Here is a 131,877-nt window from a genome sequence, read left to right on the forward strand (position 1 = left end):
ATACTAGTTAATAATTTATTTCCCCTTTCCCATAAAACAATTAAGGGTGGAAAAAAAAAGAAAAATCTGCAGTTTGCGATTTGATCATCATCATCATCATCTCATCAAACAGAAATTTAGCGATGACGTCGATGGGGGAATATAGATAGTTTGATGATTCTCAATATTCCTCTGGTTGTGGAGGCAGTAGTTATGTGTGTGGACAGTGATAATGATAATCATTATCAGCAAAATTAGAGGCAGTAACATTGGTGTTATTAAAAAGGCAGCTTCCAGAAATGTCATAATGAAACCACTCCATAAAAGAAACCAAAAACCCTTCATCATTCCTCTAAACCCTTTCGCCTTTTTCCTTTCGTTCTTCTTCAAAACGTTAACCTATGCAAAGCCTTCCTTCTCACAATCAGTCCAACCCTAAATAATTTACCTAATTATGCCCACCCACAGCTTATAACTAACGTCAACTACATGTATCATTTCTTCTAGTCTAGTTGAATTAATATCTAACTTGTTTCAAAAAAAATTATTGGTAGAAAGGTTAGAATTTTTTTTAATATTATATATATATATATAAATGTCAAATGTCAACGAAATTAGATCAAATGGAAGTATGGAAAGGGAAACGGTATAAATTATATTTTAGTAAATTATAGGGAAACGAGTGTAATTAAACCTGAGAGCATCAACGTAACAAAGAAAGAAACGTGGAAAAAAAAATGAAGGGAAAGATATGATGTTAATTACTGTAAATGTTGTAATACTTTATGGGTCAACTAATGGGGCGTCCGACAAAATGCTTTGGAGAGTAATAAAAAAAGGTTTTGAATTTAACAATTCCTAGCCTAGCATATTTTCATGCCGACAGGAACTGCCTCCTCCTTAAAAGGGAAAGCAAGCTTAAAAGAAAAACCCATGTCCCAACTATGTCATCGGTGTTCATTACATATGTCTAAAAATAAACAGCTATATATATATTGTTTTTATTTTATATATTAACACTAACCTCAGTTTCAACTCATCCTAGCTAATGATTTAAAGTTAAGACCCTACCGTCAGCTCTATCTTCAATTTAAAACTTATAATATAATCCACTAAGTTTGTGTTGAATTCTTATCTTAACAGCGCATGGCTGAACGACACATTTCACTATGAAAATATTGTTTACCAGCAAGCTTTGTTTCTTCATATGGTAATCGGGACTAGAACAAGGAAATGAAAGAAAAGGAAGGTTAGGTAGATAACAATGATGCTTGGTGTTTGGGCTAAAATTGGATGCCATTTTGGTGCGCTGAACATGAACATAACTGAGAGCTTTTAATTTGTTTCGTGATTAGAAGTAGAATGTGCAAAACAATGTCACAGAGACAGATTAGACTCACTGTCGTTAGAAAATAGAAATGATGGATCTTTAAGCCTTAAAGACCTGAGGAATATAATTATAAGCGCAAGTCAGAAGAAGTATGATGATAGAATGTAATGAGTTGGGGATTAAAAACATATCGTTTCAGGCATCATTGCAAAATATCGAGTAAAGATTGTGTTTGACATTATGTGACTCTTTTACCTGGCGAAAAAAATTGCAGAACAGAATGCTTTTTCCCTATTGATTCGGCTTTTTAGCCTTAAAGTGATTTAAGAAACACCACAAAGGAAACAAACAATTCCTTCCCCCCCCCCCCTCCCTATTTGCTTCTTGTTTTTAGGGCCAAACAAAAGCCAACAAACAAAGCATTCCTTGATTTGGAAGTCTCTATCATAGCTTCTTCTGAAAGATAATTAATATCTATGGTTGACATCTCCAAAAATGTGTTGATGACCCCATTGCGCTTTCCTCATTCAAATAACAACATCTTATAAAGTATATATTTTCGGAGAAACTAGTACTTGCAGATGATGACTGAGAAGTGGGTTTCCAGTTAAATGCCTCATCCAACAAATAATAAGTGGTAGTCTCAGTTTCTTTGTTTCTCTCATGTACCAGTGAAGCATTATATTACTAGTTTTTATATGATCATGCCAAGAATTGTTTTTGGACCGAACACACTCATAAGCAAACAATATCCAAATTCCAAAGAGGTAAAGACATGATTTCTCTAGAAAAGGCAGAGAAAAGTTCACTATTTGATGTCGTTCAGAGTACGTAGATGGAGGTAAAGTAATTAGAACCTGTAGATACGTAATTATTGAGCAGCTAGAAATATGGAATCACGTGCTTTCCACGAGAAACTGTTGACTTTGTACTGGAGGGAGCATCATGGTATTACGTTTTTTTTGAAGACCTGAGAAAAGGACTGCATAACAAACTGATATATTGTGCGGCAAGTGGCGATTCAGGGTGGTTCAATCTTCTGCCATCAATTCATGAATAGTTCACAATCTACGATCTGATAAAAATGTTTTAACCTTCAATTTAATTTGATTTCCATGACGACACAGATCAGGGTCATAGGTCTGGTCCAACGAGGCCATAAAATTATTCCAAAAAATTAATACACTATGGCAGCCTTCTGAAGTTTCATGCAGGAACAAGTACTCCAAGATAGAAGTCCCACCTGAAGTTGCATCAGAAGGCAGAAATACTACTTATTTGGATTTGGAAGCTGAATTGACCATTATTACGATCCATCCACATGCACATTTCTTATCCGCACCACGACCATGGGACAATTTTCTGAACCCCCCCCCCCAAAAAAAAATTCAGTGCCTGAGCAAATTGCAACAGGTGAAAAAGAGACGATCTCAAACTCCATATTCACTTCTTTACAAGTTTTAGGGGGTATTTGAGTGAAAACCAAACTATGATTTTGAAAGTAATTTTACAGTAAAATAAATATATGGAAGAGTTTGTCTCGACTTGCAGAAAGTGTTTTTTTGGATTACCTAAACACCTTCTCAGTCATTGCATTACTTATCGTTTTATATTTACAGGCAAGGATGCCAGGGGATTTCTTTAGATTTAAGTTTCCTAAAATGTCTTTGAATCATTCGTTCTCATGTCGTGCATTCTTCATTGATCACCACGCTAGCATCTCTATCTCATGCCACCCGTTCTGATTGCTGCTCAGAATATTCCAACATGTCCTCAGTCAACTCATATGATCACCTCGTACAAGCTAGCATACCAGACTTGCTCCAAACAATGTGGGCTTATTGGTGGAAGATAGAACTCCAGAATGTCTTAATTTGGATAACATGATCCATTATTATTGTTATTGTTATTATTTTATTATCATTTTTGGTTTAAAAAACGGAATTTATGTGCATGCATCATATCGCAGTCTACATAACCGCAGAAGAAAAGCTAATGTACCAAGTTTGGGCAATAGTTTCTGGAAACAAATTTGTACACCAGTTCGTTTTCCTGCTAATTGAGTTATTTTGTTTTCACATATAGTTAAATCAATATGGACTCGCTAGATACAATTTCATTTTTCAAACACTTGAAGAGGATGAATTGTTTGACAAATAGAAAACAGAGAAATTCACTGCAATGGAGCGCCCTGATTAAGAGTCAAGTGGTGTATGACTAACACTTCCTTCGAATCAAGATGTCAAGCCATCCCAGGGCATTGGTAGCAGCAATTTGTGCTCACGGTGATTCGGTGAAGCAGCCTCCTTGAGTCGAACAATGTGAACAATGGACCAGACCCAGGTGACGAAAGATTCGACAAAGTTCGAAACCTTCCTGAAACCAGCGGCGGTGAAACGATTGAGAGTAATATAGAAAATACGGGAAATAATTTCAATGCTCTTTGATCCGGATGACCAATTTGGAATGTTTGATCAAGTGCTGACCATCGGCTAAAGTTGACCGGCTACTGGCCAATTGCTGGCAGCTGGCTGACATTTATCGTTCACTGGTCAAATGAATATATCTTACTTTAATAGTTTTAAAATTTAAAATTAACAAGTGAATGGTCTATAATTAATTGAAAATAATAGCAGATAGTTCATCCATTATACACGAGTCACTGGGAAGCCACTCTTGTTCACTTCAAAGCTTAAAGTTCGAATAACAGATGAGACAATAGAAAATAGAGTATAGTACGGCTCAAGTCAAGAATACAGAGGAGGCAGCAGAATAGTAATTAAGTCTGAAGAAGGAGAGCAACAAACAAATAAAGGATTTGAGGAAGGAGACAAGCATCTAAAGCTTAGACACTAATTCATTCTGGATGGGCTTGTTGTCTTTGCTCTCATTGTCCTTACTGTCCATCTCACATGGATTAGGGGGCACATCTACAGCAGGCGAGCAGTTGAAGAATCCATGAGGCTGCACCCACAAACACGACCACCGTCACTCACAATTCCCACTACTACTTTTCAATCTCAACACCATACTCAAGTTTATAAACGCCAGGTTGCATTGCAAAAGCTTACAACATTTTGATTGAAGAAGGAGGAGGAGGCACTTACCATGAGCATAAAACCAATGCGCTCTACTGGCATAACAGGCAGTCTTCCAGCCGAGGGACATGAGTGATTCCAAATACGTACCTGCATTTAATCCCAGTTACTCCCATAATGTGGAACCATATCATGAGCTAAAAATATACTCCTTCTGGTTCTAAATATAAGACTCACTTTATAGTGTACATTACACTACAAAGTGGGTCTGATATTTAGGACAAGAGGAGTAACATATAAACAACTCAATATGTTCATGTTTGTCGCAGAGTTGCACAATTAAAATAAACATCACGGATACAAGTAGTGCCTGGCAAATTCAGTATTATCATCAGTTTATAAAAGCTGAAATGAATTCATGCATGTGCTATTAGAGAGAGAGAGAGAGAGAGAGAACCATAGAACTATATCAGCTTCTTCCAAAGATCGATTCTGCTTCACCCACGAAGCTAGTCCTTCACCTATGCGAGGGCTTTGATTAGGGAAATCCCCTCCTGGGAACATCTCCTCCCGTGAATATGGCGTCACCCAAAGATTATGCTTCAAGAAGGCAGCTCTTCTTAAGAACATGGCCTCAGGAGCTGCTAATGGTAAGCAGTTTGAACCAGGTACTAGCTTGTATCCCGTCAATTGCCCCGTTCTATTTCCTGTTCTGGTATTCCTCACCTAAACCATTATTAAAATCACAACCAAATATCAACAACAATAAACAAACTTGACCATAAACTCGGCCATTGCTAGTGGTAACATTTTGAGAAAAAGAAAAGTCAACAAGCACGACATTATCAACAACAGACAAAACTTGACCATAAAACCCAGAAAAGCCTTACAATCCAATGTCGGGCGGTCAAAGGATTGCAATCCCTCATGGCTTCCGACTCAGATTTGAGCGGAGCCTCTTCTGCGTAGAATGCATTATTGTGAACATTATCATTCCCAGGCTTCTCAACTCTGACGTTGACCTCTACAACCTGACATACGTGAAGGGTGGGTAAAAATGTGGACTTGGAAAAAACTGTCACGAAGTAATTAGTGTATGATCGAACAGGAAACTGCAATATGCATATTGAAGCAATCAGTAACAACATGCAACTAGTTCAAACAGAATACACCACTCAAACGGGACGGAGAATCCAGATAATATTACGTAAACTCAATCTCAAATAGAAAGGGATATGATAGGGATACTAATCAATGGCATTGTAAGAGCTATAGATAGCAACTGTTGTGGGCATGATGTTCGGACTACATTCAAGACTTCACTGTTACCTGGACTGTGGTTCTACTTCAACGGATTTTGCAGCTGCTGATTTACATCAAAGAGATCAAATCGAATTCTTTCAGGATAAGACAGCGGTGTTAAGCAATAACAACAGTTGATATATATCAAAATATATTTCTTAAGGAGGGAAAATCATCCTCATCGGACTGTGAAGTCAACGAAAATTTATTATATTCTAAAACTGTTATCATTAAAATTGGTTGAAATGCCAGCAACAATAGATGTTGACAGAAATGGAAAAGCACATTTTATTCTATAATAAACGTCTACGTAAAAAATAATAAAGAAAATTGTAATTCAAGTGGAGCTACCTGATTCAAAGCTTCACCAGGTTTAGAATCAACAGCCATGTCCATGCGAGCAACAAAGAAGTGTTGGTGGACGGGAGCATACAAGCCTGGTGCAATCGTGGTACCATATTTTCTAGACTCTCCAGGTATCATCGCTCCTAAGCTGAGGATTCCGGTTAGCTTGACCTCAGCTTCAATTTTTCCATCCTGGAACAATGCATTCCACACACTTTTTACCAAAAGAAATTACCGGTTAACGAGACGAAGTAACTAGTGAAAAGATAATTGACTTGCCTGATAAAAGTGCCAGAAAAATCCATACTCATAGTTGGCCACTGTACACATAAAAGAAACCGAAAGTCTTCTTGACCTTCGGACTTCTGCTAAGCCAGTTCTCCAGTCTTGATGCTTCCATAGGATTCCATGATCCTCTTCATGCAAACAAACACAATTTTCAATTGTCTCAACTCCTCCAGTGAAATTTGTGAAGTGAGCATCAAAATATTTAATGACCCCCAAACAATCACAACCCTGCAACAACATATTTAACTTAAAGCCCATTAATATATTTTATTCAGAGAAAAGATCAACATGACAAGCAAAATTATTAGGATAGAGGATAGATATATCATTCTAAAACCTTCTTGAGAGAATGTGCATTTTTCCAGGCCATCTTCCCCAGCATCAAAAGCATTTTTTCTGTAATGTGGTTCATCTGGATCTCCATACGGCACAACCATCTCCACATAACTCAACCTATGTGCAACAGGCCTTCGCCCTCGACTACCATCAACGTAGGCAACAGAGTATATAACCAAGCCTTCCCTGGGTGTAAATCCAATTCGAAAGTTCCACTGTTAATAAGCAAAACAACCAGGAGATCTAGTTACATTCAGAAATAGTGTAATTCCTTGCTATTTTGTTGCTTTCTAGATTTAAAAGTACAGATCAATGCTATGTTTTCGCATCCACCTTCTGCCATTCTACATAGCGACCGTTAACTCGAAAGCTGGGACCTTCAGGCTGAATGATTTGTAAGGGCTTTACATCACTTCTATCAGAGCCACCCCTTGTTTCACCTGCAGTGTAGTTTCTCAAGGGATCAACTGGAGGCAGAGGAACAAGTTTACGGTCTTCAAATTCAATCACCTCCATCTTCTGCATATCAACACGCACATAGATGCCCTCAACTGGACGTGCATAGCCATTTTCCATAGGGCAATCACTCTCACTACGACAAAATATAAGTGGTTTAGCCAGTCTTCGGCTGGGACCATCATCTTGGCCATGATAACCAACACACCTGCAGCAACATTATGGAGGACTAAGTTTATAAAGTGAAAATGTGCAACGAATGATAGCATCTTCTCCGAACAAATACTCTGAGAAGAATGGAAGTCCAGTTAAATTACCATGCATCAACCATTACAAGGTCCATGTCTTCAATGCCCCTTCTCTTCATAGCCTCTCTAAAAGGTGGAAAGTCTTTGACGACAGCTTCACATTCTGCATACTCCACAGCATCCTGAAGATCAAAAGATAGAGCGGAATTGACAATTACACCGAAATATGTATTATCTCCATTGATTATGTTCTGAAATATTAAGAATGAAACCTTTATTTCTCATTTGACCCATCTGACGAACCAACCCAATTCTTGTCTCATAGGGAGATGGGGAATATACAAACCTCTGAATACAACGTTAAGAGCTGCGGAAAAGGAATCAACAATAAACAACTATTGATTCCGATGCTTGGGGTCTTTTTTCTTCCAATTTTGTTTATTCTTAGTGAGATTAGCATTAGCCAGAATCAAAAGGTGCGAGCAAAAGAGCCAGAAATTAAACCCACCATTGCAGGCTGAACATCTGGAATAACCTGTGATGAAATTACTTTTCCCCTGTGATGACCACCTCGAGTTACTGCGTGTACTTCTGATAGTTCAACAATCCACACACTAGTCTGGTTTGACTTCTTATCGTAAACGACGAGTTTAGCACATCTGGGAGGCAGCTTAATCGGAAAATTAGGCCCTCCTTTAGTCTTAGGAAGTAATGACGGTTGAAAAGGAGGGAAGAAATATGCATCTGCTAGTGCAACAACATGTTTGTCTGGTTCCAGCAGAACAACTTCAGTGAAGCGCATAGCATCTCTGACCTGGAAGAAATATAAGCAGTGGGTAAAGAAATAATCGACTGTTACACTGGAACTCAATTTTATTCAGATAATAACTAATGCTAAAAACAAAAAGCAACAAAGCGATCCCCTTTAAAACATTCACTGTGCATATAATAACCTCAGGTGTGGCTCCAGCTGCTCTGACAGTAGCCACTGCCACGGCGATCTCAGCAGCGGATAAAGGATCTAGAGGGTGGCTTGACTGGGCCCTTGGCATTAAAGTGATTCCTGGTCGTTATATAACAACTATAAATGAGAAAACTTGCATGACTATTTAAAGAGCGGGAAAAACAAGAAAAAAGAATGGCAAACATTCCTTTAGATGAAAATAACATAGGAAACAGAGCAAGAATATCGTGACCCTGATCTCAATGATGCTTTTCATGCAGAGAGGCATTTGAAATTTAACCGACCATAAAGATATTCAATACCCAGAATTTGACGGTCTCCAAAGTGAACATAACCTATATACTATGAGATGTCATTTTTATGCTTGTCTTTTATTAGACATAACGCATCTCTGTTTTGGTCTATGTTTCAATCTAACAGACTCTCTGTACTGAAATTCAAAGGATCACAGAAAGATGAAATAAGAAAACAGCACTGAGCCAAGAGCGCTGTAAGAAATTGAGACAAAAAAAAAAAAAGAGAGAGAATAAATTTACAGGCCAGGAGGGCAGAGGAACTTGAAAGAAATCAAAGAATATCAAGCAAAATCTCACATCAAGAAGAGTTGCAATCTGCAATCTGGCATCTAATGTGGCATGAAACCAAAACAAAATAATAAGAACAAAATCAGAGGAGTTGTGAAAGCGATACCTTTGGCGGCGGCAGCATTGGTGGAAGGTTCTGGAAGCGGATCAACAGGGTTGATCAAAGTCGCCATGGCTACCTTCTTGAATCGGTGACCATCGGCGCAATGCGTCAACTCAACAACCGCATTGGTAGCTTCGACAGACGGCGCTGCGAGTCGTGTGACAGGAACTGAATTGATGGTGGCACAGCAAGAAGGAGGCGTCGCTTTTTTCGAAGTTGAGGCCATTGCAACGGGTTAGCGAGTTCGCCGATTCCACTGCAATAAGTCTCAAAGCAGTCTACTGACATACAGCAGTCCCCTTTAAGAGAGCTGATCACTCTTTCGCTGATGCCCCACAATCTATCACCAAGAAAAACGAGGGGTAAAGTTCATGAAAGTGGGAGAAAATTACAAGCAAGCAGGTAAGTTGATGAAAGGCGCCTGAGAAAAAGGGAAGTGACGGTTAGGCCGGAAATCGAGTGTTGGTTTGGTTGGGAAAATTGAAAGGCGGAAACACGGTTTGTTTGGAAGGCAGAGAAGAGAGGCAGGGGATGGCGAATGGCAGTGATGAGAAGGAACAAGAGAAGGGGGGGAGAGGCGTCGTGAATATTATATACACACACTTGTGCCAATATGCAAGACTTGAAACTACGTGCTCGCTGAAATTAATCTGCTTGATCTTTGGATCCTGAAATGAAATGGGGCAAAGCGCGAAATTTGTCGCGTAATACGTAGGAGCCCGGGAAAACAAAAGAATTAAAGAAAGAAAGAAACAAATGCCCGAAGTAATAAAAATCGATTTTTATTTTTAGAAATCATCATAAAAATAAAGCCTACAGTGATAAAATTTATTTTTTTGGTGTTTTTTTTATTCTTCAGTTTCTAAATATAAAACCCTCTTATTATATTACACTATAAAAGAGGTTTTATATTTAGAATCATGCAAGTATAAAAATATGCTGCAGCGTGAGCTCTGATGGCATAATAGTATCTAAAATTAATATAAATAACTGGAAATCAAATTTTATCCATTTATTTGATTCTTAGGATCTTTCATCCAGTTTTTTACCCAAAAAAAATTCATGCGTGTTCATGTATTTTGTAATCCTTCTTTAGGATTTTTTGGAACATTTTGTTTATACATAATAATTAGAATTCTTGAAGGCACAATTATGATTTGGAAGATTCTTTGGAGCTAAACAAGTGAATGACTAGGTTTTGCGTTGCAATGTTCTCTCGTTCGCATGTCTTAAGATCTTTTTATCCAGATCTTTTACCAAAAATGGGGTGGAGGTGTAGGTCAAAGAGGAGAGCAAAAAGGTAGGTGTAGCCAAAAAAGAGAAGAAGGGGTAGGTGTAGCTGAGAGTGGGCTTATCAAAGAGTGGGGCCCAAGGCGATAAGAAGGGTGGGGGAGGGATGATAGGAGATGGGGTTTTTGGTCAAAAGCATGACAGGAGATTGGGAAGCTGTGCTTTTGCCGATTTGGCAATTTGTTCCTGAATAATATTTTTTTTTGGGACTGAATGTGCCTAATTAATAATTAATCACTTAATCTCCCACACCACACCATAAATTTAATTGGAATTTGGGTTGCGTACTTTGCTTAGAATTTAAGATAAGTCGTCATATTGAAGACTTATTATGTAAGTTATTAATTTGCATATCACGTTTCTAACTTTGTAGTAATATGAAGTGCTATTATATTTTGAAAATCAGGCCAAAAAAATTATAATTTGAAAAAAAATTTCAAATTTAAAAATTTTAAATTAAAAATTACTATAAAAATGTATTGTTATTTATTCTTTAAGTGTAGTTAATTATTAAAAATGTATTTTTATTTGTTCTTTAAGTATAGTTAATTAATATTAAAATATATTTAAAATTTTAAAATTTGAGAAATATTTTTTAAAGAATCTAAAAAAAATACTTTTAAAATTTTAAAATTTCAAATCAAGAATAACAACAAAAATACATTATTATTTATTTTTTAAATATTGTTAATTACTATTGAAATGTAGTAAATAAAACTGATTTAAAATTTTAAAATTAAAAAATATTTTTTGAGATTCTCTCAGTATTTTTTTTTATTTTTCTTTATATTTACGGAAGATTCGGATGGAAGTGAAGAACAGGTCGATGGAGGCTCAGAGCCAGATGTGAGAGCAGAGTTGCCAGCCCCCAGACGGAGGAACTCACGTGGTTGTCTGTGCACTTTCGTATTTCGTATCTGTCTTTTTCGTTACTCTGGAATGAGCTGATGATCTTAGGCGAGAAACAAACGTCAAGAAAGATGACTTTTGGATATTAATAAATACAATTTTTTTAAAAATAAAATCATGGCAAGAGATATTATATAATTGTGCCGATCAATCGAGGACGAGAGGTGATGAATCAACCCCCTGCGATCATTTTAGTGAGGACCAGTTGCAGTTATTTAATAGACAAGGAAATAAACAACACACACAGCTTTTTATAAATAACTTATTTACTTAGTTGTCTTAATTTATATAAATCAATTATTGTTAAAAACAGGATGAAATGGGGAAAAGTGTTGGTTGAGGGTGACTTGTGCCCACATTGGACCGGCAAGGAAAAAGAAATGAAGCGTATGTAAATGGAGGAACATGGAGTAGAGAGCCAGTTATATAGGGGAAAGCCAGGACCCACTCATCCTATCACACCTAACTCCCCTTGCCTCCCATATTAATGTTAATACTACCTCTAATTTTTAATCTAAGATCTAGTTGACTAATTTAAATAAGTTAAAAAATTAATTAAATTAGTTATTTGTCATAAATATGTATTGTCTTTTCTAAAATATCTTTGCTAATCAAGTGTATTAGTTAGAACAACTATTATTACAAGGACTACTTTAAAAAAAATAAATAAATATAAAAGACGTTAAATTTGATTATTATATTTAGAATCAAAATAAAAATTAAACGAATTCTTATATTAAGAAACTGAAATAGTAGTTTAGTTTGTGGTCACATCAGGTAACATATTTCCACTTGACAGTTAGTACTTTCACTTTCTTCTGCCACTGTCTTCCATCCATTTACTACTATTATATGGTTTTTCCTTGTCATCCTGGCTTCACCACCAGCAAAGAATCTCTCAATTGCTGACTAACTTCCTCAAAACCCTTTGCTTGCTGTTTTGTCCATGGTCCTCACACACACACATATTAGGCAGGGTCGCTGCAAATTTTAATTCTCGACAATAAATATTATGACTAAAACACTACATTTATATTCCTGTTTAAAAATAACATTAGAGGGATTCCGAAGAAATTAAATCAAAAAACAATCAGAAACCTCTAGGTTAACCTCCCCGGCCCCTTACCCCGATAAAGGGAAATGAAAGATTGAACACTATATATAGACAGTGAAAATGAATACTTTTTGTACATCTTTCTGAAGTCATGATCCAAATTTCTTAACATGCTGGATCTGTTTGGCCAAATGGGTACTATTCTCTGTTTTTTTCCCTTTGGGCAGGGCTAGCATCTGACCCTGATGAATACACTAGATCCATGGCGACACCAAATGGGTAAATTTCATTGCAGAAGGACCGAACATGACATTTGAATCTGAGAAAACTAAGAAAGAGAATAAATATGTTCAACAAGCTAAGAGGAAAAGCTGTGATAATAATTGAGTAAACAAAACAGAACAATTAAAGCATGGCCCCTAAGGAAACACAGGCTTTTGGCTTCAGCGTGCATAATTAGCTGTGCTTGCTCTGGGAGAAGGTGGTCTTGGGATACAACTGGACAGGTTGTTTGTATATAAAGCTTTATATGACATATAATATATATATATATATATGACTTCAAAATGGCCTTTTCCTTGTCCAAAGCACAAGTGATGAAGTGGAAAGATGATATGTGCTTGGAGGGGGACCTTCATGAGCAAAAAAATATCATAGTCACAATGCATGGCGGCCTCCCGTCACCAACTCGATGATTGATAGATATAGATAACTCACATGAATTATATAAAACAACGGCCCCTACCCCTGAAAATGAAAGCAACAATGTCTATATCTATTTACTTACACAAAGTCCGCCAAAAGAAAAACAGATATAAAAGATACCCATATTTCCAGTGAACAAGAAAAAAGTTGAGTCCGTACCAACAAGGTACTCCTCGTACTCGTAGTTATACTATTTACTATTTGTGAATATTTTTAATTAATTTGATTTGTATTATACTATCTCCGAATCTAATTATAAAATCTTATTTATAGACTACAAACGAGATCTTATTATTAAGACCAGAGGTACAATATTGATCGCTGCAGTAATCTGTGCACAGTCATTGACTCGATCGACCAATGCTTTTGACTTCTTGTGAAAGCGGAATATTGCCTGTAGGTACAACTTTCTAGTACACTATACACACACACACGCGCGCATGCTTTGGCATTCTTATCCCACAAGGAGGAATCTGGTCTTAAAAACAATGACACAATGGGACCTTAGTGGGAATATTTATTGGCGAGTACAGCCATTTATGGCATGTGAGTCCAGGGTTTTAAACAAATATATATACAGAGATTGTTGATACACGCTGGAGGAAGATGCTATTAAAAACAGCACAGTCTTCTTGTTGCAAGTCCTGTATTCATAATAAGCCATTTGGTCACGAGTGCCGTGAGAAGACTTTGCTATCTGAATCAAGCGGTATATGCATGTTCGTCAGCATTATCTGAGGTATTGAATTCATGCTAGAAACATATTTGTTCAATGTTCTGTAAGCAATCACCCCCTATGATCTGCTGATACACTGTTCTTAAAGGGATAGCTTGAGTCCAAGTTCCCTCATATCAACGGAAGTATTTCTGATTTCTTTCGACCGGTAGGTCAGAAGATGTGCGTATAATTTCCACATACTCAACTTTACTCTTTTTTTTTTTTTAACTTCTTACTCGCTGAACAACCAATCCATCTATTTTACACACACACACTGTGCATAGTAAAGTTTCATTAAGCTGCTCCAACATCACTTTTGATTTTGGGAGTTTCGTTAGAATTAACGATTTTGGAGACTGGAAGAAGTGGGGTACCGCCATCGGGACCCATGGATATGCGTAGAAGAGAGGAATGAACGTAACCTATTTAATTTGGATAGCGACCACTGACCCAACAAAAGCAAACTAGCAGTTTAGAAGCACTAACGTGTCGGCAATGGAGCATTTAGAGGGATGCCCACAAAAGGTCGTCGTGTCCCCTTCGCAGAGTTGATGAACTGATCGCATTATATCCCCACTTATCTCTATCAACAGTGAAAAATAATGAACTTAAGCCAAACATCCCGGCAAACATATTACTGTTTAGTTAACGACTTCAGTTGTACGTCTAATACTGAGAGTATACTTAGGCATTGCCAAAATAAGATGGCAAAGTAAGACCAAGATTATTATTTGTATGCCATATTGGTTGGCCGGAGAGCCTATCTATGAAATGGAAATGCAAAGAGAAATCACAATAAGTTGCTTTTAGTCGGCCCATTCATTCATTCCTAAGTTAATCCCTGTCCTACCGGTTGCCAGGTAGACCTGGGAAAGCGGGCTGGCGGTGCGGATACGGGTCAGCCCGCCGCGGTGCGGGCCAAATGCGGTGCGGACTGAAGTAGCCCGCACCTTGGCGGGCTGGCATTTTGCCAGCCCGAGCCCGCCTAATTTTTTTTTTTAAAAATTTATTATATTAGTATGAGTTAAGCCTAATTTAAAATGTTGAAATTAGGCTCCGAGTTTTAAACTTGAGTAATGGATCCTAATAAAAAAAAGAGAATTAATTTATAATATTAGAAGAAATTTAAGAAAAACTAACATATATATTTTTTATAAATAATTAATTTAACTAGTTTTCTTATCCAAATTAATTAAGTAAATCTTTTATGTGTGTGTATGTATGACTATATGAAAATCACATATTTATCTAATCTTATGAAGCCGTGCATACTAACGACAAATAGATATAAAAATAAAAGATGGATAGTGCTCTTCATATAACCATACATATATATGAAGTGCTTAATTAATTATATATATAATGATATGGATGAGGTAATGTCCATATAAAATTTAATGATCAAAATCATATAACTATATTATATAATGTATTAAAAATCAGAAAAAAAAAAAAAAAAAAAGCGGGCTGGCGAGCTGGCCCGCGGCGGAGCGGGCCAAAAGCGGTGCGGGCTAGAGTAGCCCGCACCGTGGCGGGCTGGGAAAACATCAACCCAAGCCCGCCTTTTTTGGCGGGCTAGCGGGCTGGGCCCGCGGGCCCAGCCCGTATTACCGGCTCTATTGCCAGGTATGTGAGAACAGACTCTACCCAGAATCCAATCTAATTGGCGCTAAAATCATTCCTAAGTCCTGCCAAACAACCCAACGTCCTTTTTAAAAGAATTTGCATAAACGTAAACATATCAACAACATTGTTGTAGTGTTTTTACTAAAAATGTTTAAATGCTTTTCAAGGTTTATAATAATAATATTAAAATCTGCAAATATAAAGCTCCATTGGAAAAATACTCCTATGATCCTATTTACAAGATAGAGAGAAAATTTTTTTCTTAGTTCTATTTATAAATTACTTTATTAAATTTTTAGCATGAATGTACTGTTTTACCCTTCATTTATTATAACGTATATAATTATTTTTTTTAGAAGGTGTATATATTAAATATGTGTAAAATTAGAAATTTGTTATATTTTAATGAAAAGTTAATTTAGTTTAAGATTTTTTTTAATTTACATAAAACATCTTGAAAATACCTTATAAACCGGACTAAAGAAATTCTTTGTAATATCGTGTAATGGGCAATGGCTGGCACCACCCTCGTTCCCCGCGAACAAAAATCCTCTGAAATTATTGTCGCGGGTAATTTCTTTGTTTAGTTCATATTTTTAAATAGTGCGACAAGTCGGAATGACGATATTCTGATCCTAATGAGAGAAGAGTGGCTGTTAAAGAGAGGAGTGATGCGGCCTTTGAATTATTATCCTGGAGATTGATCGCTGGGAGGGTCGTTCTAATTTTATGCTATGAAATCTGCGAACATAATTATTAAAAAATGACTGTAGCAACAGAATCGCTTGATAAAAACTACTCGCTTATTATAAAAACTTAATAACAACTGCTTACTTAACATAAAAACTTACTGGTTATTATTATTTTTCCTTAGTTATTATTATTTTTCTTTGAGACCTCATTATAATTTTCCCTAATTTTATTCCTATGCAGTTGGAATTGTCTTCTGATTGTATCCGTGCCTCCCTTGATAAAAATGGAACTGGAACTCTTGATCCTTCATTAAATTGCAGATATTGGGCTTCGACCCAACCCTCAATGTACCAGAACAGACCGAAAGAATCTGGGGACGGGGCTAGCCGTTGGGAACTTCGGATGGCGTTCATTTGTGAGAAAACTCTATTATGAGCAGCAACGAAATTCCATACAACAATTTTTACTTGATTGGTTCCATAACAGGTATGTAACGTGATAATCGAGAAAGCTAGTATTATTCACTGAACTCAGTGCGCATGTCTGCGGGGCAAAAATACAACTTAGCTAACTATACCCCCGTCACTGTTGAACAAATCAACCATTCTCTTTTATCGAGTCTGATTATCTTTAAAACTTGTTCATGGAAAATGAACTTCATAACCTATGGGCAGACACTTGCGCCAGCCTCCTAATTCGCAGAAACAATTTAATATGAACTTTAAGAAGACTACGGGAAATTCATGTCACTAATTCTATCAAGTTTGCGAGAACGCGCAATTGCAACAGCAAATCAAGCTTGGAAAAGTGCGATCGACCCTGAAAAGTGTTTATCTTTTCAGCTTCAAAACAATCAGAAAAGACCAGTTTTGTAGGTTACTCTCGTGAGCTAAGATCCAAAACATTTAACATAAAATGCGATTAACGTCTCCGCACACAGCCACATATAGCAGGTGAGCCTCAAATATAACAGGAACAATAACAAGATCAAAAACCTCAATTGTTCAAAATCAAGATTATGACAAAAATTATCATTTTCTTAACCCAATAACCTAAAAATTAGGCAGTGAGAACAACGGCTCCGCCAGCCTCCTTGATCTTCTTCTCAGCAATCTTAGACACAAGCTTGGCCTTCACAACCACAGGCTGGTTCTCAGGCAAAACTCCTTTACCCAAAACCTTAAAATAGCCATGTTGAGTGACATCGATCACAGGGGCGCTCTCCTTGGAAACTTTGCCCTTCACCTCTTGAGGAACCAAGGACCAAAGCTTGTCTATGTTGACAATGGGGCAATAAAACTGGTTGCGAAGCTTGTGAAAGTAACGCATACCGACCTTACCGAAGTAACCAGGATGGTACTTGTCGAAGAGGATACGGTGATGGTGCATACCTCCGGCGTTACCTCGACCTCCCGGATGCTTCCGGTGCTTGCCAATACGCCCATGGCCAGCGCTCACATGTCCTCTCTTCTTCCTGTTCTTCTTGAATCTGGTCGTCATTTTCGCCTCTTCTGCCTGAGCCTTGGCGCCGCGATTGACTGTTGAATTAGGGTTTATGCAGATTTAATAGGCGCCGTGGTTGAGGCTGAATTACTGTTTTCGCCCCGCGTACAAAAATAAAAATCTTACATAAATCGATGTTATATAGGGGCAAAGACCAAAAAAAAAACTGGAATTTTGAAAATACAAATAAGAAATATCAATAAAAATTTGTTATTATTTGCAAATTCAAATTTGTCAATACTAAATAAAGTTATGTTACCAAATTTAATTTGGAATTTGTAATTTTTAGTTTTTTTTCTGTCATTCATATATCGTTGACAATATATATATATATATATCAGCACAAAGATGAATCAATGCAAACAGTATTTAATTTCATTAAAATGCACAAAAAATCTATTTATTCTCAAAGTAAATAAAGAGTCAAAATTTAGTAAATAAAATACTCCTCCGGTCCTAATTATAAGACCCAATTGACTTATTTGAGGAGATTAAGGAAGTAAATTAAGTTGGTTATTTATAATAAATAAGTGTTATTATTCCTAAAATATCCTTGCTAATTAAGTATATTGGCTAAAACTATCATTATTAGAAGGATTATCTTGGAAAAAAATGCATAAATATAAGAGAGAAAATGGATTGGGTCTTATAATTAGGACCAAATAAAAAGTCAAATTGGGTCTTATAATAAGGACCGGAGGAGTAGTAAACAACAGTGAACGAGTAAAATTTTGAAATATAGATCCTATTTCCCTATCATTGTGAATACTGAATAGGTGAACAAAAGTGATCCAAGTCTTGCATAGAGCAAATTCATTTTGATATGGATGGGTTATCTTTTGGGCGCCTACATACGGAGATGGGCCGGTGGCAAGTAAGAGTTAGATATTGGGCTTCAACAGTTTTAACAAGATCCAAGGAACTGCAGAATTTTTGTACTTACCATCAGGGCAACGTGCGAGAATGGCATGCCACTGTGCCCGGGTCGAAACTCGACCCAAGCATCTCGGTTTACATTCTGGACCCGTCGTAATCATTTTATTTAAAAATGTTTATACTTATTCTTTCTTTTATTGGCATGTTATATATATATACTCCTCCTGTCCTTATTATAAGACCCAATTTGACTTTTTATTTGGTCCTAATTATAAGACCCCAATCCATTTTATCTCTTATATTTATACATTTTTTCCAAGATAATCCTTCTAATAATGATAGTTTTAGCCAATATACTTAATTAGCAAGGATATTTTAGGAATGACAACACTTATTTATTATAAATAACCAACTTAACTTACTTCCTTAATCTCCTCAAATAAGTCAATTGGGTCTTATAATTAGGACCGGAGGAGTATATATATATATATATATATTTGTATCAGATCTTTTTATCCACAGTACAGCTTGAATAAGATTCATAGTATTGTTTGATTGTTTGATATTCATGAAAGCAAGCAACATCTTGAGGGAGCCCGCAACATCAGAGTGAAAACCTCAAACTGGAATGAGTGATCTGATGTGAGGTTACGTATTGGATCCAAACATGGCACCTCAGCTCAAGCAAATCACAGCCTTCCAGATATCAGCGGTGATCATCTTGTCAACGAAAGACACGTCCAGAAGATAAATTCCCAAACCAAAATTCATACTGAGGCTTATAGAAATCATGTCTCATTTTATGTGGGCCAGAGCTTGCGGGCCCTCCTCATAACCGGGCTCTTCCGAGGTGTCCTTCTTCCTTACACGTGGCATATCCGGATCGCCCTCGCTGCCCACTGGGCTTGCTCTGCAAGCTGAGACAACTTCCACGCTAATACGGACAAAAGAGCTGGATCATTTTAGCATATCCTTACCGACACGGGTTAGGTCTAATGAAAGAGGTTAATCCCTCATAACTTAATGAACCAAGATTCAAATTTCTGTTGAGAGAGGTACTCACATTTAGTGTCTGATAGTATCTCAAATAGAATTGCTTCCAATTAGAAGATACCTATATTTTAGCAAAAAAATAACTAGATAATTTTTTTAAAATATAAGTAAAGCTTTGCTTGTGAGATTTTAATGGTACTTTCATGAAGGCATATTGGCATTTTAAGAGAATTGATTCTGATCATGCCAGATTCGCGCGTGGCACTGATTCTTTTTGCATAGGGTCTGTTTGGCTCAATTAGAGGAATGAGAGGGGAGGGATTTTAATAGAAGGAAAGGAGAGTGAAAAGATTTTAATATTACCTTATTTGGATTTATAAAAAAAACAAAGAGAGGAAAGGAATTTTAATACTACCTTGTTTGATTCATGAGGAGAGGGGAGGGAACAATATTTTGACATGGACAATTTCACCCTTATTTTATTTAAAATATAGGCATAATGGTTATCACATGAAAAAATATTAGCATAATGATCATAACATGACAAAATATAACCCTTTCTCTCCAAATCCTCCCAATTTTGGAGGGAAGATTAAGGAGGAGAGGGGAGGGAAAATTTTTTCCCTCATAAATTTGTGTGTTGCCAAACAAGAGGAAGTGATTATAATCCTTTTCCCTCCCTCCCCTCTCTTCCAAATCCCTCTTACCAAACACACCCTTAGAGTCTTGGATGAGAAAATTGGGATGAGCCGGTGTGGCTTTTGTAAAGTGCGTGTGATGCAAATAAGTTATTCTTTGCTAGCAAGGAAAAGCACTCCGACTACTGGAATTCGACCCCTCCTTCCAATAATACCATGAAATGAGGAGATCAGGCAACGGTGATCCCACTACCTTCCTTCTTGATAAAGCATATGTAAAATATCTCCCGGCATGACAAGACTCTATTTTGGCCAATATTATATATGGAAAAGATAAGATTAACCACTTTAACTTTAGTCAAATTTACTGTTTTTTTTTTCCCATTAAGAAAGATCCAGATTTCCTAAGTCAATTATTGTTTGAAAAATCATGATCTTCTTTTAAAAATCCACACACCCTTTGAAAAATTAAAACGTCAAAATCAAATTTTCGTTCAAAACTGCAGTTATATTACAAGCCATTCATGCCGACTGAACAAAATCTGTCTTTAAAAATTAAAATCATAATCATGAACTGTACCCAAAAAAAAAAACATAATCACGAATTATTTTTATTTAGAACCTAATTTTCACACCTCTGGTCCAGACTAGTCTTGATTTAAAAACAAAAAGAAAAAAAGAGGAGCTAAGTTTTTTTTTTTTTACAAGAAAGTTTATGTGAGTTGGATCCTGAGAGCTCAATAAAGTTAGGACATACTTTTAAGTTCAGAGAGCACTTATGAAAATACTTACAGATTGTCCACTAATAAAATCCTCATATCGGCAATAAAATTTGAATTCATGACCTTATAGGTTATGAGTTGACTCCTTGCTAACCAAACCAACTATTGTTTAAGTTTTAATTTCTAATCCATGTCATTTCAAATTAGGACTGTGGCGTGATGGGCTCATGAATACACCTAAAAATGGGCCACCCAGACCCATCCCATTGGCTCTTCCAATTTTATTCATATAAGTTTTTAAATTTGAAAAGGCCTAACCACATTGCTTCTCCGAAACACCAAGAAAGGCATATCCGCATGTAAATTCCAACGCCTCTTGTTAAGTCGGCTTCCTTTTTTGTCTCTTTCGCGTATAGTTAAGGTCAACATTTTATTTTTAATTTCATACATACATACATACATATATATATTAATCACTCCACAAATCACATCAGTTTCTGGAGCAATTCCAATTTTACAAGAATCCCACACCATCAGAAATAAATCTCAAAAGTGACGACGTTAATTAACTAGCTTTATTCGGGTGATGTGGCACACATTTTGCTAATGAATATCTCATCAATTAAACAACTTTCCCGTTTCCAAAACTAATTCAAAGCCGCCTGTATAAAGAAGCTTGTCACCTGCAGTCCAATGTTTAAAAAAAATAAAATCGAAACGTATCATTCATGGAGACGCACATAGCACAGCGATCCAGTTCTTCCGAGCACAGATTATTGCCTTTTGATATCCCAGCTCCAACAAAGCAATAAGTAATTCACGCGACTGGACAGGGGGCGCCCATTTTTTCTTTCATTTACGCCAATTTACGAGGACAAAAGGAAGAGAATTTGATCATTGAACATTGCGAGTTGGAACAAGGAGAAAGGCAGCCTAAAGATTTTCAAACTCGCTGTAATAACTCTGCAACTTAATATAAGGATTAACTTAATATTTAATTTGATCATAAATATAAGATTCTAATCATTTTGTCTCTTATATTTTTTTAATTTTTATTAAATTAATTTTTATAGTAATTATATATGTTAAATATTTTATTAAATTATAACTCTAGTTAATATACATAATTACTAAGGATATTTTAGAAAAAATAATATATATTTATTATAAATAAATAACTTAAATAATCTTCTAAATCTACTCAAATCAGTTAACTAATTTTTATATTAAGAGCTACAGATATTATTTCTTATTCAGACAGCCGAATTACGATTAGAAATAAGAATTTGGAAAACGTTGAACCCACGCAGAACACGAACCGGAAATAAAAGTACAGTTGAATGCGGCTTTTTAAGTTTTAAAGAAAACGAGGGAAGAAGATGCTTATTTAATAGAAAGACGGCGAACGAGTTGGCGTGCCTGGTGAGTCGTGACTCGTGGGTTTAAAGTATTACCTAGCATGACGCCTCAATGGATGCAAACGACGTCAGTTTGATTATTATTTGGCCGTCAGATAAGATTATATTTAAACAAATAAATTAATTCACAAATTATGAGTTACTCTATTATATTAATATACACACTTTGCAAATCTAGATAGGATTCCGGCTGAGATTAACTCGTTCATATTTGCGTGTGGGTCTCCCTTAACGTCAGTGCCCGTTACCCGGGCCTATAAGTATCCACCAAAACTCGTACAACAGGTTTAAAGCTCCAAGCCTGAATAGAAGAGCTCTAAACTTCCGGCTCGGCCTTCGGAGAGGAGGAGCCTAGAACCTTCTTTCGTTGCGCTCGAATCATGGAGTTCAAAACCAGAAATCAAGAACGATCCACAATCAAGTTCCTCTGTAGCTATGGCGGCAGGATTCTTCCTCGGGCCACAGATGGCAAGCTCCGCTACGTCGGCGGCCACACGAGAGTCCTTGCCGTCGATCCCTCTATTGCTTTTTCAGGTTTGCTCCTTAGCTTCCTCTCGCCTTCTTTATCTGTCTGCTCCTTCTGTTCTTCATTTACTCATCTAATAGCGAATTTATGGTCATCTGCAGAGCTGAAGGCCAAGCTTGAAGAATTGTCTGGTTCGTCAGTGACGTTGAGGTGCCCATTGCCCAACGGAGACTTGGAGACGTTGATTTCGATTACCAACGATGAAGATCTGGCCCATATAATTGAGGAGTATGATCGAGCTTCGTCGTCGTTGGCTCATCCGCTGAAGATCAGAGCCATTCTTTCGCCGCCGAAATCACCCAAGAAAATATCTCCTCCTTCGTCTTCTTCTTCTAGCGCGAATCAATCTCCGTCCAGATCTCTCCACAACTCCATCGAGTCCTTGCCTTATTCGCTGGCCTATCGCTTTATCTGTCACAACTGCGCACCGCCGGTTGGATATCCAATCGGTGTCCGTAGCGGGAGCCCTAGGTTTTCATACGGTGGCTCCTACTGCGGCAATTACTGTCACTGAGCTCATAGAAGACAAGAAGAGGAAAAAGTTGGACCCCTCCTTATGGGAACGTTGATTCGATGATGACGATGAACACTAGATATAGAGAACAGAATACTAAATTTCTCAAGAGCTTGAAAAAATAGAGAGATGAGTGCGTTGTGAACTAGGACTATCTTTTTTTGGACTTTGCCCATTTTCATCTGGTTGAGGTTTTCTGGTATTGAATGGAGCTTGATTTGTTGGTCCTGGTAGCGGATTGTCCACGCTCTTTGAACAAGTAGGATTTGATCGCCGTTCCCTTACATTATGAGTTTCTCATTCACAAACATGATTCCAGTCTAGAATGAATTTTGCGTGTCTGTGGTTGCTCTGCGCGCGGGCGTTCAAGTGTCAAATGATGTGGGGTGAGTTTATTTCACTGGTGAGTTTCTTCCATCATTTTTGGTCAAATTATTTTTGTTGATTTGTATAACGATGCTGATCTTCCCTTCGGTTGTGTAGCTTTCAAGTCTGCAGGTTCTCTTCGACCCTGGCTGCTTGGTGCTAGAAGGCAACTAATCCTCCTCGTCATGATAAACTAATCTTTAATTCGCACGGCATAAATTTACAAAACGCAAGAAAGGGCTAAACATTGACTAGGAGCAATTTGCAAATAATGAAAAATCGATGCAAGATACTAATGGAGGAAAGGAAAAAAATGGTGAACATTGTTCTTAATTTGTGAAATTTGATCTCTTTTTTGGTGTGGTTGTTGAAACTTGAAACTATTGATTTTGGTTTTCTATTTCATTTTGATTTGCCTAAAAAATTTTAGTCTTTACAACAAGGATCAAAATCAAAATGAGTGAAACCAATAGTTTTAAATTTTACTAATCAAAATTAAAAGGGAAAATGACTTAAAAAAATGATTGTTGAAATTTAAAATGATAAAATGGACATGTGAATATATGAAATGATGAAATGGGCATGAGGTATCAATATGAAATTTTGATAATTCAGTAGGAAGACTAAACCCTGAACCTCTCTGAAGTCATGAACAGGTGGTAAGTCTCAATACAAAAGTTGTAATTTACATTAAAAATATTGTCATTATCATTATCGGGATAGTGAAATTGGTTTCAAATACATGTTATTTGGGTTTAAAAGAAACGAATTGCAAATGACAATAGCGAGATGGTAATTCTCATTATGAAAATTGTAATTCACTTTACAAATGTTGTTGTTATCATTACTGGAGTAGTGAAATTGACTCCAAGTACGCATCAGGGACACTTTAACCTTTTTACCAAATTGTCAAAATTTTATATTCATACCTCATGCCCAATTAGTCATTTCATACATTCGCATGCCTATTTTGTCATATTAAATTTCAACAGTAATTTTTTGGTCATTTTTCCAAATTAAAATGCGGTCAAATTTTATGAATTTTAAATTTTAGAGACAATAATGATAATAAGTTGGTTAGCAGAACATATTGACCAAGTATGTTGGTTTAGCGAAGACGCTTTGTTGGAAGGCTGCGTGAGGGTTAAGCAGTTGGCTTCCACAATAACTGGACAAAGTATGTGGACTACATATAGACGTCCTGGGGAGCCTCAAAAGAGAAACATTGTTGTCCAGGGACTGGGGAATAGGGGAGGGAAATGTACTCCTCAGTTGTTCTTGGCCTCTGGAATGACAACGAGAAGCCGTTCAAAGGGAAGGAGAAGGGACTGTCGTAGAGCAAGTTGGTCCTTTAGGTGATTCACGCTGTTCATAACGATCACACTGCGCGAACGAGAATTACAGTGACAAGTTTCGCTTTTACAAGAAAGGATCATTGGAGAAAATATGAATCAGTGAACAAGGGACAAGGAATGGAAAGTACAGGAAGAAAGTGGAAGTTGCACTAGCGCGCCGGGTAGCAAATTTGTAGTATTGAATAAATGGATCGTTAGGGATAAATTAGTAACTAATTACTCCTCCGGTCTTGTTCATAAGAGGGAGAAAGAATAAAATTTTTAATCCTGCATAAAAGACAGAGAGAGAAAATTTTCACATAAATATACAACTATACATTTTATTTATTATTATGTTAATTTTATTCTGATAAAATATATTGTATATTAAATAGATATAAAATTAAAAAATTGTTAAAATTCAAATAAGAATTAATAAAATTTAAGATTTTTATTGGTTTATATAAAACATTTTAAAAGTGATTTACAAATAAAACCAAAAAAATAAGCCTATATAAGAGGTGCTTGAGAAAGATTTTAGTTCGGTTGACACTTACAGCTTGAAGCAATAATTTGAAACGAAGTTATCTCACCCCAACAACAAATTTCTTTTTTAGAAGAAGGTTTGAACCAACTGAATAACTACTTGGTTTACCAGTTTTCACATTGATTAAATTTTTGGATATAAAATTTGGCAGATAAAAGACACTTATTCGCAGCTCTTGTTTAAGGAAAAGAAAAGATCAGGAGGAAGGTGACAATAAAAACAAAATAAACTAATACCCGGCAGAATGAAATTTACAAGGTACACTCATGAAAGTAAACGTTCAATAGCCTAGAATCGTGCTGACTGCTGCTTGAGCCTCTTCACTACAGTGCAAATTTTCTATTGTTTTTGGTTTGGGGATTGGCCAAGACAGAAGACTGGGATGGAAAAGGCCAAATGAAAAATGAATGGATGAACAACAGTTTAATAAGAACTTCGTTCTCCCCTGCTAGAGCCGAGGCATCAATTAATCAATCTAATAAGGGAAAACTACGGATTTATGGGGAGCAACTACAAGTAGACTTGATCAAGGCATCTGCACTTATTGTAAGATTCCTCCTCACAAGTTAATGGGCGTTCATACGCAGCTCTTCAACCAGTTTCTTGCTCAAATTCTTCACCCTCAGATTCCTCCCCATTATCCGCATCATCATCGTCAGCATCATTATCAAACTCCTCCTTATCATTATCAGTAGTGCTTTTCCCTATCACGATTAAGTTGCTATTGGTCTTCCTGATTTCGTTGCACTGCAGTGACTCATCCCAACAATCACAAGCATGAATCAGAGAGGAAAAGAAAAAAGAGAATTACAATGAGGTCTCAAGTAAGGAAAATAATTGAAAAACAAGCCCCAGAAGTTATTATTCTCAATATAGGACTTGTCATTATAAGTTGTTAAGGTTGTTATTGGGACCTTTTGGTAATTATTTATCTCTGTGGGATTTGATTATAACTCCCCCGAAAGAAAATCATGAGGGAAGAAACTTAAAAATGCATTCCCTCCCAAGTATTTTGAAGATCAAGCCTATTGCCCTCCCAACTGCCATCAATCGCACATCTCATTTCCCTAATTTTGTGTAATGCATAGGCCTCATATCTAGTATGACTATATGTGCCTTGTCTTAGCTCATGGATTCTTCATTGATTAATAAATAAGTTCAAGCGTATAGCAACTATTTTAGCTCAGAATTATTCATTCAATAGTAAATAAGTCCAAGAACATGGCAAATGTGAAAAGAGGAAACAGTTTGACGCGAAGAATCTAATAGCTTTTCTTTAAAGGAGTTTATCCTCTTATCTTATAACCCCGGGTTGTGATCTTCAAAAAAATTTTATAAGTTAAAAATATGGCAGCGAGAGGCTTTCAACCTAGATACCTTATTACCTTATGCTGTTGAGCACATCAATAAGCATGCTTTACAAACTAGTTCTCCGGAGACACGCATATGGCAAAACCTAGGTGAGGTAGGCCTGATAGAATATTGTCATTACTTTGATTTGATCACTTATTTTCTAATCCTAATTTCAATATATCGTATCTTTAACCCTATCAAGCCAAACTCCTACAGTTAAGCTCCACTTGACTCATTTCATGTCACTCATAAATTCCACTTCATTCGTACATTCCTCGCATGTTTGAGCTTTCTCAACAATGAATCCTGACTATTCTGTATAAAAATATCATTGACATCCTCATATTTCATCGTCTATTTTTTTCTTCAGTCTGAGAGATTTTTTTTCCATCATCCGTATAGTTGTTTTAGCCAAAAAGGCCTTGTATGTTCGATGTGGGAATTCATTCAAGCCATAACTCAAGTTCACGGAAGGGTGATCACAAGTAATCAATAGCAATGCAACAATGAATATTCCAACTAACAATGATCACAATTTCACGGAGGGGTGATCACAAGTAATCAATCACAAGTTAAAACTGATTTCAATCGCCCCCTTTGTTACCCAGCAAAAAACCTGCTTTCGATCACACCATAAACCATGGATCAACTGCCAATGGGAGTTTGTGCTCGTGGATTAAATTAACGCACATAATAAAGAAACAACATTCTCCGGGATTCCGAAGGGAGGTCCCCCACCCCCCAAACCCCCAATTTGGAGAAACTTCAGAGCACAGGTGTGATTAAACAGTGATGGAATTAAATCGATGAGCAAATCCCCCGGACGGTTTGATTCAAGTGTAATGGAAAGCAGGGTTTAAGAGCAGAGTACCTTTTCTTCAAACTCGGACTCCTCCATAGCGAGGAGGAGTTCTTCGTTATGAGGTTGAGGCCACTGAGATGGTAAAAGGAACGACGTTGGAATCGTCCTTGTCGATGAAGGGTACTGTGTCATATACGCCGGAAACTGTAACATTTTTGATGTCGAGGACTCCTCTCCCTCGATTTTTAGTCACCACCGAACCGCTCCCCTTCGATCGACCCCGCACTTTAAAAATCACTTCCCTGGAACCCGCCCAGCGGTAGACAAAAGATGAAAGGGAAGAAAGAAAAAGACCTTATTTTCTTACGGGGTAGACAAAATGAAATTTGAAAATTGAAGACGGAGGTACATTAATAAATTTGTTGGTGAGAAAGATGGATTAGTACACTTAAAATATAAAAAATACTCTTCTGGTTCTTAATATAAAATCTATTTAACTAATTTGATTAGATTAAATAAATTAGTTAAGTTAGTTAATTATAAGAAAAGTGACATATTTTTCTTAAAACACCATAATCATCTTTTTTAATACCTCTTCTCTCTCTCCTACTTGATTATAGTTGAGAGAGTATCCATATGGGTAATTTAGAGAAAATTAATGATTATGAAAAATGAGTCTTATATTTAGGATAAAAACCAACTCAAGAATTGAGTCCTATATTAAGCATCGGGAGGAGTATAAAAAAAAGCCCTTCTAAAAGAGAAAAAAGTGGGGTTCTCCCTTGGTTCTACGCTTCTATCAGAAACCATCGAATTCAAACATTCATGATTCAAATTCCTGGCTAGGCGAATACGAATTCATATTATCTCGCATAAAATGGACAATTAAAAAGTTAGATTTTTTTTTTGAATAAGAGAATGCATTAAAAAACTAATATTTACAAGAGGTTAAAGTAAAGAAAGAGGAAAAAAGAAGGCCAGAGCAGTCATTTGACAGCTTGGGCTTTCCTAATATGACTCGCCCATGCAAGAATTAAAAAGTTAGATTAATAAAACAGAAAGATGGCCCAAAAAAAAAAAGAAAGACCAAGAAAACGGGGGAAAAATTGAATAGAGTAAATAGCATAACCGAGCGCGTGTGTGTGTTTGCAAGTAAAGGCAAAAAACGAAAATGTTTGAGGGGAGTAAAATCAAATAAGGGCAAAATTCATTAGCGTGTGATTGGATTAGCATTCGAAGCGAAAAATTAATTACTGTAACATAATTTATGTTTGAACATTAATTTAAAAAATAATAATTTATTAAAATAAAATTTCTTTGGATTATATTAACATACACGCAACGACTTAAAAGACACGAGTTTTTGAATGTGTGGCTGTACCCATATATACTTTCATTTCTTTACAAAGTAAAACTATCGAATAAAAAATAAAATTATACAAATAAAAGTATTCAAACATCATCAGAAACAACTATTTGTAAAAATAGATCAATTTACACTTTATAATAACTTTCTATGAGATTCTATTGCCAAGTTTTGCCAGATTAAGAAATTAGTTAAAAATAGTTTATTATCAAATATCAAATATATTTGGGCTTCTAAACTTTACCTTAGGAGTGCACATAGACAGGGCTAGGTAGCCCCTACCCGAAGTAAGAACGGGCTGCAGGTAGGCCTGTGCAAAAAGCTTGTTAGTCCGGGTAATCCAGTCTGGTCTGACAAAACCCGGTCTGGTCCAACCTGAAAAAACACAATCCAAGCAAGAAATCAAACCAGACTAGACTAGACTGACCATCGGGTTAGACCAGGTTACGGGCTCACTCTGTAGACTAGATAGTCTCGTTTGGTCTGGCCTGATATTTATATTAATATTTTTTAAAAAATTTAGTCTTTTATTTGTCAAACTTGTTTTCTCTATCCTTCTTTGCTTCACTTTCCCATTTCGCTTTTGCCTTCTCTTCTTCCCTGGGTCCGTTCATCGCAATGTTGCAGCGGCATCTAGTATGGGGTCGCTTGTTGCTTCATCACTCTCCATCATCTGCCATTCTATTCTTCAATTCTTCGATTCTTCACTATGTTGCTCCATCGTAACTCTCAAGTCTCAATCCTCTTCGATTTGGCTTCGATTCTTCATGTCACGGCTCTCTGTTGTTCTTCATCAACAATACTGCTCTCTGTCTCTTTCACACTTGGCTTCTCAAAGATTTGATAGTACAAAGGTTCATTTAGATTCTTAAGGGCTCTCTAATTAATCCTTTCTCTAGATCTGAGTTTAATTGTTGCTCTTCGATCTGTTTTTCTTTTTTTTCCTGTTGATTCTTCCCTCCAATTTTCCTCTATTGTTTGTTGTTTTTGGTCTTCTCTTTTCATCAGCGGTTGCAGTATTTTGGCAATCTCCTTTTTTTCCCCTTTGAAAGCTACGTTAAGTATGGAATATTAATCCCTTATTTTCGTTGAAGGAAATTCTATCCAGGTTGCTTATTGTTCTTGTTCATATTTATTAAATATTGAATTATGTTTCAATAATGCCAATTTGGATGCATTAGTGGCCAGCGGCTGCTATGTTAAGGCGGAGGTTTTAAGATTTTAAAAACCCTAATTTGTTAGCCCATTTTGGGTCCAACTTTTTTTCTTTAAAAAAGATAATTCAGTCTGGTGGACTGATCTTAAATCTGATGAATCAAACCCAATCTGGTCCAGTTTCGGGTTAAGATTGGGTTGGACCAGACTATGGGCAGTTTTTTTCCAACCCGAGCATATTTCCAGACTAGACCAAGGGTTAAGCACTAACCCGGTTCGGTCTGGTCTGGTCAATGTGCAGCCCTAGCTGCAGGCCCTGCCCATAGATACCCTAACTATTTTGGGGAAAGCATGGGCAGGGGCAGGCTTCGTTGCCCAAAGAGTGATGCCCTGCCCTCATGTCATGAGGAAAAAAAAAATTCTATCCACACTTAAAAATTATATTTTATAATTCTACATTTTAACACATTAAAATTTTGAAATCATTCAAATCAAGTGAAATCATCCAGAACAAATCTTAACAATTATCCAATTAAATAACATTAATAATCCATTTAAAGCAAGACAATCTCAATATTGTAATTGAAACTTTGAAGTTCAAACGGCATTACTCTCCACAATTTCCACAAAAAGACAGAACACCTGAAAAAAATACAAATAAAATAACTATAACTTTAACATATTAGAAACAATAATAAAACCAAACCCACGATATAAAGTACAACTCATAATATACCATTTGATATAATTTGATATAATTGATTCATTTCAGATGATTATGTTATTCCAAATACTAAAACTAAACCCACGATGAAACAGACTGAATCTAGAGTGCAATAAACGAAAATGATTATAGCAAAATTCAGAGTTGTGTTTGAGTAAATTCATCACATGAGGATTAGACAAAACAGAAAACAACAAAAGGAACTCAAAATTGGTATGCAAATCAGACCAAGACTGATAATATAACTCTGCAAATTGGTATGCAAAATTCCAAATTGAAATAGAATTCAAAATTGTAAACAGACAAACCCAACAAACAAATCAATATGGAAAAATAAGGCAATTAAAATGGAAATGAAAACTGACTTGAGATGGGAGAGACTGATCCTTAATGTCGCCTTGGGTCAAATTAAATTAAATTTAGAATGCAGCAAGTTATGCAAACCAAAGTCGTTCTCTTATTGGAGCCAAAAATTAACTAGGTCCTAAATTAACTAAAAATCAAAATTGCTATTAAAAAGGGTTTTTTTTTTTAAAATTTAAAAACTACTTTGTAAAATAAATTGAAAACAATTCTAAATATTTTTTTTGGATTTTTTTAATATAAAAATTGAAAAGATAATTTGAAATTAAAATTGAAAGAAAATTAATTAAAAAAAAGTAGCAAATGAAAAATTTGGATTTTAAGGAGATATGAGATAATGCTTCTTGAAAAATGAAAATCGGGTTATCCTTGCTCAAAATGATTTGGGAGTTATTTTGTTCACTAAATTAAAATCAAAACCTTAATCACTGATTAAGTCAAGCAATTCCAATTAATAGATGTCCTAAGACTATAGCTACAACTACCAATTAAAATTACCTTTGAAAACCGATTAGTGTGCAATTAGGATTAGATTAATGCAATTCGGGTCTCTATGCAAAGAACACTCAACTTGAGATATTCAATAAGTACCATATAATTATAACATTCATCCAAACTATGAATGAATAGCATAACCATATAGAACTCCAAACTGGATATAAATATAAATCTCAAATTGCAAAATCCAATCTCAATCACAAAAATTCAATTCTAAACTAAGAATTACAACTAATAATCTCAGAAAATTTAATTAAATAATATCAATTCTAACTCAGAAAATCCATTACTCAATTAAATTAAAAGAATTGAAATAGAAAAACTCCCCTAATTAACTCTGAAGCTCAAACCCAATCTTCCATCTCCAAGAAGCTTGATGAAATTAGCCAGACATGATTTGAATTTCTCCCATCGTTAGTTCACTGCGCAATTCGGCCATGGAAGAAGAAGAAGCTGGCGTTGATGATCTGGCCGAAGACAATGACAGAAGCAGAACAGAGCTTGCCGGCGGTTACTCAAACAGTGAAGGTCGCTACTTGCTGCCTCCCCTGTTTCAGCGTTGATGAAGAAAGCCGAGAATGATATATGATGATCGTGGGGGTGGCGTAGTTGATGGATGGACTCATGTGAGGTGCCGCTTTGATGGATATGTGATGGTCAGTGCGTCCTCGCCTGTGTGTGGTAAGACGATGATGATCGTGGGGGTCGCGTGCGTCCTTCTCTCAGCTCTGCCGCCACTGCGAAGATGGTGACGATTGTGGAGATGGTGAATAGTGAATAGGGAATGGGGTCCTTCGGTTTGAAGGTGATGAATGAAGATTGGGGGGTGGTGTGCGTCGTGGAATAGGGAATGGAATGCGTGAGATGATGATAATCGTGGATGGGTGTGGCCTGTTCTTCTGCTCCTCCGGTCATATATATATATACATGAAGATGTACAATATCAAGCCTTGCCGCCACTGTTCCGTCCTTTTCTCCTTTCAAAAGGTGTGCAACCCTAAATTCAAACCTTACAATATCTCCCAAATTTTCTATAACAAAATCTAAGATAACATGATATCATATTTTTTTCCAACAAAAAAATCAATCAGTTACACTAAATCATAAAAATATGATATTTTTACTCTTTTTAGCAATATTGTCATCCAATCACAATTAATCCAAATTAATTATAATAAATGCAATTAAGCCCAATTTAATTGATAAAAATCCCAAATAAGCTATCAAAAATCAATATAAAATCAGGATTTATCAGAGACGGATTGGTTGGCTTGCGCCTTCCTGCTTCGCTACCACTGGTCGGGGTGAAGACTAGATCCCAGTGAGGAGTCGATCACGGTGAGTTGAGGGAGACCGAGACTCTAAGAGGGAGATCAAGGGGTTGTAGAATTTCTGAATGGTTTTCCACCATGCAGCGACAGAGGGTTGGGTTGTGGAGGGATTGGAGGAGGAGAGGGAGGTGATGAAATTGGCGACCTAGAGAACTTACTGTACCTGTGGTACTAGAACGTGAAGTTCTGGGATGATTGGGAGAGAGTTTTGGAGGCAAAATTAAAATGGAAGATAGAACAATTCTTGCAAAACTCAGGGACCAAACTGAGGCGTGAGTCGTGACCGAACTAATAGAGATTAGAGAGACTGAGACTCTCAAGGAGACGGGAGACCAACGACACTGTGAGAACTGAGAGGGAGACTAAGCGGAAGTTTGCGACTCGCGAATGGGGGGAAGGAGAAGGGGGCAGTTAGGGTTGGGAAGTAATTAATATACTTATACTCCTCTGGTCTTTAATATAGGATCTAATTATTGGGTTGGTTTTGGTCCTAAATATACGACTCACTCTTATATTAATCAATTTTCTCTAAACTACCTATATAAATATTCTCTCAACCATAATCAAGTAGAGGAGGGAGATGGGATATTAGAAAAGATGATTATGGTATTTTAGAAAAAACATGTTACGTTTTTTATAATTAACTAACTTATCTAACTTTTTTAATCTAATCAAATTAGTTAAATAAGTTTTATATTAAAAATCAGAAGAGTATTATATTATATATTATCATGATATATAATTATTAATATCTCAGGCAAGGCAAACGGGCAGGGCAGGGTACCTGCCCGTGGCCCGGTGTTGTCCAGAAGTTTATTTTTTTTTTTCAAGCTTTAATATTTCAGGCCGTGTGGGGTTTTTTTATTTTTATTTCCCAAGACTCAAACGGGTATACTGGGCTAACAGGCACAGTCAACAGTCCTACTTTAACCTACCCAAGACAAGACAGCATTCAGTGATGATGGACAGGGAGGGAAAGAAAGGACATCATCAATTCGACAAATCATTTTACTCCCTCCGTTCCTTATTATAAGAGACATTTGATGCTTATGGCATGTTCCTATATATAAGAGACACTTAAAAGTTATCTTTGCTTTTTTGTGTTGATTTCCTATTTTACCCATATTTATTGTTTTCAACTCACACTTTCTCTCCCTCCCACTTCTCTTTCTTTCAATAATTTAATTGTTCTCTCTCATGCTCTCTCTCATTATTAATGAGGGCATTTTTGGAAAAAAATTAATTTTTTACACATTAATTGTTCTTAATTAATTTTAACTGTTTTTTTTATCAACGTAATTTGATTATTTATCTCTTATAATAAGAAACGGAGGTAGTAATTTACTAGTTAAAGGAAATCACGCGCGTTACCAAGTTGGGCGTGAGAGCGGCGCCAACTCACGCTTTCTACGCTGCGGGGGTCACTCCTCCTCCCATTTTAAGACTGCAATCATATTTTGTAAAATAATTAATATAATTTCTAGTCATTTAAATCTCTCTTTGTCATGATTTAAGTTTTAAACTATAAATTTTAACTCTTTAATTTTATTTATTTAAAATATTAGTCTTATAAATTGACAAAAACTTAGATTATTTTATCTATCAAGAGACTAAAACTTATAGTTTAAAACTTAGGAATTAAAATCTACACATGATTTGAAACTTGATAAACAAAAAAATGAATTTAATGGACCAAAAATTATATCCACCTTTTATAAAATTATGAACAAAATGTTATTTTTTTTAAAAAAATATATCTAAAATCAAATTACTAAATCTAAGCCAAGATAACTTAAAATAACAATAAAAAATATTTTATATAATATGAAATTTAGATCGGTTAAATTGCAACCTTAGTAGTTAAAACAAGAAAGAGAGAGAAATGGAAGAAAAAGGAAAATATTCTTTGTAGGTGTGCAATCCATTGTTATTGTGCGTAAATTAATTCCTTATATCTAAATAATATTTACTAATATACATATTTTTGTACAATGTTAATTTTTTCTGTATGCAACTGAATTTTTTGTGTGTAATCCGTAGTCTTATAGACTAATTGCCAATTAATTTTGCAGTTGTCCCTAATTTTCTCTGTTTTTGATAACAATTTATTTGTGATAATTATTTAAAATCATTGCCTTGCCTTTATTATCGCACACTCGTGCAGAGTGCTGCGCGTAGCATGGTGCCTTGTAACTATTACTGTAACCATATCACCGACCATTAGTTGGAAAACGAAGACTCGAAAGAAGTATTTACTTTATGTTGGCTGTTAGACATTCAAGGACAGCATATGACCCCTCTTTAATATTTATATTGTGAAAAATAAATACTCCTCCGGTCCTTAATATAGGACCCAATTCTTGAGTTGGTTTCGGTCCTAAATATAAGACCCATTTATCATATTTATCAATTTTCTCTAAATTACCCCTATAGATACTCTCTCACCCATAATCAAGTAGAAGAGGGAGAGGGGGTATTAAGAAAGATGATTATGGTATTTTGGGAAAACTGTGTCACTTTTCTTATAATTAACTAATTTACCTACCTTCCTTAATCTAATCAAATTAGTTAAATAGATTTTATATTAAGGACCGGAGGAGTATCTGAAAATGATCATGACTTTAAATTGATACAGTTTTGACCTGTCACGCATAGGGCGAGTGGGCCAACTACTTATCTGAATATAACTTGATCTCTTTAAGATGATGAAAATGAAGGCGGTGGCGTGACAAGGCACCGACCCCAAACAAGTAAATGATCCAACTTCGTTCTCTTCTGCACTTTTCTTTCGACCAGACTCTCCAGCACCTTTCGGCTTTCGTGGCGTCTCAGATCTTGGATTCTACACAGAGCTGCGTTGAAATAATAGCGCTCAGTCAAATAATTCACATTGAATAAAAATTAGATAAATTGATTATTTATGTATATTTATTTATTTCTTTCAAATACTTCATTTCAATAATTTGCTTTAAGAGAATTACTTTTTATTAAATGTGTGTAATCAACAGTGATGATTTTATTAAAAGAAAAAAGAAAAAAAAGCAAACGAGATGAAGGTTTTGTATTTTAAATCAAAATCTACTCATCAATTTCATACATTTATCAAGGTAGGAATTAGATTAGTTCCACATATTACCTCGTAAATATTCCAGATTACGTAATGTTTAAAAAGCATGATTGGAAGGCTCAAATTGCAGATGAGGGAAAAAACTAGTCGAACCAAATGAAAAATGATTTAGTTGTATTTAAGTGAAAAATTAATTTTTGAGTGTTGCGTTTTTCATTTTGCAAAAATTAGTGAAAAAAATTTCTATTTGAAATTTTAATTGACCAAAAATACTTGAAATTGTACAAGCATGAGTACTATCCGTGAGTACAACATATCATTTGCTGAGTACAATATATCATCCATATGTTGCACTCACGGATCATATTCGTGCTTGCACAATTGCAGGTCATTCTGGCAAATTAAAATTTTAAATAGAGATTTTTTCACCAATTTTCTCTTTATTTTTTGAATTAAATTTTGTTTAACATGTTTAAGAATTCACCCTCCAGAAGAATAGACGCGCCAAGGTCAAAAGTAAGTTTGCGGCTCTGCTTTTTATATACCACCATAAATCTTCTATGGATATATGACTCTAGGAAAAACGAGTGTTAAAAAGAAAACAAATTTCTTCATTCCCTCTCTCTCTCGCCGAGATACCGCCTTGCCGGTCAGTGGTCACAGTCACAGCCCAACCGGGACATAGACCCTTCATAGGGTCGGACGCGAGGCATCAAAACAGGAGGATTTTATCCGCCAGGCAGCTTTCGCGTACTAATCAAGCTTCCCTGCAGCACCAGCCATCAGGCGCCATACTTCACAATCTCAAACCCCTCTCTAGCTGGCCTCTCTGGAATTATCTCTTCAGCGCCATGGATCCGAACCCCGGAGCCTTCCCTCTTCTCTCCTACGTCATGAGTCGTCTCCCTTCTCTGGGCTCTACTTCCGGACCTTCCACCGCCGCTGAATTCGATATCGAACAGCCTCACCCTCCGCCGCCGCCGCCACCCCATCTTCATTCATCTTCTTCGCCTGAACCCGAAATTGTGGGCAAAATGCCTCACCTTACTGATCCCAAACTCTTAGCTGCCATGACCCGCGCAGTCTCCGAAGTCGCCCAGACCCGATCAGTACTCAAGCTCATTGGGGAGCGGCCCGACCACGAAGCTGTCGATCGTGCAAAGGCCAAGCTTGCGGATATTGAAGCCCTTTTGTCCAAGCAACTGGAGGAGATTGTGCTGTCCCCAAGGCCCGAGAATGTTGACATCCTTCAGTGGCGGGCTCATCAAGCTGAAAAGGAGAAAGAGTGCAGGGAATTAGCGGAGAAAGCAAAGCGGCCGTATAAATCACTGATACAGTTGGACGAGATGCACGATGCTTATGAGAAACTGCTTGGGGATGCTGAGAAGAGGCTGGTGGAAATCTACGAGTCTGATGGCCAAGTAGCGGCTGATAATGCCGAGGGCGAGAAAGACGAGCATGTTGGGGAGGAGGTTCACGAAGAGGTTGTCGGGATACTACGAGAGGCTTATGGAAAGGGGATGGAGAGATTGGATCTTTCAGGGCGGAGGTTAAGGTTGTTGCCTGAGGCCTTTGGGCGAATTCCTGGGTTGGTTGCGCTTGATCTTTCGAACAATCAGCTCGAGGTAAGCTTACTTGGTATTTGAACACTTACACTGTTCTTGCTATCACATGCGATTCTGTAGTATGATAATTCCATTTATGTAAGGAAATGGATGACCAAATCTTAGCCGCAGAAATTTCTATAACAGTTAATTATGCTTAATCTCAAACGTTTAGTTAGTCTACCTGAGGAATGTAATTTCAAACGTTCGTGCGATTCTGTAGTATGTTAATTCCATTCATGTGGAAACTTTCCTACCTCTGAACATTAGGACTAGATTTATTTCCTTTATTTTCCTCGTTTTTGCTGAATTCCATAGCCCTGCCTCCATCTGCTACACCGATGTAGCAGCTGGAGCTTTTATTTGAATCCCAGGGGTCTTGATGAGCCTGAACTTACCAGACTTAAATCATCTCGTCTCCTCAAATGTATTCAAAACCACAATGTACCCTTCATATATCTCAAAGGTCGCTCAATGAGTATCTACTGGACTGTGTATATACTGACAGAGTATATTAACTCAATAAGAGATTGCAAATGTGTAGCATATGTTATATCATCCTTTTGGGAGAAGTCCTTCAGCTGTATGTGTGGTGGTTTTCTTATCTTCTTCCAACTTGAATTTTTACATTTAAAGATTTGTTATGTTTGAACTTAGCAATCCTCCGGTAATTTTCCGAATCAGTTTTTACTGATTACATGGTCCCATCTCAGTAATTTTCCCACTTCGTTATTTCTGGTTGGAGTTGTACAAAAGTAAAGCTTAATTATGGACGTCGGATTGTTGAAATATTAAGGCATACGAGTATCATCTTATACTGGTTATTGTAAGTCCAAAATTACATTATTACTCCTGGCTTTGCTGGAGTAACTTGAAAACAACGATAAGAGTTCAAAACTGTTTTAGTTTCATCTTCATCTTCAGAATCTATCTTGCTCATACTTTTATTTCAGGAATATAACAATAAGATAATTATCATTTACATATTTCTTAATTTTTTATTTCATTTTTTTATGTATTCTCATTCCTGATTTATTGACACATGAATTGATTTGTTAGTGTAAATGGATATTTTGGGGATCATATCCACTTCCAATCCAGAAATATGCGTCTCTGTGTGGCAGGATTGATGGGTTGAGAACAACTTTCCTTTTCAATGCATTGGCTTGATGTTCGATTAATATGTTAAAATTATTGTGCTAGTATGGATTTGCTTCTAAGTCAGCATTCTGTACAACATAACAGGCTATCCCTGATTCTATTGCTGGGTTGCAAAGTCTTGAGGAGCTTAACGTCTCTTCAAATCTTTTGGAGTCTCTTCCAGATTCCATTGGCTTGCTACAAAAGTTGAAATTTCTAAATGTCTCCGGGAACAAACTAAAGGCCCTTCCTGATTCCATCTGTCACTGCAGGTATGCGAGACAAACAGTTCTGCTATAGAGAAATTCATTATAGCTGCACTCTATATTATTATTGCAATTCTTAATTTGAGTGACTCAGGTTGACTTTGTGGTTTGGTATTCATGTCAAATTAACGCGGGCACTAATATGCTTTTGCTTTTGAATATGATTAAGTAGAGGATCACGTATGAGATTTTGAAAATACATTATCATCTTGAATTTGTGAGATTTTAACATGGACGATAATGTGCTTCGTTTCATCATGGTGTTCATCTTTCTTTTCTTCTTTTCTTTTTTAAATGATCTGCATGAAAAAAACTGAAGTAGTCGTTGGTCAAATTGTGACTGACCGGACTCAGGATCTGAAAACTTTAACTACGTGTTTTAAATGATCAGGTCATTGGTGGAGCTGGATGTAAGTTTCAATAGTCTGACATATTTGCCAACAAACATCGGATATGAACTGGTGAACTTGCAGAAGCTGTTGATTCAATTGAACAAGATTCGGTCTCTTCCGTCATCTGTTTGTGAAATGAGGGCCTTGCGCCTTCTAGATGCTCATTTTAATGAGCTTCATGGGCTTCCTATTGCAATAGGGAAACTGACTAATCTTGAAGTTCTCAACCTGAGCAGTAATTTCAGTGACCTTAGGGAACTTCCTGATACATTTGGTGATCTGACTAACCTCAGGGAGTTGGACCTCAGCAACAATCAGATTCATGCACTCCCTGACACATTTGGCCGCCTCGACAATTTGGTCAAGCTCAACTTGGAGCAGAACCCCCTGGAATTGCCACCAAAGGAAATTGTAGATGAAGGGGTTGAAGCCATAAAAACTTTTATGGCTAAGAGATGGGTTGATATATTGCTTGAGGAAGAAAGAAAAAGCCATGAAATGCAAGAACAGGCAGAGGCTGGCTGGTTAACACGAAGCACCTCCTGGTTGAAGAATTATGTATCTAGTGTTTCTGGAAGTGTCACCGGGTATCTGGGGTCACCTAGGACTCAAAGAGATCCTTGTCTTGATCAGCAGCTTTAAGGGGAGGGTGCAGTAGCTTATAGTCTGGATTCGGATGCTCTCATTTATGTGCATATCACTTAAATACCACCTGCTGGCAGGCATCAATGCCCTGTACCTCCTTTGGTTGCTCCAAATCCACTCTGCCTTGCTGAAAGCAGATGATAACAGACATTCTCGTGTTTTGCTTAGATTGTTTGATTGTCAAAGTTTAGCTGTAATCTTTTAGCCAAAGAAAGTTTAACTATAATTTCCCGATGGAGTAGCTACAGTTTCCAATGTACATTATTTACGAATCACCCAGTTTTAATTTCTCCGTGAGCATTTTCTATCTTCCTTCTCAAGCTTTTTCCTTCGAAATATCAGGAAAGAACGGAGGAAGTGGTGCGCTTTTGTGTTTGCGCATACGCGCGCGCAGTGGTGCGAGTTAGAACTGTTATGCGCGAATGGTTTCTTCCCACTGGTTAAAAAAGAAGCATGTGCTTAACTGATTTGAGTAAATTTGAGTACACAGCCCAAGCAACTATTACTAACAAATCTCCACCGTCCATTAAGTCATATAAAGCTCAACGTTTTTCCTTCACTTCAGAGGGGATTCTCTGGTTCACCTGAACCGTGTTTATTGGGCGGGAATCGATACTCCAGTTCAGGTGATTCTGTCGGTGGATGTCCATCTCAAATGAAAAGAGCCATTAATCATGGAACTGGAATATATTTGGAGTCACCAACGGAATTAAGTCTAGCGAATGGGATTCGCATTTAGTACTAGATAGTGTTTTAAATAGGATTGTTTCGAATAAAAATATACCTATGCTTTAGTTTAAAAAAAAAAAAAACTCTACCCCATCTTTTATTTTATTTCTTCTGCAATAATCACAAACATTCTTCAAACTATGGATCCAGTAATCAAAATTCAATTTGTAATTTTAGCATCCAAAGGATGTTACTGAATAATCTTATTTTTCAGTTATTCCTAAATGTATTTGGAGTCAGAACATGCCTCGTACAAATACATGTATTTGTAAGGCCAAGGCCCGATAAAAGAGATTTCAAAACAATTAATCCCTGGCTAAAGACGAGGACCACTTATCAATGGTCAGATAACACCTTGTCAACATATCTTCAACGCAACTGGTAATTTGTCAATATTCGGCCTGCACCACGTCTAGATATAGTGATATACTACCTCCGGCTTTTAATATAAAGCTTTATTTAATTTTTATTTTGATCCTAATTATAAGACCTCAATTTATTTTGTCTCTCATATTTATATATATTTTTTAAGATAGTCTTTTTAATAATAGTAGTTCTAACCAATAAACTTCATTAGTAAAGATATTTTAAAAAAATAACACCTATTTATTATAAATAACTAATTTAAATTATTTTCTTAATCTTTTCAAATTCATCGATTAGCTTTTATATTTAGAACTAAAGACAGTATTAAAAACAAAGCAAGACACAGGCTTGGACAAATGAGAATTCTGCTAAACTTCACAAACATGAACAATGCGTCCACACAATTGGCTCACAGAACTTAAATACATACTCCAAGACAATAATGTGGCAAACAATTACCTTTCACTCACAACTCGACCATCGTCTTCATAAAGCTTAATCGCGAGAAAAAACAGGACTGTCGCCTTCCATTGAATAAATGAAGAATTGCTTGGCTGAGAAGATTGCAGAAATCGGCTTCGATGTGGACATAAATGAAGTCCAACGGCCAGTGCCGACATGCGCGGGAACTTCACTTCGATGGTTGCGGGTGGTTTATTTTGCCCCGACGCTCCTATTGATTTCAAATTAAGGATATTTCAATCTTTTTTTTTTTGTTCTAACTGATTCTCAGTTGATTTCCTAGAACTTGCGGTAATGTTTTCAGAATTTCTGGATTCTGATTTGCGGATAAATTGCTTCAACGGTTCTATGCTGAAATTCTTTCCAAGGTCGAATGTATTTTTATATAAAAATAAAAATGAGATTGTGAAATATTATTTTTTTATACAATTTTTTTTTTATACGGTGAAATTTGAAGAGAGAAATCACTGCGCGAGATGAACGCAACAGATCTCAGCGGGTCCCACGGCTAGCTTTGCAACGAAGAAATAAAAAGTCAAAAGAAAATTTCTTATCGACCAAGCCAACAGTAACTATATATCATACGATTCGCGGCTTGCTAGTTTGTATTCGGACCCAACGGAGAAACCAGAGCGTCGATAGCGGCTGACCGTGACGCCTCCCGTATTTTGGTATCTGCTTGCCTTTCTTGTTTCTAATCCGAAGCTCTTCTCTGCCTAGGGTTAGGGTTTGGACTCTTTGCCTCTTGCTTCACTGCTACGCGTCCTGTGGTCGGTGCACGGCCCTGGTGCTCCTGAGCTATGGAGTCTACTCTAGTGATCAAGGTTTGAATTTTCAGTTTCTATTTCCCTCATCCTGTTATGTTGTTTGGTTTTCAATTTTGTTACTTTTTCTCCGAGCTCTTTTGGGAAAAACGTGGCCTTCGGAGTTTTGCAGGATTTTGGACGCGTTCATCGCTCGTTTTGTTTTTAATTTGCCATATCCTTTAATTTCTTTCGAATTTATCTCATTGGATAGATGGATGGTGAAATTTTTCCTGATAATTTCCTCCAGAGCGCGAAATTATGCTTTACCTTCACAAATTTCGCAGGTTTTTGGTTTCATTTGTGGAATATCGGAAGCTATCTAGTTTTCTTCAGAATACAATTTTGTTCTTTGACTTATCTGAATGTTTATCGACTCTCTCTTGTTTATTTGTATTTGATTTTCGTTTTAGCATGTTCATAATCTATAATCACGCATCTCTAACTCAACATCTATTGGGAGGATTGAATCCGATTGTCTTATATTATATCCACACTCACACGCATATACTTTTTTAACACCAAAGCAAATTGTGCCTTTTTTTAATGTTATTAGCCGATAGTTGGTGTAACTTTTAACTTTGCAGGAAATAATTTGGCTTTTTTTAAAAAAAAAAATTTCTGCTCTTGATTTTTTTTTTTAATTTTAATTTTCTAGCTTCACTACTGACGAAGTGAAAGCGTGGCTCCACTATCATATAATCACAAATCACAAATATTTTCTTGTTTTTCATTATTTTTAACAGGTCAAATTTGGAGATACCCTCAGGCGCTTCAATGCTCGCGTAGATGAAAATAATCAACTGGATCTTGACATGGCTAGGTTGAGGTTCAAGATATGTTCTCTTTTCAATATTCCCCTTGAAACCAATCTCGTGCTGAGATATGTTGACGAAGACGGGGATTTGGTGACGCTGGTGGACGATGATGATCTCCTTGATGTGATGAGGCAGAACCTAAAATTCTTGAAAATTGATTTACACATGATGAATGATAATGCTAGTAAAGCAAATTCAATGGCTAGTGGAAGTTCTACTCCCTTAAGGTCCCCTCGCATCTTGAATCCATTTATGGGGAATGGAAACACTACCCTTTCTGATGATTTGAAATCTGTTCCGGAGCCAGTACTTGAGTTCCTTTCTAATTTATCTCTAAACTTGGCTTCCAAGGCTGCATCTTCTAGTCCAGTGGTTGGTTCCCTTATGGATTCTATAGCCAAATTGGGACAATCCATGGGTAATTCAAACTCACGGCCTGTGACTGCATCTGTTATTGAGTCCAAAAGTGATGCTTGTAAAGAATCTGTCCCACATGTTCCAAGTTGTCCGCAGCCTCCATCTGCAGACTCACCTTCTGAAGCCAATCAACAGTTAAATGAAAATGTTACTGGAGGTGTAGCAGCACCGGTTGCTCCTGTTGATCTCAATGTTGCCCCCTCTGATTCTAATCCACCTAAATTCTCATATGTGGATGCTGTGCGAGTTTCATCTACGGCTCCTGAAGGTGATAGTGAAAAGGGTAAGAAAGCTGCCAATGACAATATGAAGTGTAAAGGTGGTAGTCCTAGGGCATCCACTAGTCAGGCAGCTCCTGGGAACTTTTCAACTCAGTCTCCACCAATTGGTTTCAGTCCTTTTGTCGAATGTCCCTTTTCTGGGTTAAGTGTTGTTGATTCAGCAGCACGTTCTTTTGAAAACCATCGGGGTCATCCATTTAAAAGGAGCTATAGTCACACTGAAGCCATGGGTGGCATGTTCCATAAGGGTGTCCGCTGTGATGGATGTGGTGTTTATCCCATAACAGGACCTCGTTACAAATCAAAAGTGTAAGAACTTTGTTTATATGTCACCAGTATTGTGAAATGGCTTTCAATGATTTTTTTGCAGAGGGTCATAACAGTTTTTCTTCTTGCAGGAAAGGAAATTATGACCTCTGCAGCATCTGCTTCGCTGAAATTGGTAATGGAACAGATTATGTCAAAATTGATCGTCCTTTACCCTGCCGTCGCCCAGGACCCTTCAAGATTCTGAATGATTATCGTCATGTATGAATGTGAACTTTTTTTCTACATTGTCGGCCTGCTTGGCTTTATGCATGTGCTGATTGTTTCTTTTCTCTTACCAGCCAATGGCACATGTTCTTAGAATGAGAAAAAATCTTATGAACCAGGTGACATCAAAGACCAAGATAGACAGCAAGTTCATTTTGGATGTTACGGTAATAGATGGTACTTTAATGGCCCCATCTACCACATTTACAAAGATTTGGCGGATGCGCAACAGTGGCACAGTACCATGGCCAAAAGGATGTCAACTTGTTTGGATTGGAGGAGACAAATTTAGCGACTCTCATTCAGTTAACTTAGAGGTTTTTTGGATTCACATCTTGCAGTTTGATCATTCCTTTAATCAATGAGCTTTCCTTGTGTTTCTTATTCTAGACTGTTTTGTCTTTTAATCTTCTGACTTCTTCATCTTCTAAAACATGCCACAGATTCCTATGGAAGGTCTACCTGTGGACAAAGAGCTTGACATTGCTGTTGAGTTTAGAGCACCAGAGTCTCCCGGTCAATACATTTCATACTGGAGGATGGCATTCCCTACTGGCCAGAAGTTTGGACAGCGTGTTTGGGTTCTTATTCAGGTAAATCAGATTTGTGGGCATTGAATTTCTTTTCAATTATTTGGCTAAGCATTGGTTACTGTTGTTTAACGGTTCTATGAAATTGCAATTATGTTTTTACCTTACACTGTAGGTGGATCCTTCACTGAAGGAGTCATTTTATGATAACTTTCAAGGCCTAAACTTGAATATGCCACTTGAAGAAAGTGGTTCCAGAGGGCCAAATAATATAGATATCAACGTTCATCCTGAAGTGGACGAGGCCTTTCTTCACTCCTGCAATTCTAGTGCTCCCGAAGAATTTGGCAAGCAACAGGTTGATGAGCAACCCAGGCAAGAGCCGGGAGAAAATATCTTTAAGGATGGAGCTAAAACTGTGGGCCTTGGTGGCTTGCCCCCAACAACGTCTGGGCAACACACCGCTATTTCCTACCCTGTTGTTGATTTTTCAGATGCAGCTCCTGTTGTTGTCTCTAATCCGCAAGCCCCTTGTGTTGGTGCATTGACATCGTCCTCCAGAATAGATGGAGATAATTCCATAGAGGAGACTCTGCTTAAGGAACTTGAGGAGATGGGTTTCAAGCAGGTTGATTTGAACAAGGAGATCTTGAGGATGAACGAGTACGATTTAGAGCAGTCAGTGGATGATCTTTGCGGTGTTTCTGAATGGGATCCTCTTCTTGATGAATTACGGGAGATGGTAAGTTGTTTTTGGACGGTATTTCATTGCATATGTTGTTGATGCCGCTTGTTCTTTTCCTTAATCTTCCGTGCCTTTTATGTTTTTAACACCTGATTAATTTTTGAATTCAGGGCTTCCGCGACAATGAAGTCAACAGGAGGCTGCTGAAGAAGAACAATGGAAGCATCAAACGTGTTGTTTTGGATTTAGTGAATGGGGAGGATCATTAGATGAAACGTCTTTCATATTTCAACGGTAGTTTTACCCCCGGTGGTCTATGGCATTCAGTAATTATTGAGTACTAAGTATAAACTCCTGAACGAGTTGGCCTATCTTATGTTCTTTTAAGTTTTTGTCAATAAATGTATATGGTATCCGACGTAGGTCGCATAATAATGCATATGTAAGTAAGTTATTTCGATTAAGCCGATCTAGATTTTCTGGGCCATGATTTCGACTCTCTTGGCTTGCGACTTCGCGTTGTGCATGTTTTCTCTTATGGCCTGGTTGTGCCTTGCATATTAATTTGCCGCATTAAACTTTCGCTCAAAATAGTTTTCCCCCGTTGGCTGATAGACAAAATTAGCTCTGTTGGATGCATGAAATTTTGACCTTAAGGTATTGTGTGTGGTTTAGGTGGTGGTCATATTCGGAACAGATCTAAACGCAAGATACATTTTCAATTAATAAAAATGGTATAACCTTGGGAAAAGAAGGGTTATGTTTTACAAGATATTTGGCTGGAAAAAAAAAAGATTATATTTTTAAGATAGATTTTCAACAAAGAAGCGGAGCTGTATATTTTTACATCTAAATAATTTTGAGAATGATTAAAATCAAAATCACCATTTGTTTTGAAAAATTATCGGATGTATTTAAAAATATGTATCGTATTATTTTTTTTAAGCAGCCAATATTGATTAACTCAATAAATTCCTTTTCTCCTTCGCTTTCTTGGCGAGATAACGGATTAAGTTCACTTGGCATTTAAAAATAAACTAATTAATTTTCTAAGCATTTAGAATTTTAGATAGGTAGTCTGTATTCAAAACTTAGAATTTTAGATGGGTACTCTGTATTTAAACCAACCCAACTTTCTATGAAATGCTCCCTCTAGTTCTAAATGCATAAATTAATTGAGAATTTTGTTTTAACCAGATGCAAGTTTTTAATATTTCTTATCTCTCACATTTATTTATTTTTCAAACAAATATTATATAGATAATTTCTAAGGTAAATAATTAAAACGAGAAAATTTTAAAAATCTAACACATTTTTTTTATAAATAACTAATTAAAATAATTTTTTATTTATATAAATTAATTATCTAACTTTATATACAAAATTTTTACATTTAAGATGTTTGATCAAGTTCTATTTTTTAGAAAGGGTTAATAACTTCATATAATTTTTAATCCCTTCAAATTTCAAATAATAGGTTTTGGTCTTTTAAGAGGCAAAATGATTCAGATTTTTATTAGATTATAAGAACTAATTTTTAAGAAATCAAAACTTATTATTTAAAATTTAAAGAATAAAACCTAAAAAATAAATTTGGAGGATCAAAATTTTTATTAACCCTCTTTTGAAAAAATCTCGCAATAGCAACAACACTTCGGAGCTCCATGGAATTGAGGGGCGGGTCAGATTTCCATGTCCGTGATTTTCCCGCCTATTTTGAAAGGAATCGCCCCAATTGTTCCCCTCTCTCCCCGTTTCCAGAGAAAACCACTGGCAAAACAATGAGCTCTTCCATGGAGGTTACCCTGCAAAATCCCCCAGTCGACGAAACGTCCGAACAAAATGGTGTCGCCACCCAAGACCCAGCTCCTTCTCCCATGCTTTCCGAAGAGAAGGTTATCGTCTCTGGTACCATGAAATCATCCTCACCTTCTCGCTCCGCGTATAGAGATTCGTTTAGTTTCAATTCTTCCAAGTTATGATATATTTTTCGTTTAACTCTGTACCTATCTTCCTGTACCAGTCGAAGTATGTTTGAAACCTTCAAGTACAGTTCGGATCGAGGATGTCCGTTCAGCCGTTGAGAGGTCAGCCATTTTATTTGTGCTCACTGACTCCAAGCTGTTGTTTTTCAGGGAGGTTCTGGGCGCATTCTGATTTCAAAAGTTATGTTAATTGTTACTTCCCGATTAGTTTTTCCAATTCTATTATTTTGTTTATCAACTTTAGCTGTGGATAGTTTAAGACTGAACGGGAAGATTAATTACGTCTTTATCTTCTGTATTATTTATACCAAAATCTTATAACCGATATCTATGATTTTCAGGATGCTCGAGAACAGGTGTTTGAGCTATATTGATGGACCCATTTCCCTGCCTCATGACGACACGTTTCTTTCAGAAAACGTGCAAAGAATCTGTATTTGCGATACTGGTACCTCACTTTACCCCTATGTGACGTTTAATTGACATAATTACTCTTTGGTGGAAGTTAACATCCTCCAGATTTCTTATTCTACCAATTTAGAAAAAAACACGAAGATCCTCTCTTTAAATTATTTGCAAGCAGTCACTTTTATTCGGATAATAGTTCCTTGTTCTAAAGCAAACCTGGAAGCAGATCATGGGTCTATCATTGGAATCTCAAAGCACATTGTAACTGTATATAAAATGGTCAAATTATGTGAATGTTTGTGTTATTTTTTTTCCCCAAAAGACAATATGCATGACGTTTGGGGAGTTTTTCACAACACAAGTTTTTTTAAGCCTGGAGAGTTTTTGACAATCTTGTTCCCCTGGATTTGGGGCCAGATAATTTTGGCAAGACCTTTCTATCTGGATTCATTTTAGCAATAATTCAAAAAGAAATAAACGGCTTGTTAAAAGAATCCAATTTATTGTCGCTTTAAACAAGAGAGTTATTGGTTCGACGATAGATGTGAAAGTCGCTGAACTTCAAACAGAAGTGAGGAGGTCTGCTTTTCATACACGCAAAAATTGTATGGTGCACTGATCTGAAGCTACCACGTTCAATTTGTAGATGAGTCGGCGAGCAATCACAATATTCTTTTGTTCTGGCAAGTCAAGCCTGATGTGCATGTGTTTCAGGTGATACTGCTCAACTGGCTTGTTTAGTTCTCGATAGATGGCATATTCTAGTTCGACTAATATGTTCATAGAATTTGTAGCTACATGATTTCTTCTTACTTATGACTGCAACTTGCTCATATACCATCCTCATTTATTAGGGAATGAATCGTCTGGGTTAAGCATGGATTACTTTGTTCTATATAAAATATCTTTCCACAACTTTTTTCTGTCACTCTAGGTCAGAATCTCTATGTTAAACTACATTCAGTTAAAGTGCATCCCAGAGTTATCAATATGGTCCGAATTTTTCTTTGTCAGCTTAGTGAAGAAGGACCATGCGAGGATATAAGCACTGATGGCCAACCTTCCAGCTTCAATGAATGGATTCTTCCGGCAAAAGAATTTGATGGCATGTGGGAAAGGTTCATAACGAGCTTTTATTCAATTAATCGTAACTTCCAAGCTACTATCGTTTTCTTTGGATTATATTCTGGTTCTGCATTAATTTATCCTGGAACCACTGGTTTTGCAGCTTAATATATGAATCTGGTCTCAAGCAAAGATTATTAAGATATGCAGCGAGCGCTTTGCTTTTTACTGAAAAGGGCGTCGATCCCTTTCTGGTCTCATGGAACCGGTAATCTCTCAAAGTATTTCTTTAGGTTTGCATTCCCTGCTTTTGGTCGTCAATTCTGAAGCTTCATTTTACAATATTGTGCAAGTCCATGATCTTGCCCGGTGGGTAGTCAGCATGATATTTGCTCAGGAAATGATGACCAAATTTGGCTTTAGGACTAGGCCAGAGCAACGGGCGGGTTGGGCAGCCCGGCCCCAAACCCGCAGCCCGCCCGTTTATGCAATAACGGGTACGGGGTGGCCCGTACCCGTACATAACCCGTTTAAGCCCGTCCCTAAACGGGCTGGGTTAAGTGGGCGGGCTTAAACGGGTTATGGGGAACCCGTTTAACAATCAGGTGCTGCTCAGGGGCTGTTCGCATGCAATTCGCATTCAAAAATCAAAATAGATGAAAATTATAATACCATTAATCAAAATCTAAACTCCATAGTCCATACAATCAGAAACCATCATAAATTTCTAATGTTCAAGGGTTCAAGCTTCAAAAGAGGACAATCACAAATATAAAATTGTAAAGGATTAATCATCATCAAATCATCATCAATCACTCATCATCATCATCACCACCATAATCCTTTGCCAGAGTAGTCCGCATGCATGTCAGTATAGTGAATATGGTAATACCCAGGTCAGGGAATTGTGCAGATGAGGCCAGATGAATATCTACGTTTACATATAATATACAAAATCCAATAAAGCACGATGACTTGCTATAATGCTATGTAAAGTTTCGACATTTTTTAGTTGTGTATTTTCATCAAACAGCTTACGGGCGTGAACCAGGCTGAAACAACAATGCAAAACCCAACATGAAAAGTAGAAAACTCGATATAGGAAGAGGAAGTTGAAACCTGCCAGCTTTGTGAGTATACCTATAGATCGGTGACACCGTGACTGCGATCCTTCGTGAGAGATAGAGACTACTCAGGGAGATCGAGCTGGCCAGCTGGGAGCCTGGAGTTGGAGACAGACACCGACCGAGTGAGTGACGGTCTGACCGAGGCGAGGACGAGGCGACTGGTGAGGACTCGAGGGGATCACCGGATCAGGGGAGACAGAGACCGAGTGACGGTGAGTGGTGACCGACTGAAGCAGAGACCGAGCTGAGGCGAGGAGGCGAGGATTCGAGGTCGACTCGAGGGGATCAGCCGATCAGGATTGAGGATTCAGTGATTCACTCAGACTCAGCTCAGCGGGAGTCCGGGACCGGGAGTGCGGAAGCGTGAGACGGGACACCGACGAAGACGAGATTAGAGAGGAGAGAGTGAGAGATCAGAGTCTGAGAGAGCGAAGGCGACAAGGCGTGAAGCGGTTCAGAGTTCAGACCAGACATTCAGATTTCACAATTTCAGACCACAGAGGCACAGACATTCAGTCTTTCTTTCGGTTTCGGAGACGGGAACGGGAGGGGAGACGACGTAGAGAGCCAGAGATGGACACGGTACACGCCTACACGGACACTCACTCGGACTGGGCTTTCAATTATTGGACTGCAGAACTGGGCTTGGGGTTATCAATGTGTTATTTTCTTCAATTTAAAAAAAAAATTAAATGGGCGGGTACGGGCAGCCCGTGCCTGTGCCCGTAGCCCGCCCATTTAATTTGTAAACCCGCCCATTTAAGCCCGCCCGTTTATTTTCTTTTTTGGGCGGGCCCAAACGGGCCCAATTTCGCCGGGTTGCGGGCGGGTGGCCGGGTTTCGGGTTACATGCTCAGCCCTATTTAGGACGTCCCAAAAATCTACGTTGTATTAGTGATTGAGCCGGGCAATTGTGAAGCGACCTCTTTCAAATTTTTTTAAATAAAAGACTTGGAGGTCACTTCTTATTACAATGTCAAGAGAACAAAAACTTGTTGATGGTGGCACTTAATTCAACCTGCTTGTCGGGACTGCTACCAAAATTGAAGAATTTGGAGCTTAAATAATATTGTTCAGGCTGTTTTATTTATAGAAAGATGAACGATAAATATTCAGTTGGTTGCCTTCTTATTAATCTTGTTCTGCTGCTGTGCTTGATTTCATCCATAAGTAACATCGCCTGTGTAGATCTCTAAGTATTGGTTGGAAGCTGATCTTTAGACTTTTTCATGAGATGAATGAACTACACAAAGTATCAGCATCAGAAGCGGTACAAACTGTTGTTAGACCCTTTCTTTCCGCCGTGTCATTGTACTGAGAAAAAGTTTAATTGTCTCTGCCTAGCCTCTTTTACGATGATACTGCATTTTGAGTTCCCTTTTTTCAACTGGTCTTCAGGCATCAACGCTACCTATGCGCCAACACACTCTTTAACACCTCGATTTAGCTTCATATTGCTGACAAGTTAATTTTAATGCTCAAATGAAATAATCTTGAATGTGTCATGATAATTGCAGCATTGTTCTCTTACATGGACCTCCTGGGACTGGAAAGACGTCTTTATGTAAAGCATTAGCACAAAAATTATCCGTTCGATTCAATCAAAGGTGCATAAATCTACATTTCTAATAATTTCTTCAGTCTTTTGTGTGAGTGTATTCTACCAATTGGTGAAAACAATGGGTCAAAAATGAATTCACTAAGTTTCTGGTTTGAATTCATTCAGATATCCCCAGTGTCAGCTGATTGAAGTTAATGCACATTCTTTGTTCAGTAAATGGTTCTCTGAAAGTGGCAAGCTGGTATACTTGTGCGCCTTTACCTTATACTTCTGCCTCTTCCTTTGATCTACCTTTCGCTTTTCCTTCATGCATGTGCTGAATAGGAGCTATGGTGCTTGATGTGTCTGTGAGTTGCATGTTCGTTTTCTGTGTCGTGACAATTTTGGACATATCTATGACAAAACACACTTGAAAACACGTCTATCAGTGCTTAGCGGGATTCTGACCGTGTACAACCTGGAAATGAAGAAAAATTGTACATTGGTCGACCAATATTAATACTGATATTAGTACAAAAGCAAATAACTGTTTATTTATGGCTGATTAGTTAAGGTTCTTTAACTCTTTGATTTATACGGCTAGATCTAGGGTACAAGTGGAAAAAGAGCTCAGTTCATTAGCTCCCTAAGCAAAATAAAATATTAGTGAAAATTATTCGCAAGTAAAAGACCAAATTACCGAGACAGAAGAGGAAACAACGCTGAACAGAACTTAAAACGTAAATCAGCGATCAGCTACAAAAAACATCCACACGCGAACGCACCCGGTCAAGTCTGAAGTTAGAGACTAGAAATTCTGAATTTTAGCTTTCTAGTCAGGTTTTACTTTAACATCGACTGTACATGAAAAGGCCGGATGCCAAGAGTATTGTGCCATTACATCCATTTAAGAATTTGTGATGTTCATGCGACGGTGTTAATATGTCGAAATGCAAAACTGCCAACCCAGAAAATATGCAGTATACCTTCGAGGAACTGTCTTTGTACAACTTTTGTCATATTGATAAATGATAATGTCTATATCTTTCATGGAACATTCTTATAGGTTGCAAAGCTTTTCCAAAAGATTCAAGAAATGATAGAGGAAGAAAACAATCTGGTATTTGTTTTGATTGGTGAGTCATAATATGACTTGGCTTAATGGTCACGTTACAATCACCCTTGTGCATGCTTGATTATAAATGCTTGTGATCCCGCAGATGAAGTTGAAAGCCTTGCTGCTGCCAGAAAAGCTGCTCTATCTGGTTCTGAACCTTCAGACTCTATTCGGGTAAAATCTCCCTCCCCTCCTCCGTACGGGAGTACAAGAAAGACTAATGTTCTGTTCGTCTCCTTTTGAACAAAATATAAAACGTTATACAAATGTATAGATATAAAATCCAGACGTATGAGCTGTTTTTTCTTTTTGGTGTGAATTAGTGTACACTGAATCCGAATCTGCAATTTCAGGTCGTCAATGCATTGTTAACTCAGATGGACAAGTTAAAATCTTCTCCAAATGTGATAATTCTAACTACATCCAACATAACTGATGCTATCGGTGAGCCTAAAATTTCCCTCATTGACTTAGTTTATTCCTTCTTCGGTTTCCACTTCCTCTCTTCAGTGCCGGTTGGAACGGACAATTTACAAGCCGCAGATCATTCATATTTATCAGTTACGTTGCAGATATTGCTTTTGTTGATCGAGCTGATATCAAAGCATACGTTGGTCCTCCAACTCTTGAAGCTCGCTATGAAATATTAAGGTCGTGCTTGGAGGAATTGATGCGCACAGGGATCTTGACAAGTGTACAGGTGCGGAGTGTTATCGTTAATCTGCAGGAAATCCAACACCAACCTCCCCTTCCCCTCCCCCCCCCCCCCCCAAAAAAAAAAGAAAAAGTAATCGCGCTGATAATTTGCAATCTTTATTCGTTTTCGAGGTTGTTTCATTAATCTGATGACTAAAATTATCCAACCCACACCCCACCCAAAGATAATCGCGTTGATAATTTTTAATCTTTATTCGTTTTGGAGGTTGGTTCATTAATCTGGTGACTAAAATCATCCATAATTGGTTAGGATTGTGTGAACATCAAACTTCCAAATTATGCTAATGCGAAGGAAAAGTTGAACACGCCTCAGAATCATGAAGCCGCCCAACTATGTAAACATTTACTTGAAACTGCAGAGGCATGTGAGGTAGGGACCAAAAATAACTATGAATATTTGACCTTCGCAATTTTTTTTCAATTGAACTTGAATGTTGCCTTTAATCTGTTTGCAGGGAATGAGCGGAAGGTCTTTGAGAAAGCTTCCATTCTTGGCACATGCTGCCCTTGCCAGTCCTTCAGATTGCAACCCATTTAAGTTCTTATGCACAATGATAGAAACAGCGAAGAGGGAGCGCTCTGAGCTTCCCGACTGAAATGCTCGACTGCAATACAATATGATAAATGTATTTACAGCCACAATATTCTATTTATATAACATACAATGAATGACTGATCCCGTAGCGAGTAAGCTTGCTCATAAAAAATGCTTTGACCTCAGGAAAGCCGAATCCTTTTTCTGGACTCACGAGCAAGACCAGTTAGATTGTGGACACGAGACTCTTAACCCAGATGATCCAGTATGAACAGGATGCGTATATTTCACGTTCTTTTTTTTTTGGTTACAAGGGGCAGGATTGAACCCGCACGCGCACACCCCACACACACCCATACCACTAGGCCAAACGGCCGGTGGTATATTCCACGTCCATTTGACTGCACGGCATCACATACAGGTGATCAAGCAGTTAAGGATGGCTCAACCCGAACACACTCGGGGGATGGATGCCTCCACTTCGTGAGAATCAAGCTAAGCTTGCGTTCTGACAGGTCTCAATATTTTGCTCATGGGTGGTCAATATTATTAACAATACGTAAAAACAAGCATATTTTCCCTTTTTATTTTGCAATAATCTCCCAAGTCCGATTTTTAAAAAATTGCAACGAGAGGACAATGGAATGCTTATCAATTAAGGTCCACAGCTTCCTTAAAGTGATGCATTGATACTGCGACCACCTGCTTTGCTCTAAAGGGAGTAAATATGCGTAAAATGAAGTTGGAATTTAATTAGAACAATAACAAGAAGAATCACAAATATCATAGAAAAGCTTTTAAGTTGAACTAATTTAGAGTGAAATACATCCCCCTTACAATTTATTTCTTACGTAATTTCACAAGCTTCTACGTCCAATTTATTTACGAGTGTACACGAGTTGTAACAGGAACCTTAAGAAGAAAATTGCCGTTAACAGCATTAGTGATACCTCACCGCCTCTTGCAACTCATCAACGACGCCTACCATCATCACGTCATGTCTTCGTGAATTTCCAACAGGAAAAATATATAACATTAAGATCCATCCAACTTGATCAAATTTGATTACAATCTTTATCTGAAGAAAGTTTGTTACATGCTGCGGAAAATTTTTCTAGGGATGCAGAAGCAGTTGTGCTACTCTTCGCAGAACCAAAAAGTTCGCAAATTTTATTGTGCGTACGTATGTGTGGAGGGCACTTGTAAAGCAGATCTTTGGCCTCATAATGTCTGCCTTCTTTGAAGAAGGACTCAAATATGTGAAGGTAAGTTGAAGAGGACGGGTAATTTTTCACACTCAATACCTTCAGAAATTCTTCAGCATCCGTTACAGTTCCTGCCTGTGAGATATACTTCACAAAGGGTTCAGAAAATGGAGGGAAGTTATGTTGCTTCATCAAACGAAGAAGCTCTAGTGCCTCATCAAGTTTGCTGACCTCTAATAGCTTGTTAATCAGCTTCTTGTATGTAGCTTGCCAGGGAGATACATGACACTTACCAACTATCTCTAAAAGCAAATTGTATGCACCATCTATTTTCTTTTTATTGAGAAAACCATCAACAAGAACATCCAATAGATCAGCATCTGCTTCACCGCCCTTCTCAATCATCCTTGCAAAACAAAGTAAGGCCTTTTCAACTTCATTAGCAGCACAATGCCCTTGGATCAAAATAGTCCAAGTCTTGATATCAGGAATGCATCCACAAGATTCCATCTCATCCAGCACTCTACACGCTTCTTCAAGTCTTCCCACTTTACAAAGTCCAAAAACCAATTGACTGTAGGTGATGTTATCAGGCTCATAGCCATCATTTCGCATAACCTCAATGATCTTTTCAGCTTCATCAAATTTCCCAGCACCTGTCAGTGACCTGTGGACACCATCGTAGATTGCCTTGGAAAGTGTATGCCCGCAAGACGCATATTTTTTCACCACTCGATCCACTAAATCTAAATTTGGAGGATCACCTCCAGAGATGCACTTTAGAAGGACACTGCAATCCTGAGTAGATGGCTTATATGGGCCATCCATCATAAGCTCATAAAGCTTAACAGCGTCCTCAATCATCTTGTTCTTTAAAAAATTTCTAGATATTTTTACATAAGTATCAATATCCATTTCATGACCCCCACTCTTCATCTCCTCAATGATACTCCAAAACTCCTCAATTGAATCATCTCTTGCAATAACTCTAGCAACTGCATTATAAGTCACTGAGTTGTGCTCATAATCAGAGCCCTTCCCAACCCAATGAAAGAATTTGAAGGCTTTTAAAGGGCAATGCCGAAGTTCTTTCAAGACCCTTAAAACAAAATTATCAGACGGCAGAATTTTAAGTCTTGCCAGATCGTTCTCAACCTCAGGAGTCCATTCTGATCCTGAAATGACATCAACCACCTTAGCAACAACATTTCCCATTGCACTTTCCTGCATCATCCGATTATAGAAGTGGGTAAGAGCAACAGAATCACCCTCCATCTTTGCCATCTTAAGAGTCCTTAAAATTGTCACGTAAGCCTCCTGATCAATGAAAAAGCCTTTCTCCTTCATCACCCTTAGGGTTATCCAGAATTGTTTCATGGTCTGCTTTGTCGCTAAAATCCTAAGCAGTAAGCTATACATTGACGAACTTGTTATAAACAAGTTCTTATTGTTAACCCAGTTGAAGAAGCCAAAAACTTTTTCCGGATTTTTTTCAAGTTTCTTCAAAATGTATACAACAGTTTCATGCGTCATAGAGGGGCAAGATTTCTGTAACTCACCTTCCAACCCATCAGACCAATCGTTGGCTAAAAGAAGCTCCACAACAGAGTCAGGTTTTGATGATAAGTAGAGCTTTTGATTAAAGCAAGAGGGATGAAAAGCATGATACCGGGGCTCAAGGGGAGACGTATAAAGAGAGAAACGAGTCGCCAGGTGGCTCAATGATTGAGTAATGCACATTTGGCCAGCGTATAACGAATCAATGGTTTTAAGGAAACCATAAATTGCCTTCACCCCCCTCATCACTGCACGGAGGGATAACACAATTGTTACCGTGTTACATCAATAACGCCACAATTCAAAGAGGAAGAAGAAATCACCACAAGAGCAGTAAGCACAAATAATCTCAGTACACATTCTTTCATTAAATTCTTGATTTTCAATTTCAACACCAACATATAAATTGGCCGAAATTCAGAACAGATTTCGACACTTAATGGTTGGCTGTAACGTCTGAAATTTTTTCTCTATCTCAAAGTGTATGTCAAATTACATGAACAGAACTGCAGGAAAACATAACCAGACGAACCTCCAGAAATATGCTCTTAAGAATGTAGGTCGTGACATCAATTATGTGACCACCTAAAAGGCCAGATTCATATCGATGACAACCAAGGCTGTCAAAACTGGACCGCCTGGAACTGGTATCTGGTCCGGTCCGGAACAAGGCCAAAACTGGTGGAAAACTAGTCAGCACCGGTCATGAACCATTTTTTTTTTTTAAATTCTAATAACCCAAAACTATGTTATTTTGTGTTTTGATTTGTTTTTATATGTATACATATGATGATTCAATGATATTTTAGTTAATAATTGAAGTTTGTGTTGGTTTAGTTGGACTATCAAATGATTTTACTGATTTGTAATGGATAATAAATTATAAACTATTATTATAATATTGATATTATTGACTATAAATTTGACATATATAATAACAACGTTATTTTTATATACATTCTCTAAGTGAATTGTTGCCCCAATCAGTTCAATGACTGGCTTGTTGACAACATTGATGATAGAAAAAGAGTGTCTCCTGCATTTTTTTTTCTCTGAGCTATGAAACTCATACATTCTTTCAAGGTAAATAGACAACCTGACGTGAAAACCAAATGCAGCAGATATGGGGTATTCACTATTCAAATTCTAAAATCATAAATTTGTGTGGAATATAGCAGTCAAACCAATTGAGCAAGGTTAACCAAACTCAAAAGAATCGAAAATGCAAAACAGGCAGGGTGAGTAAGAGGGAGAACGAACCAGAACGGAGGAGATGCCGAGATGCAAAACTGAGAACGAGTAGACGAGCTTCACTATGAGAGAGAGACGACGGCGACCACGACAGAAGAGACTCGGTGAGCTTAACCCGAAGGGAAAGACGGAAAAGAAAGAGACGCGAAACTACGACCACGACGGAGAGGGAGATGGAGACGAGCAACCACGACGGAGAGAGATACGAGGCGCCGAGGTTGCGGAAGGGGAAGGGGAAGGAGATATCAGAGAAGCAAAGCAAGAGAAAGTGAAGCCAACCAGCTGGCTCGGTCCTTTTGCAATTCCATGGTAATCTGGGCTTAGGGTTCAGGCTGTGAGGTGGGCTTGTCATCCGGTAAGGGGTACGGAACAGCTCCACAAAATCATTTGGATCCGCATAACCGGATTTGTTTTGATGAAGGAAAGTATATTTTTGTCCTTCACTTTTAACATTATTTTTTTTGGGTTAAGGTGCAATTTTAACAACAAAATTTACCCTAAGGAGCACTGGGCACCATAAAATTTATTTGGGTGCAAAAATATACATGAAGTTGTCAAAAGGGAGCATATGGCACCATGACGTTAACGTTTGTCAGTTTACCGTTAGAGGGGCCCAGAAAGTCAGTTTTAAGGTGCATTTTTAACAACAAAGTTTGCATCAAGGGGCATTAGGCATCATGAAATTTACTTGGGTGTAAAAATATACATGAACTTTGGAAAAGGAAAAAAATAACAAAATTCTTCAACTTCCATAAACATCCATTAATTTTATTCTTTTCAGTCTCACCAAATACTATATTTTCTCTCTATAAATTTCTACTTCTAACCCGATCCATCTTTCTCTCATCATAGTCAACACGCACACTCTCTCTGTTATGTCGTTTTCTGAGCCTCCAAGCCTTTTATATGTATTTAAGCAAAACACATCTTTCCCTTTTAGGATATGAGGTTCATTACTTGCACCCGAGTACTACCTCTAGTTCTTAATATAGGATACAATAGACTAATTTGAGGAGATTAAAATAAATAAATAAATTACTTCAAATATTATATTATTTATTTATTTGACGCAATAACATATAGTACATGATCTCTCTAAAATATTTATATGCATCATTAAATTATATATTAGTTTACAAGCCAAGAAAATTAATTTGGAGAAAAAGCAATAAATATAATATGTTAAAGTTATTTATTTATTTATTTTTAATCTCCTCAAATTAGTCCATTGCATCCTATATTAAGGATTGGAAGTAGTACTCAGGTGCAAACAATAAACCTCATATCCTAAAAAGGAAAGATGTATTTTGCTTAAATACATATAAAAGGCTTGGAGGCTAAGAAAACGACATGACAGAGAGAATGTGCGTGTTGACTATGATGAGAGAAAGATGGATCGGCTTGGAAGTGGAAATTGATGGAGAGAAAATATAGCATTTAGTAAGACCCAAAAGAATAAAATTAATGGACATTTATGGAAGTTGAAGAATTTTGTTATTTTTTTTCTTTTACAAAATTCATGTATTTTTTTGCACCCAAGTAAATTTCATGGTGCCTAATGCCCTTTGATACAAATTTTTTTGTTAAAAATGCACCTTAAAACTAACTTTCTGGGCTCCTCTAACGGTAAACTGATGGATGTTAACGGCATGGTGCTAGATGCTCCTTTTTGACAACTTTATGGTGTCCAGTGTCCCTTAGGGTAAACTTTGTTGTTAAAATTGCACCTTAACCCTTTTTTTTTTTTTTTTTAAGAATCACTTTTAACATTATTGGCAATGCATTACAAAGACTATTTTGAATTTCATACAAATGAAACATGCAAAAAGACGTTAAAATTATCTTATTTTTATTGCATTTTTATATTTAAAAAATGCTCACTGAAACGTAGTTTGAAATCCTTTTCAGGGAAACAATTATACTCTGTAACTTCCACTTAACAGGACTTTTAGACCATCATTTAATTGATATAAACTTTTAAACCAAAGTAATTTATAATTCATGAGCACTATTATTTATTTTAAAATTTTTAAAAATAACAGATATGGGTATTACTCCTATATTTTATGGATTTTTGTAATTTTTTCCTCAACAATCAACATTCATAATGTGAACTTAAAATGGGGACAGAAAGATATATTCTGTCAGAATACTCACCTGAACTATAAAAATATTGACATTCTAACTCTACTCTAATTGTACATTGACATGGTGGAGGCCAGATTTTAATGTTGGACAGTGAACTAAGTTAGAGCATACTCCTCCGATCCTTAATATAAGACCCATTTAACTAATTTGATTAGATTAAGGAAGTTAGATAAATTAGTTAATTATAAGAAAAGTGACACATTTTTCCTAAAACACCATAATCATCTTTTTTAATACCCCTCTCCCTCTTCTATTTGATTATGGTTGAGGGAGTATCTATAGGGGTAATTTAGAGAAATTAATAAATATGAGAAATGGATATTATATTTAAGACCAAAATCAACTCAAGAATTGGGTCCTATATTAAGGACCGGAGGAGTATAAACTTTGGCAGCAAAAAACCACCTAAACATGCAAATCAACACAACAAAACTACCAACTTATGCAAGCGTGGATACAACATAAGCAAAGAGGACAATTCAACTTTTAAGTAATATTGTAATGATGATGATTAGTTTTTCAGGATAAGTTATGATAATGACAGAGTGAGTGGTAGTCTTAGTCTTAAAACATGTTCAATTAAGATCAATCATTTTTATTATAAAAAATACTGTTTTTTTCATTTATACACAGTCAGAAAACACTTCCTTCCGACAAAGAGAGGGTGAAACATTAATATCCTCTCAACCAGCTGAGCTCGCAGTTGCCTTTCAGGTTTACTCAAGTCGATTCGCCAAATGGTTTTTAAAGCATTATATAATTATGTGCAATATACAACATGATATCATATAATTATATCTTTTAAGTAATTTTGTTATGTATGTATTTCCTATACTCATATTTGTATCAAGCATTAAATTGTAAAACTAGCATCATATGAGCTATGAACTATGTATCAAATGGGAATATTGCGCGTACGTTGTTATAGCGTATTAATTTGTGAGCTTTGGAGAAGTACTAGATTATTCATGACACAAACATACGACACAACAAAATCGTCATCTGAACCGCCATTAGTAATCACAAGCATCTATGATTAATTAAAGTTTAAGACGATGTTTTTCAATTAATCAATGGGCGTATGATTTGGGTTTCCAAAACGGCAAGATTCTTATCATTTTGATTTGATGAGTGAGAGAAAGAGAGAATGTTGGAAATTAAACAAGAAGCACCAGCTGGGAGAACAAGTGGTTCCGAAAATTGTATAAACTTCTTGGGGCCAAAGCCAGCGAAAGATAAAAGCAATCACAAAAGCCAACAACTTGAAGCAGAACTTTCCACAAATTAAACCACCTTTTTGAAAATGCTCGGCACAAGTTGCTAGTTTGCCCACCTCTTTATCCCGCTTCAACAGTTTTTTGGCTCTTGGGTTATATGATAAAATTCTATCCATTTTGATATAGCCATGCGCAAGAGAGAAGTCTAGTTTACAACCCACACACACACACACGTCTCTATCAATCTCTTTTTAAATTTAGGTTCTTCTTTTCTTTGCATTCCCCCTGGAACGTGAGGACGTGATGGGTCTGTACATTAAAGTGGGAACGCATGTGCATGTGAAAATATTGAGATTAGGCTGCACAATCAGCACACTGCGCACTCATCGCTTTCTCTGTTTGTGCCCTGAGAATTGAATAACAAGTTATAGTTACCTCATGCATATATGCACATTGCCTGGCGGGTGTCAAACTGTCAAATCACTTTTTTTTTTTTGAGAAAAAGAATTATCATTGTTATTTTTGAAATGTAGCTCCAATATGGATAAGTTTTGCTGATGTTTTTAATTTTTTATCTCTCATTTAATTTTCATGTCATTATGAAGTTGGATAATGCAAATTGCAAACTACAAACATGGCTTATTTATGTATAGTGCTTCCATTTCCATCCATCCTCCTCCTCCTCTCGCTGATTGAATGACGTGTCCCTTCTTTTGCTGCTGATTCTTTTGTAATCAATATAATGGCGTGGTTATTAGTCTTGGATTTTCATTCTGCATGGACATAGATCGCATTTTCTTCTTCTGTCCCCAAATACTTTTATGTCTGTGTTCTATGGTATATTTCTCTGATACGGATAATCCTTCTATAAATAGGAAAATTATTATTTGCAAATTACTCTTTTTGTTCTCATCATTACAGGGTCTGTTGCAACTTGTAAATTGTAAGATATTAATAGATGGTTTAGTTGAATGCTTTACTTATAAATTATAATACTCATCAATAGATGTTTCTGGGAGAATCATATCCCAAAAGCTAGTCATTGGAGGTGACAAATCCAAGATCTTATAAGACTCTCTTTCAAGGAAATACGCCTAATGTAGGACTTACAACTTAAATACAGATGAAATACTATCAAAGGAAAGTTAAATTCATAATTAGATAAGGAGACATGCATTTGTGGATTGATGATCTCATATATCATTATTCCCTTTCTTTGCATTTTGTCGAAGATATACGTTGAATAGAGTAATGTGAAAGTAAAATGAGAGAAACTCTCATTCACACCTCACTCCCTGTAATAATCAACGATTTGTAGTATCCCGTGTCGGCTTTATCATATAAACAGTTTCTTTCCAAAACCTGAAGCAGTCTCCAAAATCCTGGACTATTTGTCGAAGGACACTTCAGTTTTCAATAGAGGGTAGGGCTCAATTATGAGCTGTATTGACTTGAAACTGTGATATATTTGTAACCGATCGACGCACGAATGCATGCATTTCTGGAAATTATTTGAAACAGAAATGTGCATGATCAGACCCCACAGAAACTGCAGCTAGAAACAGTGGGAGATTAATTAAACTTTGGTGAGGATCGATCCAAAAAGTTGTCTTTATAATAATTTAATGTTACAAGTCAGAAAGAGGGGAAAAAGAAAGAAATGCTTCAAGGTCCTTTTCATTAGAACCGACCTTTCAGCCTAAGGCTTCGCCTTTCGCTTGTCTTTATTATCTTTTTCTATATTTTCTGCATGCATCTGTCCAGGATTTTGATTGCCTTTATTACTTTCCTTTGTGTGTCCCAACCAATCAAACTATGGTTTATTTTCTTCCAATGGTGAAAAGGCGTTCTAGTTAAAATAATGGACGACTTTTTTATGCTTTCCAGAGTTTTCGTTTCGATTCTTTGAAGTAATGGGATAATATGGGCCTTATTTGATCTTTTTGTTTGTTTGTTTGTTTTGACAATAGTTTTGTGAAATTAATCACTTAAAATCAGTTTTGAAAATAGGAAATCAAATAAGGTAATTTTCAGTTCATAAACTTAGGAAGATTTAAAATCTAAAATCATATTTTCCTTAAAATAATTACAACTCCTTGTTCGCAACAAACATGGCAAGTTGCAAAGATTAAAAAAATAAACGAGGTTTGTGGAAGAACAGAGGTCTAGTGTTGTTAATATAATAAGAAAATGCAGGTCTTTCTGGCAAAAAAAGAAAAAGAAAAATGAAAGTCGTGCATGTGAGAGAATATTCATTAATAAAACTTGGAAAATTTGGGGAAAAGGATGGCAATGTCATTTAACTAGTAACATTTTGGAGTTGAGAGAACCGAGACACAAGAATAAAGGAAAATCCACGTGTCGGTTATCAATCGCGAAGCTTTTGTGTGTTGGGAAAGCTTTCAGAGTGTCAGACACCAAAGTATGAGTGAGCAAAGCCATCGCCAGCCAATCAAAAGCTGCTGACGGAGAAGCAAATCCTCTCTTCGGGCGTTTTCTTCTCTGGCCACTGCTTGTTTCTGACGAACGACGCCGCCACCACCATCATTGAACTCTGCCTTCTCGCCGGAACTGACAGCTGATGCTATGGACTTTGACTTCAGGTCTTTCGGTCTTCATCCTGCCAAACATCTCTCTGCTGTTCAAGCTGCTCGCCTTCACTCTGGTACTTCCTTTTTTTCACACTGTTGTTTTTTTTTTTACTGTTAAGCATTTCTGGTATGTCGTGTTCTTTGGTTCGACTCCCCCCCCCCCGGCTTCTCGGGATTCCCTAGTCTTGTAATCCTCTCGTCCTTCTTGGGGTACAAGTGAATTTGGTTTAGCTGAGCCGAGCACAGTACAATGTATTCGACGTAGAAGTCGTACCATGCTCTCCTTCTAGATAAAGGACCTAATTTTAGGAAAAAGGTGCAGACTTTGCGATGTTGCTTTTACCACTTTCCAGAAGTAACTGCAGATGCTATTGATCCAAGATATAGATGGCTTCCATTGCTCTTCGTTTTTCGCTTTTAATTAATTAAACCAGTAGTCAATGCTTTGGATACGCGCATTTAAGGTTCTGACAAGCTCTGAGATGCAATACAATGATCCTAATTTGGATACGTATGGATATGATTATTTGTGTGCATGAAAAGGCTCGGAAATCTGATATCTTAAATAGATGTTTGTTGGGGACTCCACTAAACTTCCATATCTGTTCGTCTTACCAAAATAGTTCGTCCACCGCCGTCGGATATATTCTCTGATTTCTGTACATTAAGCACCTCTGAATCTCTCAAGAGTTTGTCAAAGGGGTTTGTTTTTACTCTATTAATGATAGTAAAACCCCACTGGCTCTGAGATTGGGGGCTGTCGGTTAGAGCCGAGCAAAATGACAAACTACATTGAGAAGAAATGCGACTCGATTGATGAAGAGCGTCAAGAGTTGCTAGCTGAAATCGGACAGCTTCGGCAATCCATTGCAAGGATGAAGCAGTCTTCGGTCTTAATGGTTGAGGGAAAACCCGTATTGTGTCCTCTGACAGGGTTGCCTCTTCAATTAGTGAGCGAGGATGAGATGGAAGATGAGGGAGCTGGAAGTCATGTTGATTTTGAGGATGATGATGAGGATGATATTGTGCTAATTGAAAATCCATTTGACTCAAATTCTGATGAAGGTGAAAACTTTTTAAATTCCAATATTTGTTTTTATAATCCCGAGAGACTCTGGAAGAAGAGGACCTCACTTCCCCGCATAAATTGCGTTTCCCCACTTTCAGCCATTAGTGTAGGAAGCTGGGTCGGGGTTCGAATCTATCCCATTTTCTGATGTCTGCCCCTTATCTCTTTCTCAGTCAAGTTCGTAATTCTTGACATTTGATATGTTGCTTGCAATGTCCTAAAGAGATTAATTCACACATAGGAGCCCTATTATGATGCATAAGACGTTGGAGTTTTGTGGTGAGCTGGTTAATGTGCATGAAATATAGACTACTATCAAGTAAAATGGACGCTCGTGTTGCCTTTGTTTGCTGGAATGCTCTTTTTTTCTTGAATTTATACAATTGAGTTCTGTGTTTCTGCTGGGAATAGCTTGCTGACAACACGCCGTATTTACTCATGCAGATAACCTTTCAGTGTTCTATGAGTCGGATGGAGATGATGATGCGCGATCTTATTTTCCATGTCCTTTCTGTTATGTGGAAATCGAAGTTCCTGTTCTCTGCAGCCATCTGCAAGAGGAGCATTGCTTTGACCTAAATAATGCCGTATGACTTTCTGTTCCTTAAATTATGTTTATGCAGAAATTTTTGTTCACATGATTCCTTATTGTATTGAAACTCTATTGTTCCTTTTTCCTTGATTGATTTGAGTAGACTGTACTTACTTGGTCTTAGTTTTAGTTCCTTGTTTGTGTACTTCTGTTTGAAATATCTGAACAAAACATTTTTGTACCTAGTTGATATAATACCTTATCCTTACCTGAATCAGATGATAAGGATGAGACAGAACATTTATAAACATCATGTATTATTATTGAATTCCGAGTGACTGCTACAATGTTCCTGTTTCAGGTTTGCCCTCTCTGTGCTGCAAACTTAGGGAGGGATGCAAATGCACATTTTATTGTACAACATTCCAGCTCGGTTAAGGTATGTCCTGAATGTATTCTGGTGTGTTTTTTTGGGCTTTTTAAGCATTTGTTTCTTGTATAATGTAGTTGAATGTGTGTACTGATCTCATGTTTTACAGCGGAGGCGCAAGCCTGAGAAATCGAACAGCTTGTCTGGTAATTCAGCGATGTTTGGCAAGAAACTGGTGACTAGTGCGAGGGGAAACCGACATGACCCAACAACTGATCCTCTTCTGTACCCCTTTGTCTGCAATAGCTCCATTCAAAACTCCGACAGTGTTCATCAAGATGAACTCTCCAACAATGTCTCAACCATTTCTGAGGGAAACAGGTATGGCTCTTTTTCCATCTGAGATTCAGCAGTAATGAGAAGTTAGTATATCAACTTATCAAGAGAAGCTTCCAGTTTAAGAGTGGACCTAATGTATATGAATGTACTCAGAAATCAACCGTTTTGCCTATTCAATCTTGGCTGAACTCCTGTTGTGGGAGACAATAGACATTAGAAATTAAATTACTGACTTGATATTGACTAAACTAATAGTGAAGTAGACTATGGATTCACCGCATTCCACTCTATATTTCACTATTCTCTACAAATAAAAACGTTTCTTCTTATGATATTTGGGAAATTCTATAGCTGTTGGCATTACATTAATTGCTGAATGATTGTATCATACCATCTTGTATATTTCTGAGTCAACGAGGAACTCATTCTTATTTGGGATATTTGCATTATGATCCTTTTCACTTAAGGAATATTTTGAAATATCCACAAGGGATAGCAAGATTATAGTTTAATTGCAATTGGTGGGAGAAATTAATATAGACATGAACATTCTAGCGCGCGACGATGAACTGAGAAACGAGTTACTGGTTTGAAGTGAGAGCTATAGACATGATAAGCTGGCTGCAAAAGCGAACGCTTTTCAGACAGCGTGGCAATAATTTTCTGGTTTTTCTGCATTATAATTACTTTGCTAGGTGTGCTTAACATGATTCTGTCGGTCATAAACATACAACAGTAATAAGAATGATCTAGTGCATTTAACAACCAGTCCATTTTATCTACTGCCAGTGTCAAAACAAGTTAAGCTAACCCGTACTACAAATACACAAGGAGTGAGAATTTGAATATTCTTGGCTGAACTGCTCCGTTATTTTCACCAGTCTCTGGTTTAGGAGGTTAAGCCTTGTGCTGATTATTTAATTTTGATGTAAATTGATCTTGCTTATGTTCTAAAAGAGCTTACATGCATTTCATTGGTGCTATTTCAAGGGCAAGTCTTCATTTCCTGCTTCTCTCTCACACTGTGGTTAACTTGAAAAACTTGTGTTCATTTCAACGAAATCTGCATGGTTGCATCTTTGAAGATTAATTCCAAATGTTAAAATTCAGGTTATGGTTTTCTCTGGGCAGGGCGGGTGATGAAAAGGATCAGCGGGAGAGAAAGCAGAAGGCGGATTTTGCTCAGCAGTTGATAACATCAACCATCTTCCAAGAGTTATGGTGGTAGAGTTGCTCACTGCTACATGAATCATATACATGTATATTGGAAACTGAAGGTTCCTTCTTGAGACAGCCCTTGATATTGGTTCAACAGGCACCGTATTTAATGGCAGTGCATGGACTTAGGATATCACAGGTGTATTCATGAAGCTCCCAGAGATGGAGGATCTTTATCTCTCTGTAGACTGCTATAAAGAACCATACCTATATATCAGTATATGGAAAGATGAAATTGCATTTTATTTAGGTATCTCCTCTGTTATGCGTCTCTTTTTTAAGTTTTTAAAGATCAAACCATTACTGTCAATCATTTGCATCGAATAGAATAAGGACTATTGGAAGCACTCATGATATGAAACCACAATGCCAAGGGGAAAATGAGATGAGACGCCCTTCCGTGATTCCATTCATCAAGTGGTGAATTAGACTTCCATTTGGAGGCATGAACCTCAAGGATGGAGTCAATCTGACCACATAACAAAGTTGAATCTGCATTTGAGTACCCAAAGGTTAGACTTAATGATAAAACTTATTTCGTATTACAATTCTTTCACTTGCTGCAAAGCTAGTGATGTAAAAACAGGAGAAGCCTATACTTGTTGACTAAACCTAACATGACACCTGATAAGCATTCAGTCTGTTGACCTCGGACTAGGATGAGATGTGGGCAACTGGGCATATAGGCCCTAGTAAATAGTGAACCCATTTTTCAGTGACAAAGTAACTCTTCTCTTACTCATTTATTTTCTTTAAAAATAAATTATTTTATTACTTTTATATATTTGATTATTTGTTCATTTAAGTTTGATTTATTTTCGTCCTCCTGGAACCAAAAAAAGAAAAAAAATTTTAAACTAAACATAATCAATGAATAAATATAGCATGAATAAGATATAAAACAAATTAAAGTTGAAAGAACTAAATTAAAACACAAGTCAGAAGACCAGATCTACGTAAGGTCATCAAAAGTTGAAGTTTCACGATAAGAAAAGATATATAAATCAGCAGTCTCAAATCTCAATAATATGCACATCCGATGATACTTGCTACATCTACTCGCCATGAGATTGTCATATGATTGAAGATCATAAGAAACAGTGACTTAGGAGGAGAACTACTTTCCAGCCTCATTAGATAAATCGGATATTCTCATGCAAGCAGAAGTTCAAGTAACCTCGAGTACTCATCAGACGAAACAATTGGGGGGGGGGGGGGGGAGGTAGAAGAGAGCATGCGAAAGATATTATCCAGCTTGACTAAACATCTCAAAGCAAAAGGATAGACCTACAAAATATAAGAAATTGGATATGGCATCAGTTCGTGTAAAATGGAAAATTAATCGCATAGAACTGTAAATAGGGAGATCTCCACCACTTCAAGAGTCCTGCTTGCTCTTGCACTCACTCAATGATCGATTGAATCACACCAGCTCCAACAGTCTTCCCTCCTTCTCTAATAGCAAACCTCATTCCTTGTTCACAAGCCACAGGCACAATAAGTTCAACAACCATCTTAACACGATCTCCAGGCATAACCATCTTTGATTCTTCATCCTTATCATTCATAATGGCAGTCACTTTCCAGTCACATCAGTAGTCCTCATGTAGAACTGTGGCCTGTAACCAGCGAAGAATGGTGAGTGCCTCCCTCCCTCTTCCTTCTTCAGGACATAAACAATTGCTTCGAACTTGGTGTGTGGAGTAATGGTGCCTGGCTTAGCCAAAACCATCCCTCTCTGAATATCAATCTTCTGGATACCTCTCAACAACAACCCCACGTTATCCCCAGCCATGGCCTCATCGAGAATTTTCTGGAACATTTCTACGCCAGTCACGGTTGTGCTTCTAGTTTCCCTTACACCGACAATATCCACAGTATCTCCAACCTTAATTGTACCTCTCTCAACTCGGCCTGTGGCCACAGTCCCACGACCCGTGATTGAAAACACATCTTCAATGGCTAGCAAGAAAGGAAGATCAGTTTGACGCTGGGGAATTGGGATGTAGCTATCCACAGAATCCATGAGTTCGTAAATTTTGTCGACCCATTGGCTTTCTCCTCGTTTAATGGTAGGATTCGCCATTAAAGCCTCCAAAGCGAGCAGAGCAGAACCAGAAATAATGGGGACATCATCACCAGGGAATTCATAAGAAGAAAGAAGCTCACGAACCTCCAATTCCACAAGCTGCAAAAGCTCCTCGTCATCAACCTGGTCTTGCTTATTTAGAAACACGACCATATTTGGAACACCCACTTGCTTAGCCAAAAGTATATGCTCCTTAGTCTGCGGCATTGGACCGTCGGCGCCGGAAACAACAAGAATAGCCCCGTCCATCTGCGCAGCACCGGTAATCATGTTCTTGACATAATCGGCGTGGCCAGGACAGTCGACGTGGGCGTAATGGCGATTCTCAGTCTCATACTCGACAGTGGCAGTATTAATGGTGATTCCACGAGCTCGCTCTTCAGGGGCAGCGTCAATTTCGTCATACTTCTTCGGGGCACTGTTTCCCAAAGCCGCTAAGGCCATGGTGAGAGCAGCAGTGAGAGTGGTCTTGCCGTGGTCGACATGGCCAATGGTGCCGATATTGACATGGGGTTTCTTCCTCTCGAACTTGCCACGAGCAGCTCGGATTGTGAAGGAGCGGTGGCGGGTGGTGGCTGAGGAGGGAGGAGGGAGAAAGGTGGAGGATTGTGGAGGGATTAATGAAGGAAGAGGAGAGATGGGATGAGGGGGATGTGAGTTTGTGGGGGTTTAGAGAGAGGGAGGGAGAGGAAGAGGAAGAGGAAGAAGGAGAGGAGAGGGATGGAGGAATATGAGCTTGGAGGAAGCAGAAGCTGTAGCTGAAGAAATTGCCATTAGAGAATCCGTGAGAGAGAAGAGAGTGGTGTGAGGGTATAGAGCAGAAGAACTGGAGAAGATAGGGGAAGAGGATGACGATTTCAGGATTTTGTTATCTGTGGCAGAATAAAAGAGGACCTCACATCGGCTCTATCCACTTCTGCCTCATTTCGGGTCTGGGGAGGGACTCTCCTTGCGAACAAACCTCGCATTGTGGAGCATGGAATTTTGGGGCGAATTTATTTACTTAATGACGTGTCGCACTCACAGAACACAAAATGTCCTTGGAAAAACACAATATATCCACCTACACCTGACAAGCAAATTTTCATGTTTTGGAAAATTACCTTTTTTGATTTAATATTATTTTTTAAGTCCAAAGTAGCTCTTTTTTATATTTTATATTTTCCATTATTTTGATAATAATTTTTTCATTTCTTTTAATTATGGCACAAATATTTATGTCTTCATTTATTTATATCTCCCTATTTAAATACTTGAGGCTGAAATATTTCCTTTATTATAGATGTTCAATGACTTGTATCATTTTCAGTTAAGAAATTTAGGTTAAAGAATACGAGTCCTAGTCATTGATCTTGACACGAACTCAATTGACATCCCCACACTGGCGAGCCTTGTTGGAAGTCTAATCTACCCTTCAAAATCCCACACAAAATTTCTCATAACAATAATAATAAGCCAGGGCCCTTGTCACAACCATTCAGCACATGAGCATTTAGTTGAAGATCAAACCAAAGGAAGCGAACGAAGTGTCCTCAAATTTGGCCTACATATGGAACAACCAAGGACCTCCACTGAATTTTCCCAAAATTAACGGGTTGTCTGTACTGTGGAGAAAGAATTGTCAGTGAGCATACGTACAAGTGTATACTTCCTAATTGAATGTCTATAGTCAGTATCAAAGTATATAACAGGGGGCGAGCTCTTGATGACTCAATTTCAAGGGTGATTCCTCCTCGTGGCCTTATGCTTCTTATCAGATCCTCCGGGCTGTGCAGAAAGTTCGATATTTTCTCAACGAAATCTCAGAAGAAATGACTTCCTGTATGACTTTGCTGCTTTGTCTTTTAACATGATGCCAACAATACCCATGCCAGCAGAATTACCATTAGTCATACCCCCTTTCAATCATTGATGATGAACCTAAAATATTGACAATAATTAAGTAACCCGAAGATTTCCAAATATGACACACAAGATTCTGAGCTCAGAATTTTTCTGATGACAGCTTTCTTGATGAGGATGAGCCCAGAAACCTCATAAACGCGCATTAAGCATTGGAAGAGGCCTCAAGTCTGTCTGCATCTGCACTGTCAGGTAACTCCAGGCTATATGCATTTAAAATCAGCTGCCGCACCTCAGAAGGGAGCTTCTTCAGAAAATCTGAGACGGCTAATTCATGTTTCTTCTCTAGTTTTTTTAAGTCTTCTTGCTGTGTCACCAACAATTTTTTTAGTTCTGAGGCAATTAAGTTGACATTTTCTAATTCAGAATCTCCTAATATGCTAGATTTTGCTTCTGGAGGAGATTCCCCTTCCGTTACTTTTGAATCCTTGGATGCTATCCTTCTCTCAATGGAATGAAAATCAGCAATCCCACTAGGTTTCTTTACTGAACTCCTATCACCATCATGAACACAGTTCTTAGCCTGCTGATGAACTGAGACAGCATCATTTCCAGTCAAGTTACTTTCCTCGGTGCCCACATCCACTTTACAGGACAGGTTAGAAGCATCGGCCCTTAAAAAAGAGTTTTTGACTGCTCCCTTGGGTGAGTCCGACCAGAACTTACGGCCAGAGGGTAATATATCCAGTGCAAGACTATCAGTAAAGTTGGTAGAGGCAAATCCGCTTGAAACTGCCGGCCCTTTGCCAGATCCATGGATGGGACTTTCACTGGGATTCCAAACTGGAAAGTGGTTTTGAATTTCTGACTCAATCATCTCAGCAATAGTTGTGACATCTTGATCAGAGAGCTCAAGCTCTTCAACCATTTCGCCAGCAACCCCAACTGCAGTGTCTGCCTCAATATTAAAAGGAAAGTGGATATTGCAAATACGACCTAATCCCACATAAACAGCAGCTATTTTAGATCCTCCAAAGGGGGAAAAAAATAATAATAGACAGTTAGATCTGACATTTGTGTGTATGTGTGAAAGAAAACCTGACAAGTCTACTAGTCTCAGTTTCAGAAATATTGTATTGACATCTTTCCGTTGACCTTCCACTCTAAATTCCCTGCTTGTCTCTGCAGAAATATCCTCAGTGAGTGCTTATGCCAATGGCATGAGGGCCACAACTATGTCCTACATTTGATAAATCAAATTGTAAAAGAGAATCGAGCAGTAGGAAATTTAGATGCCAAGAATGTTTACCAGCATGGTGAGTTTTAGGCCATAAAAAACGACTTATACCCTCAGTATCTTCGTCTAAATGAAGAAAGGAATCCATCAAGAGATCCTTAGCCGGTAATCGTTCAGATACATGGGCAATACACTTCCCTATAAATGCTTTCACCCTAGGATCTGTCACTTTTGCCAAAGATGCCGGCTTTACTCCCTACCATGAAGAGCACAACACAAATCATGACGATATATGAACCATAAATCCACCAGAATCACCACTTTTGAAGACTTCTCATCGAAGTAATTATTTTATACTGAGTATACCATATTAGCAAAACCAAGTCAGGTATAAATGCTTCAGAAAATCTGAATAGCTTATCCTTAACGAAAAGCAGCATGGCAACAAAAGGAACTATAATTAAAGCAACTGGATTGTACCTTGGATGGTACAAAAATATTCAAATCATGGAAATGCCACTTTTTTTTGCTTCTTAACTAGAGGAGAGTGATGATTGATGATAAATGAAGTTGAGACAGGAATTGCATTGCATGCTTGGTGTTGAAAGGAATTGGAAAATAACACACACTCTCAAAATAAACTGAAACCGAGATGTTAGTGTCCCACGACATGAGATATAGTCCAGAGATTGTGAAGCACTTACAGATGTCACCTTTTTGTATATTTGAGCGGCATTTGCACATTCAACATATGGGTACTCAAAGGTTACCAATTCTAGCAAGCACATGCCAAAAGCATAAATGTCAACAAGCTCATTGTATTCCTCTTCATAGAGCTCTGGGGCCATAAACTCTGGAGTACCTGATTTCGCGATGTGAATTACATATGCCTCGAGTTAAAATGATCCCACAGTAGTTAACAATCCAAAACACACACACACACAAACACACACACACACACACAAACGTCTCACTTAACAAATGCTACCTATGACACTATGAGCTGAATTGGCTTGTTGAAGAATGGCTGCCAGTCCCAGGTCACCAATTTTCACCTCACCTTGATTTCCATTGACAAAGATGTTGTCACACTTAAGATCTCGATGAATAATTGGTGGATCATGACTGTGAAGATAGAAAAGCCCCTCCAAAATCTGCCTAGACCATTTCTTTAAGGCTTTCAAGTCAACACGCTTGTGTTTCTTCCTGTATCTGCGTGAAGAAAATTGAACTTCGACACAAAAGCCCAATAAGACATGCAAAGGGAAGGGAATGGTTAGGACCATGATGAACCCAACTCACTGGCGTAATGTTCCTGAAGTAAATATTTCAGTGATGAAGTTGATGTTGCCATGCTCAGGATCAACCCATGAATTATAAAATGTGATGATATTTTTATGCTTTAAAGTCTTCAGCAGATGAACTTCTGAATACAGGCGTTCCAAATCTTCAGAATTATGCATTCGTTCATCCACTTTAACTTGATTCCATGCAACCTCAATTCCTTCCAACTCATCGAAAGCTCGATATCTTTCGTCGTTAAAATAAACAAGCCATCTCCTAAGGAAAAGAAAAAACAAAAAGAACAAAAAAAACCCTCCCTGAAGAGTTTCCTCAAAAATAACATACGTAGTTGCTTTCACCCAGAACATATTAATATAAACTGTCAAAGGAGGGGGGGAAAAAATAGTGCAAGGATACACTTCCTTGAAAGCTCCCTTCCCTAAAACTTCCTTGTACTGCAAGAATCAGACATCCGAAGTGAGAAATGAGCAAAACAGCCCGTTAAGGGACAATATTGATCAAAACAAGCCGCATTTTTGTGGGAGCGCTACATAATAGATTATAAAACTATGCAATAACAAACAAAACAATTAGCTAAATCAGATTGAACCAGGCTGCAAAATTATCACATTTCATACGTGGTTGAAAGCAAAAACACAACCAGATTAAAGAGGAGATAACGGGACAACTTCAAATAATACTGAAGCCAAATAGAAAAACAGAGTTCAAGTCCACAAAACAGAGGAAGCTGACCCGAACATAACGACCGGTGGGATCAACCTCTACAAATTCAGAGTCAGAGCTATCAAAGTCTCGTTGGGACGAATCCTGCAGCATTGCCGGAACAAAGACCTGAAGGCGGCTGCAACTGAGAATGAGGACAGAATTAAAAAAAGTTAGAACCGAAAATGATGAGAAGGTGGAAGAAGCAAGTGGATACGGGCATTGTGTGGGGATATACCAAAAGCGATTGAGAAAGCAGAAACGTGTGAACTGTGACGAAAGAAGAGTGAACGTGATTATGATCATATAAATAAATAAATAATTATGCGGGAAGGGAAGAGAAGTTTTGGTGAGAAACAAGTGGATGGAAGCCGCCTCTGAGTCATTGAATTTCCTCTTTTGAGTTCAATTCATCAGTCAAAACGGACGAAGCGTTTGGACTTTAGAAGATCTTCAGGTAAGTAACAGTGAGTGTGTCTGTGAGTTTCCTTCTTTTTCTACAGCTAAGAAAGAAACGCTCTTCTTTCTTGACGTTTCCTGCCTGATTCTTTGGCTGTTGTTAAAAGAAGAACGAAATTCAAGGTTAAAAAAAGCCGCATCCATATTCTGCCATTCATTCGTGAGCATATACACGCCCTTTCTCCAAGCAAGTGTTACGTTCTCGGCTAAGAGGAAGAGGGGAAGGTCACATTGAGTTAACGACTTGGCCACTGCCATCGGAAAGGCGAGCTCACATTCTTTGCTTTTATTGGTCAAGGGGGAAGGTCATTTATATCACGTATAATTAGCTGCCGTTAATTAACTAATTATTGAAATTTAGGTTCGTTCTTAAATTATTATGACATTTTCCTATCTATCTAATCTAGTCCTAAACCCCTTCATTTCTAAATATAAGGGCGTTTTAAATAATTTATTATAGAATAAGAAAGAAGAAGTTAAGATAGAATTTAACCCTTAGAGGTAAAACTGTTTCAATAAATAGAGATATTATTAAAAAAGAAACAATTAATATAGGAGATAAGAAAGAACTCAATCTTATATTTTTCATTAGCAAAAAAAAAAAAAATCTTATATTTGTGATCAAGTCAAGACCGTTTAATATATTTAAGACTACAAGTAGTATATACTATGTAAGAATTTTCAGTGACATAAAATACATTAACTTGAATCCTTAATATAAGAACTAGTTAGTTAATTTGAAAATATTAAAGAAGTAAGTTAAGTTAGCTATTTGTAGTAAATAGATGTTGTTTTTCCTGAAATACTTTTGTTAATTATGTGTGTTTGAATTATCTATTGATAGTAATTCCTTAACAAATACAACTACTATAAGAATTATTTTAAAGGCAAAATAAATAAATATTATAAACAAAGTGAATTGAAGTTTTAGATTTTGAACTAAATTGAAAATCAAACTAGCTCTTATATTAAAAAGTAAAAGTAGTAGTATGTAAGAATTTAGACGATGCTTTTAATTTTCTATTCTATTAATTTTATTATTTTAATGATAATGATAATAATGTCGTAGAAATGGACAGAGTTAGATAATCTCTGACTGCGGAGGGATGATTAGATTAATTGGGGTTTTATTATTTGTTATCCACTGATCGTCTTAACTAGAAAGTTCGCAGTGGATTCTAAACAAGATTGCGTCATTAAACATGTTCATTATCAAAGTCAACAAATGCGCGTGGGGATTTCGCCTCACCTTTTGATCAACGCAAACAAGAAGCGATTACTTTTATTTTAAAAAAGGAAAAATATGCGTGTAAGAACGATCAACTGAGCAAAATAAATCAACCCTAGATAATATTAAAAATTAACACTAATTACAATCACCATTCCGTGAACTTAGCAACATGTTTGCATCCTTATCAGTCATTGATCTGACACACACGTATATGTATAATCACAGATATAAAAATAAAATATTTTATATGTGAGTAATAAAATTAACTCTTTTGAATTCTTATGTTACTTAACATAAATATAACTCACTACGTTTCAAACCAAACTTAGAAATTCGATAATTTAAAAAGAAATTGTTGACGGAGGAAAAATGTGCGGGGTGCGTGGCGGTATAACGTGTCAACTTTTTTCTTTCTTCTAGGCACAGGCCTATTATCAAAACTAATTATATTTAAGACACTATCAAAAACTAAGTATAGATATTTATTAATTATGTTTTGTCATGTTATAATAGACTAGGTCATTGTGCTAGACTCCATTTCTAACAACTTCATATTCCCCTTTAAAACTCTGGTAAAGCCCATTAAGTGCGTCACCACTGAGCCCATTACAAGTGGCCTTTTATGGTCAAATGGTTGGGCTTACTGCAGCCCACTTTAGCCCAAAGCGTTCGTCAGTCTAGATCTGTAGGCTTTTCCTGGGGTTTGGTATTTGTACATAATTTCCCTCAAAATTCACCCATATTTAAAAGTATAATTATCAAAATATGCTTTTGAAGAGCCTTTAAAAGGGCTAGTGACAGGAGAATGCTGCCGATTATAGGGACCAGTCCTATTGCTAATTTTCACAAATTAGTTCTAATTATCTGACCCTCTGTATCTCAAAATAAATTAAAAAGTGGGTAAAAGCAAATCTAAAATCAAAATGCTACAATAAGAGGCGGATCTGGGTTTTTCTCCCCACATTGGTCTAAGTTTGCTCTCCTCCTTGAATTGAGTAAAGTGGTTAGGTTTGAAGCAGTTAAACCGTCAATTAACCTCTTTAGCTGGTGAACACTTCTTACTCATTATTAATTTTCCTCCCTTATTTACTTGTTTTAATTTAATTTTTCATTTTATCCTTGAATATATATCCTGTATCAAATTTCAAGGTATAATTTAAAATAATGCATTATTAAATAAATTATAAAAATAAAAAAAATCTTAAATAATATTAATTCCTGTTTTTAATATAAAAGCCAGATAACTATTATATAGATATTAAAAAATTTATTTAAGTTTCTCATTTGTAACAAATGTGTGTTGGTTTTTCTAAATTATATTTCTAGTTATTATTTTTTATGTGCATTAAAACTATCTCTCAGTGAAACCCTTTATAATAAAAAAGAGACATCTCAGGGAAAAAATTGTAAAATGAGAACAATAAATTAAAATTTTATATGTAAGATTAAATTTAACTCGCGCTCAGCTGCTATATTAAAAGGAGGTTATATATATTTTCCTTTCTTCTATGTTTTATCCCATGAGCAGATAACAGCGATAGAAGAAATACATAAACCCACGTTACTTTTTGCTCGAATACCATTAAATAGGAAGCCATCTGTAATCCACACAGTGCATTATTTATTTATAACTTCTGAACTTTTTTAGACTCTAGGGTCATCTTTACTGATAATAAAAAATAATTACTTTCGTAATGCTAAAAGCAGAAGATACAATTTTTTTAATTAGGGTTTCTCCCTACAAAAAATATTTAAATTGAACTGCCTACCCACTCTATAATTTTGAGATTCTTATGTATATATATTTAAGCGCAATAAGTCAATAAATGAAAAATGTGCACTTCTATAGTTTCCATTAATCTACTGTAGGTAAAAAATATTAAAAAATGTAATAACTAGATTTCTCCTATAGTGAAATTGAAAAAAAAAACAAGAAGAAAAGAAACGGCAGAGGGTTAAAGGAGACGGAAACAGAGGGAGTCGTGTGTTTGGAAGCAGAGCAGGACCAGATCTCTGCAACTACCACGATACATTACTCTGACCTCACCCTGCATCATTAGATTCCTCCTTCTATGACTTCTCATAACTCAACAGTCCCTTTTCCTAATTTTTTTTTTCCTTCTCAATTACTCACATCATATTCACAGACTTGTATTCAAAACAGGACAGGACGCATCATTATCAAAACCATTGCCATCTGAACTACAATCAACCTCAGACAAACAACGACCACTCTTGAAATCGATTGACTCTGTGATTATTGAACCTGAAGATACAGCAGATGAGATATGCTCGTGTCTTTGTCTCCTGGCTTCTTTACCAGCCACTCTCACACTGTCTTCCTATTCCTGGCTTCCTGCTATCTTTTTGACAGATAACCTCACTCTTCTTTCTTTCAAGTGCAGCAACAGCTAGCTCACGGGGTTATATGACTTTGACTCGCTTATTAATCTTAGGCGGAGAGAAATACTAGTACAGTACTATATTTGTTTACGCAAAATAAAATATTAATTTTTGATATACAGTAATCGTAAGCATAAGAAGAGAGTCATCACCCACCCTGACCTTGCGTCGGAAAAGCCAACCCATACGACAAATCCCTATTTGTTTTGTTTTGACGGGTGATTTTTGGGCTTATCATATCCCACTGTTATGCGCTGTCACGGCGGATGGCTCAGGTTGTAAAAATCCAGACACCAAATCTGGTGAAAGCTGCCTTCTATGCTTCTAAATACTCCTGGAACTATTTAAATCTTGATTATACCTTCTCATCAAAACCACCTTGGATTCCCCCAAAAACAACTCTAAAGCTGATTTCTGCCCTTCAGAAAACGAAATAAAATGAAATAAAATGAAATAAAATAAGATTGAGGTGACAGATAAGAGAAAATAGACAGAGGCGCAGCAGAATATAAAAAGGCTTCTTCTTCACTCACTCTCACTAGGTGCCAGTCCATTTGCCAGTTTGGACTCCCTTTTTAAAAAAATCCCTTGAATGCTGCCAATCACACCAAGCAGCATCTAAGCTTTCATCCTGCCTCTCCCCTCTGAGCCTGTGACTCTGACCTCATCTCTCTCCCTCTCTCTCTCTCTCTCTCATGTTACAATTTGCCGCCGATCCTCTACTTCTGCTTCATCTTCCTGCTGTAACCAAGACCTGGGCTTGACCACCCAGAAAGGGCGGCATCATCAAGAGCTATGCAAGACTCAATTGGTATTCCTGCTTGTTTTTCTTCTGCAGAGAATGATCACGTGGCTGTGACTCGCTCGGGCCAGAGCGTTTTCGTGTCTGTGTACAGAACAAAAATTGCTGATCAATGCCGCTTGATCACCATTACTTGGTGTAAAAACTTGCTGCTTCATGGCCTGTCAGTATCGGTGGAAGGTCTGGAAGGAGAAACACAGTACGCCTGCAAGGTCGAGCTTAAGCCATGGTACTTTTGGAGGAAACACGGTTCCAAACGATTCGTGGTAGATGGGAAACCTGTTGATGTCTTCTGGGACCTTAAAGCTGCCAAATTTAACGGGGAGACAGAACCAACCTCGGAGTACTATGTTGCAGTGGTCTGCGATGGAGAGGTTGTTCTGCTCCTCGGCGATCTGAAGAATGATGCCTACAAAAGGACGGGATGTAGGCCATCTCTTATTGATCCCATTTTGGTTTCAAGGAAAGAGCATATTTTCGGGAAGAAGAAGTTCTCAACCAGAGCTAAGTTCCACGAGAGAGGTAGATGCCATGAGATCTCTATTGAGTGCAAGAACAGGGGAAGTGGATCGAGAAATGGCAACAAAGCAAATGGGGTTGAACCAGAGATGGAGATAAGGATCGATGGCCATTTGGCCATTCACGTAAAGCATTTACAGTGGAAATTTAGAGGCAACGAGTCAATTCATCTCAACAAAATGAGAGTGGAGGTATATTGGGATGTGCATGATTGGCTCTTTAGTCCTGGTTTAAAGCATGCTTTATTCATTTTCAAGCCAGTTTTCTCATCTACATCTCAATCGTCCCTATCATCTTCATCCCCTCCAGTATCATCTTCATCATCGACTCCAGCATCAACTCACACTGTTTGTTCAGGATCGGTGGAGGGACTAACAACTCTGGGTGGGTCATCAGAATTTTGTTTGTTTCTCTATGCTTGGAAGGTTGAATGAAAGAAATGAACCAGATTATGGTGATGCTGCATCACCATCAATGCCAGCAAAATAAGGTTGGAAAGGACTTGGGTCTCCAAGTTGTGGTACAGCATGGACGCAGATTGGGTCGAGAGGGTATTGGAGAGGGGAAGTCAGTGGGGGCCAAAACAGAGGATTTGAGAGTTAGTAACAGCTGGGGTCAAACAAGAGTGCACAAATCGACAAGACACATAATACGGCACACATGCCCAATAATTCTCCGTCTAGAGGCATCTGCGTGACTACCATCTGGAAATTATGTTTCCTCTTTCTTGATCTGATCTTGAGAACCGAGCTGTGCTTCTTTCAAAAATCTATCGACCAAAGGAGTATTCTTTAGTTTTTATATACAGAAACTACAGCAAAATAGACTGCTTAACCGAGTGTCTCTGTTTGCCCATAAAAATGCGTTTTCCCGGCAAGAAGGTGGGGGTGTTTGGTGATGATAGAAAGTTAGAAGCAGTGTGTAAGAATAAGAATCCATTTTTGTGCATATCATATATGGTTCTCCCTCAATTAGGTAGATTATCATGGTCAATGCTTAGCTGCCTGATTGCAGGCATTACAATATAGTAAACTGTTAGGTGTGGGTTTTTTTTTTCCCCTTTACTTTAAAAAAGAATTCATGTGAAAGAGTATTTTTCTCTTCTTTAATTCTTGGAAGTCGCTCACACCATGTCAAAAGAGGCGGTTCCTTTACTTGTCCCCCGGGGGATTCAAAAACCAATTAAGAAATTATCACATAAAAGATAAAAATTAGATTTTATATTAAGCATAGAAGATAATCCAATATTAACAAGTTTTCTTTTCCGCATGGGTCAAAAGATAGGAGTAAGTGAGGAACCAAGTTCGTTTTTAAAGGAGCAGTTAAGGGGAAATGGACCCAAGCAGGTTATTCTTTCACGTCAACATCAACACCAATAACTACTTGGTTGTGGTGAAATATTGAGAGGAACAACGTTGATTTACCCAAGAAAAATCTCTGGTAGGTCCATACTTCACGGCTCTGCACAAAAAGCATCCAAGTAGTCAAAATGATGAGGGCGTTTAACCTTTTCATGCGCACTCACACTAATGAGTGGTAATGTTTGTTCAATTTTTTTCGTTGTTAGGCTGCATTTACAAACTAATAAGCATCAGGAAAATTGGATATCTCCATCTGTTCATTTTGAACCAAAACCAAACCACTTGAATAAGAAGAACTTGTTCTTTTCGCCGGAGGGATCCTTTTCTGGTTGACCAGGTGGGGGAACAGGAATTTGCGAAAGAGGCGATGCATCTTTTGCTGCAAGGAATGTTAACAGATTTATACAAAGAGAAAAGCAGACTAACAGAGTAATAATAATAACCAGGAGCACTGAGTTAATCAACTATGAGTAAAAATAAAACGACATACAACCTGAATTTAGTGAATCCTTGTTAATTTTAGCACTCTCTGTATCGGCAGAATTCTTATTTGGACTTTTCATGACGACTTCACAGTCAGATGTAGAGGTTGACTTCCGCTGCCGGGTTACATGTTCCATGTTTCTTTCACTGCTCTCGTCCCCTACAATTTCCAAGCTCAAGGTAAAAACTGAAAAAGCCAAGAAAAGACTGTGACAAAAAAAAAAAAAAACCATTGAAGCTTGGAACAACAGAAAATTATCACCTCAGAGTTTGTGATCGATATCCTTACAAATTGAAATTTCAAATCTATGCTAATGGAAAGGTCCCGTGAGATTAAATATTTGTAACTGAAAAGACAGGAAATGGTGAATTGCTGCTTCATTGGCTTACGCATCAGCAGTTTGAACAATTGGTGCTCAAACCTCGAGTCAAGACATGTCTAAAGCAGCTATAACTAGTTAGAAGCAAAAAGAACCTTGTTTAGAATTTAAACCAAACAAGGCTTCCTTGAAAGAACTAGACCCTACTAGAACTGATCGTGTACTTGACAATATGGAAAGAGCTCCAGTTTCTAATTAATTCTTTCTGCTGAAAGCACCGTTCCGTCTTTCTGTGACCTTTATTTAAATGTTGATCATGAATTACGTTAAAATCAACTCACAATTATGTGTAGAACAGTACTTGGGTACCATAGATACACTATTTTTACAATTAAAAGCTCAGATTAAATTCATACTTGTGGACAGTGTAAGGATTCAATCTGAGTCCTTAATTTACAAACACTACATGGCACTCAAGAATTTTTCTTCTCACCTAATTGTTCAGATCACTAAAATTTTAAGGTTAGATGCAGAAGTATATGCCCAGTCAAAGATGCCAAAATGACCGACTAGTTTCAGACTCCAATGTCGCTGCATTTTCCTATTTGGATAATCGACCAATGGAATTTATGCAAAGGTCTTTCACGGGTACTCACTTTCATCGGGATCCTTCCCATAGTTGAGCTGCAAAGCTTCGACGAAGGAAGTGGCATTTTGTTCTTGCATTACTGTTAGGGAATCAAAACAAAATGATATATCAAGCTTGGTAATCAACGAAAGCATCTCAATTTTATTGCGGAGAAGATGAACCTCACATTGATGAAATAGAGTATATCTGTAGTTCGGTGCTGAGCCAGCCAATAGCAATTGGACTGCTTCTGAGTCTCTTGTCATAGAAAATAAAGCATATTCCTTCAGATTCTGAGTGTCCAGCAAAATACCAGCAAGCTGTAAAATACAAAAGCATACAAAAATTCGAGTCACACAGAGCAGTCCTGTCCATCTTTTTTCCTCCCCATAAGCATTCCTTGAAATGAAAAACATATATGTGCGAAGCACTAAACTTTGTCAAGCGATGGGCACTATCATTGCAACTTACCAAAAGCTTCCTCAGCACTGGGTTTTGAAGCAGATCATAGGCATCTTCACAGTAATTATCGGTAAGAATGGTGCACTGGGATCCAGCCTATCCAAACAGAGGAAGGCAGAAAGCCAATTTTAAAAATCTAGCCCCATGCCTCGTCCCACATTTCATTTGTAACTATATAAACCATCAATATTTGGTAGGAACAAACCTCGCCAGTAGTGCTTAGTATATCTTGTCCAACCACGAGGATGCTATGTTGTCCATTCCTCCTAAGGCTTTCAATGTCCACCTGCAAACAATCTTGAGACCAAATCAACAAACTATACAAAAATCACCCAGAACACCGGTTATACACTGTACACCAAGACAACTTCTTGATGAGTGATCACAAGACATGCGAGATTAAATTCACACGTAAGGAGTTGTCTGTTTCTGCAATGAGGACCCGTGGACCAATCAAATAATGGTTATTGAACATCTAATGGTGACCAGGACGTTCATTATCAGACAATGCCAACATCAGAAGATACAACTAAGCCAGATATATGCGTGTGAAATTCCCGATCAACAAGGTTTGAAGAATCACCTCGTCAGCAAAAAGCAGTGAGGCAGGATCGAGGCCAGCGTGGTGAAAGAGCCAAGCAGCCTGCCTCAGATTCCACATGGCGCGTCGCTCCACATTCATCAAAGGCACCACAACATCCTCCAGTCCATCACCACTCTCCCTCTGTCTATAACACAAGAGCCATGCATGACAAAGAGCGGCTACCATTGATGTTGTGCCTGCAGTACAGAAATGGGATCACTCACCACCATTCTCGCATTGAGTTACACGCAAAATTTGTGATATCTATCAATTAGAAGGAAAAGAAAATAATAGGGAAATAATGTCGATTGGAGTAAAATGGAGTCTTAACTGTTGGAAGGCCCAGAAAGTACAATTTTGGCCCTTCGATGGAGGTCTTCGTTCAAGATATTCTGAATCAAAATCCTCTGTTCTCGGAGAAACCGATTAAGATCGTGAATCTGAGCTGCGTCTCCTTGTTTGGACCACCCATTGGCCACAGGCCTGGCAGCATTTTTCTCAAGCAAACATGTGGAAGACGATACCGATCTCCGGTGAGCGGACTCGACACGATTCCTGGGCGGTGACAGAGGCAAAGAGCTGAAATTGAATCGGCGGTAGGCAGGCCCGGCAACATCGTGTGAGGAAGAGAGCGATTGGACGTCTGGAGATGGATTAATAGTAGTGAAGGTACGGCGGGAATGGGGAGGCAAAGAATAATGGGATTGTAATCGGGATTTGCGGGGAAGGGAGGGGCGAGGAGGGAGAGTAGAGAGAGAAGGATCGGGAAGGGGATGATCGGAAACGAAGAACAAATGGTGGGGAGGAGTAGAAGAAGAAGAGCAAGGGGAGCGTGGAGGCGAAGAGGGAAGGAAGGTGTAGGATTTGCTGCGGCTGTGTATGACTGATTTTGAGAGTACCTCACTCCTCAAGCTTTCTCCGAATCCTCTGTTTCTGTTTCACACAACCAACCGTTGACTATAATTTCCTTTATCACCCACATAACCGCTACCAATCGTAAGTCAACCCAGCAAATTAAACTTTATGAAATCCTTCAAAACTCACAACCCCATCACTCCTAATTGTTACGCCGTCAGCCGATCCTATCCTACATTATCATCATCCATTATTTCCCGCTTTTTTTGGGCCAGTTGCAACCATTACTTCCTAATTATGCAGACTTACCAATATTATACAAGTTCTGCGTCACAATTCCAACTATGTGTGTCTACATATACATGTCATTGTCATTTGGAGATCATGTCTACAAAATAATACATCCATCCACTTGATCAATATTATATTATCCCCTGTTCTAATTATAAGAGCCAGTTGACTAATTTGAAGAGATTAAAAAAGTAAGTTGAGTTAGTTATTTGTAGGTATTGTCTTTCCTAAAATATCATTGCTAATCAAGTGTATTGACTAGAACTATCATTGTTAGAAGGGCTATTTTAAAAAAATGTATAAATATGAGAGACAAAGTAGATTGGGATCTTATATTTAGGACCAAAATAAAAGTCAAACAGAGTCTTATACTAAGGATCGGAGGTAGTATTAAAATAATGTAAGTTGACTTTAAAGCATAAAGTTATGTTTTTTATGACAAAACATACGAACGTTATTTTTAAAGTATAGAGTTCAATAATATTTTTTTCTCGTATCAATTATTGATGTAATCAATTGGATCGGTGTGCAAATCGTGGGAGAGGCAGGAGCGAGTTCACTTCATCTTCCAATATAGAATTACTTTTGACTTTTGAATGATAGGGACGTGCATGCAACAATAGGGAACCAGTTTTGAGGAAGAACATAATAGTTGAGGGGACGTAGGAATGAACGGTAGATTATGTCTAAATTATACCTTCGGGCGGACCTTGAAAGAGGGTCTCTTTGCAGAGACGGAAGCGGTGATGAGGATGCTTGCTGTGTGGTGGCGAATCTGGGACATCCGAAATGGCGTGCCGGCGAGTCGCAGCGTGCGGGAGACTTCGCCACAACCCCACGGGCCTCCTCCAACCATTCTTGCGTCAACCTGGCACTGTTACTTCTAGTGCTGTCGTCAAAACCTATGCTTGGTTGTCGACCACCTGTGAGATCGTAGGTTTTGTTATCTTTGTTAGCTTTTCCGAAAAACATGTCATTTATGAAATCGGTGAGATCTAGCGCAGGTTCTGAAGTCCTCCGCCGCGTTTCTACCATCTTTTTCGGTGTTTCAGACCCTTTGCTTCTTCTGCTCAATCTGATGTTCCCTCCAAAGATATATACGGACTCGCTAACTAAGTCTCTCGATTTAGCTCGCTCATCCTGAGAGAAGGAGGTGCCGTGTGTTTTAAGCTTTAACTGTGAAGCCAAAAACTTCGTGGAATATACTATGTGCATAGAAAACATCACTTTTGGATCAAGCTTCTTGGGATCATATGATGCCCGGCGTTATGCTCTCGATTCATGTCTTGTTCTTGGGTTGCTTTATTATTTTATATCTTTCTTGATTCCTATGTATCATAGATGAGCTAGTGAAGGAAAAACTTCCTACACTATTTACTCTTAAAACTTGAAGGTACTCCTTCGATTCGGGGTCTTTTTTCTTTTTTCTGCCAACATTATATCCAACTTCGAGTCCTTGATGCTCAGATCTGAGTTCCATAATGTGTATACCATACCGGTCCTCAGATCCAATAATTCAACACTAATGTTTATGTTCTTCGCGGAATGAAACCACATGGACTAACAATTTATTTCACTACTGTCAACGAAACATTTGATCCAATAAGCAAACGCCTCTCACCCTCTTCTAACTAAATTAAACCCATGGAAGAAGAGAAAAATTCATCAGAACTTGACGTATAGTAGTAAAAAGCAAATGGAAGTAAAAGAAGAGAACTCTTATCACCAGGCAAAAAAAAGAAGAAGAAGAAGAGGAGAACTCTCCTGCTCGTATCAACGAACGAGTAGCTAAGAAAGTGGACGTCAGATTGTGTTGCATACATGGGGGTATATTATTTCACATTCAGCAGCGACAAAAACTTGGAAGACGAGTAGTGTACGGCAGACAGAAGAGAGGGGGTAGATGACGAGGTAGTAATGTGATGTTCTGGCAATATAATAATAATGGTTGAATTTTATGAAAGGGGAACAACTTGGAGCACAAATTGTTGAGGAGGCCAACCAAGTTGTGATTTGTGGGCGCAAACGGCTAAATTTAAAATTGGTTCAGCAACTGCGAGACTTCCCACCATGTGTTGTTGGGTTGGCTTTTCCTGAACCGGATAGCTATGCCATTTCTCCCCCTCCCCATTGGTTTGTTCCTTTGCCCTTTCTAAGGCATGTGGGGACAACAGAACTACTTATTACGTGAGAAGAGACGAATTGTACGGAGTCATTCGGATGCTCCATAATTTAAGTAGACCTCAGAGCTTGGGTTACTTTGGCGCGTTTTGCGGATCCATATAATAACATGACCAATCCAATTCATTAATTCAGTAAAATTAATAGACCCATTTGCTTCGATTGGACTATATTTTTTTAAAAAATTATAATTGTCAATAAATTAAATTTTAATTTCTATTATTTTTTCTCGGTAATTTGATTAGGTTTGCACGGAGTGAAATTGGAGTAAACCAATCAACCTAATTAATTCGAGGATAATAAAAATCAAACTTAATCTTATTTATAGGAGAGTTTCTTTTTACATATATTTCTTTCGAGTTGATCTCACTCTGTTCGATTCAATCTATAATAGAGTTTGGACAAACTCAATTGGAACCAAGCAGAAGAGAGAAGACAAGAAGGCAATAAATAAAACTCAGCAAAGCCCCAAATTCAGATACACCCGTCAGAATTCTACTCAAACAACTTTTTTGTTTTTTTTTCATTTCTGGGTAAAAAAATTACAAGAGAATTCTCCGCTAATAAAGTAATAGCACAGTCAGGTGGTGCTAATTTCGGTAACGTCCCTAGCACATGCTCAAAGGCCACTTTTACTTTGCTTCCCGTCCACATCCCTTTTGTTCAAGATCAATAAAAGTTGGAGCCTTTGACTTCCATGCTTGGTTTTATGTGGAGTCTGCAACTTTGATTGATTATTTAATAGAGGGTTGAGGAACTTGTATAAAAGGAGAAGAACCCTATATTCCCCACCATTCCCAATTCGCTTTTGCCTGTATCACTCGGACTCCTCCTTCTCTTAACTTTTCTCCAGAAACTTGGAAGCAAATATGGCAGCACGTGGACTTGTGGTAGCGTCGCTTCTTCTTTGCTTTTTATCAGGTTCCTGTTATGGCAACCGCCTTTTCTCTGCCCTGAAACAGACCCTTGACGTCACTGCTTCACCCACACAGGGCCAAGGTAATCACGATTCACAACCTTCTGTTTCTCAAATTCTCCATTCATTCGCCATTATTATAACTCTTTCCCGTTTTGATTTCGGATTGACTATAATTAAGTGAATTGATCATGATCATGTAATTAACTTGGCAGTTCTGGAAGCTGGAGAAGGTAAAATCAAAGTGACATGGGGTTTAAACAGAACCTTGCCGGCTGGGACGGACTCGGCCTACAAGAAGATCAAGGTGAAGCTGTGCTACGCGCCGATCAGCCAGAAAGATCGCGCTTGGAGGAAGACGGAGGAGGAGCTCTCGAGGGACAAGACTTGCCAGCACGACATCGTATCAAGACCCTACGATGCTTCCAACCCGACCACGCAGAGTTTCGAGTGGACTGTAGAGAAAGACGTGCCCACGGCCACGTACTTCGTGCGCGCCTACGCCTTTGACGCCGACGACCACGAAGTGGCTTACGGTCAGACCACGGACGCCGCCAAGACAAAAAATTTGTTCGAAGTGCAGGGAATCAGTGGACGCCATGCCTCCCTGGATATCTGCTCGGCTGTTTTTAGTGCTTTCTCTGTGGTGTCCCTCTTCTTTTTCTTCTATATTGAGAAGAGAAAGGCAAAGGTTTCCCAACCTAAGATAGAGATGACAAGTCAATAGTGTGTTACTAGGTAAAACGACATGCAGTACTGGTTTTCTATTCAGTGTTAAATTCCCCAAGCTTGTAGTCACTTTTACCCAGACTAAAATGGCCTTTGTCCCGTTGTCCAGGAAGGCAGAATTGTCTGGTTTGGAAGTTGGTGTTCCATTGTTGTTGTCTATATTTTTAAGGATATAAGGAAGAAATAAGTAAGGGATGGAATGCCACTCCTATTTTTACTTATTTGTCTGCAATATAGAGTTCTGTAAGTTCAGTCATTAATGCTGCCTTGTTAATTCGCATCATCCTCAGTTATTCTGCTCTAAAAATAAACTATAGATTTGATGAGGGGCTTAACTATTACGAGTTAAAATTATGCGGCAGCATTTATTCTTTTCTTAATTATCTATCTCGATCAAGCTTTATTAAATTACAGATATATACAAGTAACATTATCACTGGCCAAAGTGACACTATCTCACTCATGGGGAAGAAGACGGTTACGGTTTTTTATTTCTTAAACAATGTATTCAAATAGCCAGAGTGTCTAACAGAAGCAGTTTGCATTCTCATGGTTGGGAGTTGACCTTGAGGTTATTTACCCGTTGGTGGGGTGTGTGACACGGTCACAGAGCAAACGCTGAACTCCGGTGAGAAGCCAAAACATTCAGGTTAACAGGCTTACCCGTCACAATCAACGAACAGAAGAAGAATTGTGTGCGGCGCGCGCGCGCGCCATAAGCAAACCCGTGTATTGCTTTTTACTTGTTAGAAGCGCAGTCATGGGAAAATACAATGTCAGGTAATCTCTAATACAAAGGGAAAAACTTGGACAAGCTGTTTACCGCTCATCAACATGCAAGTCATAATAAATTTATAGAAACATCAATTTCCCTCAGAGTTGGACTTACAATAAGATCCCAGCACGCTGTATCATCAAACAATTTGTGTCTTCCTTAAATTAAAAATCGCCTTGGGGACTAAAATGCATGTCTTCACTAGCCATTCTGCCTGTACCCACAAGTGATATCCTGTCAGTATAAACATTAATATATCCAAATGCATCCGTGCCGGGAGGACATTCTAAGGCAGCTTCGAGAACTCTATGATACACCCCATGGGAATCAATACAGAACCCACCTTTGTGATCGTGTCCAGCTAGACAGAGCTTAACGCAATTATATCGGTGAATCAAATCTATTACTTCATCGTAGTTCCATAACAGTGCCTCTCCGGTTGAGGCCCCTGGGTCTAGAGGCAGATGGCAACAGACCACCACCTTCTGTTTCAATTCAGTTGCTTCCTCAAGAACACCATTCAGCCATTCCATCTGTTCCTTTCCAACAGCTCCATTGAACATGAGAAACCTCCTTTCGAGCCCCATTAAACCTACAGGACTGTTCTTATCTACATTTGGATTCTTTTCTCGGAGGATTTTCAAGGCCTCCAATGTTCTTGGATGATCTTGAGGCCAACCAATGGCACTAACGTCATAGCCATCCAGAACTACAAATCTATATTCTGGCACAGGAGAAAAATCATAGTAAGCATGGCCCTCAGGACTCTGAATGTTCAATAGCGGAAGTAACTTGCTGCGAGGAAGGTTGTATAGACAGTGATTGCCTATCATATGATACACGGCTCCCTTGAACTTGTCAAATTCATTCACAACTTTCTTCACGGTACTATAAGATTGATCTTTGGGACAGTATCCATCAACAATGTCCCCAAAATTTATCACAAATTTATGCCGCTGATGATCATTCCACGCTTTCACTGCTCTCTGTAATACGAGAATGCTATGCCTATAATAACGAGGAACTCCAAGGAATGAGCGACCATCAGGAATGTCAGCATACTGGACATCAGAGATCAATCCAAATGAAAAGAGAGGTTCTCTCCCTTGTGAAATGGCTAGTCCTTTAGACGTACCCATGGTTCACACTTCTACAAGTTCCTGAGAGGGTATGAATTTATTGTCAGCCAAGAACTGAAGTGCTTAGAAGTTCAATCAAAACAAAATCAGGCAAGAAGCACCCATCTCATCCTGCCAGTCAACTTAGCTATCATCCGACAATTAACAAGAACAGTCACCGTCCAATTTACAGAAACGTCATAAGTTATTGTGAAGAATGTACAGAAGAACAAACAGAAGTAGCAGGCAATCAGAATGACCTGAGAATATAATACAAATTTTAGGAATATGGTTAACACAGATGCCAGTCTTACCGACTAATTTAGACTTTTTCTACATTCTCGTGCTTTAACTTAAAATCCCAGCTATCACTTAACCCAATTAGGTGTCTGGGAACAACGCTGGAAGACTTGTGATTGTTCCTATATTGAATGAAATTATACGTACATTTGACAAATTAACTTGATGGTTAGTATCAACACATTCCGGCATTCTTCAACGAATCCTTTGTTTGTTGAATGAACCCCAACAAAATTGAACCCCCAAATCACACAGCTGCTCGTGATCAACAATTCAAGATATCATCCCATCAACATATACAAATCAAATTAAGATATTCACATAAACCGCGACCCGTCGAATCTAATTCCCCGCTGTCCCTTTAGGAACGAAAGCGATGCAAAAAAATAAAGGGCATTTAAAAGGGAAAATCGCTAAAACACAGTACAGAAATAGAGTTTCCCCGGGGAAAAAGTGTAACAGAAATAATGAGCAAGCAAGAGTAATGAAATATAAGAGTAACCGCCGCGGGATGAAACTCCACGAAGAACTCATATTTGCTCCCGATCAATAAGCATCAGGAGGGATCAACTCATAACCCATCCAACGATACAAAAAGGACAATATTAACCCAGGAGAAAGAATCCACCAGACAAGAGGAGAGAGAAAGAGACGAAACGTACCAGTGCTAAGAAAATCGGAAAGAGCGAAACTTGATGAAAGAGGCGCGAGTTTATGTTTGCGTAAGAATTTGGATGTTGGAATGATGAAATGACTGTTTTTAAAGTGCGAGACACTTCAATTCTTCTCCAATCCCTGGGAGCCTTCTGGCATCTCGTCAGTTATCGTCTGGCTTCCCCGTAATTGATTCATTCAATTATTAAGAGATTTCAGAAGGGGGAACAAACAAAACTAGCCCTCAATGCGAGTACAATTTCAAGTGCAAGTGTGCAACCACACAATTCCATTTTTAAATATGTCGAGTAGCTCAAAGTAATCAATTAAGAATGTACTCGAGATTATATTACACGTGTCATGAGGACAGAAAAATAAAAAATATTTAAATAATAATTTTACGAAATTTAAAATAAGTATGTAAAAAAATTTTATTTTTTACTGAGAACACTTTTTAACACCCTTGAATATAATTGAATTGCATTTTGGTACGGGGGAGCAAAACGAAAAGCGTAGGATTCCCGTGAACAATAAATCATCAAAAAAGCGGTCACAAAAGGAATGAGGCCATTACGCCATACACGCGTCCAAAGATCCGGCGGACGGCAGTGTTTGACTCTACTTCCCATATGTGCGCATCACGCGCTTGCTGGCGCCAATCACGAAATTTTGTGATGTTTGTGTTTGACTCCATGTGGCATTATCTAGGTAAAATCAATGAAATGTTTGAATATTGTTGTGAACACATATGAGAATGGAGGTGAAAAGAAGACCAAGAAAGTTGTGTACAGAGAGATATTTCAGAGTCTCAATACATGAAGACCATGACATGTTGTGTAATGGTTTGTAACTTGTGAAATGTGGACCTTTTTTTTGCATTTGTATATACTAACTACACTCCTTAACATACGAGCTAGTTTAACATTTAATTTGATTATAAATATAAGACCATGATTTACTTTATTTTCTATATTTATCTCTTTTTTTCTCCAAAATATCCTTATAATGATTGTAGATGTTAAAGGTTTATATGAAATGTTAATCCTAACACACATTATTAATAAGGATATTTCAGGGAAGACAACACCTATTAATTACAAATAATTAACTTAATAAATTTTCTTAGCCTGTTTCAATCAATTAGCTCTTATATTAAAGTCTGAACGTAGTATTAATTAATTTACATGACTTAAAATATAATTAATAGTTGCCTACGAATAACTAAATTCACGGTCCTTTGCTTCAAAGTTGGAAGTTTGGGCGGCCAAGAGACGAGAGCAAACAATTTTATCACGACGACATATTTTGAGAAGAAAGTTAAATCATAAATGCCGATAGAAGCATCATCAATTTCCGGCTTTTTTACTGATATACTGCAAACAGTAAAACATATTATCAAAATCTTGCAAAGTGAAAATTATTTACCAGAATACTATACTTAAAATCGTTCATAAAAAGAACGAGTTTAAGATCGTAAGAAAGTCGTTCATGCGAAGATGAATTTTACCTTTGCTATTTGTCCCATTGTCCTAATAAGTCTAACACATACATTATTTTGAATAAAAAAGTAAACTTCATCACGCATAGATCGATTTTGCCTTGCTCTCTCCTCTCTCTTCTCTCCTGCCATCGGAATCAAACGGAATATTTGAAAAATTGATGAGTAAGTAATAGTTTGAAAAAACACACGGTGATGGCTATTTGGGGAGGAAAAAAATGATTGATAGAGTTAATTTACAAATTATGGGATGAAGTAAAATAGGAAAATCAAGTATACACTCAGTTAATTCTTAATATAAAATCTATTTATCTAATTTAAATAAATTAAAGAAACTAAATTAATTACTTGATTATGAATATGAGAAAGAAGGTAGATAAATGACTTACACTTAGGATCAAAATTTACCCTCAGACTAAGTCCTACATTCAGGATAGGAGGAGTTTATTATATCAAAAAATTTAAAAGTGTTTTAATTTGAAAAAAAATTATAAATATGAGAGATAATATAGATAAAGGTCTTACATTTAGGGGAAAAAATTATAAATATAAGAAATAAAATAAATAAAAAATATTATATTTTTGAAAAAAATGATAAATACGAGAATTAAGATAGATATAAATATGAAAGATAAGATAGATAAAGATCTTACATTTAGAAAAAAATTATAAACATGAGAAATAAAATAGATAAAGGTTTTATATTTAGAAAAAATAATAAATATGAGAATTAAGATAGATAAAAGTCTTACATTTGGGAAAAAAATACTTTTACATTTTTTGATATAATGTACTCCTCCTGTCCTGAATGTAAGACTTAGTCTAAGGGTAAATTTTGATCCTAAGTGTAAATCATTTATCTATCTTATTTATGATATTCATAATCAAGTAATTAATTTAGTTTCTTTAATTTATTTAAATTAAATAAATAGATCTTACATTAAGAATTAACTGAGTGTATATTTGATTTTCCTATTTTACTCCATCCCATAATTTGTACATTAACTCTATCAATCATTTTTTTCCTCCCCCAATTAGCCATCACCGTGTGTTTTTTCAAACTATTCCGTACTCATCAATTTTTCAAATATTCCGTTTGATTCCGGTGGCAAGAGAGAAGAGAGAGGAGAGAGCAAGGCAAAATCGATCTATGCGTGCTGAAGTTTACTTTTTTATTCAAAATAATACATGTGTCAGACTTGTTAGGACAATGAGACAAATAGCAAAGGTAAAATTCATCTTTGCATGAACCATTTCCTTACAATCTTAAACTCGTTCTTTACATAAACGATTTTAAATATAGTATTCTGGTAAATAATTTTCACTTTGCAGGATTTTGGTAATATGTTTTACTGTTTGCAGTATATTAGTAAAAAAGCCTCAATTTCCAACACAACTTGTGTACTCGACAGCTCAAGGAAAAAGAAGGAAAAAAAAAAAAAAAAAGGGGTCCTCTTCCTCTCGATCTCTGCGCTCACGAAAATTTCTCTCTTCTTATTCTTAACTTGACTACTACCTATTGCTCTGCTTCCATTTCTCTCTGTTTCAAAGAGGAATGAAAGCAGAACAATGTGTAGGACTATAACGTGAAAAAAACACAAACATAGTTTAGCGTGGGTCAGAAGTTTAAGGCTTGGATGGAGGTTATGGTAGACTAAGATAAATTAGGACCAGTCACATTCAGCCATACATTCATATGCCTCTCTCAGGATTAAAAGTTGAATGACGATCATCCCACAATCATTTGCCACAAAAGGTTCTCGCAACTATTTGTATCCTACAATTCTGAAGTTCAATCTCATCTCAAAATACACGATAACCACAAAAGGGAGAATGAACATGGATCCAAAATCAGATCGAAGTAATACTTGCCTACCGCCCTCCTGTCCTCATATACTATTTCTATCTTAAATATAAAAGCTAGTTGATTAATCTGATAAGATTAAGAAAGATAAGTTAAATTAATTATTTTTAATAAATAGATGTTTTTTTTAAAATATCCTTACTAATCAAATGTATTGGTTAGAGCTACTATTATTAAAAAAACTACTTTGAAAAAAAATACATAAATATGAGAGACAAAATAAATTAGGATCTTATATTTAGAATCAAAATAAAAGTTAAATGAGATCTTATATTAAGGAAAGAAGGTAGTATTGTATTTCGCTAAATTCCATGATGATTCGACTGCAAACAAAATATAACGTGAGAGTTTGTCAGACTCGCACGATTTGAGTGTCATTTATTAATTGACGATGAGGTGTTTGGATCTCATGTAAACATCTTGTCAAATCAAAACACGGTAGATAATTTACTCTCGACTCTCCCTGTTTCTTTTTCACGTTCCATGGAACCGTATGCAACGTAAATTTCTAACATTTTGCATTTAGGTAAAAGTTATCACCACAAAAAGATTAAAGGTGCCATTTATACCATGCGTAATGAAGTGGGAATGATTCAAATTGCACAATGAGAGGATAGCCACCAAGAAAAGTGGGGGAAAAAAACTTGCCTTGATATCAAAATTCCACTGCCTTAGTTGGAAATGGTGTGCGATCATTCTCCCATCATCCCACGCAGGTTTATGTGGTTATCATGTAATTAGAAACGGCAGCTACAGTGTATATATAAGTGGACCTCAAGCTTTCAGAGCTAACAGAGAAGAAGATAGAAAATGCCAAGTTTCTGCCAAGTTCCATGGCGCAAGACAACACTTCCTGGTTGCTCCTTACTTACCCATCTTCCTCATTCTACTATTCAAATGGTATTCCAAGTCTGCAATCAGCAAAAGCTCACTCCCTTCTCCACCAAAATTGCCAGTGATAGGAAATCTCCATCAATAGGTTTGTACCCTCATCGTACCCTCCATTCTCTGGCTCAGAAGTATGGCCCCTTGATGCTTCTTCATCTTGGGAGAAAACCAGTACTTGCAGTCTCTTCTGCAGAAGCTGCTCGCGAGGTGATGAAAACCCATGATCTAGTATTTTCAAACAGGCCTAAGCTTAAAATGTTCGATATGCTATTATATGGCAAGGACGTTGCATCAGCTCCATGTGGAGAATACTGGAGGCAGTTAAGAAGCATCTGCGTGTTGCATCTTCTGAGTAACAAAATGGTTCAATCCCTTCGCGGCGTGAGAGAGGAAGAAACTTCCGTAATGATGGAAAAGATCAAGCACACTTGTTCTGCTAACAGATCAGTGAACTTGAGCGAGTTATTTTCATCGATTGCGAACGATGTGGTTTGCAGGGCGGCTTTGGGCAGGAAATATGGCGAGGGGAGTGGGAGAAAATTTATGGAGTTACTAGACAACTTTGGAGAGCTAATGGGTTCTTTTGTGTTAGGGGACTATACACCTTGGCTTGATTGGCTTGGTCATGCGAATGGCTTTTACGCTAGAACACATGCAGTGGCTGAAGAGTTTGATCGATTTCTGGAGGAAGTAGTTGAGGAGCACATGAATCGTCCAAAAGAAGCCTATGATTCTACTGAAGGCGATGATGATTTTGTGGACCTTTTGCTTTCGCTCCAAAGGACAAACTCTATTGGCTTTCCCATTGACAGATCTGCCATAAAGGCTGTGATCTTGGTAAGAAGCCTAGGAAAGAAAGCGATGCAAAAAATAAAGGGCATTTAAAAGGGAAAATCGCTAAAACACAGTACAGAAATAGAGTTTCCCCGGGGAAAAAGTGTAACAGAAATAATGAGCAAGCAGAGAGTAATGAAATATAACAGTAACCGCCGCGGGGATGAAACTCCACGAAGAACTCATATTTGCTGCCGATCAATAAGCATCAGGAGGGATCAATTCATAACCCATCCAAAGATACAAAAAGGAGAATATTAACCGAGGAGAAAGAATCCACCAGACAAAAGGAGAGAGAAAGAGACGAAACGTACCAGTGCTAAGAAGATCGGAAAGAGCGAAACTTGATGAAAGAGGCGCGAGTTTATGTTTGCGTAAGAATTTGGATGTTGGAATGATGAAATGACTGTTTTTAAAGTGAGAGACACTTCAATTCTCCTCCAATCACTGGGAGCCTTCTGGCATCTCGGCAGTTATCATCTGGCTTCCCCGTAATTGATTCATTCAACTATCAAGAAATTTCAGAAGGGGGAACAAACAAAACTTGCTCTCAATGCGAGCACAATTCCATTTTTAAATATGTCGAGTAGTTCAAAGTAATCAATTAAGAATGTACTATTTGAGATTATATTACACGTGTCATGAGGACAGAAAAATAAATACAATTTGAATAATAATGTTATGAAATTTAAAATAAGTATGTAAAAAAAAAAAATTCATTCTTACTGAGAACACTTTTTTACACCCCTTGAATGTAATTGAATTGCATTTTGGTACGGGGGAGCAAAACGAAAAGCGTAGGATTCCCGTGGACAATAAATAATCAAAAAAGCGGTCACAAAAGGAATGAGGCCATTACGCCATACACGCGTCCAAAGATCCGGCGGACGGCATTGTTTGACTCTGCTTCACATATTTCATGCAGTTTGTAGGATGGGGTGGCTCTGGAGACAAATTAAATATTGCACATGGGATATAATTTACTGTCATGCATGTAATATGAGTATACTTATTTGGACAGCAATGCTAATCTAACGCACGAAAAATACAAGCTAGGTTTATTAATTGCCACATCTTTTTACGTTAACACTCGACAATGTTAAAGGGAACAAGACATCTTATGAGAACAATGAAGTATGTATTAAGTTTTTTTTCCCTAAATGCCCTTCACTATTAGAGCGTGGAGTAATGTCAGTATGGATCAAACTATTAAATTGTAAAATAACAAGACACTTAACTAATAGTAGTATTAACTAAGTTTTAAATCTATGTGACTCGGTTAAGCATATATTGTAAAAAGGAACAGATGGAGTACCCATTAAATCTGTCTTCTCAGTATCAAATACATAACATTAAAAATATAAAAGTTAATTATGTGTTTATGAAAAGGTTAGAATGCTTTTCATGAGGACAAATACCAGCGATATGTTTGACAGTTTGAAAAAGGGAATTCCAACTCTGCAATCAGAAAAGGCGAGTCGCAATTTCCGAAAAGAAGAAAAAGAAAAAGAAAAAGAAAAGAAGGGAAATGTAACAGTGTGTAATAATGAGAATATATACTAATAATTTATGGAGGGCACAAAGGAGAGGGGTAAAGAAGTAATTTGGCGAGAAAAGGACGCTGATAAAATACAGGAAACTGGGGGGGCCGAGCATGAGGTCGAACACGTCGCATTCGCTGCCAAAACGCGGGGCTTCTCTTTCCGTTTCAGTGGGCTCTCTGCTTCCCACAATCATTGTCCCTCTCTCCCTCCACTGTACAAGTGTTCCTCCATCCAGCGGTCCTCGCTTCTCGGAATCTTTCTTTTTCCTCCTCCCAACGGCTCTGATCCCCACATTCTGTCTCAATCGTGGTTTAAGCCTCCGGGTCCCACACTGACTACGACCCCCTCCTCCCCCACAAAATTAATCACACCCCCTGCTTTCCCTTTAACTCCTAATTAATACTTACAAAAGGATACATAAATATTTACAGACACATGTTCCCACAAACCACAGCTCAAATACAGTAGTGAGGTTATCTCTGATTAAGGCACGTCGTAGTTCGCGTATATGAGTCTTCTACAGCTGAATTAATTGCTTTATTCAGGTTCTGGACCTATTCAACAAAACATTTGAAACAAAGCAAAAAATGAAGAATTTTGGCACTCTTTTGAATTAGGGGGACTTACTCTGATCCCACAGAAAGCTGCTGAACTCAAGTCAGGATACATTTAGTTAATGTTCAAATTAAATCATGCATTAATGCAATTTTAACATGATATGATGATATGTATGAACGTAAATTTCATAATGACGGCCGGTTTGATTGCAACGAGGGCATCATGTGCAATTTTCTCGCAGCGCAGGCGTGCAATCCAATCTTTACCACAGAATCCATACATATGCCGATAGAGAGATAGTTGTAGGCCCCACTTAAAGATAGGGTAGAAATATTCCCAACCACTTACACACAGCCGTACAATAATCCTAAGTTATAATTATAAAAACTCATCTGTAATCTATTAATAAAGTTTTATAATTAAGATAAGAGGTAGTATTATCACTATATTTGTTTCCTGTCCTGATATACGTCTCAGTTCTTAATATAAAATATATTTAAATTATTTGATTATATTAAAGAAATTAGGTAAGTTAGTTAATTATAAAAAATATGATATGTTTTTCTTAAAATATCATAATTATCTTCTTAATATTCTCCCTTCCTTTCCTACTTGATTGGGTCAAGGACGTATTAATACGAATAATTTAAAAAAATTAATAAATGTGATAAATATGTATTATATTTAGAACAAAAATTAATTCAATAATTAAGTGTTATAGTAAAGAGTAGACGTGGATGAGGTCTTTGTATGCCACTTAAACACTTTGTATTTAGACAGAAGTTGTCAAAAAGATGATGAACGATTGCCATTCGTACTATGCGTAATAAAGCGGAAAGGTTCATATTATATCCAAATGAAAGGATAGCCAGAAGATAAAAGTAAAAAAAAAAAAAAAAACTATCACTTAATTCCGAAATTCCGCTGCATCATTTGGAAATGGTTGCCCCGCGGCAGCTACAGTTTATAAGTGTGTGTGTGTGTCTGAAGGGACCTCATAATGAGCAAACACACAGAAGATAGAAGATAGAGAGAAAAATGCCGAGTTTTGTGACAGGTTTCATGGTGCAAGACAGCACTTCCTGCTGGTTGCTCCTTATCTTACCCATCTTCCTCATTGTGATATTTAAATGGTATTCCAATTCTGCAGTCAACAAAACCTCTCTCCCTTCTCCACCAAAATTTCCAGTGATAGGAAATCTCCATCAACTAGGTTTGTACCCTCATCGCACCTTCCATTCTCTGGCTCAGAAGTATGGTCCCTTGATGCTTCTTCATTTTGGTAAAAAACCAGTACTCGTAGTCTCTTCCGCAGAAGCTGCTCGCGAGGTGATGAAAACCCATGATCTCGTATTTTCAAGCAGGCCCAAACTTAAAATGTTTGATATCCTCTTATATGGCAATAAGGACATTGCCTCAGCCCCATATGGAGAATACTGGAGGCAGTTAAGAAGCATCTGCGTGTTGCATCTTCTGAGTAACAAAAGGGTTCGATCCCTTCGCGGTGTGAGAGAGGAAGAAACTTCCATAATGATGGAAAAGATCAACCACGCTTGTTCTGCTAACAGATCAGTGAACTTGAGCGAGTTATTTTCATCGGTTACGAACGATGTGATTTGCAGGGCGGCTTTGGGCAGGAAATATGGAGAGGGGAGTGGGAGAAAATTTATGGAGTTATTAGCGAAGTTTGCAGAGCTGCTGGGTTCTGTTGTGATGGGGGACTATATACCCTGGCTTGATTGGGTTGGTCATGTGAGTGGCTTGTACGGTAAAGCCTACGCAGTGGCTGAAGAGTTTGATCGATTTTTGGAGGAAGTAATTGAGGAGCACGATACGAATCGTCCAAAAGAAGGCGATGGTGATTTTGTGGACGTTTTGCTTTCCGTTCAAAGGACTAACTCCATGGGCTTTCCCATCGACAGGTCTGCCATAAAGGCTTCGATCTTGGTAAGAAAAAAGATGTACCATCTCTCTTGTGTGTTGTAAATTACTCTTCAGGTCCTTGCTTATAAGAGTTAATAAATTTGCACAAGTTAAGGGAGCTAAATAAATCACTTAATTATTATAAATGTGAAAACTTTTTTTTTGGGTGAAAACTATATTGTGTGTAAACATCAATTCTAATTTTTCTCCTATATATATATATATATGTATCATTTTTCACTTTCTGAATTAAGTGTTGTAATTGAATAACAATTTAGTTAAATTGTTAACTGGTTCTTCTGAATATTCTATGTCATTGGGTCTATCATTACACATACGCATTTATGGTCGCAAGTTACCCCCTCACCTATATTTTTTCAAGGAAAACCCGTGTCCTATTCGTCTTGAGACATGACTAGTGAATTTGATTTTATAGGACATGTTTTTTGCGGGTACAGATACCACATACACAGTCTTAGATTGGACAATGGCAGAATTGTTAAGACATCCAAATGTTATGAAAAAGTTACAAGATGAGGCTAGAAATGTGAAAGGAGACAAATCACACATAATAACAGAGGAGGATACAGATCACATGCCCTACCTAAGGGCAGTGTTGAAAGAAACACTTCGCCTGCACCCTCCAGTTCCTTTACTACCCCCTCGAGAAAGCATGCAAGAAATAAAACTACTTGGCCATCACATTGGTGCTAAGACGCATGTAATTGTGAATGCTTGGGGGATAGCAAGAGATCCTGTGCATTGGGACAATCCTCAAGAATTCAAGCCAGAGAGGTTCTTGAACAGTTCAATAGATTATAAAGGACTTGATTTTCAATTGATCCCATTTGGAGCAGGAAGAAGGGGGTGTCCTGGAACACAACTTGCAATGGCGTTGAACGAGCTTGTGATAGCAAACGTTGTGTTCCACTTTGATTGGTCTTTGCCAAACGGAGAACAAGGGAAGGACTTGGACATGTCTGAAGCAGTTGGGCTTACTGTGCATAAAAAGATACCTCTTCTGGGAGTTGCGTTGCCGTGCAACAAGTGAAGGCCACATGAATCGTACCTAAAGAAGCCTTTGATACTACAAATGGTGATGACGATTTTGTGATGTAATGCCTCTTGTTAGGAAATAAAATTTGTATGTCGAAATAAAATATACCACCTCCGATCTTATTTATAAGACCTCGTAAACCAGGTTTTATAGAAAGTAGTAGTTTTTTGTGTTAGAGATGAACATATAAATAGCGATTTGACGGAGAGTGGCAAATTCTAAACTGGTAGCCTGTGACTTTTGTGACGTGTGAAGTAAAGCAGAAGGTAATAATATTCAGTTATCGTAGGGCCAAATTGGGATGCGTACGTCCTAAACGAAGAGGGCCACAAGAAACAAATTGGCTCATGCGTATCGGGTCGGGTTATGAGATACAAACCACGAAACTCAACGGCCCACTACAGCAAATGAGGATATCTACTACTTGCTTTCTGGGGGGTTCAGAAGTTATATGAAAAAACCTTCTGACCATCATAGGCTTTACGTAGGTTAGAGCCCTTCTATTCAAATGGGCTTGGCTCAACCTAATACAAAACCTCGTAATGTTAAATTAGGATTAATTAATTACTTAAAATAAAGTAAATATTCTCATTAATTAATTACTGATATTCCACATTATTATTAAACTTAAACAAATTTAATCCAACAAAGAATCATGATTAAGATGCACTTTGTTTTTTTTTTTGTTTTATGAATAACCTGCCATTGTTCCCCTACTTCATAATATTAAAAATGGAACATAATTTAATTGGCTGTTATATTGTCAATTCTTTTAAATTTTTCCACTCATAACCTGATCTACACTATATTTATCTTATTTTGCATTTGTATATACTAACTACACTCCTTAACATACGAGCTAGTTTAACATTTAATTTGATTATAAATATAAGAACATGATTTACTTTATTTTCTATATTTATCTTTTTTTCTCTCCAAAATATCCTTATAATGATTGTAGATGTTAAAGGTTTATATGAAATGTTAATCCTAACACACATTATTAATAAGGATATTTCAGGGAAGACAACACCTATTAATTACAAATAATTAACTTAATAAATTTTCTTAGCCTGTTTCAATCAATTAGCTCTTATATTAAGGTTTGAACGTAGTATTAATTAATTTACATGACTTAAAATATAATTAATAGTTGCCTACGAATAACTAAATTCACGGTCCTTTGCTTCAAAGTTGGAAGTTTGGGCGGCCAAGAGACGAGAGTAAACAATTTTATCACGACGACAGATTTTGAGGAGAAAGTTAAATCATAAATGCCGATAGAAGCATCATCAATTTCCAACACAACTTGTGTACTCGACAGCTCAAGGAAAAAGAAGGGGAAAAAAAAAAAGGGGGTCCTCTTCCTCTCGATCTCTGCGCTCACGAAAATTTCTCTCTTCTTATTCTTAACTTGACTACTACCTATTGCTTTGCTTCCATTTCTCTCTGTTTCAAAGAGGAATGAAAGCAGAACAATGTGTAGGACTATAACGTGAAAAAAACCCAAACATAGTTTAGCGTGGGTCAGAAGTTTAAGGCTTGGATGGATGTTATAGTAGACTAAGATAAATTAGGACCAGTCACATTCAGCCATACATTAATATGCCTCTCTCAGGATTAAAAGTTGAATGACGATCATCCCACAATCATTTGCCACAAAAGGTTCTCGCAACTATTTGTATCCTACAATTCTCACTACAAAAAAATATGTTAATTCTAGCGGTTAGAGTGTTACATTTCTAGCGGTTTTAACCGCAACAAATCAAATTTGTAGCGGTTAAGGAAACCGCTAGAAAAACAGGTGCAAGAAAAAAATTTTAGCGGTTATCGCAACCGCTACACATCATTGTCAAAACGATAGAAAATTTCTAGCGGTTTCTAACCGCTAGAAAATATCTGAAGGAGACACATTCCTAGCGGTTATAAAACCGCTAGAAAAGTTCCCGGATAAAAATTTCTAGCGGTTTTATAACCGCTAGAAACCTGCTAAACGAAATCCATTTTGCCGGGAATTAAATAATTTCAGGCGCGAAAATTACTAGCGGTTATAGAACCGCTAGAAATGTTTGGAATAACCGCTAGAAATGTTTGGGAAATTAAATTTTCCCGCCAATTGAATTTTAGGAATGGCGGGGAAAAATTTTCTAGCGGTTTGAACCGCTAGAAATTTTGGCGCAAAATTTAAATTTGACGAAATATTTCTAGCGGTTTGGAATTGCTAGAAATGTTTACCGTGCCAGAAAATTTTTTTTATGGTTTTTCATATTATAATTTTAAAAACCATTAAATAAATTATGTTGAAGAATTTTTGTTAATTTGTATAATTAGTTATATGTTACATTTTATATATTCAAATTTTGTAATAAAAAATATGTAATTAAATGATGAATGTGTCAAAAGAAGTGAATTTAATTTAATAAGATAATTTAATTGAATATTTAATAAGATAGTTGAATTGAAGATGATATATTTTGTAATATTGAACCTATAGTATTAGGTTGATGAGTATTTGAATCAGTTGAGGAGGGCATGAAAAGTGTGGAGAAGAAAAATCTGAAAGGAAAGGAGAAATAAATATGTTAGTAAATTTTAAATAAAAACAAATAAAAGATACAATGAATTATAAAATAAAATTCACTTACCATAGAGTAAAGAGAAAAAAACCACCATATGAGATAGTAAGAAAAAAGAGAGAATTATGAAGAAGAATAGGAGAGGAAGGAAAAGAGATGGAGTAAATGAATGTAGAGAAGATATGGTATTTATAGAGATCAGCGACACATTTGTAGCGGTGTTTTTGTAGCGTTTTATTGCATTTTGTAGCTGTTATCCATTTTCTAGCGTATATATAAGCGCTAGTATTTCGTAGCGGTTATATATGTAGCGGTTATTAACCGCTAGAAATTTAGTATTTTTTATTTTTTAAAATCTGAACGAATTTTAATTTACAGATATGTATTTTGTAGCGGTTAATAACCGCTACAAATTACAATTTCGTAAAGTTTTCGTGATAATACATTTGTAGCGGTTATTAACCGCTACAAATGCAATTTCGTGAAAATACATTTGTAGCGGTTAATAACCGCTAGAAATTACAATTTCGTGAAAAAAATTTGTAGCGGTTATGTAACCGCTATAAATGAAAATTTTTTTATTTTTAAAAAAACTGTACGAATTTTAATTTATACATATGTATTTATGGACGAAAAATTTTTTAAATAATTTATTTTGGATGCTGCTATTCTCCATCATCATCCGGCCTGAAAGGACACATTTTAAAAAAATTTGTTAAATTTATATTGTATTTGGAAAAAATTAGTAATTAGTAGTTAATTATTTAAATAATTTAAGAAAAGACGTGTACCTGATAAGTGGCAAATTATCATTTCCTTGAGGAAAGAAGTCTTCAAAATTCGAGGGTTGGAAGGGTTCACTGTCGTAAATAATGTCACCATCACCCATATCGTAAAGATCCCGTGGCTTGAGGTGAACGACCATATTCCAGTCTTTATGTTTCTCGTCCTCGACATAGTAAATTTGGTGTGCCTCAGAAGCAAGGATATATGGCTCATCATCTTCAGATGCCCCCGTATGAATAAGTCTAGAGAAATTGACTGAGGTGATGCCCAAATGGTCAGTAGCGAGTCCCCGTGAAGTTGTCGTATTTGCCCAGGAGCATTTGAACAGTGTCACGGTGAAAAGCTGGTAACTCAACTCAATAATGTCAATTAGCTTTCCATAGTAAGTGACGCCTCCAAAGCGCATATCGCCATCACTACTGCTAGCATAACATCTCGTTCCGAATGTCCCGCAAACTCCAGAGTTTTGTGTGAGCAATCCCTGATCACGTCCAACCGTACAGAACTTGAAGCCGTTGACATTGTACGCGGTAAACCTTCGTGCATGGTCTAACGGACCGAGAGAAAGAGCTTTGAATTCATCTGTGTATGGGCTGTTGTCATTACGTATTCGAAACGGTGTCCCCGTGAAGTTGTCGTATTTGCCCAGGAGCATTTGAACAGTGTCACGGTGAAAAGCTGGTAACTCAACTCAATAATGTCAATTAGCTTTCCATAGTAAGTGACGCCTCCAAAGCGCATATCGCCATCACTACTGCTAGCATAACATCTCGTTCCGAATGTCCCGCAAACTCCAGAGTTTTGTGTGAGCAATCCCTGATCACGTCCAACCGTACAGAACTTGAAGCCGTTGACATTGTACGCGGTAAACCTTCGTGCATGGTCTAACGGACCGAGAGAAAGAGCTTTGAATTCATCTGTGTATGGGCTGTTGTCATTACGTATTCGACGTGTAAACCAACTGGGAAACTCTTTGTGGACTCTTTTATCAATGTCAGCAGAACGCGCACGGCCCCGTAGCTGACGCCTGAGATAACTTCTAAACTCACTATAGTAAAGTGTAATTTGTTAGAAGAGTCAGTAAGAAACAAATATAAAGTGTAAAAGCTAGTGAGCTTATATGATATATATACTTACTGCATGAAGGGTTCAACTTGGCTGCAATTTATCAAAACGTGTCTGTGTGCCTGGAGTTTCTCTGTAGGAGTGAGTCTGAAGAATTCATATCCTCCAACTGGTTTCCCAACAGGAGGAAATAAAGTTGACGTGGAAGGACCAGGAGGAGAATCATCTACGCGACGCGGGCGGTTAAAAGATGTCTCCATGTCATCAAAGTACCTCGAACAGAAAGTTAGGACCTCATCTCCGGAATAACCTTCTGCTATTGACCCCTCAGGCCATGCCTTATTCCTAACATATGATTTTAATTTTCCCAAGTACCTGTAAGTTAAAATTGCATTAATAATTACGAGTAAATGAAAGAACAATGTGAAATTTAAAGAGGCGGGAATAAAAGATAATCTAGTACCTCTCTATAGGGTACATCCATCGATAGTGAACTGGGCCAGCAACCTTTGCTTCTCGAACAAGGTGGACAGTCAAGTGAACCATAACAGTAAAGAATGATGGAGGAAATATCATCTCCAAGTGACAAAGTGTAAGAATAATTTTATTTTGCAGCTGATCAAGCTCTTCCGCTACCAAGACCTTCGCACACAACTTCTTGAAAAATGAACATAATTCTACCAAAACCACCAATACATCAGAAGGAAGTGTGTTTTTCAAGGCCAATGGAAGTAACTGTTGCATAAGAACATGAGAGTCATGACTTTTCAACCCAGTAACCTTTCGAGCCTGCAGATCGATACACCTTGAGATGTTGCTAGAATATCCATCTGGTACTTTTATGTTCTTCAACGTCGAGAGGAAGATATCCTTGTTCTGCTTTGTCAAGGTGAATTTAGCTGGCTGAAACTTGTCGTTTTCATCAGGCCAAGCCTCTTCACGAATTCCCCAGGCCCGTAAATCTTTTCTAGCTGCGAGATGGTCTTTGGACTTTCCAGCTTCATTGAGCAACGTATATAGCACATTATCGCACACATTTTTTTCAATGTGCATAACATCCAAACTGTGTCGTAGCAAATTAGATTCCCAATAAGGAAGAGTGAAAAATATGCTTCTCTTCCGCCATTGCATAGGTTGCGTATCAGATGTCCCACGAGATCGTCGTCCCAATCGTTCGGGATCCACACTCTTACCAAACTCGACATGAACATCTTCTAACTGCCGCAAAATATCCATACCAGACAAAGTAACAGGAGGATCTCTCTTCTCCTGTTTCCCATCGAAGCGAATCCGTTGCAATCTAAGTCTGTGCTTGGAATCAAGGAACCGTCGATGTCCTATGAAGCACCACTTGCGACTGTGTAGAAGGCGACATGGCACAGAATCAAAATTGCACTCAGGACAGGCCAACCCAGTATGCACATTCCAGCCAGACAAAGTTCCAAACCGGGAAAATCACTTATTGTCCACATCAAGGCTGCACGGAGATTGAATAGTTGCTTGTCATGTGAGTCATATGCCTCAACACCATTCGTCCATAGGTCGATCAATTCGTGTATCAACGGTTGCAGGTATACGTCAATATCATTTCCTGGTGCTTTCTTGCCAGGAATGATCATGGAAAGCAAAAAGGAGCTCTGCTTCATGCACATCCAAGGTGGTAGATTGTATGGAATTAACACCACCGGCCAGATACTGTAACTTGTGCTCATGTTTTCGAAGGGATTAAAACCATCGGTTGCCAATGCAAGACGTACATTTCTAGGATCATTGGCAAAGTCTGGAAATTTCCCGTCAAACGCTTTCCACGCCTCCGAGTCTCGTGGGTGCCTTAACCTACCATCTAGGTTTTCCTCAGTCGCGTGCCACCTCATGTGCTGAGCCATTTTTGATGACATATACATTCTTTGCAACCGTGGTTTCAAAGGAAAGTATCTAAGAAAATAATATATTAAAAATTTAAAATACCGAATATTTAAATACTAAATATTGACTCAATTTAAGAAAATTGATGACATAATCAATTGTTTTAAGAATTTCAAATATCGAATATTTTTAGAGACGGAACAAGTAACACGCTGTAATAATTTGTACCTGAGAATTTTGGCCGGTTTCTTCTTTTGCTTCTTGCCCTTCCGTACCGACTTATAGCGTGACGTCTTGCATCTCGTACAAATCTCTTTGTTGGCATCATCTCCCCAGTATAGCATACAGTCGTTTGGGCATGCATCTATCTTCTTATAGTTCAAGCCAAGCTTGTTAATAATCTTTTTTGCTTCGTAAAAAGATGGAGGGAATTCAGCTTGGGGGAAAGCATCTCCCAGTAATTCCAGCAACATAGACATCGCCTTGTCAGTCATACCGCACAAGCATTTGATGTGATACAGCCTCACCAAGAATGACAACTTCGAATACTTTGTACACCCAGAATAAAGAGGCTTGTCAGCTTCGGTCATGAGGTCAAAAAATTCCCGAGCAGTTTCGTTTCTTAGAAACTCCGGTTGAGGTCCCTCTACTTCATCTTCGTTGGGATTCGAGCTTTCGTGAACACCAAAAGCATCACGCACAGCATCATTCACGGCATCGGCTTCATCCACTCGAACTCCCATCCGTGAAACTACTGGCACTGACTCAGCACCCATATCTAGCCGTTCCCCATGTAGTTGCCAAAATACGTACTCTCGCGGAAAAGGCTTAAAGATTAAATGTTCCCTAACAATATCTTTGGGATGCCACTTTTTAAATTACATTTAGGACAGGGACACTGAATCTTACCATTTACGGCAGCATTGGCGAAAGCAAAATCCAAGAAATAGTTTAGACCAGCCAAGTATTGCGGAGTCGACCGGTGCAAGTTGATCCACGACCTATCCATCACTAATAATGCTCAAATTTCGTGAAAATATGACACAGAGCTCAAAGAGAAGTTAAAATGGAATTCAGTTGGAGTGCTTCAGCTTATAAAGGAGGCTGGTGGAACGGTCATTTTTTTGTAGCGGTTACAATACCGCTACAAATTTGTAGCGGTTTTAACGGAAATTTTCATTTTCCAGCGGTTATTAACTGCTAGAAATTCTAAATATCGGTTACAAACCGATAGAAATTTCTAGCGGTTTAACGGGAATTTTGTCTCCATCGGTTTTGAATTTTCTAGCGGTTATAAAACCGCTAGAAATTTAGGTCAAAAACCGCTAGAAAATTAGCAAAACTTTCTAGCGGTTCTTGTAAACCGCTAGAAAATTATCTAATTTTCTAGCGGTTTACAAGAACCGCTAGAAAGTTTCACGATGCTTAAAATCCAGTTGAATTTTCTAACGGTTTTTGAACCGCTACAAACGATATTATTTTTAAATATTAAATAGAAATACCGCACAATAAATTAATAACATTACAAAAATAAATATTTATTAAATTAATAAATGATTATAGAATTATTTTGATTAATTAACATGTTTAACGTGTTTAATAAATTGTAATGTTGATGTTGTAATAAATAAATAAATATTTCAATATTAATTAGTACTTGACATAAATAAAATTATAGAAATAAATCAATAAAGTAAACAAATAAATATAAAATTTAAATAAATATCTAAATAGTATATAAAACCGTAAAATCAAGATTCTAATAAAATCCCATACAATGAAAGCAAATCATGGGTGGGGGGCAGAAGCAGCATCATCGTGATCATCCTCTGCTGAATCCTCCGGCTGGGGGTGGGCAGGCCACTCAACCTGCCGGGACTGGACTGGCGGATGGGGGGGTAGGGGCGGGATTGGTGGCATGTGTAGGTCGGGGATGTCAGGAACCGAGATGTTTGGAGCTATACTGACCACCACATGACGCAGAGCCGTAGCAGCTGCCAAGAGCTGGTCAAGCTGCGTCTGGAGCTGACGATCACGCTCCTGGAACTGACGATCACGCTCCACAATCCTGGCCTCGAACTCTTGTCTGAGCTCCTCTCGCAATTCCTCTGAGGATGAGGAACCCGGCCGCTTCGCACTCGCATGAGAGCTCCCAGCAGTATATGAAGGGCCAGCGCCACTTGAGCGGGGCAACCTAGTCGGTGTAGGTCCAAGTCCAAGCCCGCTAACTCGACCAGGGTGCTGCGGCCGGCCACGACCCGCTAAAAGTGAGGCGGTGGGATCCAAGGCAGACCCCTGAGACTCACGCAACTCGGAATCGACCTGAGTCATCCGTGCCTACCAAAATTAATATAAAGAAGTTAATTATAATATAATGATATCTACACTGTGATATTATATTAATATTTAATTTATTACTTACCGCTATCTCCTCAACCTCATCCGACGCACGCCCGTCTCGGGGTCTATACACCATCGGCCACATCTCGCCATAAGTGGGCGTGTATCCCCGCTCCTGCTGCGTCTTTTCCCTCTGTAAATGAAATCAAAGAAATAATTAGTTACAAATTAAATACATATACATATTTAATAAATTTATTTCAAGTACTCACAATCTCGTCATAAGTGATCGCAAAGCTCCTGGATCCAGCCCTATGACGTATCGTCTGATGCCTGACGCTCCCAGCATTTCTCCTAGAAAGAGCCTGAAGCAAAATGTAAAAAAATTAAATTAAATGAGTCAAGTCGGATAAAAAATAAAGAAATTATAATTAATACAATATTATCATACCATCTGGTCAGCCGTCATCCTAAAATAGACGTAACTGGACCAGTCTTGGTCCGGGACTCCACCAGGTACATCTGCCAGTATCTCCTGGAGGGGCCTCGTCTCGTCACCTTTCTTCTCCCTCCACAGGTCGGCCCTCCTGTTCTTCCATGCCATCCCGAGCCTCTTGATCGTGTCAGCCTTCAACTCCTCCCCCAGAATAAATTTACTCTATGATTAAAATAATAAATTAACTAAATAACAAATTTAAACAAATAATTAAGCAATTTCAATAATAAAAAACAAATAATTAGTTTTTAACTAATTTAAGAATATTATAAATAAAATATAAATTAATCAAAAACAAATAATAATTAAACAATTAAGTAATTTAAATGAAAAAATATTTTTACTCAACTAAATTTAAAATTATTATAAGTAATAAATTAATGAAATCAATAACAAATTATTTTCATTTAACTACTTTTAAATAATTTAAATAAAAAATATATATATTCATTTAACTACTTTTAAAAATATTATAAATAACAAACAAATTAAATAAATAAAAAATTATAATCAAACAATTAAATTATTTGAAAACAAAATATATAATCATTTATTTAAATTAAAAAAAATTATAAATAACAATTTTATATTACCTTCATTATTTCCCAGCCTTGCTGCTTCTTGTCTGAGGTGATCTTCTTCCAGTCCTGCACGTAGATGGGGAACAGCGTCCACTGCTGACCAAGGAGGCGCACGTACTTGTTGTACAACTGGCCACCTTTCTTCGTCGGTTGGCCCAACTCATTGAGCGGCACAACCACTCGTCCGCTTGTCATCATAGACAGCTCTCTGGCTGTCAGCCTCCGATAGGACCTGTTCCCCTCAGTGTCTGCAAAATTTAATTAAGAAATAAATTATATATCAATAAATTAATACAATTTCTATATAAATTAAATACTGATCAAAACTTTAAAAAGTTAAATAAATACTTACCGACAAATTTCACCTCATAACCAGCCTGACGTCTCGGAGCAGGACGCTGCGCAGCCTGGGGATACTCATTCCCCTGATCCTGCTCCTCCTCCTCCTCCTCGTCAGCAGCATCAGCATCAGCATGGGGTTGCTCATCCCCAGTAAAATGAGCTTCCTCAGTCCGCTCAACATCATCCTGCTCCATAAAACTGAGGATATCCTCCTCGCTAAGATCGTAGTCATGAATGCTGGGGAATGGCTCACCAGCATCATGATGAACCTCACTGGGTCCAGCTCTCTCAGGATCAACTGGGTCTTTCCCGTGTCGACGAGTCATCCTAATAACAATAAATAGTAATTATTTATAAATGAAATAAAAAGAAAAATTATTTATAAGCTACAACATAATAAAATAAATAAAATAAAACATAAAATAAAAAGTATTTATCAATAAATTACTATTTTTACCTGAAAATAAGGATCTGCAACTGAATCAGAACTCGAATATGTTTGTGGAGAAAATTCAGCAGAGCTTCGCTTCCAGAACGATTGAAGAAGTGAGAGTGTGGGGGGGTATATATAGACCGAGAATTCCTAGCGGTTCGGTCCAAACCGCTAGAAATTTCTAGCGGTTTTGGGCCGAACCGCTAGGAATTCCCAACGGTCACATGTGCCTCGGGAATTGGCTAGCGGTTCGGTCCAGAACCGCTAGAAATTTGTAAACTCCTCGGGGAATGAAAAATATTTCTATCGGTTCATACATCAACCGCTAGAATTTTTCGGTGTCTAGCGGTTTATTGGCCTGAACCGCTAGAAAGTAAACGCTACAAATTTGGCGCCAAGTTCCCGCCAAAGCCCGGGGAATTTTCTAGCTCTAATTTTCTAGCGGTTAGGTGGTAACCGCTAGAAATGTGCGGGCAATGGTCAAACCGTCTGTATTTTGCAGCGCTTTTTATAGAAACCGCTAGAAATATTTGGAATTTCTAGCGGTTTAGTTGAACCGCTAGAAATGTTCCGCTGCTACTTCAACATTTTCTTGTAGTGTCTGAAGTTCAATCTCATCTCAAAATACACGATAACCACAAATGGGAGAATGAACATGGATCCAAAATCAGATCGAAGTAATACTTACCTACCGCCCTCCTGTCCTCATATACTATTTCTATCTTAAATATAAAAGCTAGTTGATTAATCTGATAAGATTAAGAAAAATAAGTTAAATTAATTATTTTTAATAAATAGATGTTTTTTTTAAAATATCCTTACTAATCAAATATATTGGTTAGAGCTACCATTATTAAAAAAACTACTTTGAAAAAAAATACATAAATATGAGAGACAAAATAAATTAGAATCTTATATTTAGAATTAAAATAAAAATTAAATGAGATCTTATATTAAGAACAGAAGGTAATACTGTATTTTGCTAAATTCCATGATGATTCGACTGCAAACAAAATATAGCGTGAGAGTTTGTCAGACTCGCACGATTTGAGTGTCATTTATTAATTGACGATGAGGTGTTTGGATCTCATGTAAACTTCTTTATCTTGTCAAATCAAAACACGGCAGGTAATTTACCCTCGACTCTCCCTGTTTCTTTTTCACGTTCCATGGAACCGTATGCAACGTAAATTTCTAACATTTTGCATTTAGGTAAAAGGTATCACCACAAAAAGATTAAAGGTGCCATTTATACCATGCGTAATGAAGTGGGAAAGATTCAAATTGCACAATGAGAGGATAGCCACCAAGAAAAGTGAAAAAAAACATTGCCGTGATATCAAAATTCCCTTGCCTTAGTTGGAAATGGCTGTGCGATCATTCTCCCATCATCCCACGCAGGTTTATGTGGTTATCATGTAATTAGAAACGGCAGCTACACTGTATACATAAGTGGACCTCAAGCTTTCGGAGCTAACACAGAAGATAGAAAATGCCAAGTTTTCTGCCAAGTTACATGGCGCAAGACAACACTTCCTGGTTGCTCCTTATCTTACCCATCTTCCTCATTCTACTATTCAAATGGTATTCCAAGTCTGCAATCAGCAAAAGCTCACTCCCTTCTCCACCAAAATTGCCAGTGATAGGAAATCTCCATCAACTAGGTTTGTACCCTCCCCGTACCCTCCATTCTCTGGCTCAGAAGTATGGCCCCTTGATGCTTCTTCATCCTGGGAGAAAAGCAGTACTTGTAGTCTCTTCTGCAGAAGCTGCTCGCGAGGTGATGAAAACCCATGATCTTGTATTTTCAAACAGGCCTAAGCTTAAAATGTTTGATATGCTATTATATGGCAAGGACGTTGCATCAGCTCCATGTGGAGAATACTGGAGGCAGTTAAGAAGCATCTGCGTGTTGCCTCTTCTGAGTAACAAAATGGTTCAATCCCTTCGCGGTGTGAGAGAGGAAGAAACTTCCATAATGATGGAAAAGATCAAGCACGCTTGTTCTGCTAACAGATCAGTGAACTTGAGCGAGTTATTTTCATCGATTGCGAACGATGTGGTTTGCAGGGCGGCTTTAGGCAGGAAATATGGCGAGGGGAGTGGGAGAAAATTTATGGAGTTACTAGACAACTTTGGAGAGCTAATGGGTTCTTTTGTGTTAGGGGACTATACACCTTGGCTTGATTGGCTTGGTCATGTGAATGGCTTTTACGCTAGAACACATGCAGTGGCTGAAGAGTTTGATCGATTTCTGGAGGAAGTAGTTGAGGAGCACATGAATCGTCCAAAAGAAGCCTATGATTCTACTGAAGGCGATGATGATTTTGTGGACCTTTTGCTTTCGCTCCAAAGGACAAACTCTATTGGCTTTCCCATTGACAGATCTGCCATAAAGGCTGTGATCTTGGTAAGAAGCATAGGAAAGAAAGCGATGGAAAAAATAAAGGGCATTTGAAAGGGAAAATCGCTAAAACACAGTACAGAAATAGAGTTTCCCCGGGGAAAAAGTGTAACAGAAATAATGAGCAAGCAGAGAGTAAGGAAATATAAGAGTAACCGCCGCGGGATGAAACTCCACGAAGAACTCATATTTGCTGCCGATCAATAAGCATCAGGAGGGATCAATTCATAACCCATCCAAAGATACAAAAAGGAGAATATTAACCCAGGAGAAAGAATCCACCAGACAAAAGGAGAGAGAAAGAGACGAAACGTACCAGTGCTAAGAAGATCGGAAAGAGCGAAACTTGATGAAAGAGGCGCGAGTTTATGTTTGCGTAAGAATTTGGATGTTGGAATGATGAAATGACTGTTTTTAAAGTGCGAGACACTTCAATTCTCCTCCAATCACTGGGAGCCTTCTGGCATCTCGTCAGTTATCCTCTGGCTTCCCCGTAATTGATTCATTCAACTATCAAGAAATTTCAGAAGGGGGAACAAACAAAACTTGCTCTCAATGCGAGCACAATTCCATTTTTAAATATGTCGAGTAGTTCAAAGTAATCAATTAAGAATGTACTATTTGAGATTATATTACACGTGTCATGAGGACAGAAAAATAAATACAATTTGAATAATAATGTTATGAAATTTAAAATAAGTATGTAAAAAAAAAAAATTCATTCTTACTGAGAACACTTTTTTACACCCCTTGAATGTAATTGAATTGCATTTTGGTACGGGGGAGCAAAACGAAAAGCGTAGGATTCCCGTGGACAATAAATAATCAAAAAAGCGGTCACAAAAGGAATGAGGCCATTACGCCATACACGCGTCCAAAGATCCGGCGGACGGCATTGTTTGACTCTGCTTCACATATTTCATGCAGTTTGTAGGATGGGGTGGCTCTGGAGACAAATTAAATATTGCACATGGGATATAATTTACTGTCATGCATGTAATATGAGTATACTTATTTGGACAGCAATGCTAATCTAACGCACGAAAAATACAAGCTAGGTTTATTAATTGCCACATCTTTTTATGTTAACACTCGACAATTTCTTTCTTTCTTTGTTTTTTTTTGGGCCAGAGACACTTGACAATTTCAAAACCACCACATTGGTATGAACATAAAGAGAATACTAATTTGAAAACCACTTTTCTGACAATTGTTTTAATATAGAAATACATACGTGTCCTTAACAAAAAGAATTAATTACTCACGAGTCGTAATTAATTTTAACGGCAGTTTTTTTTTATAATATAGAACAATATTGTTATGATTTTAAACTTTCAGAACAAATTTATTTCTAAAAGAAAATTTTTAAATAGCCAGAGACAAATTTGCACATTAATCCTTTATAGAATATGAGATAAAATCAGTCATGGAAAAAAAATTGAGGCCATAACAAGTAATGTGAGGTTATTTGTATAAGGTAATATGGTTTATGCTGTTCACCGAAAAAATGAAAAGAAAACTGTATGGTTTATCCTGTAAAACTAAAACTGCATGTCACGGCACTGCATGAAGTTTAAGATAATGAGTTGCTAAACTCATTGTTTATAAGAAGCATGACTACTTCATATAAGTTTTATAATATAGATTTGTCTTCCAAAGGTGATTGAAAAGGATGGGTTGACCAGATTGATGAGTTAAAAATGAGTCGTTTTATGCAGAGTACCCAGACAAGGTTGAAAAGGGAAAAATGATTAAGATGTTGTTGAGAAATAGAAGTGCCTGGAAAGCCGGAAGAGAATTCACAAAACAAAAGGATACATAAATATTTACAGACACATGTTCCCACAAACCACAGCTCAAATACAGTAGTGAGGTTATCTCTGATTAAGGCACGTCGTAGTTCGCGTATATGAGTCTTCTACAGCTGAATTAATTGCTTTATTCAGGTTCTGGACCTATTCAACAAAACATTTGAAACCAAGCAAAAAATGAAGAATTTTGGCACTCTTAGGGCAGAGCAACGGGCGGGTTGGGCTGCCCGGCCCCTAACCCATAGCCCGCCCGTTTAAATTTAAACGGGTACGGGTTAGCCCGTACCCATAGATACCCATTTAAACCCGTTGTTGAATGGGTTGGTTTAACTGGGCGGGCTGATGCGGGTAATGGGGAACCCGTTTAAGAATGGAAAGACATGAAAATATTATATCATATTCTCATTTATACTGAACTTTTTGCAGCTTAGAGACGTAAAAATGGAAATACCTTTCCTAAAACAGAACAAATGTTCAGTGTTTACTAGCAAGGCAGCAATCACATATAAATATCAGCAAATACAAGTATTAAGCTAATGAAAGTAATCTCAAATCTTACACATAAATGTCAACCCAAAAGGCAAGAGCTAAAAAGAGTGAAATAAATGGAAGATTTGAAGCTGAAATGAGAGACGACGACACGAGATTAAGAGGTGGGAGATGCCGTCGACAAGGCTAAGAGGCAAGGGAGATTGATAGGACTAAGAGGCCGACGGACGGTGCTACGAAGGTGACGAAAGAGGAGAGCTCACTGCTCAGATGTCGATGAGATGGAGCGTGTAAGACCCAGAGGCAAGAAGGCGAGAGCCGCCGTGGAACACTGGTGCCGAGACTGAGTGAGCGACGTGTCCCTTGTGCACCTAATCGCCTCCGCCGTATGCGTGAGAGATTGAGCGATCGAGAGGTGAGTGGCACCGTGAGGGCTCAAGTCTGAGATTCAATATGAGGGAGAGGAGTAGCGGCGCTAGAGCAAAAGGGGGGTCTAGGGGGAAACTAGGAGTGGGGTAGGAGAGCTCATGAGAGAGAGGGGATAGGTGTCCTAAATCTCTCTCAATCAATTCACAAGTCACATTCCCTCTTCTTTTTTTTTTAAAAATTTTTCAAGAAAAAAAAAATAAAAGTCTAAACGGGCGGGTACGGGCAGCCCGTGCCTCTGCCCGTAGCCCGCCCATTTAATACTTAAACCCGCCCATTTAAACCCGCCCGTTTATATTTTTTTTGGGCGGGCTCAAATGGGCCCAGTTTTCACGGGTTGCGGGCGGGCAGCCGGGCTATGGGTTGCTTGCTCAGCCCTAGGCACTCTTTTGAATTAGGGACTTACTCTGATCCCACAGAAAGCTGCTGAACTCAAGTCAGGATACATTTAGTTAATGTTCAAATTAAATCATGCATTAATGCAATTTCAACATGATATGCTGATATGTATGAACGTAAATTTCATAATGACGGCCGGTTGCAATTTTCTCGCAGCGCAGGCGTGCAATCCAATCTTTACCACAGAATCCATACATATGCCGATAGAGAGATAGTTGTAGGCCCCACTTAAAGATAGAGTAGAAATATTCCCAACCACTTACACACAGGCATATTAATTAGGTAAGTTATTAGTTAATTATAAAAAATATAATATGTTTTTCTTAAAATATCATAATCATCTTTATTAATATTCTTCCTCTTTTTCCTGCTTGATTATGGTCAAGTAAGTATCAATAGGGTAATTTTAAAAAAATTAATAAATATGATAAATATGTATTATATTTAAGACAAAAATTAATTCAATACTTAGTCCTTATATTAAAAAACAGACAATTATTTGGCTAAAATATGGGCCGATGAGCTCTTTGTATCCCACTTAAACACTTTGTATTTAGACAGAAGTTGTCAAAAAGATGATCAACGATTGCCATTCGTACTATGCGTAATAAAGTTGAAAGGTTCATATTATATCCAAATGACAGGATAGCCAGCAAGATAAAAGTAAAAAAAAAAAAAAAACTTTCACTTAATTCCGAAATTCCGTTGCAACATTTGGAAATGGTTGCCCCGCGGCAGCTACAGTTTATAAGTGTGTGTGTGTGTCTGAAGGGACCTCATAATGAGCAAACACAGAGAAGATAGAAGATAGAGAGAAAATGCCGAGTTTTGTGACAGGTTTCATGGTGCAAGACAGCACTTCCTGCTGGTTGCTCCTTATCTTACCCATCTCCCTCATTGTGATATTCAAATGGTATTCCAATTCTGCAGTCAACAAAACCTCTCTCCCTTCTCCCCCAAAATTGCCAGTGATAGGAAATCTCCATCAACTAGGTTTGTACCCTCATCGTACCCTCCATTCTCTGGCTCAGAAGTATGGCCCCTTGATGCGTCTTCATTTTGGGAAAAAACCAGTACTCGTAGTCTCTTCTGCAGAAGCTGCTCGTGAGGTGATGAAGACCCATGATCTCGTATTTTCAAGCAGGCCTAAGCTTAAAATGTTCGATATGCTATTATATGGCAAGGACGTTGCATCAGCTCCATATGGAGAATACTGGAGGCAGTTAAGAAGCATCTGCGTGTTGCATCTTCTGAGTAACAAAAGGGTTCAATCCCTTCGCGGTGTGAGAGAGGAAGAAACTTCCGTAATGATGGAAAAGATCACGCACGCTTGTTCTGCTAACACATCAGTGAACTTGAGCGAGTTATTTTCATCGGTTACGAACGATGTGATTTGCAGGGCGGCTTTGGGCAGGAAATATGGAGAGGGGCGTGGGAGAAAATTTATGGAGTTACTCGAGAAGTTTGTAGAGCTGGTGGGTTCTTTTGTGATAGGGGACTATATACCCTGGCTTGATTGGGTTGGTCATGTGAGTGGCTTGTATGGTAAAGCGCACGCAGTGGCTGCAGAGTTTGATCGATTTTTGGAGGAAGTAATTGAGGAGCACGAGGCGAATCGTCCAAAAGAAGGCGATGATGATTTTGTGGACGTTTTGCTTTCGGTCCAAAGCACTAACTCCATTGGCTTTCCCATTGACAGGTCTGCCATAAAGGCCTTGATCTTGGTAAGAAAAACGATGTACCATCTCTCTTGTGTGTTGTAAATTACTGTTCTGGTTCTTACTTGTAAGAGTTACTTAATAAATTTGTATAGGTTAAGGGAGCTAAGTAAATTACTTAATTATTATAAATGGGAAAAAAAAATTTTTTGGTGAAAACAGTTATATTGTGTGTGAATATCAATTCTAATTTTTCTCCAAAATATATATATATCATTTTTCACTTTCTGCAATACGTGTTCTAATTGAATAGCAATTTAGTTAAATTGGTAACTGGTTCTTCTGAATATTCCATGTCATTAGGTCTATCGTCACACATACGCATTTATGGTCCCAAGTTACCCCCTCGCCTATATTTTCAAGGAACACTCGTGTCCTATTCATTTTGAGACATGACTAGTGAATTTGATTTTATAGGACATGTTTGCTGCGGGCACAGATACCACATACACAGTCTTAGAATGGACGATGGCAGAATTGTTAAGACATCCAAATGTTATGAAAAAGCTACAAGACGAGGTTAGAAATGTAAAAGGAGACAAATCACACACACTAACAGAGGAGGATATAGATCACATGCCTTACCTAAGGGCAGTGTTAAAAGAAACACTTCGATTACACCCTCCAATTCCTTTACTAGTCCCTCGAGAAAGCATGCAAGAAATAAAACTACTTGGTCATCACATTGGTGCTAAGACGCATGTAATTGTGAATGCTTGGGCAATAGCAAGAGATCCTGTGCATTGGGACAATCCTCAAGAATTCAAGCCGGAGAGGTTCTTGAACAGCTCAATAGATTATAAAGGACTTGATTTTCAATTGATCCCATTTGGAGCAGGAAGAAGGGGGTGTCCTGGAACACAACTTGCGATGGCCTTGAACGAGCTTGTGATAGCAAACGTTTTGTACCGTTTTGATTGGTCTTTGCCAAAAGGAGAACAGGGGAAGGACTTGGACATGTGTGAAACAGTTGGGCTTACTGCGCATAAAAAGATGCCTCTTCTGGGAATTGCGTTGCCGCGCAACAAGTGAACGCCACAAGAATCGTACGTCCTCCTAAAGAAGCCTTTGATACTACAAATGGTGGTGATGATTTTGTGATGTGATGCTTCTTGTTAGGAAATAAAATTTGTATGTGGAAATAAAATATACTACCTTCCTTCCTATTTATAAGACCTTATAAATAAGGTTTCATAATTAAGACATGAGGTAGTAATTTCTTGTGTTAGAGATGAACATATAAAAAGTGATTTGACGGAGAGTGGCAAATTCTAAACTGGTATCATGTGACTTTTGTAACATGTGAAGTAAAACAAACAGTAATAATATTCCATAAGTAGAGCCAATAATGCGGGTTAGCGATGCAGGTTGAAGTAGCCCTAGTCCGCCTTTTTTTAAAAAAATTATTATTTGTATAGGTTGAACTTAGTTTGAAATGTTAAAATTAGACTTAGAAGGTGTTTGGAAGCATCCAAAAGTGCTTCTCAGAAACATTTTTCCATAAAATAAGGCAAACTCCTCACATATTTGCTTCATATATCATAAAAGCACTTTTGAAACCATGGTTTAATTTCAACTCAAACACCCCCTTAGAGTTTTAAACTTAAGTACTGGGTTGTAATAAAATAATATAAGGATTGATTTATAATTTAAGAAGATATTTTAGAAAAACTGACACATATTTTTTCTAAATAATTAATTTAACTAGTTTCCTTATCCAAATTAATTAAATAGATTTTTTATGTATATATATAAGTGCTTAATTACATATACAATGATATGTATGAGGCAATATTCATATGAAATTTGACAGTTACAATCCTGCAACTATATTATACTACCTCCGATCCTTAATATAAGACCCTATTTGACTTTTATTTTGGTCCTAAATATAAGACCCTAATCTATTTTATCTCTCATATTTACACATATTTTCCCAAAGTAACCCTTCTAACGATGATAGTTTTAGTCAATACACTTGATTAGCAAGGATATTTTAGGAAAGACAACACCTATTTAGGACAAATAACTAACTCAACTTACTTCCTTAATCTCCTCAAATTAGTCAACTGGGTCTTATAATTAGGACCGGAGGTAGTATAATATATTAGGAGTTGTATTGGGGGGCAAAAAAAAAAAAAAAGAGCTAGCCTACCAACCTACGAGTTAGCCCGTGGTGGATCAGGCTCAAAGCAGTGCGGGCTGAAGTAGCCCGTACTTTAGCAGGTTGGTATTTTGCCAATGCGAGCTGGCCATTTTTGGCCCAATTGTCGACTGTAATATTCGTAGGCTAAATTGGGATGCGTCCTAAAAAAAAGAGGGGGTCACAACTCACAATACACAAATTTGGAAGGTTCGAAATGGGATGAGTATTAATTTTTTTAATGATCTGTGGTTATTCACGGATAAGAGAATTAAAGATCTCTGCCTACGACCTCTCACCAAAGAGGAGAACGATAGTGTTGTTGCAGACTGGATACTTAATGGCACCTGGAACTTTCAGCAACTTAATTCTATTGTGGACCATAGTGTTTTACAGCGGCTAATTAGCATTATGCCACCTATGGAGAGTGCAGGATATGACGTGATGTCTTGGAAAGGTACTTCAGATGGCTCTTTTTCCATTAAGAGTGCCTACCAAATGATCGAAACAAGGCCTCCTGATAAATATGACCCAATATTCAAGTTGATCTGGCAGTGGAAAGGAGCTGAGAGGATTAGAACTTTCTTATGGAGAGCTTATAACAATCGTCTGCCAACAAATGAATGGAGGAGCACGTGGGCTCATACTTCACCCCTTTGTGGTTATTGTCAAGACAAAACGGAGGATATATTACATATCTTACGGGACTGTCATTTTGCTCGAAATATGTGGATGGAGAATATTAAAAGTAAGTATGTACAATCCTTTTTCTCCCTCTCTTTGAAGGATTGGATTGCTGCTAATCTCAAAACTAAAATGGGACATTCCCACAGCCAGAGTTGGGATACTTTTTGGGGAGTAGCTGTATGGAAATTATGGAGCTGGAGGAATAAGGTAGCTTTTGACACGAACTTTATGAAACCACTTAATCCTACAGCTTATTTGAGGACATGTGGTAAACTTTATGGCATGAACACTATTTGTGGCAAGGCGAAACTGATTGGTAATCGTGATGCTGGAACTTCTTATTCCTGGACTCCACCTCCTCTCAATTGGATTAAATTAAATGTGGATGGTGCTGTGGCTTTGAACTCATCTCAAGCTGGTTGTGGAGGCTTACTTCGGGACTTTAAGGGCTGTTGGATTGTTGGATTTACCCAAGAACTAGGAATCTGCAGTGCACAAGAGGCGGAAGAATGGGCCATTTATAGGGGGTTAAAACTAGCCTGGGACTTTGGATTCAAAAATGTCATCCTGGAATCAGATGCCAAATTCCTGGTACAACAGCTCCATACTCACCACTCAAGTACCAAGTCCAGTCTTCTTTTTATTCAGATTCTACAGATGCTGCAGTTTGATTGGACTGTCAAGGTGGACTATATCTCGAGGAAAAGTAACAAGGTTGCTGATAGTTTGGCTAAAATGGGAATTTCCCATTCTCAGTTTTTTGATGCTTGCCCGACTAGTTTAAGGGCTCTCGTGCAGGAAGATTGTATGGGATGTGATCCCAATATTGTCTAGTTTATTTTGGCTTTAAGCCTCTTCTGTAGCCCAAAAAAAAAAACTTGACTCCTGCGTATCGGGTCGGGTTATGAGATACTCCTCCGGTCCTTAATATAAGACCTATTTAACTAATTTGATTATATTAAGGAAGTTAGGTAAGTTAGTTAATTATAGGAAAAGTGACACATTTTTCCTAAAACACCATAATCATCTTACTTAATACCTCATCTCCCTCTTCTACTTAATTATGGTTGATGGAGTATCTATAGGGGTAATTTAGAGAAAATCGATAAATATAAAAAATGGATCTTATATTTAGGATCAAAACCAATTCAAAAATTGAGTCATATATTAAGGATCGGAGGAGTATTAACCGCGAAAGCTCGACGGCCCACTACAGCAAACGAGGATATCTACCATTTTCTTTTTCGGGGTTCAAAAGTTATGCGGGAAATCCTTCTGACCATCACAGGCTTTACGGAGGTTACAGACTTACAGCCCTTCTAGTCAAATGGGCTTGACTCAACCTGATACAAAACCTCGTAATGTTAAATTAGGATTAATTAATTACTTAAAATAAAGTAAATATTCTCATTAATTGATGATATTTCACATTATTATTAAATTTGAACAAATTTAATCCAACAAAAAATCATGATTAACACACGCTTTGTTGTTTCTTTGTTTTATGAATTTGTTCCGCTACTGAATAATATAAAAAATGGAACATAATTTAATTGGCTGTTATATTGTCAATTGTTTTAGATTTTTGCACTCATGACCTGATCTGCACTATATTTATCTTATTTTGCAGGTGTATATATTAATTCCGTTTCTTAATATAAAAACTAGTTTAATATTTAATTTGGTTATAAATATAAGACTATAATCTACTTTGTCTTCTATATTTATTTATTTTTTTTCAAAATACTTCTTATAATGATTGCATATGTTAAAAGTTTCCATAAACTATTAATCCTAATATATATTATTTGTAATGGTATTTTATAAAAGATAAAACCTATTTATTATAAATAACTAACTTATTAAATTTTTTTAATATGTTTTAGTGAATTAGTTTTTATATTAAAGTCTGTGTATAGTATTAATTAATTTACATGACTTAAAATATAATTAATCGTTGTCTACGAATAACTAAATTCACGGTCCTTTGCCTCAAAGTTGGAAGTTTGGGCGGTCGAGAGTAAACAATTTTGATCACGACGACAAATTTTGAGAAGAAAGCTAAATCATAAATGCCGATTGAAGCACAATCAATTTCTAGCACAACTTGTTTACTGGATAGCTCAAGGAACAAGAAGAAAACAAAGAAAGCGTCCTCTTCCTCTCGATCTCTGCGCTCATGAAAATGCCTTTTTTTCTGGAATCACTTTCAGTTAAAAATATATTAAACTCATTAGATCTAGATTGTGTATATGTGATTTAAATGGTTTAAATTTAAAATTTTTAATTAAATATTTTTAAATAGAAAAATTAGTTTTTGAAAAAATAATAGGTAAGAGATTATTTCTATTTTAAATTGTACACATATTAAAATAATTATTTTAAACAAATAAAAAAAGAAATCATATTCTTTCAAACCATCTAGATGAGATATGAACAATTAAGATACGGTGAACTTATGGTATTTATCAAAGTGGTGGGTATTGAAACTGGTCCGCTTTTTTCTCTCTTCTTCTTAGCTTGACTACTACATATTGCTTTGCTCCCATTTCTCTCTGTTTCAAAGAGGAATGAAAGCAGAACAATGTGTAGGAGTATAACGTGGCCAAACATAGTTTAGCGTGGGTCAGAAGTTCAAGGCTTGGACGTTATGATAGACTAAGATAAATTAGGACCAGTCACACTCAGCCATACATCCATATGCCTCTTTCAGGATTAAAAGTTGAATGACGATCCTCCCACTATCATTTGCCACAAAAGGTTCTCGCAACTATTTGTATCCTATAATTCTGAAGTTCAATCTCATCTCAAAATATACGATAACCACAAAAGGGAGAATGAACATGGATGCAACATCAGATCGAAGTAATACTTACCCACCGCCCCCCTGTCCTGATATATTATATTTCGCTAAATTCCATGATGATTCGACTGCAAACAAGATATAGCGTGAGAGTTTCTCAGCCTCGCACGACTGAGTATCGTTTATTAATTGACGATGAGGTGTTTAGATCTCACGTAAACTTCTTTATCTTGTCAAATCAAAACACGGTAGGTAATTTACTCTCGACTCTATCTGTTTCTTTTCTACGTTCCATGGAACCGTATGCAACGTAAATTTCTAACATTTTGCATTTAGGTAAAAGTTATCACCACAAAAAGATTAAAGGTGCCATTTATACCATGCGTAATGAAGTGGGAATGATTCAAATTGCACAATGACAGGATAGCCACCAAGAAAAGTGGGGGGGAAAAAAACTTGCCTTGATATCAAAATTCCACTGCCTTAGTTGGAAATGGTTGTGCGATCATTCTCCCATCATCCCACGCAGGTTTATGTGGTTATCATGTAATTAGAAACGGCAGCTACAGTGTATATATAAGTGGACCTCAAGCTTTCAGAGCTAACAGAGAAGATAGAAGATAGAAAATGCCAAGTTTTCTGCCAAGTTCCATGGCGCAAGACAACACTTCCTGGTTGCTCCTTATCTTACCCATCTTCCTCATTCTACTATTCAAATGGTATTCCAAGTCTGCAATCAGCAAAAGCTCACTCCCTTCTCCACCAAAATTGCCAGTGATAGGAAATCTCCATCAATTAGGTTTGTACCCTCATCGTACCCTCCATTCTCTGGCTCAGAAGTATGGCCCCTTGATGCTTCTTCATCTTGGGAGAAAACCAGTACTTGCAGTCTCTTCTGCAGAAGCTGCTCGCGAGGTGATGAAAACCCATGATCTAGTGTTTTCAAACAGGCCTAAGCTTAAAATGTTCGATATGCTATTATATGGCAAGGACGTTGCATCAGCTCCATGTGGAGAATACTGGAGGCAGTTAAGAAGCATCTGCGTGTTGCATCTTCTGAGTAACAAAATGGTTCAATCCCTTCGCGGTGTGAGAGAGGAAGAAACTTCCATAATGATGGAAAAGATCAAGCACGCTTGTTCTGCTAACAGATCAGTGAACTTGAGCGAGTTATTTTCATCGATTGCGAACGATGTGGTTTGCAGCAGGGTGGCTTTGGGCAGGAAATATGGCGAGGGAAGTGGGAGAAAATTTACGGAGTTACGAGACAACTTTGGAGAGCTAATGGGTTCTTCTGTGATAGGGGACTATATACCTTGGCTTGATTGGCTTGGTCATGTGAATGGCTTTTACGCTAGAGCACATGCAGTGGCTGAAGAGTTTGATCGATTTCTGGAGGCAGTAGTTGAGGGGCACATGAATCGTCCAAAAGAAGCCTATGATTCTACTGAAGGCGATGATGATTTTGTGGACCTTTTGCTTTCGCTTCAAAGGACAAACTCCATTGGCTTTCCCATTGACAGATCTGCCATGAAGGCTGTGATCTTGGTAAGAATCCTCATATTCTAACTGGTCAACGAAAAATGTGCCGTCTGTCTCTGCTGTGTTGTAAATTATGATCCTAAGTTACCGTCTTGCATGTATTTTTAAGAAACTCATGTCTTATTCACCGATACTTTATTTTATTAGTGAATTTGATTCTACAGGATATGTTTGCTGCAGGTACAGATACCACACACACAGTCTTAGGATGGACAATGACAGAATTGTTAAAACATCCAAATGCTATGAAGAAACTACAAGACGAGGTTAAAAATGTGAAGAGAGACAGATCACACATAATAACAGAGGAGGATACAGATCACATGCCCTACCTAAAGGCAGTGTTGAAAGAAACACTTCGCTTACACCCTCCAGTTCCTTTACTAATGCCTCGAGAAAGCATGCAAGAAATAAAACTACTTGGCCATCACATTGATACTAAGACTCAAGTAGCTGTGAATGCTTGGGCAGCAGCAAGAGATCCTGTGCATTGGAACACTCCTCAACAATTCAAGCCAGAGAGGTTCTTGAACAGTTCAATAGATTATAAAGGACTTGATTTTCAATTGATCCCATTTGGAGCAGGAAGAAGGGGGTGTCCTGGAACACAACTTGCAATGGCGTTGAACGAGCTCGTGATAGCAAACGTTGTGTTCCATTTTGATTGGTCTTTGCCAAACGGAGAACAAGGGAAGGACTTGGACATGTCTGAAACAGCTGGGCTCACTGTGCATAAAAGGGTACCTCTTCAGGTAGTTGCGTTGCCACGTAACAAGTGACCAACATGTCAGGACCAACATTTAATACTTTAATGAATGTGTGTAAGGCTTATCTATATCTGATAGTAGAATGGGGAAGAATAGTGTGAGAGAGTTGTGACTTTGTGAGAGAGACTATTATTAGTGTTTTCTCTATAATATCTGAATGCACTTTGCAGCATAGTAATATTAAAAATAAAACACCTGGGAAAGGCTTATCCCCTGATATATGAGTACTGTTTATACTCCACCTTACTCTTGTCCTTTAATATAATCACAAGGGGTACTTCTTATGTATATATTTTTATTTATTTCAAATAATTTATGTCACATTTCATTTAAAAACTAAAAAGAATAATCTCAATGCTACTTATTTCTTCTTCTGCAACCTGCAAGCATGTAGTGTCCAATTTTCCATTATTAAAAAAGGCAAATAATGACACTTTATGATTTTTTTAATATAACTTTTAAATGTACGGTGACATATTAATTCAGTTGCTTATTTTTGAAATTATTTTGCATGGAGTCAAAGGATTTTCAAAAGAAACAAGTGCATCCAGTAGAGCCAAAGCTTGTGAACATAAAACCTCATCTCAACGTAATGTGTTATGCAAGCCTTGACACTGAAGGTGGCCCCGTTCAAGTGTTAATGGTAGCTTTTAATTACATTTAATTGTTGACGACTTTTTCCATGTGATTTTAGAAGGAAAAAAAATATAAATTGTTCTGCGTCTTTTTTTTTGGGGGGACTGAAATTCTTCTTCTGCGTCTTAATAAAGGATTTGACTTCCTTCTGACCTTCTGGCCCGGGAAAAAAAAAGAAGAAGAGAAAAATTATTATCTAAATCAAGTCTTCATCACATCTCAGGCCAAGAATATATAGTCTTCATCAAATCGTTATCATTATATAACAATATTACTTACAAATTTCATTTGATTTTTCACCCTTACCACTCCACTGTCTGAAATTGGAACGTGTATACTATCACAATTCACGAGAATAAGGAAAATTGACAACTTAACATAAAAAGTCAGTGTTTGATTCATATAATGCAAGTAGTGAGAGATCAATAATCTGATCCTCCATTACGAACAACAGAGACGCATGCAAAACTAATCATTTATATTTCACTTAGGCATAGAAGATTTGAATGAAAATCAAATTATAATTTTAAAAATAATTTTACGTTATATAAAATATATATGTAAGAAAAAATTTATTTCGATTTATGTAAGAATATTTTTTAAAAATGTTTTTTTATTGAACCAAACACCTTTTAAGAATCAAATTGGATTTTATAATGATCGAAAGGAAGGATGTCAAATATTCAAACAGTAAAATTCTTTAAAAATAATTTTTTAATCATGATTTATAAAATACAAAGTTAACATGTGAGGTGAATTTTGTTTCCAACCATGTGAATTGGGCTAACGGAGTTAAAACTGAGATCTCACGGATTACGAGCTGAAAATTTACTCATTTAACCAAAATTTTCTAATGTTTTCTTTAAACAGAAGGATAGGATGACGAGCCCAAAATAAAAATGTGAATTCAATGAAGAACAGGAACACAGCTCCCAAGAAGACCAACGCGTATCAGCGAATTAAGCAGATCAGACTTCCCCATCACATGCCATACATAAAATGCCAATAGAAAATTCCAAACTATATAGCTTGGCCAGTACAATTAGCACACTGACTCCCAGCTCTAGGCATCTCAACAACAACACTCGAATCTGCCAGTTTCTGTCCCATAATGTATCATTTGTACACCCTCCAATCCTGTAATTATTATAGGGTTGATTTTAATCTTATCGTTATACTTCCAAGTGCTAGAGACATTGGCTAGCTCTGTCGCAGGAGCAAACTCCTTTTCAAGCTTCATGAGTCCAGGCTTCGGTTGATCTCCAAGAAGAAGATTCAGCTCCTCATGATTGTAGGTGTGGCTTTAGTAGACCCTGAAATTTGTTTTGCCCTTGACGAACCAGTGCGAACGGAAAGTTTGGCGGAGAAAGCGAGAAAAAATCCAAAAATGAGAGACAGAAAAAATGAAAAGCGAGAGTCAATTGGTGTGCACGTCTCTTCCCACACCCTTTGAAAATTTTCTAATATGCCATATCCCCCATCTGGTCTCATCTTCCTCTTAAATTTTTAACTTCAATAATTCTTGATCAGAGAAAAGAACTACCCACGTATCCTGCCACTTGACTCTTCACTACTTCTTCTTTTCGTTGCAAGAGTACTCCACGTGTACATGCAAATTGAATCCAGCTGGCCAGTACATTTTCATCAATACTTTCCTTCAAAACTCATCGTTTCACTTGCTTTTTAGTTTTTCCCCCCCGCCCCCTTTAAAATTTCCAGCTATCATATGTCTAAAAGTGCAATTAAAGAGTTCCGTCCGACACATTTCTCAAACTATTTCCAGCTTCTCGGTTCTCACCTCTCCCTCCAACCGGAATCTGGCGGACAGGTCAACCCCCCACCTTCATCAATAATTCTGCAATCCTGCTTATCACGGAACAGAACAGGGATCTGAGATAATCACGTTATCACGGAAGGTCCTTGCTGGACCTCCACCTGCGACGACGCGGCGAGTTCTCTTCCCGCGAGCTTTCTTCAGCCGTCTGTTCATGACAGACTCCACACTCTTGTGGTTCTTTGTTCTTGTTTCCGTAGATTCCTTATCTTTGATTTCGATTTGGGTTTTCTTCCGTTTATGTTATCATTTCTCTCTGCAGGCTCTGTACTACGTTATTCAATTTCTGGACTGCAAAGTGCAAACCTCCCTCCCTCCTTTTAAGATGCTCAGCAAATTCCAACCGTATAAATTGTGGAAGGCTAAGATTTAAACTTTAATTTTTTCTGAAAAATATCTTTTCTAACAGTTATGTAATTCAAAACAAATGTAATCTTTTAATCTTAAGATTTTTTTTAATTTAAAAATCCAAATTAAAAATTTAAATCTATAAACTATTAAACTGCATTTAAATAGTGTAAATTTTACTACAGTCATGAGTATCATGGCCAAACTAGTTATCCTTCTTCATTGGTCCTGTATTTACGTTAGTCTGTTAACTACTTAACTGAAGTAGTTACCAGTTATCTCTGATAGTTCCAACAATTGCCACGTATCACTTTTTTCTGCAGTAAAAGAGTAAGGGAAATGTCTATTTGCATGGACTAGTTTTGGTTTGTGGTCTAGACGAGAGGTGTAATTACGTTGAAAGTTCAAACTACTGCACTAAAAGCACATGATTTTCAATATATATATATTTATGTTATGAAATTTTTATGTAAGCAATTAAAATTCTTATGAAATTTTCAAGTAGTTTTTTCCTATTCCATCGATATTATTGGTATTCTTGCGATGTGGACTGATGCATCAAACTTTCCTGCTAACAGCATTTATGCTTTGGGGTTTATATATCTGTTACCATGGGTACTAACAGGATATTGACAAATCATGGAAAGATATTCTCTGATCTCATTCGGCCTTTATTAATTTAAATATCTCTCTCTCTTGAGGAATGCATGTTTTTAAGATATCGATGATAAACCATATATTGGTTAATGACTTATTAGCTCTGTGCATCTGCAGATATGAAACTAGTGGAACAACATGGTTAAAAGGGTGCTTTAGGTAAGGTGGTGGCAAGGGCTGGACAACTTGCTGGTACGAAAATTGGAGAAAATTTTTATTTGCTGTGTCAAACTTGACAGTGAAGGTGCGTTCTGATCTCTCACAACATGATCGTCTAGTCTGTAATGTTTGAATCTTTTAGTGGGCATACACATACACGGGTGAGAAAAGCTAAAAAATTCTTAACCTATGTGGGTTCTGGTTAATGCAGGGGATTGTATGCGATTGAGAGAACCCGTCCATCTAACAAACAGATAGGACTGACTTGATTGACCAAACACAAGAGGAAGAGAGAGAGATGTCAACTTTTATGACAAGTTCCATAGTGCAGGACAACACCTCAATGTTGTGGCGCACATGGTCGCTTATTATATTCCCCATCTTCCTTGTTCTGCTATTCAAATGGTATTCCAAATCTACAACCAGCAAAA

At 37.5% G+C, this 131,877-nt stretch overlaps 17 protein-coding genes and 2 pseudogenes across 24 annotated transcripts; 11 read left to right on the forward strand and 8 right to left on the reverse strand.

The window, feature by feature from the left end:
* Positions 1-3,903: 3,903 nt before the first annotated feature.
* Positions 3,904-9,559, reverse strand: LOC114737950 (copper methylamine oxidase-like; annotated as a pseudogene).
* A 7,276-nt stretch (positions 9,560-16,835) lies between these two features.
* LOC114737965 (60S ribosomal protein L27a-3-like) lies at positions 16,836-17,517 on the reverse strand. Its single transcript, XM_028925974.1, has one exon. The coding sequence runs from the start codon at positions 17,466-17,468 to the stop codon at positions 17,028-17,030; it is 441 nt and encodes a 146-aa protein (XP_028781807.1). The 5' UTR covers positions 17,469-17,517; the 3' UTR covers positions 16,836-17,027.
* Positions 17,518-22,413: 4,896 nt separating this feature from the next.
* Positions 22,414-23,242, forward strand: LOC114737964 (uncharacterized). Its single transcript, XM_028925973.1, has 2 exons — positions 22,414-22,652; positions 22,746-23,242. The coding sequence occupies exons 1-2, from the start codon at positions 22,499-22,501 to the stop codon at positions 23,156-23,158; spliced, it is 567 nt and encodes a 188-aa protein (XP_028781806.1). The 5' UTR covers positions 22,414-22,498; the 3' UTR covers positions 23,159-23,242.
* A 2,371-nt stretch (positions 23,243-25,613) lies between these two features.
* Positions 25,614-27,828, reverse strand: LOC114737966 (uncharacterized). Its single transcript, XM_028925975.1, has 2 exons — positions 27,630-27,828; positions 25,614-26,152 (listed from the first exon to the last, which is right to left on the reverse strand). The coding sequence occupies exons 1-2, from the start codon at positions 27,771-27,773 to the stop codon at positions 25,997-25,999; spliced, it is 300 nt and encodes a 99-aa protein (XP_028781808.1). The 5' UTR covers positions 27,774-27,828; the 3' UTR covers positions 25,614-25,996.
* Positions 27,829-36,699: 8,871 nt separating this feature from the next.
* Positions 36,700-40,417, forward strand: LOC114737963 (plant intracellular Ras-group-related LRR protein 9-like). The gene is made up of 3 exons (XM_028925972.1): positions 36,700-37,689; positions 38,914-39,080; positions 39,466-40,417. Exons 1-3 carry the CDS (start codon positions 36,916-36,918, stop codon positions 40,106-40,108), a joined length of 1,584 nt encoding a protein of 527 aa, XP_028781805.1. The 5' UTR covers positions 36,700-36,915; the 3' UTR covers positions 40,109-40,417.
* Positions 40,418-42,262: 1,845 nt separating this feature from the next.
* On the forward strand, positions 42,263-46,300 carry LOC114737962 (protein NBR1 homolog). 2 transcript variants are annotated; one of them, XM_028925970.1, is made up of 7 exons: positions 42,263-42,492; positions 43,218-44,296; positions 44,386-44,515; positions 44,596-44,838; positions 44,965-45,114; positions 45,227-45,793; positions 45,907-46,300. In XM_028925970.1, the coding sequence occupies exons 1-7, from the start codon at positions 42,469-42,471 to the stop codon at positions 46,003-46,005; spliced, it is 2,292 nt and encodes a 763-aa protein (XP_028781803.1). In that variant the 5' UTR covers positions 42,263-42,468; the 3' UTR covers positions 46,006-46,300. The 2 variants fall into 2 exon arrangements, with proteins under 2 accessions (XP_028781803.1, XP_028781804.1); XM_028925971.1 differs by having other exon boundaries at positions 44,641-44,838.
* Positions 46,301-47,517: 1,217 nt separating this feature from the next.
* LOC114737967 (pachytene checkpoint protein 2 homolog) lies at positions 47,518-54,371 on the forward strand. The gene is made up of 14 exons (XM_028925977.1): positions 47,518-47,644; positions 47,760-47,823; positions 48,063-48,169; positions 48,776-48,843; positions 49,144-49,247; positions 49,358-49,462; positions 51,839-51,928; positions 52,048-52,123; positions 52,928-52,997; positions 53,082-53,152; positions 53,332-53,422; positions 53,551-53,678; positions 53,946-54,065; positions 54,151-54,371. Exons 1-14 carry the CDS (start codon positions 47,518-47,520, stop codon positions 54,289-54,291), a joined length of 1,362 nt encoding a protein of 453 aa, XP_028781810.1. The 3' UTR covers positions 54,292-54,371.
* Positions 54,372-55,011: 640 nt separating this feature from the next.
* Positions 55,012-58,558, reverse strand: LOC114737948 (pentatricopeptide repeat-containing protein At3g48250, chloroplastic-like). Its single transcript, XM_028925950.1, has 2 exons — positions 58,253-58,558; positions 55,012-57,240 (listed from the first exon to the last, which is right to left on the reverse strand). The coding sequence occupies exon 2, from the start codon at positions 57,236-57,238 to the stop codon at positions 55,286-55,288; it is 1,953 nt and encodes a 650-aa protein (XP_028781783.1). The 5' UTR covers positions 57,239-57,240; positions 58,253-58,558; the 3' UTR covers positions 55,012-55,285.
* Positions 58,559-63,979: 5,421 nt separating this feature from the next.
* Positions 63,980-67,998, forward strand: LOC114737952 (protein DEHYDRATION-INDUCED 19 homolog 5). Its single transcript, XM_028925957.1, has 5 exons — positions 63,980-64,273; positions 65,713-65,855; positions 66,162-66,239; positions 66,340-66,551; positions 67,641-67,998. Exons 1-5 carry the CDS (start codon positions 64,195-64,197, stop codon positions 67,735-67,737), a joined length of 609 nt encoding a protein of 202 aa, XP_028781790.1. The 5' UTR covers positions 63,980-64,194; the 3' UTR covers positions 67,738-67,998.
* Positions 67,999-68,833: 835 nt separating this feature from the next.
* Positions 68,834-70,707, reverse strand: LOC114737961 (elongation factor Tu, chloroplastic-like; annotated as a pseudogene).
* A 1,156-nt stretch (positions 70,708-71,863) lies between these two features.
* LOC114737953 (probable serine/threonine-protein kinase WNK3) lies at positions 71,864-75,016 on the reverse strand. The gene is made up of 8 exons (XM_028925958.1): positions 74,933-75,016; positions 74,597-74,634; positions 74,198-74,425; positions 73,884-74,107; positions 73,600-73,757; positions 72,968-73,151; positions 72,757-72,840; positions 71,864-72,654 (listed from the first exon to the last, which is right to left on the reverse strand). The coding sequence occupies exons 1-8, from the start codon at positions 75,014-75,016 to the stop codon at positions 71,864-71,866; spliced, it is 1,791 nt and encodes a 596-aa protein (XP_028781791.1).
* Positions 75,017-79,500: 4,484 nt separating this feature from the next.
* LOC114737957 (uncharacterized) lies at positions 79,501-80,757 on the forward strand. The gene has a single exon (XM_028925963.1). The coding sequence runs from the start codon at positions 79,791-79,793 to the stop codon at positions 80,748-80,750; it is 960 nt and encodes a 319-aa protein (XP_028781796.1). The 5' UTR covers positions 79,501-79,790; the 3' UTR covers positions 80,751-80,757.
* Positions 80,758-81,514: 757 nt separating this feature from the next.
* On the reverse strand, positions 81,515-86,334 carry LOC114737954 (uncharacterized). The gene is made up of 9 exons (XM_028925959.1): positions 85,997-86,334; positions 84,485-85,086; positions 84,154-84,350; positions 83,776-83,856; positions 83,580-83,666; positions 83,296-83,428; positions 83,137-83,208; positions 82,171-82,320; positions 81,515-82,056 (listed from the first exon to the last, which is right to left on the reverse strand). Exons 1-9 carry the CDS (start codon positions 86,332-86,334, stop codon positions 81,935-81,937), a joined length of 1,782 nt encoding a protein of 593 aa, XP_028781792.1. The 3' UTR covers positions 81,515-81,934.
* Positions 86,335-88,243: 1,909 nt separating this feature from the next.
* On the forward strand, positions 88,244-89,408 carry LOC114737958 (high-affinity nitrate transporter 3.1-like). The gene is made up of 2 exons (XM_028925964.1): positions 88,244-88,479; positions 88,612-89,408. The coding sequence occupies exons 1-2, from the start codon at positions 88,350-88,352 to the stop codon at positions 89,121-89,123; spliced, it is 642 nt and encodes a 213-aa protein (XP_028781797.1). The 5' UTR covers positions 88,244-88,349; the 3' UTR covers positions 89,124-89,408.
* A 433-nt stretch (positions 89,409-89,841) lies between these two features.
* Positions 89,842-92,151, reverse strand: LOC114737951 (manganese-dependent ADP-ribose/CDP-alcohol diphosphatase-like). 5 transcript variants are annotated; one of them, XM_028925956.1, is made up of 2 exons: positions 91,981-92,151; positions 89,842-91,060 (listed from the first exon to the last, which is right to left on the reverse strand). In XM_028925956.1, the coding sequence occupies exon 2, from the start codon at positions 91,037-91,039 to the stop codon at positions 90,065-90,067; it is 975 nt and encodes a 324-aa protein (XP_028781789.1). In that variant the 5' UTR covers positions 91,040-91,060; positions 91,981-92,151; the 3' UTR covers positions 89,842-90,064. The 5 variants fall into 5 exon arrangements, with proteins under 5 accessions (XP_028781789.1, XP_028781788.1, XP_028781786.1 ...); XM_028925955.1 differs by having other exon boundaries at positions 89,842-91,150; XM_028925953.1 differs by having other exon boundaries at positions 89,842-91,166.
* A 3,993-nt stretch (positions 92,152-96,144) lies between these two features.
* On the forward strand, positions 96,145-97,107 carry LOC114737955 (cytochrome P450 71A3-like). Its single transcript, XM_028925960.1, has one exon. The coding sequence runs from the start codon at positions 96,145-96,147 to the stop codon at positions 97,105-97,107; it is 963 nt and encodes a 320-aa protein (XP_028781793.1).
* Positions 97,108-100,169: 3,062 nt separating this feature from the next.
* Positions 100,170-102,693, forward strand: LOC114737960 (cytochrome P450 71A2). 2 transcript variants are annotated; one of them, XM_028925968.1, is made up of 3 exons: positions 100,170-101,105; positions 101,518-102,146; positions 102,428-102,693. In XM_028925968.1, exons 1-2 carry the CDS (start codon positions 100,197-100,199, stop codon positions 102,130-102,132), a joined length of 1,524 nt encoding a protein of 507 aa, XP_028781801.1. In that variant the 5' UTR covers positions 100,170-100,196; the 3' UTR covers positions 102,133-102,146; positions 102,428-102,693. The 2 variants fall into 2 exon arrangements, with proteins under 2 accessions (XP_028781801.1, XP_028781800.1); XM_028925967.1 differs by lacking the exon at positions 102,428-102,693 and having other exon boundaries at positions 101,518-102,361.
* An 11,269-nt stretch (positions 102,694-113,962) lies between these two features.
* On the forward strand, positions 113,963-121,184 carry LOC114737959 (cytochrome P450 71A2-like). Of its 2 annotated transcripts, none has more exons than XM_028925965.1 (2): positions 113,963-115,033; positions 120,288-121,184. In XM_028925965.1, exons 1-2 carry the CDS (start codon positions 114,116-114,118, stop codon positions 120,900-120,902), a joined length of 1,533 nt encoding a protein of 510 aa, XP_028781798.1. In that variant the 5' UTR covers positions 113,963-114,115; the 3' UTR covers positions 120,903-121,184. The 2 variants fall into 2 exon arrangements, with proteins under 2 accessions (XP_028781798.1, XP_028781799.1); XM_028925966.1 differs by lacking the exon at positions 113,963-115,033 and adding an exon at positions 118,978-119,876 and having other exon boundaries at positions 120,288-121,152.
* Positions 121,185-126,154: 4,970 nt separating this feature from the next.
* LOC114737956 (cytochrome P450 71A3-like) lies at positions 126,155-127,824 on the forward strand. The gene is made up of 2 exons (XM_028925962.1): positions 126,155-127,051; positions 127,210-127,824. Exons 1-2 carry the CDS (start codon positions 126,155-126,157, stop codon positions 127,822-127,824), a joined length of 1,512 nt encoding a protein of 503 aa, XP_028781795.1.
* Positions 127,825-131,877: the final 4,053 nt, after the last annotated feature.

The sequence above is a fragment of the Neltuma alba genome, unplaced genomic scaffold, assembly GCF_004799145.2.
Source record: "Neltuma alba isolate B1F8T4 unplaced genomic scaffold, ASM479914v2 tig00013512_pilon, whole genome shotgun sequence".
Classification (NCBI taxonomy): domain Eukaryota; kingdom Viridiplantae; phylum Streptophyta; class Magnoliopsida; order Fabales; family Fabaceae; genus Neltuma; species Neltuma alba.

What these genes read in the sequence shown, in the direction of transcription:
- LOC114737954 (XM_028925959.1), bottom strand. Translation starts at nt 86,334, where the DNA reads ATGGTAGAAACGCGGCGGAGGACTTCAGAACCTGCGCTAGATCTCACC. An exon ending in ACTTTCTGGGCCTTCCAACA is followed by an intron (nt 84,351 to 84,484) that starts GTTAAGACTCCA and finishes TCTGTACTGCAG; the next exon opens with GCACAACATCAATGGTAGCC. An exon ending in ATATACTCTATTTCATCAAT is followed by an intron (nt 83,209 to 83,295) that starts GTGAGGTTCATC and finishes ATTCCCTAACAG; the next exon opens with TAATGCAAGAACAAAATGCC.
- LOC114737965 (XM_028925974.1), bottom strand. Translation starts at nt 17,468, where the DNA reads ATGACGACCAGATTCAAGAAGAACAGGAAGAAGAGAGGACATGTGAGC.
- LOC114737957 (XM_028925963.1), top strand. Translation starts at nt 79,791, where the DNA reads ATGCAAGACTCAATTGGTATTCCTGCTTGTTTTTCTTCTGCAGAGAAT.
- LOC114737966 (XM_028925975.1), bottom strand. Translation starts at nt 27,773, where the DNA reads ATGTTACAGTTTCCGGCGTATATGACACAGTACCCTTCATCGACAAGG. An exon ending in AGTCCGAGTTTGAAGAAAAG is followed by an intron (nt 26,153 to 27,629) that starts GTACTCTGCTCT and finishes GAGTCACTGCAG; the next exon opens with TGCAACGAAATCAGGAAGAC.
- LOC114737967 (XM_028925977.1), top strand. Translation starts at nt 47,518, where the DNA reads ATGAGCTCTTCCATGGAGGTTACCCTGCAAAATCCCCCAGTCGACGAA. An exon ending in TCCGTTCGATTCAATCAAAG is followed by an intron (nt 51,929 to 52,047) that starts GTGCATAAATCT and finishes GAATTCATTCAG; the next exon opens with ATATCCCCAGTGTCAGCTGA. An exon ending in TCTCTGAAAGTGGCAAGCTG is followed by an intron (nt 52,124 to 52,927) that starts GTATACTTGTGC and finishes ACATTCTTATAG; the next exon opens with GTTGCAAAGCTTTTCCAAAA.
- LOC114737956 (XM_028925962.1), top strand. Translation starts at nt 126,155, where the DNA reads ATGGCGCAAGACAACACTTCCTGGTTGCTCCTTATCTTACCCATCTTC. An exon ending in CCATGAAGGCTGTGATCTTG is followed by an intron (nt 127,052 to 127,209) that starts GTAAGAATCCTC and finishes TTGATTCTACAG; the next exon opens with GATATGTTTGCTGCAGGTAC.
- LOC114737951 (XM_028925956.1), bottom strand. Translation starts at nt 91,039, where the DNA reads ATGGGTACGTCTAAAGGACTAGCCATTTCACAAGGGAGAGAACCTCTC.
- LOC114737959 (XM_028925965.1), top strand. Translation starts at nt 114,116, where the DNA reads ATGCCAAGTTTTCTGCCAAGTTACATGGCGCAAGACAACACTTCCTGG. An exon ending in CCATAAAGGCTGTGATCTTG is followed by an intron (nt 115,034 to 120,287) that starts GTAAGAAGCATA and finishes TTGATTTTATAG; the next exon opens with GACATGTTTGCTGCGGGCAC.
- LOC114737952 (XM_028925957.1), top strand. Translation starts at nt 64,195, where the DNA reads ATGGACTTTGACTTCAGGTCTTTCGGTCTTCATCCTGCCAAACATCTC. An exon ending in GCTTTGACCTAAATAATGCC is followed by an intron (nt 65,856 to 66,161) that starts GTATGACTTTCT and finishes TTCCTGTTTCAG; the next exon opens with GTTTGCCCTCTCTGTGCTGC. An exon ending in ACCATTTCTGAGGGAAACAG is followed by an intron (nt 66,552 to 67,640) that starts GTATGGCTCTTT and finishes TTCTCTGGGCAG; the next exon opens with GGCGGGTGATGAAAAGGATC.
- LOC114737953 (XM_028925958.1), bottom strand. Translation starts at nt 75,016, where the DNA reads ATGCTGCAGGATTCGTCCCAACGAGACTTTGATAGCTCTGACTCTGAA. An exon ending in AAGGGAGCTTTCAAGGAAGT is followed by an intron (nt 74,426 to 74,596) that starts GTATCCTTGCAC and finishes TAACGACGAAAG; the next exon opens with ATATCGAGCTTTCGATGAGT. An exon ending in TATACAAAAAGGTGACATCT is followed by an intron (nt 73,152 to 73,599) that starts GTAAGTGCTTCA and finishes TCTTCATGGTAG; the next exon opens with GGAGTAAAGCCGGCATCTTT.
- LOC114737958 (XM_028925964.1), top strand. Translation starts at nt 88,350, where the DNA reads ATGGCAGCACGTGGACTTGTGGTAGCGTCGCTTCTTCTTTGCTTTTTA. An exon ending in TTCACCCACACAGGGCCAAG is followed by an intron (nt 88,480 to 88,611) that starts GTAATCACGATT and finishes TTAACTTGGCAG; the next exon opens with TTCTGGAAGCTGGAGAAGGT.
- LOC114737948 (XM_028925950.1), bottom strand. Translation starts at nt 57,238, where the DNA reads ATGAGGGGGGTGAAGGCAATTTATGGTTTCCTTAAAACCATTGATTCG.
- LOC114737960 (XM_028925968.1), top strand. Translation starts at nt 100,197, where the DNA reads ATGCCGAGTTTTGTGACAGGTTTCATGGTGCAAGACAGCACTTCCTGC. An exon ending in CCATAAAGGCTTCGATCTTG is followed by an intron (nt 101,106 to 101,517) that starts GTAAGAAAAAAG and finishes TTGATTTTATAG; the next exon opens with GACATGTTTTTTGCGGGTAC.
- LOC114737964 (XM_028925973.1), top strand. Translation starts at nt 22,499, where the DNA reads ATGGAGTTCAAAACCAGAAATCAAGAACGATCCACAATCAAGTTCCTC. An exon ending in TCCCTCTATTGCTTTTTCAG is followed by an intron (nt 22,653 to 22,745) that starts GTTTGCTCCTTA and finishes GGTCATCTGCAG; the next exon opens with AGCTGAAGGCCAAGCTTGAA.
- LOC114737955 (XM_028925960.1), top strand. Translation starts at nt 96,145, where the DNA reads ATGCCAAGTTTCTGCCAAGTTCCATGGCGCAAGACAACACTTCCTGGT.
- LOC114737963 (XM_028925972.1), top strand. Translation starts at nt 36,916, where the DNA reads ATGGATCCGAACCCCGGAGCCTTCCCTCTTCTCTCCTACGTCATGAGT. An exon ending in TTTCGAACAATCAGCTCGAG is followed by an intron (nt 37,690 to 38,913) that starts GTAAGCTTACTT and finishes ACAACATAACAG; the next exon opens with GCTATCCCTGATTCTATTGC. An exon ending in GATTCCATCTGTCACTGCAG is followed by an intron (nt 39,081 to 39,465) that starts GTATGCGAGACA and finishes TTAAATGATCAG; the next exon opens with GTCATTGGTGGAGCTGGATG.
- LOC114737962 (XM_028925970.1), top strand. Translation starts at nt 42,469, where the DNA reads ATGGAGTCTACTCTAGTGATCAAG. An exon ending in TTCTGAATGATTATCGTCAT is followed by an intron (nt 44,516 to 44,595) that starts GTATGAATGTGA and finishes TTCTCTTACCAG; the next exon opens with CCAATGGCACATGTTCTTAG. An exon ending in CTCATTCAGTTAACTTAGAG is followed by an intron (nt 44,839 to 44,964) that starts GTTTTTTGGATT and finishes AACATGCCACAG; the next exon opens with ATTCCTATGGAAGGTCTACC.